We start from the raw sequence: 144,179 nt of genomic DNA, 5'->3' as shown, positions 1-144,179 counted from the left end.
TACATCAATTTCATAACCCAGAATGTTTATTATGTTGTTAGTCATCAACGAGAAAAAAATTCAATTCCATTCGCATAGACCCAATATGCAAAGTGTTCCAGCCGTGTTGCGTGGTTCCTGCAAATATACAAGCGGCAACTGTCTCTGGGGTAATGATGTGGTGGCTGCGTCTGAGGCCAGGCGGCGAAGCAAATTGGTGGTGGACAAGACGGTGGAGACGTTTCGTATCGCTACGTTGGCAACCCTGCAGCCAGCAGGAAAGTCGGCGTGCGCGGAATGGGATGCGCAGCCGTATTTATTTCACTTGCTAGTTTTTCCGACAGGCCTATTGCAGTGTTAGTTACACAGTTTTCAACATTTATTTACTTACTAGGTCCATTTGAAGTAATAAAGATAACCAACAAACTATAAAATGTCACTGTGTATCACTTAATATCTTCAATATCAGCTGTAAACCGTGTTTAAATCGTTTAACACTTACCTTGTATTATAAAAAAAATCTCAATTGAAAATACTGTGTGGCAGAATCAAAACTAATAACTGTGTTGTAATGTAAACAAACGTATATACATATGCATAATGGGATCAAAAAATTTAAATACTCTTATTTGAAATGGCGACCATACAAAGGTAGGTAATTTTAAGCCATGCATGAATGGAGATGAGCGTAGGATGAGTGGCGTGATCTTGTATATTATTAGTAATTCAGGGAAAAGGTTAACAAAATATAAATGAAAACAAATCTAATAGCTGATGCATCTTCGATATTTAAAATCTGATTAAATACAACACTTTAAATTGGTGTTTGTGCCCTTAAGAGAGGGTTTATGGGAAAACTCTTTCAGGGAAGTTTCACATCAAGACCTCTTTCATTCAAGAAAGCGGTTGACAGATGTGCGGCTTAAGGTTTTCTCAAATAGAAGGCAAGGACTCCCACCTGGGAGTGATTGTACATAAACCAGGGGCCCTATTTTTGAAACGGTTGACTGTTGAGTCACTCACTTTCCAATCGTTTTGTATTTTTCAAATGATTGACAGTTGACTTATCCAACTAAAGCTACCATTGAGCTACCGATTGAGTATTGAGACCTATTGAGCTGTTGAGTGGACAATACAATGAACTTTCTTCTTTCTCCCTCGGGAAAAATTGCTCTATTTGAGTCTACGACATATTGTTATTGCTTTGTTTACTAATTGCGATTAGAGGTTAGGTATTTGTTCTCATTGTCATAGCACCCAATACTTTATTCAATTGTTTTCTGTAGAATAAATTGCATTTTTATTTACTGTGTCAATACTAGATTATCAAATCAATAGAGATGTGATGAGTCGAGTACTTCCTTGACTCGAGTCAGACACGACTCACGGCTATGTCAATTCGAGGCAGACTCAACTCGGTATAATCGTGAAACTTTGGCTTTTATCGGACGAGTTTGGGTCGACTCCCAGCGCTGCCAATAGGGTTATAGTTTGGCGAGCTGGCTCAACTCGCATTCAGCCAATAGCTCATAAGGTTCGCGAGTCAACTCGTTACGTTCCGAATTCGTAAAGTTTTGGCTTTCTCCGTATGAGTTCGGTTTCTTGACTTTTGAGGCTTTGAGCCAATAGCGTTTAAGTTTTGTGAGTCGGACTCGTTACGTTCAGAGTTCGTGTAGCTTCGGCACGTTCAGAGTTCGTGTAGCTTCGGCAATCACCGCACGAGTTTGTACCAACTCGAGTTGGCTCTTGACCCGAGTCAACTCAACTCGTCACATCACTACAAATCAAGGGTTTTATCCTTGTTGGGATTTTTGAAATAGACTAGGTCCACTAATTGAACTTATTATGAGATAATTGTTATTATGATTTATTAAAGATTGTGGTAAAGAGAAACAATATCATAGTTAGTTTGTTTCAATACCTAATAAAGGGATCAAATTTATTTAAATTACGGTATGCTTTCAGTACAATGGCAAATATTCATTAAAGCTTTAACTTAAACACAATTAAAATAACATGAAACAAAACGGTGAAGGGATCTAAAATAAGGTTATTTGTCCTAAAATAGACACGAAGAAAGCATATAATTTATTACTGGTATACCTATAATGAGCTATAGCATAAAACAAGCCTCCATAATAATTTATTTTGAATACTTAAGCCGGCTCCAGACATGCGCCATTCACTTCTTAACTATTGGATTTCAAAAACACAAAATCCTGTTGTTGGTTGAGTTGAGTGTTCATGATTGACTCAACTGTCTACCATTTCAAAAATCCGGTCCCAGGTGGCTAACAAGTGATTGTAAAAGAAACGTTAGCTAAAAAATTAAAAATTCTATTAAATGGTTCTGTTCATATCAAACAAAAACTTATTCTTATGATTATTATTTTTCTTGTATCCTTTCCAAGTGACTTTTAATGATGAAATGATCCAGTGCAGTTTAAATGACTTCAGTTTTAACACATTATCAGGTCAGAATGTCAGCTGATTTACAACTTCTTCATTTAATTAGAACTATCCATCGAACATTGGGCAGGTAATCGGTTGGACTTAGACGGTTGAAATAGACACCTATTTTATTCATAAATTTAATGATTATACTTTGAAGAAATCTTAAGGGAACGCAGAAGGAAAACACTTATCAGATTTTTAAAAAATGTGTATATTCTGGCAATACTAGTTTCAGAGAAAATTGTTAACATTTTGAAGTAAATACACATAGAAACACAACATTTACCCTAGAATACTATTTAACAAGGTATGTACAAAATCAGTTGTTTTTACAATTTCCAAAATAGACGAATTCCATTAGCAAGTCCAACATCATTGAAGATAAAGTTGAGAAGACCAGCAAGAGTAGCAATTGACAGAATGTATACTAAGGCTACTCCAATCTTGGGGACCACAGTGCCGAAGATGACTGGCCTCACATAATCAATGACGACAGCTTCAATACCCCTAAAATCAATCATTCTTTTACCTTAAAGTATTGTTTAGAATTATATACTTTTAGAACTTATATACGGTGGAAATTTGAACCCCAGGACTAGAAAAAGGATTTGAATCATCCTAGGATTCTAGTTAAGACGAGTTTGGTAATCAAGGGCTTAAAAATTAAAATGTCACACTTTTGATTGCACAACTGCACAGAAAACGCACAGAGTAAGTAAATCTAAAGATTTTTGATAATCTCTCTTCTATTTATTAAACAACAGTCAAAGGTTTTTAGGTCGGTTTGGCTTTGATGGTGAGATTGATTTAACAACCATAAACAATGTCTAAACTAAAAAAATGCAAAGCTGAAATATTACAACAGCGCTTGCACAAAGGTTCAGGTTGAACAATCAACTGATGGACAGTACAGTAGGCTACAAAAGAGGTTTGCCAAGTAGAGGGCAGGGCTGGTCCCAGGTGACCGGCCAATGGCGAAATAAAGGAGGAAAATAGTGTTAAAGTAGGCTTACCTAATTAAATTGATAAAAATCTACGATCAAGCATTTACTAAAGTTTAACACTGTTAAATATTAATAATGCTGAGAAAGATTTAATAAATAATTCACGGGAAAAAAGAGAAAATACACTTAATTTACCAGTGCATGTGCATGACGATGGTGAGTGCCATGAGGGTGTCCATGGCTTGTGAAGGCATGAGCATGGCTGCAGGCAGAACCCCAATCATGGCTGCAGCAAGTGCCCGTTCTGCTGTCCAGATCTTGGTGTGATCTCCGTGGGCTGACCGAGCTACAGGACTTGTAGACAACTGCTTCACAATCTCCAACTGTTAACAGATCCACATCTCAATTAAACATTTTTATGTTACTTTAAAACTGTTTTGAAAATACTTTTGAAAGTGTCGATTTGCCTATGAACGAGTCTAAAATAGTTAGCACAGTTTTGTTTTAATATATGTTAGATTTCTAACATTAATTTTTCTTAAGGAATTGAGTTAAAATCTAAGACTGATAAAATATGTTTACACATCCAAATTATAATTTGGCTATGTTACCTGTATAATATGTATATAACGGTACATGGTTTTTACTAATTTTATTAATGATATCACTCGAGCAATTCGACCCAATTTGTCAATGATTACTGATGATATCAAGGTATTTGCAGAGGTAAATTATTTATGTGACCAGAATAATCTACAGCTTCATCTAAATAGTATTAGTGAATGGTGGGAGGGAAAATATGGAACTCAAAATAAAATACTATAAATTGGTGTAAAATACCTGCATTTATTTTACAACAAATTATAGTTGGCCTATTTGATAATGCAATCAGGAGGCTAAACTTCAATATAATAAAAAAAATAATGAAACGTGATAAAAAAAATAGTGGAGTTTGAGGTCTACCAGAATTAATTATAGAACTTCTTTGAACATATCACATTAGATTAACCTTGGTTATTGTCTGAGTTCTTGTAGGTAAGATGTTTGTCATCCAAATCTAAGACAAAATAAAATATAAATCTCAAGTTCTTGAAACTAGGATAGCAAAAGCATATTTTTAAGGGAGTTGACAGGATAGTCCAAATTGAAATTGTCATATTAACCATAACAATGCTTGAGACAAATGTACTTCTTGGACTTTATAATAAGATGTAGGTACCAAGGGATTTCACCAGTGGCGGATCTAGAACAGTCACAGGGGGGGGGACCAGGGGGTTCGAGGTGCTCCCCCCCCCCAAACACCCCTGAAAAATGTGTGTAAACTAAGTCTCTAAAATGGCAGTTTTATACAATTTCTTTGTCCAAAGTGTGTGACAAATTATTTTATGCCATGTGTATGCACTACTGTATTACATGCATTAAAAAAATATATTATGTATGCCCGAGGGGGAGGGGGGCAGACGCCCCCTTCACCCCCCCCCCCTTAGATCCGCCACTGGATTTCACCTGACCATTGACCCTAAAATGCTCTCATTACCATGACATTGCAGCTTTCTCTTTGCAGTCTTTCATACATCAATTCAATTTAGTAGATTTTCTGTTACTTAGTCTTTGCCTGTTTCCAGTAAAGTTATTGATAGGCTAATAATATGGTAGGGTAATATGGCGGTTAACATTGGCGGATTAATAAATAATTTTGAATAAAACTTGAAAATATAAGTTATTATGAAATACAAGACAGCAGTATTTTTTAATAATTACTTTTGATTACGTCACCTTCCTTTATTACGTATAGAATTCGTTGAAGAATTGACCGACACAACAGAAGCCCACATGTTGGGTACTGGCTTTAAGATATGGGATGATCACATGTATTGATTGAGGTAAACAAAATCAGCTGTTTTATGTTTATGACATTGAAACAAAGATTACCGGTAGGTTGGATAACGGGTTGTGACTTATCACATACTTACCTGTGAAAGCTTAGTTGGCTTACAAACTTGATGGTCACTGTTGTTGGTTACAGGAGTTAATCGAGATATAGATGAGCTCAATTTAAGATGATTTTGAAGGAAAACATTTTTTAGGGGTGTTGCTGAAAAAAGTAATATAAGTTAGATAAAAAAATGGATCAATAAAGTAGGTAAACAATACATTTATCCTAATGAAAATTAATGCTTAATTTGAACTATAACGTTATCCTATTTTGTTTTAACTTTCAGTAACATACAGTGATGGTCCTTAAGTAAAAGTACGGTACGTAAATTACAGCCAAGAAGAATTGAAGCAACTTATTATTGTTTAAAATTATAAAAATATGTTGAATGAGCGGACAGAGTGAGGAACTTTCATCAGTTGAATTTTCTCTTTTATTTTATAAGACTAGGCCTAGTTTAAAAGTGAAACCGTATGCTTTAGGGGTGATGTCTAAGTTTAGTCCAGTTTGCAATATTTTTAGATTCAATATTTCATCAGACTTTCAATGGAATAACTTTAAGTTAAAAACATTCATTTTATAGTCCAGACCCACATTCAAACCAAAACCCCAAGTTATAGCTTAGGCTACAGTTCATTTAAAAGGAAAACACATTGATATCAGATATTTCAATGTTGGTCAAAAACTTCCATGTCCACAAAAACACCAGTAACATACCATCGATGTAAAAAACATCGAACATCGATAGAAAAACATTGACGATTCAAAAGCATCGGTTAACAATGCTCAACTCCAGTGTGAACCTAGCGTATATTTGAACGAGTGGCTGCACAAGTATCTGCCCTACACTCATTTGAATGAAAAATATCGATATAGATTATTCGATAGGCCTAAATTGATTATTTCATTCAGTTAGGTTAACCTAACGAACCAAACTTGATATATCGAACGAAATAATAGATATATTCATTCAAATGAGTGTAGGACAGATACTAAAGTGCAGCCGAACGAGTTTGCGATCCAGCATGATCAAACAAGAAGAATGGTGATTGGGTACACTTCCATATCTGTTGGCACAAACAACCAAATGAGTACCTAATATTGATTATTCGATTGTTTAATTCGATATACCGAGTACAAATGGACTTCCTCGTTGTTTACCACTGAAACATAGGTTACTTACATACCTTTATGCCATTAGGCTATACTATTATTTAGGTCAAATATCTGGATACAAACTAAGAACTAAGACCGATATTAGGAAATTCAGCTTCGAGAAGATGTCTTAGGCAAACTTACGTGTCTACGAAACTGATCTGTAGACTATTATCCAAAGACCATTGGCCAAGTACTGATTGGCCCTAGCCTACATACCCTTTTTAGGAGGGCGCATCCCGACAACTGCTCTAACCTACCTTTCAATATATTTCCTGAATTACGAAGTAGGCAAGAAAAAGACATTTCAGTCGATTAATTAGGTAGTCTTAAAGCTTGAATAAATGAGGACAGTTAGTTAGTAGGCCTAGCAGCGAAAAACTTGTTCTGCGTCCTACAAAAAAATACCAACAACAGAGAGAGTAGAGACTGACCAGCAGACGAGCAGTGGAGAGTACAGACAGACAGACAGAAAACAGACAGCTGGAGCTCATAGACAGTCGACGGACGACCCTTTGGCCTTAGAGTATGAAAAAGATTCCAATGCGAACTGAGCAGACAGAAGAGGAAAAAATATCAGTGAAGTGAAAGGAAAGCAGCATCATTGAATATTATCATATTAATATATGTTCGTCGGTCATTCAAGATTCAGGAGTCACATCTCAATATTTATATCCTTTTTATATTAGGTATCTACAATTGAGATAGACTACTTTTATGTACTGGTAACTATTCTGTTAAATTCGGATATTTTAGCACCATAAGCATTTGATACTATGGTTAATTGCAATGTCAGGCAAAGACAATGTTCATTGTGGATGTAGCCTCCGGATTGCCAAATAATATTAAAAAGGTTTAAATACCTGCTATCAAGCAATCCATTTAATTGCAGTTGCAACTAGTCTCAACGGTACTTTCCTGTTAAAGGGAACATTCATTATTATCGATGATTTTTTCGATATATCAATTTATCGATCGAGGTTTTGTTTACTGATCCATTACATATTGACAACTGATCTTGTTTAGGCTAAAATAGTCTATTATAGAAAATAAGGTACTATTATATTTTAGAAATTGTTATTCACCTATTTTGTGGTCCATCTGGTTTGTGTTCTTCTGAACAGGAGTACCCTTAGAGAATTTGCTCTGTTTCCTTTAGACTGGGACCATGGCATTAATCCAGCTACTGTGATGCCATAAATTGTGGATATTTATATATCTGTGAATGCGATACTCCCTAGTGTGGATTGACGCCCGCAATAGTGAGTACTGATTCGTAAATTACAAGGCAGAAATATGGTTTCGATTCCACTATAAACTGTCACTCATATCAGTTTCCAATGGCTGTATAGCTATGTCCACACTCCTGCGCTTTCAATTTCAATGTGCCTTTCAGCTTTCAATTCAATATTCAATTCAACATGCATCAACGCAAACAATATCGCATGCGCCTTGAGGCATGCCTTTTAGCTGCCCACACTCATGCGCCACCATCCTCACTTTCTAGATACCTTTTCCTAATTCGGTTAAGACGTCAATATTCTGATAGGAGGGATGGTGCGGCAAATTTAGTGTCAATAAAAGTTCCAAACCGTAAGAAACCATATCGGATAATATAGATAAAGAAGTACTCAATTATAGTACTCAAAATTTTCTAATTTTATTTTAATTTATTAATTCTCTTAATGTAATCTTAATCCATTCAATTTATTTTAATTTTTTTATTACTCCGTATGTCCCGCTAACATAAATAAGAGCAACAATCTTCTATGAATTCTGAGGTTTCTTAGTTATTCAATATGCTTCAAACAACTGCAACACGGACGACTTATCAAAAATGTAAAGCAGTTGCAAGTTGAAACGCACAGAAATCCAAGGCTGGTGGATTGTCTTGCGCTACGCTGTGCGCTGTGGAGGAGTCCCTTCCGACTCATTTCGTGCATGCCTTGACTCTTGAGGCAAGCGTCACTCTTGCGTCCATCTGCTTCAAGGCATGCGTTAAGAGGCATGCGCTTGGCGCGCACAAAAGCGCACGAGTGTGGACATAGCTTATGGGCTATTAGTTAACAGTCCTGTCCGAGGAACATGTCCGCCTTAGTCTACTACAAGATCGCTTCATTCATCTTACACTCATACTTGCGGGTTTAAAATACCTTAAATACCTTTAAAATACCTTTTATTTAAGTTAAAAGTAGTATTGAGTATAAAAAGTATTCTATGTGTAAAAGAAAAAAATATTCACATTTTCAATAGTTTGTATAATGATTGTTTTTACATTGTGTGTGTATTTGTGTGAGTGTATGTGGGGGATAGGTAGTTGGCTGAAGTCTGCTGTCTGTTGTCCCTCCTCCAGCCCTGGTTTAAGTCAGAGACTTGAGAGAATGAGAATCCATTCATTGTCATTTGTCATCATTGCAATGCTATATAGACAACGTCAAAAAACAAAAGAAACACAATAATATATACAGTATAAAAGGAAATAGTACAGTGTACTTGTCAGACTAGCAGATAATGAAGTCTAATAATAGCAGATAATAACAATGATGTTGGACTTATTGCCAAGCTGCCTCCTGGAACAATCTTTTTGGCTCCCCTTTTTCACTTTCCTCTGCTTCCAAACCAGGGCCTTTTGAGGAAAAAAATCCTATACCATCACGTAGCACCAAAGTACAAGGACCATCTACATGCCAATCAGTACTTGGAGACATGCAGGCAAAGATTATAACTAACGTTAGATGGTGTTAAAAACCATTTGATTCATTACACATCCCTCAACATCATCCATTAACAATAGGTGATTTGAATTAGGCCTATTCGTTAAACATATTGTAAGATACCAACTCGTGTTGTGCCGATAGACATTGTCTCATAGTAGGCTAATAAAAAAAGACTTAACATTTTTACCTTAAAACAAAAATTACACCTGCTACGCAAAATGTTGCATATAGCATGTACAAACTTTGCTTAAACTAAAAAATAATGATAAGGGCTATTCTCTATACATTTGAGTTTTAAAGTGTGTTGCTTTATCTGCAGAGCTGCTTAACCTGCTTTTTTGACAATTTACTTTTTATTTTTAATCAAGTGTACTGTGCAATGTGCTTATTTTTCTTTTGATCCAAATGTTTAATTTTTTTTTGCATTTTTTTCTGTGTCATGACGTTTGTAATACTTTTCTATACCGGTACTGTATTTGAAAAATAAATTTAAAATAAAATAGTTATCAAGATTAATAATTAATTCTGTATAAGGATAATAAACATATTCAAAAATAAAGGAGTATATATATAACTTAAAAGCTAAGTACCTGGGGACCAAGCTTTGCTCGGAGAAAATCATTAGTTTACTCTGAGAGCAGTCTTAGTATTGCAGATACATTAATCCACTCCTATACGGTACTCCACACTGCTTGTCTTTACTACTTCCTTCACCACTCCCTCCACTCCCTACATCGTGGACCTGTTTCCCTCCCTTCCTAGAGCATTTTTCGATTGCAGATACATCAATCTAACTGCCACAGATTCCCACACTCTGCAATGCTAGCCTTACTACTTCCATCACCACTTCCTACGTTTTGGACCTGTTCCTCTCCCTTCCCATAGCATTTTAGTATTTTAGATACACTAATCCAACTGTCACAGACACAGTTAGTCAGTTAGTCTATAAAACTCATTTCTAAAATGTTAAAACGATTTTGTAAAATAGTCAAGAAAGTAGATTGGCAAGTCCTAAATCTAATCGACTGTGGGGGAAAGGTAGTTGAAGATAAGAAAAAAAATAAAGAAATGAATCGAAGGACCCGCCTAAATTAGGCAAAGAAAAAATGCTAAAGGAAGCAATTCAAAATTTATATTGTTGGGATTTGTCAGCTAAATATTTTACATAGGTAAATAAATTATATAAAAAGAAGGAGCAAGACAAGTTTCAATTTAATGTACAAGGTTGTTCATTTTCTAAGAGTAAATTGGTCAAAAAACTTAATATTGAAACTCACCGAGAACGTCAATCATTATTTACAAGTTCATTGATGGAACACCGTCTTGATAGCTTGATTCATAGCTTCTTGAGTGATTTAAGTTCAAGTTCATTCACTGTCTTGATGATTAAAAGTATCACTTTCAAAATTGTCTTCTCCTTCATGTAGAATTTAACAATGTTCATAATACGAATTGTATAGTGTAGTTTAAAGTAAAATGAATAATATTTGCTTGAATCCCATGAAAAATTGTATGTGGGTTTTAAAATAAAATTGAGAATAAAATTATATGTAGTGATTGTACTGAAGATAGAAACACAATGTTTTTTTATAATAATAAAAATGATGTAAATAAACATTAAATTAAATAACTTTCAGCTGTCAAGAAATTGGGATGGGAAAGTAAGATAGGAAATTGTAATTAGAACAAAGAAGAAATAAAATTATAAATATATTAAAATCAAACTTGAAAAAAAATGGAAAACTGATGAACTACTGTAGTACGCAACAACGCCGGCCACCGTTGAACGTCTGGTTCAACCAAAGTTGGTGTAACTCATTGGCATTGGATAGACTTGGGGCACTGGGCGAATGTATTCTCCATCAGTGGTCTTGACTTTTACCACACGGACAATGTTGTCTTTCCCAGGAAGTAATTCACTGATACGGCCGGTTGGCCAATGACATGGTAGAGTTGAGGTTTTCAGGAGAACTAGATCACCCATCTTGATGTTTGCAGTCGATTTTGTCCACTTGTGACGTTGCTGGAGATGATGCAAATATTCTAGGCTCCATCGTTTCCATAGATGTTGTGAAAATTGTTGGACTTGTTGCCAGCACAAAAGTCGATTGGGCGACACATCGAGTAGACATGGTTCAGGGATGGAAACTAATGGTGCACCTGTCAAGAAATGTCCTGGAGTAAGTACATCTAGTTCTTGAGGATCAGTTGAGAGAGGTGTAAGAGGTCTCGAATTGAGAATCGCCTCAATCTGCGTTAGCAATGTCATCATTTCAGGAAGTGTGAGGATGGTTTTATCAATAACTCTAACTAGGTGTCGTTTAACGCTTTGAACTGTTCTTTCCCATAGGCCACCGAAATTCGGAGCACAAGGAGGATTGAAATGAAACCTGATGTCTGACGGAGCAAAGTGGCTTTGTAATTTATCACGTGCATCTGAAGAAGCGATGGCGTGCTGTGTGATACGGTTTAATTCATTAGCAGCACCCATGAAATTGGTGCCACAGTCACAGTAGATGTGAGAACAAATTCATCGACGACTAATAAATCTAGTGAGCGCTGCGATGAATGCTTCTGTTGTCAAGTCAGTTACAAGCTCTAGATGCACTGCTTTAGTAGTCATACATATGAACAAACAGAGATAGGTTTTGGTAATTTTAAGAAATCTCATGTTGGCTATTTTGGTATCAAATGGTCCTATGAAATCAGTTTCAGTATGCAGGAATGGTTTAGATGGGGTGACTCTGGGTTTTGGTAAAGACGCCATGGAATGGTGTTTGTTGGTTTGTGTCGGAAACATGTGACACAGTTGTGGATCCGTTTGCGAATTATGTTTCGTGCGTTTAAGATCCATACACAACGAGATAAGATGGATTGGATAAATAAAGGACCGGCATGCAAGTATGTAATGTGCCAGTAGTCTATGTAAATATTTGTGATGTGGTGAGATTTAGGAAATAATATCGGATGTTTTGACTGGTATGGAAGTTCAGAATTCTGAAGACGCCCTCCGATACGAATAATGTCATTGTGATCAATGAACGGATGGAGTGGTTTCAGTTTGTTAGGACAGTGGTTAGCTTGATGTTCCTGTTTTTCAGTGGCGAAGACTTCTGATTGGACTCTGTGAAAGATCTTTAATGTAGATGTGCGCAATTCGTCAGTTATGATGAAACCTATGACACGATTCTGTTTATTCAAACAGTTGTGTTTGAATCGTAAAACAATTGCAATTATGCGTACGAGTTTTGTCCACGAAAAATAAAATTTCAGTGGTTGCCATTCAGTGATACATGTGGTTACAAACATAGGCAACGGTGTTGGTTTTAATTCGGACGAAATTTCAGAATTAAAGTCAGTTTGTGGATGCTCTTGCTTTGGCCAATCTGTAGATGGACGTGAAAGCCATGATGGCCCTGACCACCACATATGATTTTCTACCAGCTGTTTGACTCGTAAACCACGAGAACCACAGTCAGCAGGATTGTCATTAGTGTTAACGTGATGCCACACTTCAGTGGAGTGCGATTCTTGAATTGCGGCAACTCGATTGGCAACAACGGTTTTAAGTTGGTAAGCTGGGGTTTTGATCCAGGTTAAGACAATTGTGGAATCAGACCACAAGAAGATGTTGTTTGTATTAAACATGTTGGGAAACAATTATGTGCAATGTGATGTCAACTTTGACAGAAAATTAGCTGCACATAACTCTAAACGAGGTATTGTCGTGGAACGTAACGGAGCGACACGACCTTTTGCCATAACGAAGTTTGTGGTGACTGAATCATCAATATGGACACATCTGAAATAAATTAAACAAACAAATCCTGTTTCTGAGGCGTCCGCAAAACCATGAAGCTCAATGCTTTTTAAAGAATGCAGATTTAAAGAAAAACGTGGTATGGTGATGTCTGATAAATATTGAGTATCATCGGAGAATCGATTCCACTGATCGATAATAGAATCAGGTAAATAATGCTATCCCAACTGATTCCAAGAGTCCAGATTTGTTGCATAATACACTTGGCTATCATGATGCATGGAGTTAAGAATCTACACGGGTCATAGATTTGAGCGATTGCGCTAAGAACATGTCGTTTTGTAAGCTTTGTGTTAGAATCTAGATTAGTGGTAACATAGGTGAAAACGTCCAACGTTGGTGACCATTGGAGACCTAATACAGTAAATTGAGGACAGGAGGATTCAGACACAAATTTTGGAGTTTCGCGTTGTGACTCAGGAAGATCTTGAAGCAACTGTTCTGAGTTTGACATCCACTTGCGAAGTTCAAATAGTTCGAAGTTAAAATAAAATAAATAAAATAAAATAAAGTAGTACGTAATGAGCCAATGAGCCCCCATCTGATTAAGCTAGCGCAAACAGCTGTTTTCTCGACAAAATTCTTGCGTGGGAAGGTCGTTAAAACTGTAGTGTGGGGTTAAATATTTTTTTACTAATTTCATTGACTTTTGGTTATGAAGCAAAACATCCCATTCAAGGTCCAGCTGTTGCCAATTTTTATTCAAAAAGAGTGCTATTGAATGAACCATTCACAGAGTGCAAGTTAGTTTTAAAATACAAAGTTTAGTTTTAATTTTTTTTTATGAAAGTTATAACCTGCCGGGGAGTTGGAAATAGAAAGGAATGTAGCTTAATGTTAAAAGGGGGGAAATAAAATAGTGAATTGACGCTTTAAATTATGCAAATAACTTAAGCTAATATGAAATATTTAATAAATTTGGGAAACATTTTCGAGTATAACAGAGATCAAGCGTCAGGCTTTGCGAAATCACATCTTTTAAGGCTACGTTACCAAATATAAGGATGGAGCTTATTCTTGTAACCCTAAAAGTGGAGAGGGAGAAGTTATCTAGCTACGAGCTCTTCCAAAATTTAGTTATTTTTTATTTTAAAATGCATTGCACATATTTCACCGTACCATCTAAAGAACTGTAGGCTATTAATACATTATTCCATGTGAATTCGAAATAATAACAACGATCTAATATTATAAATTTTAAATAAACAACCAATTTTGCAATTCGACACTTTTGTCATTTGCAAAGGCAGACGACAACTACGTCTAAAGCTGAAAATATGGGAAACGTGCCATCACTATGACGTCATGGAGCGTCCCGTGAGCCTTGCGGGAACTCAACCTCGACCCCGGATAGGGGACCGTCGTGAAGTTAGCGGCTCTTTTCATCGGCGCTTTTTCGGTTTGTAATAGATGTGGGTTGGTACGTCTGCGGACGCCACAAACGTGTTTTGCAGGGATGTCGGAAACACAATTCAATGACAATACGGTGCGAAATGATGTTTTTATATTTATATAATGTCAATTATACATTGATAAAACGTGTATACAAGTTAAAACTAATTAATTGACGTATTTTAAAAGGCATATTTGAGACCGTAGTGTACATTATACGTAGCTATGGCTTAACATAACGCGATCAATTAAAACTCCGAACATAAAAAGTGCATAATCTTTTTTCCCAAGCCCACCACATCAACTTTGAGCTATTCTAATGGTAATATACAATGTGTAGAATACTCAGTATAAATATGATTGAGGCAGTCCAGTGAATTACGAAGCTATAAGGCAAAATCTATATGGTTGATAGGAATTTGCGTCAGGAAAAGTGCACAATCTTTTTCCTAAGCCCATCACATCAATTTTGATGTATTCTAATGGTAATATACAATGTGTATAATAGTCAGTATAAATATGATTGAGGCAGTCCAGTGAATTACGAAGCTATAAGGCAAAATCTATATGGTTGATAGGAATTTGCGTCAGGAAAAGTGCACAATCTTTTTCCTAAGCCCATCACATCAATTTTGAGGTATTCTAATGGTAATAACAATGTTTAGAATAATCAGTATGAGTATGATTGCGGCAGTCCAGTGAATTACGAAGTTATATGGCAAAATGTATATGGTTGATAGGAACTCGCATCAGGAAAAGTGCACAATCTTTTTCCTAAGCCCATCACATCAACTTTGAGGTATTCTAATGCCAATATACAATGTATAGAATAATCAGTATGAGTATGATTGCGGCAGTCCAGTGAATTACGAAGTTATATGGCAAAATCTATATGGTTGATAGGAACTCGCGTCAGGAAAAGTGCACAATCTTTTTCCTAAGCCCATCACATCAACTTTGAGGTATTCTAATGCTAATATACAATGTATAGAATAATCAGTATGAGTATGATTGCGGCAGTCTAGTAAATTACGAAGTTATATGGCAAAATGTATATGGTTGATAGGAACTCGCATCAGGAAAAGTGCACAATCTTTTTCCTAAGCCCATCACATCATTTTTGAGGTATTCTAATTGTAATATACAATGTGTAGAACACTCAGTATAAATATGATTGAGGCAGTCCAGTAAATTACGAAGTTATATGGCAAAATGTATATGGTTGATAGGAACTCGCATCAGGAAAAGTGCACAATCTTTTTCCTAAGCCCATCACATCAACTTTGAGGTATTCTAATGCTAATATACAATGTATAGAATAATCAGTATGAGTATGATTGCGGCAGTCCAGTGAATTACGAAGCTATAAGGCAAAATCTATATGGTTTATAGGAATTTGCGTCAGGAAAAGTTTCGGTTTGTAATAGATGTGGGTTGGTACGCCTGCGGACGCCACAAACGTGTTTTGCAGGGATGTCGGAAATAGTACATATGGTAGTACATATACATATAGTACATTGAATTATATATAACTATATTTCAGTAAACTTATTCCATATATCAATATTTCCAAACGCAGCCTATTGCTACCGGCAAAAGTTACGTTGGCATTGTTTTCGTCAAAACCTTTTAAGTTAGTTTATATATTAGTTACTATTCTCAATCCTGAGCCCTAAACGTGGTTTATATACGAAGTGATGTTGGTGTTCACTAACCTAAATAAAACGACTTGATTGAATTTAAATAAATGAATTAGTTTTGTTTTTATTTGACCTCCTTCATTATGACATCAATATTTTCGGGCTTAATCCAAACAAAGTTTAAGCATTCAAAAACACCGGTTGTAAACAAAAAGCCACCAAGATGAATTAAAACATGTACAAATTGTGATTTTCATACCGTTTCCCAAAAAAGTTGAGCAGTAAAATAATTTGCATATCCTTTTTCAAAACTCGTGTACAGAGCCTCGACTTGTATACATCGATGGTGTTACTTATCTCGGTGGTCTAAACTAATCTTACTAATTTCCTATAATCAATGACAAAATCAGAGTAAATAAAATAACCTCATCACAGTTCTATATGGTTTTATAGAGCATTTTTATATTTAACCAGCTGTTAGTTAAAAGAAAATTATATTGCACTAAAACAAACCGAAGATTACAAAGATTTATTTAAAAAATCCTTTGAACATCCTAGTATTTTACATTTGTATATTTAAATAATCTGTCATACTCTTATCGAAGGATTGAACTATCAATGATTAGCATTACACATAGTATAAATAAGTCAACCCTTAGTATGTCTTTTAATTTTATCCAAATGCTGAATTTGTGTTACAAACTCTGAATGTTTACAGCTGTTATGTTAAACAGATTATATTACACGAAAAGCTAGTTTAGAATCTTAGCGTCGGCTGCTAGACTTTTCAAAAATTAAAACTTAATTTCTAAATAACTGGGACCCTAAACTAAAATTATGGCTTCGACATTCCCTAGTTCTCAAAATTATCTTTCTTTCAACACAAAAATCATGAAAATCCGTCGAGTGGTTGATTCAGAATCGTGAAATAAAAAAACCCTCTTTCGTTTTAATATTATATAATATATAGATATTAACAAACAAATAAGTACAGCTGAGGTATTTTTAACATTAGGTATATAAGTGTTCCCTTTAGAAAGGAATTGCGACCTTAAAGGGCAATTTATGGCATAATGGATAGTTTTGCGCAAGGTTTCTCGTAATGACAAACATTTTAAGTATATGGTTTATGGGGGTGTGACTTGTATTTTTCTCATGTGGGATTTATGGATAGTAGTAGGACAAAAAACATGAATCCTTTTTAAAACCATATTAACTGGCCATCTTAGTACATATTATTCGTTCATTAATACATTCTTCCTCTTATGTAGGTTTCTAATATTCCGATTCCATAATATGAGTTATTCTGTAATCCAGCTACTAGGAGGTCACGAATTGTGGATAATTATAGGGATGCACTGTGGATGCGATGCTACCTGGTGTGGATTAACGTCCGCACTAGTGAGTACTACGACTATCCGCAGTACTATCCTAAATAATTAGACCAATTCGTTAATTACGAGGGAAAAATGTGGTTCGGATTCCACAATAAACTGTAGGTCCCTTAGTTGCCATTAGCTGTATGGGCTATTAATTAACAGCTGTGTCTAAGGAACATGTCGGCCTTAGTCACTAACAAGACTACAAGATCGCGCCACTCATCCTACACTCATCCTTCACTCATATTTGGGTTAAAATACGCACATAGTGGCGTCCCCATCTTAAATAATTGATAATTGATTGAATTGATTGATAATTAATTTTGTTTGCGTGATTTATGTAGACCTATATAAATCTTTTAAATACTTCACTGCTATTTCAGTAACTTAATCTCTAAAATGACATTCTAACGGTCCTAATTGGTTGGCGTGTACGGTTGCCTTAAAAATGTTATATTGTAATGCAGGTATCTAAAAATCCCCCCCCCCCCCACACACACACAAAACGGATCGGCGCGCGGTCGGGCTGGCTTCAACAAAACTAGAGCTTTTCCTCTATCCTCCTAAAATTTAATCCTCCTACATTCTAGCTGTGTTAAATTTGCTACTATAGTTCGGCCGCTTAGAAAGCGACCTCCTCCAGCATTAGTTTAGCATTAGCGCGCAAGTCGTTTTCTAAGCGGCCGAACTATACAGTCAAAATCATAAGGGCATTTGTTATTATTATTCAGTTTGTTTACGTAAATATTTCCTCAAAATCTATATAAATAAAATTAGAGTTTTGTCTGTACTTTGCTCAGAATTATATACTTTTAGGTTATTTTTACGTTTTATACATTAAAGAAGCAGAAACGAGTCTTATCTCTATTTCTGTCTGTCTGTCTGTCTTTCCCTTTGTCTGTAACAATCAAGATGGCATTTTACGCAATCTTCTCCGTGAAAACCAGAGTACCTATCAAGATCCAAGTCATTTTAATGTATTCACTGGATTGGCGAGAGTGTCTTTAGTGATTTAAATATAGCCTCACTACTTTGTAAATAAAATTACGGACGTTCAAAAATGCAGTTTTGTGCGATTTTTGTCAAATTTTCGTTCAATTTTTATCACATAATCGTCTATGAAATAACGAACAGCTGTTCGGATCAAGATTATTTTTTCTAGCTGTCAATGATATGTTTACAAATGTTGTTTACAAATACCGCAACCATTTCGAATCACGTTTTGAAAGCAAATCCCAACCAAGTGAGATTAAAAACGTTTTTCTTACATAACGGATTTAATTAATCGCAAGTGCAATAATATAGTCTAATAGTGTAACCGTCTATGAAATTAAATAACTAGACATCGTCCAAATCGGAACCAGAAATTCTTTGAGTATAAAATGTTTCTTGAGTTTTGACAACCAGAAAGAAGACCTTGAATCAGTGTTGTATAGGGCTGTGACACTGAAATGATCGTCGCCAATAGCTTACAAAAAAGGTTTCCACTCATTGACGGCGCTTCAATGGCGGTTGTGTAAAGTGTAAAGTAAAAAATCACAACTGCAGTGGGTGATTGTAGAGGTTTAACAGAGGAAGTGCTAAACTCGCTTTTCCAATGTGTCACTTTCTGTTTCTACTCACCGTGTGATGCAATCGCTGGACCATGCAGCCAATAGGCCCATAGCTCATATCTTGGGTACGTAAGCCTACATATTTATTCATAACAACCTTTTTGACGACGATCCTTGATACCGGTACTTTTCCATAGAATACATGGCCTACCTACTTAAGAAATATAATTACAAATGACCAAAACCCCAACATTGTTTACGCCTTTATATTGTTTATGTATCAATAGTTCGTGGCCTTTTTTGGATTGTTGTGTGTATGTCTGTTGGTAACGCATTAATGTCCTTATTTCTCAGTGTTTCACGGAATGGACAAGAGCACCTTTGATACTGAAAATGTCAACCGGAATAAAGTGTTAAATGGTGAGGTTGAGGTAGTACTTTAAATACGTTTAAGTTAACCGATGTGGAAAGTAACTTTCAATTATAGGCCTACTTTAGGGCTACGCTTCATGGATCTATAAAACATTTTTTAGTTAAATCATTGGACATATGGACCATAACGATCCGGGTGACATTAAATTGCGAAGCATTTATTTTGGCTTGAACTGTCAGATACTGTATTTGCGAAGGTTTATATATAATAGTTTTGCCAGCATATCTGCAAATGTGCAAACTAACTGCTGTTCTTAATCTTAATATAAGAATTTTTCAACTGACTACTATAATATCCCCGTGCGTAGAACGGGCACACAGCTAGTCTTCATTATAACGAATCTTGAACTTTTTACTTTACTGTAATTTGGTAACTTTCTATGTAGTTCTGTTTGTACATCAGATGCATTTACCTATTATTGTTTTGTGTGTGCATTAGATCAATTATCATGGCTATGGAATAATCAATAATTAGTATCCTTAAGCATAAATGTCCTTTTTCCGAAAACTGTATTCATTAAACCCCATTACTCGTTATTATTTACTCGTTATAGTGCAATTTTCAACGTAATGCTGTTATTAACTCTTTTCCAGTAATTTATTGAGATCTTCCACTAGTATAAGGTTTGTTAGCTTGTTCAGTTAGTAGATTTTATGACCTGTTTATGTCAGTCGTAAAACTCCAAAGAACATTTCCTGTCCAATACAGTGTTCATAGTATTAGGTATTGGTTTTTCTTGAATATTTTAGTCTCCTTTTGTGTTAGTCGTGTGTTCATCAGAGCCGGCCTTAGGTACAATGCCCACACATTGGGTATAAAATACAGAATAATTTAAAAGTATTAAAATTTTACAATATTTATGTTAATTATAAAAAATTAAAAGGGGGAATTATTTTATCATCAATTTTTTGTTTGCACCATCCAAGGCCGGCTATGTGGTTTACAGTTGAAATCTATTTAAACTTCGATATCTATCTCCACTGATTTGACAGAATTTTTAAAAAAAAGAATCGTCTTTATTACCTTATATAACGTATCTATTAAATTTTGAAGTAATACAAATTTTATATAAAATTCTTATCAACCCATTTTTAATGTCTTAAAAACAAATCATTTATTATGTTGAATAGTTGCTAAGGCTTAAAGTTAAAGAAAAACATTTATAAAAAACGTGCAAAATTTAAATTTCCATGTTATTTATACATTACTTACATAGAATAATTAAACCGTTGCAGTTTGCTTGTTTATGAACACATTTGTATAAAATTTAGCAAATAAATTTATTTAGTAATAATCTATTAACATTTTACAAAAAAAATTACCCTTCGTTGTAGCAACTCGCGTGATAACTCATTAAACTTAGGTTATTATTTAACTTCGGAATAAACATGACTATTTAAGGAGATATTTTGATGAAAATCCAATCGAGCAAATAGAAATTCACTTATTCCGCTGGTTTTCTGTGGCTGGGGTATCTTGTTACTTCAGTTATACTACTTAAAACATTGATTAAGCAAATAAAATTATCCAACTATTGTAATACAATGGAACAGTAAAGCGCTACTCATAAAACTCACACAGAAAAATAAAATAATACATTGTCGACTAAGCGTACAGTGACACTACTAACGTCTTGAAACAAACATAAAAAATCGTTTTACAATAGGATGAAAAGTCTATAAGCTAATCGGCACAATAAATTCGGACACCTAGACTAAAATCTAAAACTACAATTGAAATTATTTGATCCAGAGGAATCATGGATCAGAGTTTCGGTAAAACATTACAGTATAATGGAACAAATTAGATACTATTCTAGTTAGTTGTTTTTTATCTTTATGTTTTCCAACATGTTTTGCTTACGTTTATAGTTTAAGGTTGTGTAAATAGATTATTTTCATACACGATATGTTTATAAAGTAAATAAAATAGCTTATTTAAATTTTTATCTTTTTGAAAAAGCAGTTGCATTTTGTTTCCCTTTCGTTAAGGTTACCTCTCCTCAGATTATACCTCAGATAATTGACTTGATTGCCTCAATTAATTATATTCATAAATATTATATACTACGATGTATTTTACAATTGAAATAGCTCAAAGTTGTAGTGATGTGCATAGAAAAAATATAATGCATTCTTATTTGTTGCAAGTTCCTATCAACCATATACATTTTGCCATATAACTTGGTAATTTAGGGGACTGCCTCAATCATATTTATACTGATTATTCTAAACATTGTATATTACCATTAGAATACCTCAAAGTTGATGTGATGGACTTAGGAAAAAGATTGTGCACTTTTTCCTGATGCGAGTTCCTATCAACCATATACATTTTGCCATATAACTTGGTAATTTAGGGGACTGCCTCAATCATATTTATACTGACTATTCTACACATTGTATATTACTATTAGAATACATCAAATTTGATGTGATGGACTAAGGAAAAAGATTGTGCACTTTTTCCTGAAGCAAGTTACTATCAACCATATACATTTTGCCTTATAGCTTCGTAATTCACTGGACTGCCTCAATAATATTTATACTGAGTATTCTACACATTGTGTATTACCATTAGAATAGCTCAAAGTTGATGTGATGGGCTTGGGAAAAAAGATTATGCACTTTTTATGTTCGGAGTTTTAATTGATCGCGTTATGTTAAGCCATAGCTACGTATAATGTACACTACGGACTCAAATATGCCTTTTAAAATACGTCAATTAATTAGTTTTAACTTGTATACACGTTTTATCAATGTATAATTGACATTATATAAATATAAAAACATCATTTCGCACCGTATTGTCATTGATTTGTGTTTCCGACATCCCTGCAAAACACGTTTGTGGCGTCCGCAGACGTACCAACCCACATCTATTACAAACCGAAACTTTTCCTGACGCAAATTCTTATAAACCATATAGATTTTGCCTTATAGCTACGTAATTCACTGGACTGCCGCAATCATACTCATACTGATTATTCTATACATTGTATATTAGCATTAGAATACCTCAAAGTTGATGTGATGGGCTTAGGAAAAAATATTGTGCACTTTTCCTGATGCGAGTTCCTATCAACCATATACACTTTGCCTTATAGCTTCGTAAATCACTGGACTGCCTCAATCATATTTATACTGAGTATTCTACACATTGTATATTACCATTAAAATACCTCAAAGTTGATGTGATGGGCTGAGGAAAAAGATTGTGCACTTTTCCTGATGCGATTTCCTATCAACCATATACATTTTGCCATATAACTTCGTAATATACTGGACTGCCACAATCATACTCATACTGATTATTCTACACATTGTATATTACCATTAGAATACCTCAAAGTTGATGTGATGGGCTTAGGAAAAAGATTGTGCACTTTTCCTGACGCAAATTCCTATCAACCATATAGATTTTGCCTTATAGTTTCGTAATTCACTGGACTGCCGCAATCATACTCATACTGATTATTCTACACATTGTATATTACCTTTAGAATACCTCAAAGTTGATGTGATGGGCTTAGGAAAAAATATTGTGCACTTTTCCTGAGGCGAGTTCCTATCAACCATATACACTTTGCCTTATAGCTTCGTAAATCACTGGACTGCCTCAATCATATTTATACTGAGTATTCTACACATTGTATATTACCATTAGAATACCTCAAAGTTGATGTGATGGGCTGAGGAAAACGATTGTGCACTTTTCCTGATGCGAGTACCTATCAACCATATACATTTTGCCATATAACTTCGTAATATACTGGACTGCCGCAATCATACTCATACTGATTATTCTACACATTGTATATTACCATAAGAATACCTCAAAGTTGATGTGATGGACTTAGGAAAAAGATTGTGCACTTTTCCTGATGCGAGTTCCTATCAACTATATACATTTTGCCATTTAACTTCGTAATTTACTGGACTGCCGCAATCATACTCATACTGATTATTCTACACATTGTATATTACCATTAGAATACCTCAAAGTTGATGTGATGGGCTCAGGAAAAAGATTGTACACTTTTCCTGATGCGAGTTCCTATCAACCATATACATTTTGCCATATAACTTCGTAATTTACTGGACTACCGCAATCTTACTCATACTGATCATTCTACACATTGTATATTACCATTAGGATACCTCAATGTTGATGTGATGGGCTTAGGAAAAAGATTGTACACTTTTCCTGATACGAGTTCCTATCAACTATATACATTTTGCCATATAACTTCGTAATTTACTGGACTGCCGCAATCATACTCATACTGATTATTCTACACATTGTATATTACCATTAGAATACCTCAAAGTTGATGTGATGGGCTTAGGAAAAAGATTGTGCACTTTTCCTGACGCAAATTCCTATCAACCATATAGATTTTGCCTTATAGCTTCGTAATTCACTGGACTGCCTCAATCAGATTTATACTGAGTATTCTACACATTGTATATTACCATTATAATACCTCAAAGTTGATGTGATGGGCTTAGGAAAAAGATTGTGCACTTTTCCTGACGCAAATTCCTATCAACCATATAGATTTTGCCTTATAGCTTCGTAATTCACTGGACTGCCTCAATCAGATTTATACTGAGTATTCTACACATTGTATATTACCAATAGAATACATCAAAGTTGATGCGATGGACTAAGGAAAAAGATTGTGCACTTTTTCCTGATGCGAGTTCCTATCAACCATATAGATTTTGCCTTATAGCTTCGTAATTCACTGGGCTGCCTCAATCATATTTATACTGAGTATTCTACACATTGTACATTACCATTAGAATACCTCAAAGTTGATGTGATGGGCTTAGGAAAAAGATTGTGCACTTTTTCCTGATATGAGTTACTATCAACCATATACATTTTGCCTTATAGCTTCGTAATTCACTGGACTGCCTCAATCATATTTATACTGAGTATTCTACACATTGTGTATTACCATTAGAATAGCTCAAAGTTGATGTGATGGGCTTGGGAAAAAAGATTATGCACTTTTTATGTTCGGAGTTTTAATTGTTCGCGTTATGTTAAGCCTTAGCTACGTATAATGTACAGTACGGTCTCAAATATGCCTTTTAAAATACGTCAATTAATTAGTTTTAACTTGTATACACGTTTTATCAATGTATTATTGACATTATATAAATATAAAAACATCATTTCGCATCATATTGTCATTGATATGTGTTTCCGACATCCCTGCAAAACACGTTTGTGGCGTCCGCAGGCGTACCAACCCACATCTATTACAAACCGGAAAAGCGCCGATGAAAAGAGCCGCTAACTTCACGACGGTGATAGGGGTGTTATGTTTATGTATGTGTCGACTGTCGGTTCGGTGATTGATTGATTGATTAATTAATTTTATTACCTACACTTTGTTCTTAGATAATAATTTACATCGTTGTAAAATCTTTACTAAGTTTACACATACTCAAATAATTCTAACAGTCAAATGAACTAGGGATAAAACTGTCACACATATATTTTACAAAACTAACATACCATTTTATTATTTATAGGTTAGGTATTATTAAAAAAAATATATTTTAGATTAGGTTTAGGTTATGTGAGGAAATACCTACAGCAGGTGTTTTGATATTCACTTCCATTGAAATTTTTATTAATTTATTTTAGATAATATGGCTGATGTATTTTTCAAACCTGATGCTCAACAACTTTTGAACAAGAAACACATAGTCTTCTTTGGTGACTCAAGTAAGTTAAGTTTAGGTCAATAGACTATTGTGTTTTTTTTTAACTTGAGATGTCATAAGCCTAGCGAGGGACCCTAATTTGATAGGGCTTATAGTCAACTTATACTTCTTTTCAATTCAGGGATCCTAAAGTGAGTCAAATCAATTGCAACATCACCAATGTTGGCCTACGTCCAGCATTTAAGATAACCTACTCATTTAACAAGAGTAGACCTATGTCATGTCACAGAAAACATAGCCTACTACTAACTTATAACCCAGAATGCCAACCACATGGTAAAAAGCGTTAAGTACTTTGAGAGAGCTTTGCCTGTCATTCCGTAGGCAGCGCCACCAGCGTTGCTATGCTGGTGGCGCTGCCTACAAAATGACAGGCAAAGCTCTCTCATAGTACTTAATAGACAAATAGACAATAGACAAATAATCTTTATTTACACATTCATTAAGAATATTTAGTATAGTAGCGTTAACGCTTTTTACCATGCGGTTGGCATTCTGGGTTATAGTAGTATGTTTTCTGTGGTTATGTTAACAAAAGTTGTTATAGAATGAACAGCTTTCTCTTAAGTAGGACCTACCTACACCAGCTGCTGTTACGCTCCTTTCACGCTAAGTATATATTTACGGTTTTTGCCATTTTGAAAACAGTGAGATTTTACGTTACCGGTATACCAATAAGTTATTATATATATGCCTTATAAGTTATATCACATTAGGCTATTCACAGTTTCTGACACAATAAACATAGGCCTAAGCAGTGTCCGGAATTGAGAGGTCAGATTGTTAGCGATAACCATTGCAACTGCTGATCTATTTGCACTGGCTGGTGGGTTCCTGTTTGATTAACCCTAGAAAGGTATCGTCATACAGCATGACGTTAAGGGTATCAATACGTAAATTTGACCTACATAGGAATTGCATAGGCCTAGTAAGGTTTCGTCATACAGTGTGACACTAAGGGTATCAATACGTAAATTTGACGTACTGCCAGCTGTTTTACTATACACAAGCCGGCCATTTTTATATATAGGGTATTGACACGTAAGTTTGACGTGTGCGTTCCAAGAAACCGACTAGCAAGGAACATAAAGAAACACACTATGACGCTAAAAATAACTCGTCCTACGTTAAATTTACGTGCTATACCCATCTAGGGTTAAAAACCATTCAGTTACCGGTAGTCAACTTCTTTGGCCGCAGTGTCTCCTCCAGCTGCAGTGTCAGAAACGAGTGCTGTACTCAGATGAATCTACATGTAGTGTAAATCTTAATAGTAGTGTCATACATCTGTTTTTCATTCTACTATGCTGTTAAATGGTCTATTTATTTTATTTTTATTGTTAAACTAGCTGAACCCGGCAGACGTTTTCTTGCCTTTGACTATTTATAATCCCGCGGGCTTTGCCTCATTTAACTTCTTAATTTTAAAGATGATCTCGTTCGCATGGCTCAATCACGTCCTGGTTGAAGTTCGTTCGCTACACTCACTCACCAGGGACGGGTGGCGTCGTCCTGTAATCCAGCTACTAGGAGGTCACGAATTGTGGATATTTATAGGGATGCACTGTGGATGCGATGCTCCCTGGTGTGGATTAACGTCCGCACTAGTGAGTACTACGACTATCCGCAGTACTATCCTGATAATTAGACCAATTCGTAAATTACAAGGAAATATGTGGTTCGGATTCCACTATAAACTGTAGGTCCCTTAGTTGCCATTAGCTGTATGGGCTATTAATTAACAGCTGTGTCTAAGGAACATGTCGGCCTTAGTCACTAACAAGACTACAAGATCGCGCTACTCATCCTACACTCATCCTTCACTCATATTTGGGTTAAAATACGCACATAGTGGCGTCCCCATCTTAACTAATTGATAATTGATTTAGGTTGAGCTCGTTCGCTACGCTCACTCACCTTTAAGTTGGAGCTCGTTCGCTGCGCTCACTTGCCTTCAGGTTAGCTTGTTCGGTACGCTCACTTGCCTTCAGGTTAGCTCGTTCGCTACGCTAACTCGCCTCCAGGTTGAAGTTCGTTCGCTATGCTCACTCACCTTTTGGTTGCAAATTAGCTGTCGTCATAAATGTAAAAGAAATAATAGTGCTGCACCCTGTTGGTAATCCTTGTAACTTTAATGCTATTAAACATCATAGAACAGAACCAACTTGTTTAATTGAAACAGCTGTTAAGATTCATTAATTCCATTTCTCATAAGGTTAACATGGGAAACTCCAGAGCCACTGGGGCGGAGCCGATTGGACGGATCACGAAATTGGTGGTGTATAAACCTATTCCATGACATTCTACACGTATGTACCAAGTTTCGTGGCAATCGGTTCAGCGGTGTCTGAGTTTATCACTGCCAGACAAACAAACAAATATATATACAAACATCCTCTTTTATACTTATAGATAGTCTATTTATATTGTTTTTGTTGTAAATGGTCTATATTGTCTTGTTGTAAATGGTTTAAATCACTTATCTGTGAAGTAGCAGCTGTAAAGCTGCGCCTTTGTAGTTCAAAATATCTGTACATACCATGAGTTTACCGACCACCCGCAGACACTCTGGATCAAACGAAACAAGCCCTAAACCTTCTTGCTGAAATTATTGACACCTTTCCTGTATTCAACTCATCCACCATGGTTATTGGAGACCTCAATATCGACGGACTCAAGCCTTTGACCGAGAAGAGGCTGCTGACAGAAATCTTGTCATCATACGACTGCAAGAGAATTAATTTACCTGCAACTCGCATCTCGACTTTTTCTTCTACGTACATTGACGCGGTCTGTACAAACCTAGATCTGGACCTGATCAATGTCGAAGTGATCAACTCCGGCATCTCCAATCACACCGGACAATGCTCCATACGCCTACCTACGGCTATCACCAAGCAATCAACTCACACCAGACGGATGGTGACCGCGCGTATCCTTGACCAGCTGAAGGTTCAGCTTTCTTAAGAAACTTGGGAAAGTGTACTCAACAAACACGACGTTGATGAGGCCTACAACGAATTCATGTACATTGTTACCACAATCCTAAATGTTTTCATGACGAAGGTGATTAAGAGCTTAGACAAAGATTCTTGGCGGCAAATAACCGTTATATTTTAACTGGGCGTGCAGAAGACAAGCTAATAGCTAATAACTTCAAAAAATCGTAAGACGAGGTTAAATTCACTTCGACGAGATTTTAATGCCAAGCACATTCAGAACTCAGACAACAAGAGCAAAGCTGTATGGGATGTTATAAATGGTGAGCGGAAATTCATAAAACCTACAAAGGCCGAAATTACATCTCTTCTAATAGCTGATACCCGCCAGGAGGACCCTCAAAAAATTGCTCTTTAAACACTTTAACGATTTTTTTGCAACAATCGCAGACAAAACCCTTGGCTTGGACAACTCTGCAACCTCAATCACTTCAACTGCCCAAGGAATAAGCTGTTAATTCAAAACTAGAGTTCTTCACACCAACTCACGAACTGGAATTAAAAACTATCATAGACTCCTTGAAGTCTTAAGTCTTCAACTGGCTTGGATGACATATCATCGAGAATGGTCAAGCACTGTAAAATAGAATTACTTCAGCCCATTCTTCATATAACAAATCTATCCCTGGCCCAAGGCGTTTTCCCCTTAAAAATGAAACAATCAAAGATATACCCTTTACATAAACGAGGGAAAAGGGATGATGTTGGCAATTTTAGGCCAACATCATTAGTGCCGACAGTATCTAAGATAGTGGAGAAGGTTATATTAACCAGGCTACTTCAATATATGATTGCAAATGATATCTTGACTAAAAGACAATATTATTCAGGGCTTCATCAAAAGCCGCTCAACTATGTCAGCTCTGGTGGACCTTTGTGAACATGTGATAGACTGCCTAGAAGAGGAGGAAACCGTCGCCAAAATTTTCATTGAACTAAGCAAGGCATTTGACTGCTTAGGCCATGATCTGATCCTGTTAAAACTAGAAGCCTTAGGAATTCAAAATATTGCGATGAAGTGGTTTTCTAGCTACCTTTCAGACAGACAGCAAGTAGTTGAAATCCACCGGATAGACGAAAAAGTATCGAAGATGATTAGATACAGCCCATTTCCTGTCACAAGAGGCGTCCCTCAAGGTTCTGTCTTGGGGCCAGTGATGTTCATTCTCTTCACCAACGACCTACCAGAATGTGTCAACTCTTAAGGACAGTGCTTTATGTAGGCTACGCAGAGGATTCTGTAATCGTATCCTCCAGCAAGTCCTTCCAGGAAGCTTTCGAAGTCAAATCTTACATTGCCCTGAATGTTGCATTAGACTACTGTCAAAATAACAACCTTGTGTTCAATGAAGACAAGACCAAGCAAATGACTTTTGGTAAAAACCCATTCCTGGCTTGCCGAACCTTGACACCGTGAGCTCTACAACACATCTAGATTGCTGTTAATTCCACCATCGATTCCACATTGACATGGATACCCCATGTAGATATCCTCTGCATGAAATTAAGTAGCGCATTATTCGCAATCAGAAGAGTCATGGCCTCCAGTACATTGGAAACAGCAAGAGTCGCTTACCACGCCCTCTTCTAGAGTAACATGAACTATGGAGTACCCCTCCGGGGAGGGTCATCCTGCGCCAATCTGGAAAGAGTCCTACTACTCCAGAAGAGAGCCATACGAACAATGGCAAGGTTGGGTTGGCGAGATAGCTGCAGAGTGACTTTCAGAGATGGGGAATACTCACTATTGTAGCCGTATACATCTTGGAAGCTGCGGACTCTGCATGCTCCAGAAGCCTCAAAAGAAATTGCCATCCTCACTCTTACAACACCAGACATGCTGGAGACTTCAACCTGCCCCTTTATCACAGGAAGTCTTTCGAGATGAAACCTTCCTACGCCGGAGCCAGATTCTACAATATTCTACCAGAAGAATTGAAGTCTGTGTGTCCCAACCAAGTAAAATCTCACCTGAAGCAGTGGCTGTCCCGACGTCCCTTCTATACTGTTAAATCCCCTGACGCCTGTCAAATCTTAACGATTTTGATTAAAAGTTATTCTCTCTCTCTCTCTTTATTGTGTAGTTTTTGTTGTTAATAAGTTAGTCTATTTACATTTGTTTTTGTTGTTTAAATTGTTCATTTATATTGTTTTCATGCAACATGCCTGTATAGCTGTTACTTCCAGTTTAAATCTCTGTAGGCCTATATTTAATCATAAAAACAGTGTTGTAATCGTATTTCACACTAATATTAATTATTGCTCACGCTATATCTATTTCACATTAAGTTCAAGAGATTTATTATACCATTCAGTAATAAATACGATAGGTATAACGTCAAAACTATGCTAAAAATAAATCAAACCAATTTATATATAGATATATATATTTAGGCTACCTATATTTTTATATATTTATGTAATGATTTACGGTATATTTGCTTTTTAGAAACACAGCATCTTTGTTATTAGCATTATTTGTTGCCAATGAAGACGCACGACCATATGAATGAGGCCCTTAACAGTTAAAGAATAAAAGCCACTTCACTACAAGTATATTCCACTATACCTAACATTCCGGAGAGAAATTATATTAACAACTTTATGTAATTGATAAGGCTGAGGCAACTGACAAGGATCCCAAGACCAATTTCTCAAAACTATGCTAGAGGGTTATTCATTGGCACAAAAGTATGATATGATGACCAACGTGACGGAGGAAAAAATCAAACTTACACAGCTTAAGGTTGAACCTCCCTTTGAAATAAGAACGAGCCTTCTCAACAAACAGATATTTTTCTCAAATAAAAATGTAACTTAGCTTTAATCTGCATTACACTGATGAAATCGCGGAATGATCCACCAATACGATTTTTATACTATTTAAACGATAACTCCGATGACGTACCGTATGGGAAATATTTTATTCATTGAATGATCAACCATATTTTTTACTGTAATCCAGCTACTAGGAGGTAACGAATTGTGGATATTTATAGGCATGCACTGTGGATGCGATACTCCCTGGTGTGGACTAACGTCCGCACGGGTGAGTACTACGAATATCCGCAGTACTATCATGATAATTAGACCAATTCGTATATATCAAAGGCAAAAATGTGGTTCGGATTTCACTATAAACTGTAGGTCCCTTAGTTGCCATTAGCTGTATGGGCTATTAATTAACAGCTGTGTCTAAGGAATATGTTGGCCTTAGTCACTAACAAGACTACAAGATCGCGCCACTCATCTCCATTCATACTTGGCTGAAAATACCTACTTTGTATGGTCGCCATTTCATTGAAAAGTATCTGAAAAAAAATACTATCTGTAACTAACACAATAGTAATTATTGCTTTTACACTTATTGCTCATCAAACAATGCTAAATGCTCAAAATTTGTAAAATTTCACTCTATTTATCTCAGTTAGATGAATTAGTGTAAGCTTGAAAGTAACCGTCGATTTCGACTGATTTCACCTAGTATTAGTATAATGTATTAACTTACGGCCTGCTTGGAAACATATTTTTATTGTTTTATTACAGTTGGTTGATCTTAAGTATGTTTTCTTAATATGCTTACTATAAGGTACTACTTTTACCTACTGTTTACAATTAATCTTTGTTCATTTTTCAGATGCTCGAGCTATTTATAAGGACCTTGTTTGGCTGCTGAATTATAACCAATTGATTGACCAGAGCGCTCTAAAAAGGAAGGTAGGTCTGTCATTGTTTATTTACCCATTTAAATTAGTTAACTAAATCATCTTGGATTTCCAGAATACAGTTTAAAAAAAATTGTTTTGTTACAAATTTTATATTACGGTACCTAAACCAGTAGGCCTATAGTAGCCTATAGCTTAAAGTCTACTGAATATATAAAGTGAGTATAGCAGGCCTACGTTACATTTCAAAATTATCTAGTGGCTATTGGCAAATCCTGTTTATTCTATTGAGGATTTTTATGGCGCAATGAAGCATGGCCTATTTTTTTACCTTAGAATAGGAATCTGTAGAAGGTAGGTAGGCCTATATATTTATTTTTTGCTTGCTTGTGCACCTGCATGGTTTTGCTGTTATTTTGTAGTTTGCAGTTTTTGCAGCTTTATTCGTTATTAAGACTTATCGTTATTAAGAAAATAACTGCAAAAAAGAGCCATCAGATTAATCTTCAATCTAAAATATAGAGAGTCTTGTAGATCCGTTTTTCATAGAAATAATATGCTGACCTTCCCATCACTTTTTATTCTTTAATCTTTGACCTTCTTAAAAACAATTTGACAATGTTTCATATTAGAGAGTCATCTCACTACAGCTTCAATCTTAAAAGGAACTTTGACCTACCTATTCCACTATCCCGTACCACTTTTCATAAAAACCAGTCTTTCTCCATGTTTATCCGTCTTTTTAATTCTCTTCCTTATACAATCAAGGGCAAAAATAATAAAAAAAAAAAACTTAAAGCTTGGTCTGAGGGAATATTAGTTGATAAGGAGTTTTACAGTGTTACTTTATTTTTAAAATGCAAATAGTTTGTACCATTTGAAGTTTATATCTTTATTTTAATGAGTTATATTATATACATTGCAAGTACGATTTTTCATGAATTTTTTCAGCAAGAACCTACTTTCTGCGGTGACCGATTGGATAAACACAGTAAATTGAGTAGGGGGAGAGAATATGAAGAGGAAAGATCGTACACGGTGAGGACTAAACTCTTATTACTTTATCCCTGCATCCTGTGGTGTCTTCAATCTGACATCTAACAATTTATTTGATCAATCATCAGTACCTGCTTTGGTCTTTAGTATGATACACAGAAATAGTAACAATATTTGTAGGCAGGTCTACTGATAAAATAAAGTTTAGAAAATGAAACAACTCAATAGTTTTTTCAATCAATATAAATTTCAAAAGGGACTCAAAAGCCTTACACGTAAGGGACTTTTGTGATAATCATAACATAATCTAGTCATCATAATTTTAGATGAATCAACAAATTGGATCCCCCCTTCCCATTGCCTGTGCAGTATTGTTTTGTCAAAAATTACTTCTAATTCTAACATAACATTGACAGACTTAAATATGATAATAATTAAACATTCATAAATTCAGGATCCCTACAATAGTATTACTTTTCAACAAAAACATTTGCTTTAGAATACATAAAGAAGAAGGATTCCATACACAGTTAACTTACCCAAGGAAAGAGTTCCAGGCAGTTAAAAACACTCAAGTTCACTTCACAAATAATCATATATTTCAACTCACAAGGGAGTGAGTTCAACTTCACATAGCCAGGTTTAGATGGCCTAAAGCAAAAATGTATGGCAGTTGGCAGTACATTGAAAAGTAAAAATAAAGTTACATTGAATAAAGTGAATCCACTGTTTTTAAGCGAATTTCCCATATATGGAATAAGCTATTACTTTCATGGTATGTTTCATGGTAAGACCTGGACCTGGGACTTATGTACTTTTTTTGTTTTGAGTTTCCCAGAGGCCAAAAACACCCTCTGTTTAAATTCATATGTTAATTAATACAGGGTGCGACAAAAAACCCGATCTATTTTCTGTAGCACAATTTTCAGCGACAGGTCTTCTGAGGGTGGTGGGGGTAGGCTCGTTGGAAAGCTTGAACACTGCCATCATCTGTAGTCAGGTAGCAGTGGTATCCTGAGCAATGCACATTTGTTACCGAGTTGTATTTAAAAGTAATGATTCTGTTATTGCAACTGGGGGCGGTTCCGTGCATTCTTTCAATTAGGGCGACATGGAGAAGTTCCGTTGCATAGCACAATCATGCGGTGGGTTACAATAGTGTTAACTTACATTTTTTCGAAGAAGTTAGCGAACCAGCATGATCTGATTATGGGAGTGGGAGTAATTGGTGGTTATATGGGGTGAAAATGGGGTTTTCAATTTGGCCCTAAAAACATAACTAAACATTTCTCAATTTATTTCTAAACCATTTTGTAAATCTTAAAAAAAGAAATAATTTAGTATATTGAAGCGTTGTTGTATGCCTAACGGTTATTCTTATGGACAATAAATAAACCGGTTGTACTTTACTTGTTTATGGATGTAGGCCTATTTAATTTTAATCAAATTTGGCAATTTTGTTTATTTCATACTGAGCTATCAACTTTTCAATAAAACACACCTCATTACCACCCCCTTAGCAGCAAAACTTTGTACAATACTAATTTAAATTAATGTTATTTAAATATGAAATAAATCTGACAATTATAATGGAATATTTTAGTGGAAATCTAGCTAGGTAAATGGATATTCGCTGAGTTTGCAGGTTTGCTGCGGCGAGAGTATTTTTTATAGTACTGGATTTAACATTCCAATGAAGTGCTAGTGGTTTATGGTTTGGTTTCAGTACTCATGAGTCCACCAATTTTAAGATGGTGTTTTGGCTATAAAAATCATTTTTGAATCTTGTAATGTATAAGGTACTTTGATGTAGGGTTAAATTTTATATTGTATAGTTTTTATGACAGTAACATTTTCTCAGTAACATATGATTTAATTTCTTTTAGAGAGATGGAGTTAAAGTTGATTACTACTTTATCACCAAGTGTTACACCCCCATGTTAGTGGACATGATGGAAGACATCCACCTGGGATCAAGAGAGGCTCCCGATGTTATCTACATCAACTCTACCCTCTGGGATGTTAGTAGGTAAGTCAATCTATAGTCTTGTCACTTCCTAGTTCGAGCAATGCTAGAATAGCAAGACAAACTATCAAATACAAGTTTTATCCAACTTTGGCTTATTGGGGTAGTCGTGGTGAAAGGGACTTCATAGAATTAAAAACCATGGGAAATGAAAATGTAACAGTAAAAGAACAGGTACTCACAAGAACGCACTATGAGACTACACAACCAAAGTAAGGGATTTAATGTCAAAGGTTTTCCTTCACGTATGTGAAATGCCAAATGGCTAAAAAAAATTATCAGAGAATAATAATTGTAGAAGAATCTGTGCCAAGATTGTGAAAGAGAGAGAAAAAGATGAAATATAAACGTTTAGATAAAATTACAATGAAGAAATAATGTGATGGTTTTGCCTGTTTTGAGCTGTAGTTTTTTAGTTTTTAGCGAATTTCCCATATAATGAATAACGTCAACACCCTCCATACTTGGTTATAGTGGTGGATAAGTAGGGGTTTTCTACCTTCTAATCCCTTCTTGCTCCGCACAACCTAATCCTCAGCATGATATGCTCTCCCTTTCACCAAGCTTAGCTTTTTTACTGTTTTAGAGAGGAATCTGGATTTCTTGTTTATTGTTCCTGTGATGAAGGTGTGTCTATTCAGTAAACGTTCGGCAAGAGGAATTTTGATATAAAAATTGTCCTTAAATAAATGGTAACCTTTATCGAGCAAACCGCTTTTTGACATAACTTCCATGACGACACGCTCCGTAAACAATTCTTCAGAATTTGCACCTGCAGCCAAATAGTCCCTCCCACTATATAATTCTACATGAATAACATAATTGATTTTGCTGTCACACGACTGGAATTTCTTGATGCCGTACTGTTTATGTTTTTTATTTGGCAACTACTGGATGAAAGTGCACCTGTTCGCCAATCAAACTTTCGTCAATACAGACATGTTGGTTTGCTACAAACTGCTTCTCGAAAGCTGAATTCGCATGATCAAAAAACCACCTTATCTTCAACCAAGGGTCATAATTGGGGTGGTCTCTAGGAACATCACGTGCAGATGTCATATGTAAAAATGTGTTAATCAAATTGAATCTGTTGACAATCATGTGTTTGCCATAAAAAGGATTTAGCTGAGATTCTCTAGTGACTCAATAGTATCTCACGTTCTTTTTTACAGTTAGGCCCATATTTATGAGTAATGCAAAAAATTTTTTCATCTCATTGAAATGGACAAAGATACCTTTGTCCATTTCTGAAACCTAGATTTAGGACTCAACGTGTCCCGCTTTTCTGCAATTACACGGTCAGCATATGCATTCGTTTCTCGTGTAAGTAATTGCCAAAATGGCACAGTCAAAAACAATGACAAATAGTCTAGAGGTGGACTATTTCTGGGGGGAAGATCTTTAGACCCCGTTTCCCTAACTCTAAACTCAGGACTAATGTCTTTTGGTTCCTCTGGAGGATAAACCCTAACCCAAGGTTCTGCTAAAAGAGGACGGACAAGAGGTGGTGGATGAGTAGGCCTACCTGGTTCATCTATTTCCTCATTTATAGCTAATTCATCATGTTCAGAGGTATATAATTCACTTAGATGGGGGCTGTAAATGTCTTCATTCCACTGGAAAAGTCCGTAAGTGAATGTTGAGAATCTGACTCATAGTCAGGAATGACAATTTCAAAACCACTTACGGGTTCATCAGGATCATCTATCACGTTCGAGTCATCTAAATCAGTAATATCATCTTCTAGGGCATTTCTAACATCACTACTATCCATTTTAGAACGAAAACTTCAAGTAAAACACTAAGCAAACGCGAATAAACAACGCAGTAAACACAGCAACTTACTAGTAGAAGATAGCAGACAGCTGTCGCAACTTTTGTTGATCATAGTACAACAGAACATACAGTTAGCGTCTGCAGGCAGGCATCGGGGCAAAGCTTGTAGTTTGCCGATTACAATGATACTATATACCATACAGTTTGTGTTATATTAAGGGGCTTTAGAGCGCATGAAAAAAATTATTGTTAACTGTCGCAATTGTGACAGAAGACCGTCAGCGGCTGGCGGGTACTGTCGCAATTGTGACAGTTAACCGCTGGAGGGTTAATGTTGGTTTCAATATTAATTTGTGTGTTTGTGAAGGTGGGGACCTAATGGTGTCGTTGAATTCAAAGACAATATGTTGAAGTTGGCTCGTCTGTTTAAGTCTAGTCTTCCTACCTCAACACTAGTAATCTGGGCCACGGCTCTGCCCATCTCCAGTAAAGTTCAGAGCAGTCTCCTCATCAAACAGGTGATACACATAGATGAGAAATAATTATCAATTATTTCAATGTAGCATAGTCATCCATTGAGCGTAACAAACAACAAATCATATATTACATGTTGAATTTCCGCACAAGTGGAATTAAATTCCCTTATGTGATGGTTCTTACACTTACTTAGTTACTGCTGTGGCCACTGGTACTGTAAATGGTAGGCCTACTTGGCCCAAGGCTATTAAAAAGAAAAAGAGGTTGCCTCAGTCGCGCGTATGACGTCACCCGCCGACCCGGATCTGTTTACAAATAAATAAATGAAAAACAAACAACAATAACAAAGTACTTGACAGGTGACAGCTGTGTGAATTAAAAGCAGCACCGTCCGGGTCGGCGGGTGACGTCATACGCGCGACTGAGCGGACTGAGGCAACCTCTTTTTCTTTTTAATAGCCTTGTACTTGGCCTCCCCCCAACACACTGCTAGATGGTTGTAATAGGCAAACCAAATTAGAAACAATCACACAAGTCACATAAAATATTGTAAATCAATGGGACAGGTATAAATTTATTTACTCATACAATTCTTTGGTTGAGTAAATAGTTTGTCAAGGCTCTGAAAAATGTATATATGGTTCTAAGACCATTTTGTCAATCTATTGTGTAGAATATTTGAAATACTCTTATAATTTTTGCAGACCCAGATCCAGACCCTGTAATTTTTAAAAGAAGAACAAATACCTGTAAATTATTCAGCGAATGACGGTGACTATATTCTACCTTCCCAATTATTCTTTCCAAAGCCTTGCAGGCACTTGATTAAACAATTTATTGTACTTCAAGCAACCTACAGTAAAAGCTCTCTAATCCAGCATCCGATTATCCTACACTTTATTTATAATCCAGCATCGGTTAAATGGTCTAAAACAAGTTTATGAATGATATATGCTTTTATGCTTAAAACTTCTTTAAGCCATATACCTCGTTCGGCAGGGTCAGGAGCGATAGGGAGATGTCGGGAGCGAATGGAAGAGCTATTATAGCTGTTTTTAGAAGGTACATTCAATAATCCGGCATAGCCAAAGTCCCGAATGTGACAGATTAGCGACGTAGGCCTATCTACTGTTCATTAAGCCTCTGAGTGGTTTAAACATAATTCCAAATAATAACCTAACAAGTAACTTTTAACTGTATGTTCTTGATAAAATAATAATATAATAATTGCTATTTTCAGATAGATTTCCTGCAACATACTCTACGTTTTGATGTAATGGAAGCCAATCAGTTTGCCAGACAAGTGATGGTGAATCACGGGTTCGACGTGCTAGACAATCACTTTCATATGCGCATGCAAGCCCACAGGTCAGCAGCTAATTAACGTTACAATATTTATAGTAATTGAACTAAATGTTCTTAGAATACTCTGTAGCTCTTCCATGGTTTAAAACATGGGCCTAGCTATTATTGATCATTGGGATTTTTACGTAAATGGTAGTGGCTAAAGAAACAGATGGTCTTAGTCAATATCAAAGCTACAGAAGGTTTCTCATTCAATTCTAGTTGTATCCATTACTCAGATTCAGTTTCAATTTAGCAGCATGACACCCGGTCTCAATCTTAAGACAACTATGAACATAGTACACAAACTGAAATAAAAATAATAGCTTAGTAATAATTTGACTAAAATTCATTATTATAAATGCATAAATATTAAATAATTTCTTTGGTGTTACCTGTAGTTTAATCATATATGTATTACATAAAAATTCAAGTACAATGCTTCAAAAAGTGCAATAACTTAAATACTCTCCAATATACTTATTGTCCACTGTTTTTCAGACGAGTACATGATGGTGTTCATTATTTCCCTACTGCGATTCGACTGCTGACAAACTTACTTCTTACTCATATAGGTAACTATTTTAATAATCTTTATTTAAAATTGTTTATGTTGTTATCGTGTGTGCATTTTTAGATATTAACTTTAAAAGTTACTTAGCCATAACAGTAATTGGTGTTAGTATAAGGATCCCACTTCAAACCTGTGATTGGCAGAGAGAAGCATATAGAAGAAGAACACACCATCAACTACCGAATCAGGAGCCGGCTTTGAAAGCTACTAGGAAGGACCTTGCCCAGACAGTGAGACCTATCTCCAGTCTAGAATATATGACGATATCTAGCATAGTAATTGCATGGATTAGATAAGAACAAATATTACAAATATTTTCTAGTAAAAGTAAAACAATCACACCACTACAAAAATAAAACAGCTGATATAGAGGAGAATAGGCTAAGCAGAAATAGTATCTGCAAATTAGGACTCACAAGAAATTTTTTTAAACAAGGAAATTTGTTGCCTGCCATTCAAGACAACTAAAGAAAAACAATACTACATAAAAATAAAATTATAAAATAGTAAAATTTATTAAATTACCTTCAAAAAAATCTTAAAAACTTTGAAAAAAGGCTTATTCAAACCGATAGCCTAGGGAATGTAAAAAAGGGGAAAGAGTGACACAGCTTAAGGGGATTTGCCACTGAAAATAGGTAAAAATCATGAAAATTTAAAAAAATATTTTTTTCATTTCTTTGTACATTGGACCCTATTGCATCCAAACAGTATGATATAATCCATGTCTGAATGTTATTATATGTTATAAACAACGGGTTTCGCTCTTTACGATAGCTACAAGATCATAGGACACCTACTTATTCAAATGCGGTTTTCCGCAACATTGAAATTTCACGTTTTTCAAGACAAAATGTGATATATCTTGAGAGCCACTAAAGGTACATTGTTGAATTTTTTACTACTTATTCTAGACAATATTAGGAAAATATTTAGGTAGAATTAGGTATCTAAGTTGATTAGGGAGTGAAAAATATTTGTTTTTTAAATCAATTATTTTTATATTCTTGAGTGTGGCAGATTGCGTGAAAATATAATAAAATCTAAGTTCTTACCGTCAACGCAATCAGGAGTAATATTCCACTACGGCCGTTTCGGAGATGACTCCATCGTCAGGTGCGTAGTGGTACACTAAACTATAGTCTTGTCACATTTAACACGAGTTTTCTTCATTTGCATTGCGTCAGGGGGTGAATAAATAATACACATATATTTACAGGACGGACACACGAAAACACGAATACACGAAAACATTTAGAGCACGTGCACGGCTTGAAAACTGACGACCGAAGTCTGAGTCGGTCGTCAGTTTTCAAGCCGTGCACGTGCTCTAAATGTTTTCGTGTATTCGTGTTTTCGTGTGTCCGTCCTGTAAATATATGTGTATTATTTATTCACCCCCTGACGCAATGCAAATGAAGAAAACTCGTGTTAAATGTGACAAGACTATAGTTTAGTGTACCACTACGCACCTGACGATGGAGTCATCTCCGAAACGGCCGTAGTGGAATATTACTCCTGATTGCGTTGACGGTAAGAACTTAGATTTTATTACAATTATTTTTTTTAAAGAAAAGTTATAATTAATGTGTCACAGCAAAAAAAGTATCTGAGATATTATTAAGAATCTACCTAACAAACTAGGCCAATCTCTATAGTTCCCACTTTCTCAAAATACATAGCGAAAATCATTTTTAACCAGATAATGAACCATTTAAATGAAAATAACCTCCTAACTGAAAAACAACACGGATTTAAACTAAAAAAATCTATTACCACAGCAATTTTTCAATTCTGTGATTTTATAACAAAAAACTGGGTAGAAAAGAACAATGTCAAAGGAATATACCTGGACATAGAAAAGGCATTCTACAGTCTAAACTGGAAAACCCTTATAAATAAGCAAATTAAATACTCTTAACATAAAACATGATGCACAAAAATTGATCAAAAGTTATCTCACAAACAGAAAACAACAAGTTGAAAAAGCTACATAAAAAAGAAATATTGAACTAAAAACCAAATCTAAATTTTAAGACATGACTCAAGGAATTCCCCAATGAAACATCCTAGGACCCCTCCTTTTTATCATATGAGAAAAATTTTCCGGAAAACCTTCTAAAAGGAATGGACTGTATTATTTTTGCCGATGACACCGCAGTACTAATACCAAGATCACCACCTTATAACCAGTGGAGGAATAGAAAATATTCTAAAACATATTGAACGATTCTGCAAATCAATATACCTTAAAATCAATAACACAAAAACTGTTACAATAGAATTTTTCTGCAAGTCAAACTCAAACAAAGATCCTTTAGATAAATCAAATTCAAACAGATCAAATCATACTAAAGTTGGGAATACAAATAGACAAGAATTTAAAATGGGAACACCATATTGACTTCCTGCAACAAAAACTATCTACATCAATCTATGAGAAGGATAACAAATCTGACCAATTTTACTAGAACCAAAATTGCCTACCATGCACTTATAGAATCACACCTCCGTTTTGGAATTGTTGCCTGGGGCGCAGCAAGTACAGGCCTTTTCCAATCAATTTTTATACTACAAAAAGAAGCAATAAGAACCCTAAATAATCTCCACTATCAAAAACACTGCAAACCATTCTTTAAAAAAATCTCACATTAACATCCCTGTACCTAGTTGAAGTAATAACTCAAGTAGTGATGGGCGGATCCAAGAAAATGTCGGTACCGGATCCGGATCTTGAAAAATTCTTCGGATCCAGATACACACTGTCATAAGGGCGGGTTAAAAAAAACGTAATTAACAGAATGCCAATTTAAATCATACTGTTTAAAATTAAATTGGTAATGTTTACACAGACATAGGGTATTTTAAAGTGATGGACAAGACCCAAAACTTCGAGATTTGCATCGGGTGAGATTGAAATACTAACGGGATATTTTTGAGACGAGATTATAGGCCGTTAGCTTATCATCCAGGTACAAAACTAAAAACTAGAGGTGTGCAGATATCCAAAAAATCGGGTCGGATTCGGTTTGGAAAGATACATGCCATTGCCATATATGTTATTTGCATCAAGAGACAAACACTGAGACATGCCTTGCCATATAAGTTATTTGCATCAAGAGACAAACACTGAGTCATGGCCTTGCCATATAAGTTATTTGCACCAAAAGACAAACACTGAGTCATTGCCTTACCATATAAGTTATTTGCAACAAGAGACAAACACTGAAACATGGCCTTGCCATATAAGTTATTTGCATCAAGAGACAAACACTGAGTCATGGCCTTGCCATATAAGTTATTTGCATCAAAAGACAAACACTGAGCCATGGCCTTGCCATATAAGTTATTTGCATCAAAAGACAAACACTGAGTCATGGCCTTGCCATATAAGTTATATGCATCAAAAGACAAACACTGAGCTATGGCCTTGCCATATAAGTTATTTGCTTCAAGAGACAAACACTGAGACATGGCCTTGCCATACAAGTTATTTGCTAAATTTTATAATTAAAATAATCCATGAAAAATTTATTTATTTTATTTATTATTTATTTTTATTATATATTTTATTTTATATTTTTATTTATTTTATTTTATTTTATTATTTATTTATTTTTGTTGTATAGATACAAACATCGAGACATGGCCTAGCCATATAAGTTTTTTGCATCAAGAGACAAACACTCGGGGAAAAAACGGTCTTGTACATGGATACAGACAGCTTTGTGTTAGTAAAAAATCGGGAAAAAATCGGGGTTGTACAGTGATACAGATAGCTTTGTGTTAGTAAACAAATCGGGGTTGTACAGTGATACAGACAGCTTTGTGTTAGTAAACAAATCGGGGTTGTACAGTGATACAGACAGCTTTGTGTTAGTAAACAAATCGGGGGGAAATCGGTCTCGTACATGGATACAGACAGCTTTATGTTAGTAAACAAATCGGGGGGAAATCGGTCTCGTACATGGATACAGACAGCTTTATGTTAGTAAACAAATCGGGGTTGTACAGTGATACAGACAGCTGTGTGCTAGTAAAAAAAATCGGTGTTGTACAGTGATACAAACAGCTTTGTGTTAGCAAACAAATCGGGGTTGTACAGTGATACAGACAGCTTTGTGTTGGTAAAAAATCGGGGTTGTACAGTGATACAGACAGCTTTGTGTTAGGAATAAAATCGGGAAAAATTTTGAAAAAATTGGATCCATCAAAACCGGATCCAGCCCAAGATCCGGAATTTTTTGGATCCGATCCGGTGCCGGTCCTAGCTCGGATCCGATGGATCCGGTAGTCCGATATCTGGATCCGACCATCACTAAACTCAAGCAATAAAACTGAATCCCATCAAACGTTCAGAAACACATAACTACATCACCAGGAGAAAAAATGACCTAAATTTACCACAACATAGATTGAAAAAAACGGCAAAAACCCCAACATATAGAGGGACGAAACTTTACAGCTTACTACCAAAACAGCTTAAAACCATTACAGACAAACAAAATAATCCACTACCCAATTGAAAAATTATCCCCTCAAATGCCCCTACTACAGCTTAAAAGAATTCATGGATGACCATATATTTAATGGAAGACAATAGAAAACAGTAGGCCTACATATAAAACACCAACACCAGAAAATAAGAAAATGAGAAAGAAAAAATAAATAGATGACCCCTTACCCAATCTTGATGACTGAGGAGGAGAAGAACAGCAGTAAGTAGTGTTTTTGTCGTAGTTTCATTTTTGGATGTGTATTGGTCTATTGTGATTCATTATCAACCCCTTCCTAAATCTCCAGTGTCAACATGAATAGCGTACTTAAAACTGACCCGAAGGATTAAGGCAAACAACATTTTGACAGAGCCAAATATTTATTTTTGACAAAGTTTTACAATAAAAGTACATTAAAATGGCAATACTAGTAAAACATATTGTAAAAAAACATTACTGAGTTTGAAAAAAAAACAAATAAAAAACAACTAGAATCATCAATGGTGTAGAATACCTTTTTAAAGTGAATAGGATACAAAGTCCCAACATTGTATCCTGGGTACTCCGATATGGTATTCCCTTTGCATGGGCCAGCCTTTGAGTTGTAGCATACAAAGCATTTCTGCTTCAGCCGTTTCGTCAGTCCTTAGGGCGTTCGTGTTGGCCTGACAAAGTGGCGGGTAGTCAGGCGCAGAATATGTGTGTCACCATTTAGAGCAAATCTCTGACATTGTGTATTGCATACTTTGTCAGTGTAGATCAGGAAGTGAAGAAAAATCTCGGTCCGAATCGAATCAAAAAGCTATTGAATCAAAAGACAATGTTTAAATGTCTGTACAACTGTTGATGTATCGTTGCTTGACACCCCAGAGCGTGTCGTTAGCTGCTAATGAATCGACGTTTGACAAGAACATGGTTTGAAAAATAAAGACAACTGAAGCATAATTTAACATTTTTCAGTTTAATAAAAGTTTTAACAAGTTCCTTCATATATTGGTAACAGTTTAGTCATTAGTGAGATATTCTACAAAATTCATACTAAAACTTAAATGATAAACTTAATGTTTATTGTATTTAAATCATTAATATGTTTACTGTTTGTAATACAGCTCTCAGCTGGGACCATCCGTTGCCTGACCGTGTCAAGACCATCTTGCTGGACAAGACCAAGGCCTTGTGTGGTGGCAAGTGTAAGTCTCCGTCACCGCCAACGACCAGAACCAAGACTACTGACAGTGACAACAAACCTCCCCCTCTATCTCCTAACAGTCTGGCAAAGGGGGATAACAGGTTTATAAACAGGCCTAAAAAATACAAGAATAAGAGGCGGCAAAGTACAACCATCAAATCTAAGAATCCAGCAAGGCAAACAATATATGAGAGATACTTTTACAATCCCTCACAAGAAGAGAAACCGCTCCATTTAAAAGACCGTTTCTCCCAACTCAGGAGGCTCAAAGGACATGACCGCAGAAATACCAACTGGAGACAAGGTAATTTTTATAATAATATGCTTGACAAGCATATCATTACATTTAAAATGATATGTACAAAATGTGGATCAAAATAGTAAAATAAATCTATCAAGCTCAGTCACCCATCCATAAGAATACTATTAGGATGTATTTTTTTTGTCAAATTTCATTGATCAGTGTACCAGCAAATTAAGTAAATAAAAAAATGGTTTAAATGGTTCAAATATTTAACATTCTTGAGTTTCTTGACTTAGTTCCTTTCTTCCCAAGGGAAAACAAAAATCTAGGGCTGCTAAAAAAAAGCTAGCTAGCTTTTAAGGCTGTAACAAAAAGCCTTCCACGGCACATGATCCTGGGCCATCCTATTTACTCCGCCCCAGTTTTTGCCATCTTCCATGTGTTTTTCTGAATGTATCTTCTCCAAGTAATCCTTGGTCTTCCTAACTTTCTATTTCCCTTAGGATTCCATTCAAGGGCTTGCCTGGAATGTTGTCATCAACAGGACTTTTCTTTTATTATTCTCAACAGCTCTTTATTTGTTATTCTTTCTGGCCTTGCTTGTTTCTTAGTTTTTCTGAGTAAAATAGCTTTTGCCTCTTCTCTAGCTGAGCTTTTTGTGAAACTACCTTAAGTTGTAACAAGATTATGATCACTACCACAGTCCGCTCCTCTTCTTGCTCGAACATCCAAAAGAGACTTCCTCAATTTTCTGCTAATATAAGAATCAATGTGATTCATTGTTAGCAACCAAGGGGGTCATGTCACATTCACATTGTGGTGTTTCTTATGTGGAAACAATGTTCCCCCAACAACTACTCTGTTGCCACAGAACTCTGCTCACTCTCCTCCGGCTCCTCCTTCCTATCTCTTGCAAAGTAGGCTTGCCACCGTTATAGCAGAGTTGGATTACCCTGCTACCATATTGTTAATTCATTGTAATCGAACATTTCTTTTAACTCTAACTAGTGTACCTGTTGCTCGAATTCGAGCAATTGCGAAGAATTACAGGCGACTCAAAGATTATGGAAATACTCACGATCTACACAACAGTTAGATATAATCAAAATCTTTTGTAAATATCTTATTTTTTAAAAAAAAAAAGCTGATCTTGTTTTTTAGTGTTTCTACAATTTTATCCCTCTCATAGCCGCATTAGGTTGTCTATAATAACGATTATAAATAAAAAAAAACATTATTTCTTTTCTTCTACTTGGTTGTGTTCTATGACTTTTTCTATGTTTCCATTGTTTGCAAATCGGTTATTTCAATGATTGTTAATTCAGTTTTATTTTTAGCCTACATCCAATTGTCCAGGATTTCTCGCTTTTTTCCAAATTTCACCTACCCGAGTTTCGTCTACAGATGCAATACCCCAAAGAATATCACCTACGTACAATCTCCAAGAAGTGGTAAAAAGGCAGAAACCAACCCATACAATAGAAAACTCCATAAGTTCAAAAAAACTCCAATAAGTTAACTCCATAAGAAATAATTTTAAGAGTTACTATGATATTAGGATTTTCCACTGATTTGGTAATAGAACATTAGGCCTACATTGCAAAACATGACATGATGCGGAATAAAATCGATTTTAAAATCAGAAAAACCTATTGCAAATACTGTACTTCATTTTGAAAAATTCAATAAATCACAATTTAAATATTAACAGCTGTTTCATTAAAAAGTAGTGTAGAATTATGAATATGGTCGTAATGTAAACAAATCGGAAGAGGCAACTTTAAAGGCTTCTGGGGCAGAGCCCCAAGGGAATTTACCTCGTTCCTCTTTTGATGGCTCATCTAGGCTATAGACCATGGCCTTTTTTTAGAGACCCGTACCAAGTTTCTACGCCCAGCCGTTCTCTCAAATTAGCTATGACAAAACCCATGTTTTCCTCGATAAGAATAACATGGGATGGGAATTTAAAGGCCACTGGGGCAGAGCCCCAAGGTTATTCACCATGTTTCACTTTTGATGGCTCATCTACAGACCAAGACCTTTCTTTAGACACCTCTACCGAGTTTCTACGCCCAGCCGTTCTCTCAAATTAGCTGTGACAAAGAAAAACAGTTTCAAATTAATATATAGATAGTTCCAAACCATATAAAGTAGTATTGGTTTAATAGTTTAACTTGAAGCTTCAGAAAGACATTTTGTATTGAAGAGAATGGCACATTCTGCACTCATTATGGCCAATCGCTACCTGTCCATAAGCAGAAATGTTCATATGAATTTTATAGCGAAAGTAAATTAGTTGAATGCAGAAAACACAATGTTCATATCAGGATGGTAACAGAATCTTTATCCCGGTTAAGGGAGTGATACATAAATTTGGAAGCAAGTCAATTGCGTAGTAAATTTGTTGATTTATTTGTAACAATAGTTACAATAATAGCTAATTTGTTGCTGGTCTTAGGAAGGAGGTATTTTAACAGACAGATTAGTTTGATTGATGCTGTTTATTCTACTTTAACAATTTTATTAATTTGTTTACAAGGAAGGATATTCCATTTTACAATGTTATTTGTGACTTGGCGTTTTAAATTACCTATGTATAATTATTTCTTGAGTTTTAAATTCTTATAATATTGCTATTGTGCGTTAATAATTAGTATTAACAACATGTTTGAAATATTACTAGAGGTCCTCCAGTGGTCGAAAACTCAACCAAAAATAAGTAATGTATAGACTTCTCTACGCTGTAAATAAAACCCTTGATTGGAATTTCTTCCATTTGTTTTGATTTTCTGTTTAGGCTGTATTGCCTTGTTATTTCGTCACCAGCATGGGTTATGGTTGTCGGTTTTTGTCTATTTTCTGTTTTGAATAGATTGAATTTCCAGTTTCCACTCACATATATTTTAGTCTAAACCACACTAGTGATACTTTTCTTTGTTTAAAAGGTTTATTGTTTGCTATGGCAGGTGTATCGTAGCCAATATTGTCACTGTGATTATTGCAGACGAAAGTTCAAGATGGTTCAAGTATCAACAATAACTGATGAAAAATGTATGCAATAATCCTTTAAACAACAATAACAATACTATTTATCCATATTTGCTGTAGCATTTATCAAAATTTCATGATAACCTCATTCCGTGATTGTGGTATTATTGTGATCATCTTCCGCTATTGCAGCAAGGTTTTAAACTTCTCTGTAATTCCAATGATATCATCATTCCATCCTGGTATCATGGCCAAATTTTGAACATCTCCCATGGTCTTGGCAAGATCTTGACAATCTCTGCGAATCTCGTGAAGACAACACTATCATCTCCAAGGGTGTGCGGTTACTCGAACCTTTGAGTTTTTTCGTCTAGCTTTTCATTATTCGGCACGGCTAGAGGCATTTTGAGAAAGCTTGAAGTTTGATCCAAGCTCAATAGCTCAATATTAATGTAAGTAAAAATACACTTAACTTGTGTTGTAATTGAAAACAAAGCTATCACGATTCCAAGCTGTTCATGCATTCGTTTTTCCTCAAAGCAAATATTGTTAAGGCACGTAATTCACGTCTCAGATTCAGAGTCGACAGTTCGATACTCCACGTAGTCTCCACGATTTGAGCATTCTCACGGTTTATCTGTTTACTGTTCATATACATTTTTTTGGAGGTTTACTACTCAGTTGAGCTAGTAGATTCCAAAAAGATACTTAAACACTACTTTGAACCAATCACAAGTTGTTATTAGGTACAATTATCGTTTTAGTAATAGGTAGGTTTCTCCGGCCAAATTGTTATCCGGCCAGGGGTTTGGTCCCACATAGGTGGTATATAAGGGGTTTTACTGTAGTCGTAGATGGAAAACATCCTAGCACTGTTAACATAGTGAGCATCCACTGAGTTAAAATTATACAACTAGAAGTAGCACTGGCAACTCTGCTGGAAAATTAAGACGCTGTAAAATGTTGTTATGTTGGTACTGTGACATGCAGGAAACCCCCCCCACATTCACAGGTTATCCTGCACATGGGAGTGTAGCTTTAGTGAAATCCGGATATTTAACCTTATATAATTCTAGTTATGAGCTGGGTGACTGTTAAATGTGAGGACCAGATTAAATTCAATGTACTGAACCTTTTTATTGTCTCAAAGCAATAAACTATTCTATACATCAATAAAACAGTTATTTACAACAAACCCACTAATGAATAACTAGTCGAAAACATCCTGGAGGCAGCTAGAACTTTGAGTATAAAATCCCCAAAAACAAATCTACTTCCACGTAATTTATATTAAACAAAATATCCGAGCCAAAAAGAATTTCTCTTATCAAAATCACGAATCCTATTTAACTTATAATCCCCTTGTATAAATTTAAAATAAACCTCCTTACAAAAAACTCGTGACTTAAGGGCCTGACCCTTAGATAGAGCAACCAGTACTCACCCAAACCTTCTGGTCACCCTACCCTAGCCGACACACCCCTTTCTCTACCTCAGTTGGCCAAGGCCGTAGCCAGGACAAACTTTCAGGGGGAGGGGGGGGGGTAAGGTCAGTGGCGGTTCTAGGACCTTGTCAAGGGGGGCTCCCGGGGAGCTTGGGGGGTCTGGGTGTCCTCCCCCGGAAAATTGTATATATTTTTAAAGTAGTTTGGTGACTTTCTAAAGCAATTTTTAACGCCTAAAACTGTCTCCAATCGTAAAAACACTCCCATTTAACCTGTTGTTTGTCATAAGCAAGTAGACATTTACAAATTCAAACTATGACGATTGGATTGCATTCATAAATTTGTAACTATACTGTAGGCTACGGCCATATCCTCCTAAAAACGGTTTGTACTTTCTTTAGCCCCTGTAGCCCCTCTTGGAACCACCAATGGGTCAGGTCATGACTGTGGATAACAGATTTAAGCTTAAGCACTTTCATTCAAACACCAATTCCCATGCTTATTTCTAAAATGTTGATTATGTAGTTACATATGTAAAATATTACCGGATGATAAATCGGTTTTGTTTGACTAAAGTATTTTTGTTGAACCTTCATAGTTTTATTACCTCTTTAATTGATCAGATTTATTAAATTATTAGATGAAATATGAATAGTTACTGCAAAACATATTTAAACCTAGTGTTAATTTTTACTACTAAATTTCAGGATTTTGGGGGGGGGGGGGTTTGACCCCTTACTTAACCCCTCCCCCTTACGGCCTTGCAGGTGGCCTATTTATTGACCCGATAGCTACTGAGTGCAAAGCCCTCAGTGTTAACAAAAACACCTCCAGCACGCTTTATAGCAAGCAAGGCCTGACCACAGGTTATCAACCTAGCTTGCCTAGGCTACCTTCCAGAACAGTACCAACTAGAAGAATCAACCAGATCATTTGCTCTTGGCTTTATTACAGTCCCACAATCCCCTATTCAGTCCCTGGTTACAATATACTATTGCCCTAGTACATAAAATGGCGGGCAACGTCTCTCAATTCTCTCTTTCAGCGCTACCTTCGGTTGTAGCTCTAGTTCATTGCGAGCAACTATCGCCGCCATTGCCGGCATCAATTAACCTTGACCACTACTACTGGGGACGAACATTACAGTGTTTGGTTATTTATATTTTATTTTAGAATTTAGTCACGCCTGACGCTTACTGTCGACTGGGTCAGTTTTACAATTTAGTGAGACTTTATAGTATTAGACCCTATCTAAAGTGTTATAAATTGAAATTAAAACACATGTAAAATGGTCTATAAAGAACATTACACCATCAGTCACACACGACCTTGTTAGTTTTAAAATTTAGTGAGAGTAGCCTTCAAGAGAAATAGTATTGAATGTTGAAGATTTATATAAATACGGATGAAATTAGATAGAAATTAAAAATTGTTTGTACAGAGTCTATTAAAATAATAACCAATTACAATGATATACAGATGATCAACAGCATCAGCAACAGCAACAGCAGAGGTGGAGGGCGGAGACACAACCTCCCCCTCCTACTATAAACCCTTGGTCTCCATGGATGGCCAACCCCTGTCCAAGTACCAGTGGAGCGGATACCACCAACTGGAGTGAGGACCACTGGCAAGGCAGTGGGCAGATGTTTGACACTGACTATGACCAACACCGGGACACCAGCATCCTGGCCCGCGCGAGCTCCATGCTGGCCAGAAACATGTGGCAACAACAGAGATACCAGCACTACTGAGCAGTGAGCAGTCAGCACCATGTGCAGTTTTAGTTTTGTTTACATTATAAACGGAGTGTTTAGTTTATAAGTCAGTAATTGTCTCTATCCCTTTTCATTTAAATATTCTGCTCACATCAACTACATACACCTGCAGAGCTTCCAAGAGCCTTGGCAACAAAACTGCTCCAGCAATGGTTGTTACATGTAATAGGACTCTTATAATAAATGAGAGACAAAAAGAGGAAAAGGAACCAATTAATCCTATTAGGTTGTGATGAAACTGCCAATATAGCGTTTAACCAGTTTCTATTTTATTATGTTTAAAATTCAGAGTTGTGCATGATCATTTATTAAAATTATTATTTATTGTAAGAAGGAGAAAATACATCTTGTTTGTCAATTGTTTGATAAATTTAATACAACTTTAAGTAAACAGACGCGGTCACTGTAAGGAAGGGACACAACACCAAACCCACGGAACCCACATCTGGTTGACCAAGTGTAACGTGAACAGTGTCTCTGCACAACTGAGCATTGTGGGATTGAGTTACAATATTTACGTCTGTTCAATTATTACGTATGTATCAAATTCAACAAACCATAGACAAGGATATATAATTTTATGTGGTAATCTTGCATTCCTTTTGGTTAAATAGTTTCATTATCAATAACTAGATTTTTAATATCTAAAAAATACGTAAAAGATAGTCTAATTTTCAAAACCCATTTTTCTTATCACATTTGCATTTTCCTGCTTTTATTCAAACTTTTGTTGTTTCATTTAGGAGGTGCCAGAGTCAAAGTTAAAGTCAGATGCACATCTTTTTGATTGGGTTCCCATTAAAATATGAGTAATTTTTTAGGGGGAAAATATTTTGCCAAAGTATAAATGGCCCTTACTGTATTTTTTTCCACTAATTGTTTTGTCAACGTACCTATGGAAAATCAGTATTTACTGTTAAAGGCTACAAAGCTTTGACCTAAAAAGTCTTGCTCTAGTTTTAGATGATTGGTCGTTGATCCCAGAGCGTAATTGGGCAGCATTTACATTGCTATAATGCACAAAAAACATTGTCATTTTAACTCCCCCGAAGAAAACCTAAGTATGTAAGAGTACTATTTAATTTTCAGGAAAATATTTCCTTAAAGATTATTAACAACTATAAAACTGTACAGGTTTGAAATTGAGACTTTAATCGTAATTATGGTATTACAAAAATTAAGGCCACTGAACTACAGTAGTCTGAATGAATACTCATAACATTCCTTGCACAAGTAGTGTAAGCCTAGTTTTAAATACAGTAATGCTATATTTTTTATAAAGAATGTGTACATTGCCTTAAAAATCTACAAATATGTTAATTGTTAATAACGGCTATCTCTAGTAAGTAAAATTCAAATTAGTTATTGAATCCTAATCGTGGGTTCTTTAAAAGACTAGCAATCAGGTGATTTAACGTAAAGTATTTGGTAAACACATGTGTTTTAATGCTTTTCTATTGAATTCACGTTGATAGCACGAGTCTGCAGATGAGAGTCTATTTACAGACAAAAGTATGAATACCCTCTTTTAACTGTTTAATGGGTAACAACAGGGAAAATAAACTCTACACACCTTTATATGGCATCAAAATGCACATTTTTAAAGAAAAATATCAGTAAAAACTTGAAGTCTCTATCTTAACCCATTGAAAATATTTTGCACAATTTAATACCCCCCCTAAGAATTGGGTTCTCCAGGCTAATTAAAAATTAAAATCACCACCATTTTTTACTGGGTTAAGATAGAGACTTCTGGTTTTTGCCGATATTCTTCTTTAATAAGTGCTTTAAAATGAGGTATGTGATAGGGCTTTATATTAAACATTTTTTAGATGCCCCCAAATAATCGATTTTTAGATCCAGGGTTAATTTGTAGTACCGAGAAAAAGTGCATTGGTTGGTCTTATGAGGGTGATACTGAGTTTGGTTTTCTGGTAAAACCCCTTAAAAAGTTAAAAGGGAATGATAATGCCTACATTGTGGGTTCTTTCAGGATGATGATACTGTAATTTTAATTTGCCGCCATTTTGTAATGGTTTGAGATCACAGAGAAGTAAGATACAGAGGATACAATGGTACACTTAAGTGGTGTCTAGAACCAGTCGCTGGTGTCTAGAGCAAGTTCTATTCCCTGTTCCCTTCCGCTCCCCTTTCCCCCATTGCCATGAAGTACTACAACACTCACGCTGTAGGAAGACCCTGTGCATTATAACTGCTGTACAAAAATGTATGTGTCTATCGCTGATCAGGCTCTTCCTTGCTCGGAACAGGTACATTTCGGCCCCACCATACTAGAGCTATAAGTGCCCGGTTGTCCCATAAGCTTGTATCCTCTGTATCTTACTTCTCAGTGGTTGAGATGGAGACCTCTGGTTTTCACTAATATTATTCTTAAATCAAGACCTCTATGGGAGGTTGTAAAGTAATAAGATAAAACTTATTGTTATTTATCAAGATATTTATTTTCCATTCCATCAAAGATATTTATGGACACAATTTTTAATTTTGTTGGAAATACTGTTACGAGCAAGTGTTTAGGGAAGTAATGTTGTTAGTTACAGTTGTTTTGTTTTTGTTATTTTTAGATATGTACAGTTGATGGTACTAGGAAATTTTATTGAGTAAAATATCAAAACCTTATTACCTTAACTGATGCAATTTGGTTTTATCAATTAGTTATGTTGTTTAAGATATTGTAGGAATATCAATAACATTTTGGTATTTGGAATAGAACCCTGGTACGCAACTAAACTACTTAAGTTGCAAATTTAAATTTTTTGTTTTCATTTAGAGTAATAAAAACCTGTTTCAGAAAACTTAACTACAATAATTGATTTGTTATGGCTTACTAAAAATAGTTTAGTGATATGTGTTCCAGCAATTTACAATAAAACTACTAAATTAAATCCTTGGGCTATACATAATTTTCTAAATAGTTATAGCTAGGAAAATTCAAAAAATATGAGTAATTTCATACTTATATAATTATAAAAAACTATCTCTAATTAGTAATTATATCTAAATTTTAAATGTTTTAAATATTTAAAACAGCAAAACTTTTGCAGTGATACTGACTTTACAAGCGATGTCATAGGCATCTGATTAAGTAAGGAATACTGCACAGTATGAGTATATTGTCACTTAAGGTATTGCCGGATAAACATTGATAAAGGAGTACCCTCTTTCCCTCTTATGATAGCATTATAATTATTAAAACTTGTAACTACTTACAAATAATACAAAATTGCACTCACAATAATTGCTGATTAACGGATTCAGACTGTACCTGTTATTTTAGTATCTCTGCAGATTTGTTAACCAATTTGTCAAAAGACATATTACGATTTTTAAAATCTTGTACTGTTTTTTTGTTTGAATATTAATGTTAAGCAGTTATATATTTGCTTGTGCCTTCAAAGTTTTAAAGACTGAACGTTTTACCATTACATGATTTTACTCTTTAGAAATATTTTTGTTTAGTAGTTATAGTAATAAACGTTTGCTTGTAAAGTGTTATTTTGCCAATAAAGTTTTGATTTGTAATACAGAGCCTTTTGATTACAATTCCTTATACTGAATGTTTTAATGGATTTTCATATAAGGATTAAGCTATCACCATAGGTGTCATAGTAATTAGACCTGGGACCGATTTTGTTTGTTTTGATGTCCCAAGAGGCCAAAACACCATTTGTTCAAATTCATTTATATATATATATATATATATATATATATGTGTGTGTGTGTGTGTGTGTGTGTGTGTGTGTGTGTGTGTCCGTTAGCACAATAACGTCGGTAACTCAAGCAAAAATTATCCGATTTTGATGAAATTTGGTAAATGTGTAGACCTGTTTAAACGAGTTCGTGAAACAGCTGGATCGAACCACTGGAACAGGGTGTTATAGGGGGTAAATTGGTTTTTCTAATTTTTCACTTAAAGGGAAACATAAAATTTCCCATTTTTTTTTAAACCACTCTGATGAGCTTAAAAAAATAATTTATTGTATTTAAGTTTTTCTGTACGCTTATTGGTTACATACAAAATTCAAAAAATGTAAATTTGAAATTCCCAAGCTATTTTTATGGAGAATAATAATCTGTTGTAGTTTGCTTTATTTATGTATATGTTTTGACCGAACAGAGTGATTTACCTACCTGACATTTCTATTGTAAAAAATTGGTTAGGTAGGACGGATGAATAAGCAATGGTTAGAGAGAAAACCCTTATCGTATAAGTATATAGATATTTAAGCTTGTGACCTTGGTTACTGCTATAGAAGCTATTAATTATAGCAGTATTAAACTAGAAAACATAACATTTTTGAAATGGTCACCAAGGCCCCAGAGTTTGAAACTACGCTGGTTTGAAATATAATTCCTTTAAAGGCTCTATATTTATACCTACAAATGAATCCTGCTGATTTGAATGAATTGGTTCTACATGAAGTTAGTTTTGTAGTTATGAAGTTTCAGAAGTTTTGTTAGACTTGAATAACACAAAAGAAGACGCCACTTATTTTAAAATGGTTTAACAATTTTCAATACATTGCAATGCAACCTTTTCATCAGTCAGACTGAAATAACATACAAATTAATGTATTATGGGCCACTCTCCTTGCAAAATGTTATACTGGTAACTCATTATGGCCAAAGTTGTCAGAGAACAATGACATATTGTCAGCACAGAGTAATGCAATTTGTAGGTAATCAATTATTCAGGAGTTTATGTTGTGGCAACGTCAGTCAGCCATTCGACAGCTTCATCCCTCTTGGTGAGTTATCAAGCGTGACACTTTAGGTACCTAAGAGAATTTTTTTTGTTTTACATTAAAATTTTGTAAAAAAGATTGATTGAGGTTATTTGTAGTTGTTTTGAAAACAGATAAGTTTATACATTTTAACTGGAAACCTCAATATCAACGTAAAAAACTAGTAAATTTGCATCATGCTAATTCCTTTATTACTGTGACAGCGCATGTTTGTAAGAAGTAAATAAACAATTAAAAAAAGTAAACAGATATTAAGACAATAACAAATTTTCTTACCTTTGAAAATATGAATAGGGTCTCACATTTCATTGTTTAATTACATTAGTTATTAGTAATGGTTTTTCTTCTTTTCTAGATAGACTAGTGGATGGAAGGTTCCTAAAATAAGTAAAATGGTGTCATCAGTGATATTTATTTTACTATATTTTTATATCAAAGACTGCCTGTGTGAACAGTTCAATCTCTGTGAGTACAAACATGAGGAATACCGTAGTGTTTTTTTTCATTACATATCAATCTATATCTTAAAGTTTACCTCTACACTTTGTTTTCATTATTGGTATCAGTAAAAAATCTGTATCAGATAGACTAAAAAAAGATGATCTATTCTGTTACTTTACATCAAATAGGTAATAGCAAAACTGAAAAAGGAGATTTATATATATAAAAAAAAAACATATTTGCAAGTCCTAATTATGAATCAACATGTATTCTACGAGTACTTCTACTACACATATACCGTGATAGCTCCAGCAGATACACACTATATACATTATTGTCAGATACATGTAAAAGCAATGGTGTAGTCGTAAATTTCCAAATGTGGAAATACTCACCAAAGTTGCAGAGCAATACCAATATAGGTTCCATTGAAAAATAAACTTAAAATTTTGTCCTAAAAATTTAAAAACGTAATGGAGGTTTTGTACACAGTTCTAAATGTTGAAAATGGCTTTAGCAAGTCATAGTCCAGGACCTGACTAGGGTTCTGTGTGCATGTCGTGTATAGTGAATTTTACTTTTGCATTTCAATATAGGTGTCTTAGGAAGTGTTTTCCACTCGGGTGTCAAGTTCGCACCTGGTACGTTTTCGAGCTATGACGTCATCAAAATGGCGGCCATTGATTTTTTTAAATCGTATATTTCGCAAACTATTTGTCGGATCGGAATGAATGTTTTTTTGTTTGAAAGATAATTTTAAATGCTACCTGTTTTACATTTACACATTTGTTGTATGTTTAGTACATTCTTCGTAATTTTGCAAAAACCTGTATTTTTAAATATTTTTGAGTTATTTTTGTTTGTAACGTTTTATTGATACAATTTATAAAAAACCACCAATGAAAAAAGTTGTAGAACATTTAAAAATCTTTACAAAAATACCAAATTCGATATGTTTTACTCAAAAGATTACGTCAAGAAACTAGATAAATCTCATAAAAACACCAATTTTGGCGCAAAAACGCCTATTAGTCCGGCATCTAGGGCAGTTCGCAAGTCTTATAAAGACAGTTTCGCCATTCAATGTTGATGTACGTGTCTAAATAAGTGTTTTCAACTCGGGTGTCACGTCTGCACCCACTGCAGTTTCCGGTTATGACGTCATTAAAATGGCGGAAAGGGCTATATTAAAAATAACGATATTTTACATACCATGTATTGGATCGGAATGAACTTTTTTTTGTTTGAAAGATAAGTTTACATGCTATCTTTCTTACATTTGCACTTTTGTTTTATGTTTAGTACATTTTTCGTAATTTTGCAAAAACCTATATTTTTAAACATTTTTGTGTTATTTTTGTCGATAACGTTTTATTGATACAATATATCAGAAATAACTTATAGACAAAGTTGTAGCACGTTAAAATAGCTTTACAAAAATACCAAATTCGATATGCTTTACTCAAAAGATCACGTCAAGAAACTAGAAAATCGTACAAAACAACCTAATTTTGCGCAAAAACGCATATTACAGTAAAAACAATATAAATATTTCCTATTCCATTCTGTGAGCAACATTTTTGTTATTCTTTCATCATTAATACCTACTAAATTAATACAAATTAATAAAAAAGCACTTTGCTGATGCAATATTTATATAAATAAAATTTGTTTCTTTAAGTGCTGCCGTCAGAAACATTATTCATTATGTCATGTCAATTGTAAAAATCTGAATGACCCAATATAAACAAAATGCCCTGCAAACAAATGTCACTCAGCCAACTACATTTCATGTCCAATGATGTTGGAATAAAATATCAACTTACTCAACCTGTGGGGCAAAGCCCTAATGTGAAACTGAGTGTGAATCCTTTCCAAACTGGTTAGAAAAATATTATACAGTAGCTCAATACTGTCTCGCCATTGAAAATCGGTAAGAAACTCAACAGTGATTTTTTCTCTCTGTGAAATCAGTGTATCGACACGACTAAAACAAAAATCCTGGTTTTAGGGGCCGTTAAAATCCCGATTTGTACCACTTTAGCGTAATGAAAAATCCTGTTTTACCTCTCATGGATTTCGTAAAAAACCTTGATCCATTCTGAGTGATATTTTTGAAACATCATGCTACAAAACTATTACTTGGATTTTAAAACACATTCCAAACATATTTTTTGCAGTGGTGATAAATCAGAAAAACAATGAGATAGCAAGTGAAGTTTTGAATGTAGCTACATCGTATCTGAAAAGAAATAGTATTCACGGAGTTGAAGTTGGTGAGATATTCTACATTGAAAACCAGGAGGAAGATGGGCAGCAGTTTCTTGATGCCAGTAAGAACTGCATTAGCATTAGAACTAGCATGTAAATATATATTTATACATTTAAATGTGTTGATAGCAATTTACTACAGTTTTTTCCCCTTCTTTATAAAATCCTATAAGAATAACACAAAGATTTCGTATCAGTGCCTTGTGAAGTGAGTATTATTTATATTCACTCTATTACTCAGGAAAGTGTTACATACAGTATTGAAATAAATGTCATAATGTTATCTCTTTTTATACTAATAAAAATTAACCCTTCGAGGTTGAATCTTTTTTTAATATTTTGGCGAGTATAGGTCGCCATTTTCGAGCAGTCGGGAAAATTGTGGGTGTTGAGCTATACACGCCTATTTTGACAGCAAAGGGCTAATAATACTCATAGAAAATAAACAATATAAAATTTGCTGTGCTACTTTGCAAAAGATAATATTTATTAGGAAAGATAAGAGAAGAGGTATAGATGACGTGTTAAGTATGTTGGAAAATATTTAGTTCAGTTTATATTTAAAATAAAATGAACCATATTAAATGCAAAACAATAATGGCAATAAGTTAACTCTGTACGAGGATTCTATCAAAAAACTTGTTACTTAATAATTTTATTGCAAAGTGTTTGATAGGGCACAGTATTAGTAGGTTATTACTTTACTTTGTTTGAAAAACATTGATATTTTCTCAGAACTTGAAAATTGAAGCAACAATAAAGAAACTATATTGATTGATTGAGTGCTTTCAATGGGACCAACAGTGTTTGCAGAGCTATTACTGTCATGCGATCACTACAAAGCTTATTTACAAGCCACATTGTTTGATTGAGACTGACAGAGTTTGCTGGGTCATTTCTGTCATGTGATCACTACAAAGCTTATTTACAAGCTACATTGTTTGATTGAGACTGACAGTGTTTGCTGGGCCATTACAGTCATGCAATCACTACAAAGCTTATTTACAAGCTACATTGTTTGATTGAGACTGACAGTGTTTGCTGGGCCATTACTTTCATGCGATCACTACATAGCGTATTCACAAGCAATTTTTTTTTATTAAGACTGACAGTGTTTACTGAGCCATTACTGTCATGCGATCACTACAAAGCGTATTTACAAGCTATATTTTTGATTGAGACTGACATTGTTTGCTGGGCCATTACTGTCATGTGATCACTACAAAGCGTATTTACAAGCTACATTGTTTGATTGATACTGACAGTGTTTGCAGAGCTATTACTGTCATGCGATCACTACAAAGCGTATTTGCAAGCTACATTGTTTGATTAATACTGACAGTGTTTGCAGAGCTATTACTGTCATGCGATCACTACAAAGCGTATTTGCAAGCTACATTGTTTGATTGAGACTGACAGTGTTTGCTGGGCCATTACTGTGATGTTATCACTACAAAGCTTATTAACAAGCCACATTGTTTGATTGATACTGACAGTGTTTGCAGAGATATTACTGTCATGCGATCACTACAAAGCGTATTTGCAAGCTACATTCTTTGATTGAGACTGACAGTGTTTGCTGGGCCATTACTTTCATGCGATCACTACAAAGCTTATTTACAAGCTACATTGTTTGATTGAGACTGACAGTGTTTGCTGGGCCATTACTTTCATGCGATCACTACAAAGCTTATTTACAAGCTACATTGTTTGATTGAGACTGACAGTGTTTGCTGGGCCATTACTTTCATGCGATCACTACATAGTGTATTCACAAGCAATATTGTTTTATTGAGACTGACAGTGTGTGCTGTGTCATTTCTGTCATGTTATCACGACAAAGCTTATTTTTGCAAGCTACATTATTTGATCGAGACTGACAGTAGTTGCTGAGCCATTACTTTCATGTTCACTACATAGCGTATTCACACATGGTGGAAGGAAAATTGTGCTATTCCCGTCATATGCTGACGTCACCTAGATTGCAAACAAAAAAATCACCTGATTGTATTGCCATATAAGTATATATTTGTTTTGATTTGATTGTTATTGTTTTTATAACTTTCTAACTGGTAAAATTGTGTTTGCAATCTGAGTGACGTCAGCATATGATTGGAATAGCACACCTATGTGTTTTCCTTCCACCATGGTATTCACAAGCTATATTGTTTGGTTGAGACTGACAGTGGTTGCTGAGCCATTACTGTCATGTGATCACTGCACAAAGCTTGGTTTACAAGGTACATTATTTGATAGAGTCCCCAAATTACACACATTTTGTTACTATGTGACTGTGCTATCTTTTTCTATTAAATTCATATCTACAAGTGCCGTTTGGAAAGTAATCTCTGTTGGATCACTATACGGGAAGTATTGCGTTACACTTGTAACGTTATGCACACTTGTATGTGGCAAGTCAGTTGCTCTGCAGCTGTAGTAGTTGTCTATTTAAATTTTACAGTGTTTCAAAATGTACATTATAGAAAATCCGGCCAGGTTTTTGAGGTGTCAAGGTTGTTAAAGTATTCAGCCACCGCTATTTGTAGAGAATTTTGTGTGGTGTATGGAACAAATGTGATAGGCAAAGTAGTAGTTTGTGAATGGGTTTATCAGTAAAAGGTCCCAGCAAAACCAACACCAAGGTATGCTGACCTCCATTGTTATGATTTTGCTTGACAACGCCCAACAGCTCACACTGCTCAGATAGTAAAAGACTTTCTGGGAAAGTTCAATAGACGACAGACGCATTCAATGGACGTATTCCACAATCTGTCCTAAAGTTCAGATATAGCTCCCAGCAAACCACCTCTTCTTGCATATAAAGAAGTGGCTGGGATTCTAGTGTTAACTGATGATGAGCTAAAGATGCGGTCGTAGACTGGCGCAAGGCATAGGAGGGAGATTTCTATGAACATAACATTTTAAGGCTTGTAAAATTAAACAACAAGTGCATTACTGTCCGAATGGCCCTTGCTTAATCTGACATAAGACAACTTTTTTTTTGAACAGATTGTATAGCAGTCAATACACTGTTTTGCTGTTTTGATCATTAATTATATTCCTGCAGAACTACAGCTATTTAGTTAAACAGGTGTGTATTACCGTATTACACAAAAGCTTTCCAAAATCTTACTCTGAAACCGATTTATACCATTAGTCAATTAATCAAGATTAATTTAAGTGGTTTCACTTATATTTATGTTTTAAAATAAGTAGTGTGAAGAGTCTTTTCTTATCATTGGACTTCAATTAAGTGTATCATTCTTATGCCTTGTTCAGTCTGTGCAGTCTACCAGAATGCCTCAGACAGGGGCAAAGTACCAGACCTTGTACTGGACCTGACATTGGCTGGGACAATCTCTGAGGCAGCCAAGACCTTCACATCAGCACTGGCTCTGCCCACAGTCGCCTTGACTTATGGCCAAGAACACGACATCAGGTAAGTCACACTTAAGACTTGTTCTCTCAACGTGTGGTAGGTCGGAACCGCTGAAGCTGATCACATTGATCAATCAACAGATTTTGAGTCGTCAGAGAATTTGCAAACCCGACTGTTCTCACGTTGCATGGTAGCTTGCAGTATTAAAAAGCCACTGATGGTCTCGGAGGATAAGGCTGAGCCATCAAGGCATTGGTAGTTCATGAGGCCTAAATGTATGTAAACTTGCATGTTGTTCATGTATGTTTTGGTTGAAATATATAAATATAGATAAACACAACTTAACTCGACTTCAGTCCGTTTAATACACCTCTGTGTGTATACTGTATGCAAGAAGGACACCATTTTTTGTAACCAAACCATTTGGACTTGTACACATGAATTTTGCACTTGGGTCTTACTAGTCTTCTTCACCTCTAAATAAATTTCCGATAGGTTTCCATTAGGTTTTCTCTTTCCTTTTTAAAAAACTTTTCGGGAATAATGCTGAAACACGATTGAATTTGTTTCCACACATTGTACACTTCATTTCTATCCTTATGGTCATGTAGTGGATTCCAAATTACAGGTTCCTGTTCACATAAGCACAGAAAACATACTACTATAACCCAGAATGCCAACCGCATGGTAAAAAGCGTTAAGTACTTTGAGAGAGCTTTGCCTGTCAATTCGCTGAGTGCATAGAAACGCTTCGGGCGCTGCCTACGAATTGATAGGCAAAGCTCTCTGAAAGTACTTATCGCTTTTTACCATGCGGTTGGCATTCTGGGTTATAGTAGTATGTTTTCTGTGACATAAGTCCAAAAACTCTACCAGAGCTTCATTATTCCTCTCAATTTTTTTCCTGTACACTTTAACCATTATCAAAGCAGCACTAATAAGGTTTATGTTACCTGGCTTCTGTCTACAATCCACGGTAGTTTTAGGAAACTATAGCTGTTTCATGCCTCTATTATTGGCACAGGTTTGTTGAACGCCAGCTTTCTTATACATACCTCAGTGTCGAGTTCATCAATGTTTGATGATGGACATACATGAAGGCACTTACACACACGAAACATTTAAACATTAATTAAGGACGGTCGATCAACTGCGAAACACGATACGGTGCCGGTGAAGGGTAAGTTGCAACTCACCCGCAGTGCATTGTCAAATGCACTCCCAGTACTCGGCACGAAGACTGAACAGAAAAGAGCTGTGACAACAGTGCACTTAGCCAGCCTGATTCTCAAACCTACACTATCCACAGGCCTTTGATGTTTTGTGAGTTTATTAACTTAAGGCGGAAACGGCTCGTGCATAAACGAACAGCTGCACAAGCCACTGATGAGTTGTTCTCAAGAAGTGTTTTAATACAAGCCACTGATCAAGGTCACAAGGAGATTTGACGAATCTTGAGGCTAGTTACCAGACATTCTGCTTGTTTTAGATATTTTTTATAGTTGGTCTCTGTAGTAATGGAACAGGTCCCGGGTAGTTACAATTGCTTGCTGCAGAACTTGGCGAGGCTTGGACAGTGAGCAGCAGAAGTTTCTGATACAAGTGTCTCCACCAGGCGACATGATACCGGAGATTGTGCGTAGCCTCGTAGTCTACCAGAACATCAGCAATGCTGGGGTCCTCTTTGACAGCTCTTATGGTAAAATGCACACTGTGTATAATATCATTATACTGTATACATTATGGCTATATAGAAGACCAAAACAAACTTCAAAAAATTTTAAAATTTAATATATTCCAGATATTAAAAGAATAAGAATAAAAATACTATTTATTTCAAAAAATACTATTCAAAGATTATAGTCATTTGCTTAAGAACGAAAAAAAAACCCACAAGAACTTTTCATCTGCGTGTGGGGAGAGTCTTCTTTGTCGCTCACCACTTCACAAATAAAAGAACACAAAAAAAATTATTTAAAGAAATAATTTTTTTTGCCTTAACGATGGTAAAAAAACTAAAATAAACATGAACAATTACTATACAGTATAATAAGTTGAACAGATCCAAATAACTTAGGGAAAACTAATATTACATAGAAAATAATGAAAAATAGATACACAAAACTGAAGTAATTTGCAATTGTTTAGTCTAATTTAGTATTGAAATACGTTATCAACTTTCTCGTGTCCTGTACTGGGATCTGATGAGATCTTCGGCAGCATCATCGCTCAGTCCGAGGAGCCTACGCCTGATCTTTCTGCTGAAAACTGTGACACTGTCTCCCTCCCAATGTCTTCTCCTATATAGGAAGATTAGTGCATATGATGTGGGCTAGATAGTGAGGGGTATGAATCTGAGCTTTATTGTTCAATTTAGGATAGTTGTTTAAAGTTTTTTTTTTTTTCCTAGGACGCTAGGCACGAGCCCGGAATTTTTTTCACATTACTTCAGGCTAGACCTAAAGGTTGCAGGATTATCACTTCGATAAAATCCATTGGTGATTTGGCGGGATTTGATTGAACACGGGACCTCTGGAACCGATGTCCTGCGCTCTAACCACTAGACCAGCTCGCTCCCCAAGTTGTTTAAAGTAGAGAAAGAATAGTTAAAAGAATAGCTCAATACATTATACAATTTATACTTGTACCTGTATGGTATTTACAATTTCTCCATTATGTTTCAGAGATGGACCACAAATATAAAGCTCTTTTGAGAAACTTGGCAACTCGTCACATTATAATAAGAGTTGAAGAACCAAAGGCTATAAAAGAACAACTGATTCGATTGCGTAATTTGGACATTGTTAATTTCTTTATCCTTGGAAATCTGACTACTATTAAAAATGTGCTAGACATGGCTAATGTGAACAAGTATTTTAACAAGAAGTTTGCCTGGCATGCCATAACTGAGGTAAATATTTCCTGATGAGGGTTTGAGCTCCATAGTATCTTTTCTTTTCATTGATTTATTATATGATGATTAATGGCTCAAACATGGATCCAGAGCTTTCCTTGATCATTGGGATCGGTAACTAATTTTGGACTTGCATCCTTGTAGAGAGAAAAGATTAAAAAGTCAAACAGTCAAAAGGATTGAATCTTAAAAATATACCTACGGTATAGGAAGTAGGAACCATGTCAAACTCTGATTAACTACTCTTTGCCAGTAATATGAGTGCTACTACTCAAACACAATTGAAAAACAAAAGAGTCAGTAATATAATATCACAAACGTAGAAATGAAAAATCATGACATTCATAAACACATTTACAAAAAGAAGTTTGCTAGTCAATTCTCAGATATGTTCTTAAACGATTCACTTAATGTCTTTAAGCCAATTATACTACTGATTGACGATCATTAGCACAGAGCTTCACTTTTCAAAGGAAGTTTACGTGGATTTGTAACATTTATAACTTGGGCAAAAAATTTAGGCAGTAAGTCTATAAACATGTTTGTTTTCTGATACTGATTACTTTTGTCTGGAGCGCAGGACCTGGGGGCCCTCAGATGCAGCTGCACCAACGCGACAGTGCTGTTTGTCCGGCCTGATCTGTCTGGCAGTGCCCTTGAACAAATAAACATGTTACGCACATCATACTCACTGACTGTCAAACCTGAGATCGTGGCTGGATTCTACTTTGATGTTATTGTTCGCTCAATACTCGCACTCAAGTAAGTTTTTTTTTAATTCCTCAACAGTCTAAAAACCTTAAGATTATTTTTGATCCTGGAAATAAAGTATTTAAGTTATATTAAAATTATTACCCTTTCATGACTAACAAAACTTAAAATTGTATTTTATGTTGTACAGGTAAAACACAAATCCTGAATTCCTATCCCACACTCTCTTGGGTTTACCATTTACCTATACAATACAACCCACTTATATTACAAAAATATCGATTAGGCATCTAGTAGGGGATTACCTGAATAATGCAGGCTCTAAAAACTTGTACAACATTCATAATTCCCTAGCCATATTCGGCAGGTAGGAAAACCCACCCTTAGTGGAACTTCATGGGAGGCCATAGACCATTTTTGAGTACATTTGCTTTGTCTCAGGTTTACTCTGCTATTTAAGTTATGCTCCTTTATTTGATTGATCCTCCTAGCACCCTTCATGGAATGTACTTTCCATACAATTGTGAACCCTGCTTTCCCACTGATATGAGTAGATGGAACTATTGGATGTTGTGGTTGATGTTGACGATTGTCCTTGGTAGGCAAACACAAACACAGAAGCAACATCACACCATAATGAACCTTGGACCATGGATGTTCCCATTTTCTCCCAGGTAGATTACCCAGGATAAACTGTATGAATGAAGCTGGACTTCCAATGCATTGGCCCCTTGGATTTAGCTCTGTGAAGGGGGGTGTTTTTGTTTTATGTACAGGAAGATTAACACTAGTGTACTGGAGGTTTACTTTACGGCTTGAATTATCTCTTGAAACTGATGAAGAAAACACACTTACTACACATTTAGCTGATCACCAGTATAACGATTTATTTTGGTTTAGGTCAATGTCCACAAACAATGAACTTTCAAAAACGACGAATTTCACTTCTTGCGATGATTACAATGAAGAAGATCCCCCAAAGAGATTTAACTTTGATTTGAGAAAACACTTCATGCAGGTTGGTTTATTTCAAATTACCCTAAACTTGTTATGCATCTCTATTGCACATCATTTGTTGCCGATTAATTTACACATAGTTTAATTAAGGTGTGTTATATTGAATTCTATAGCTTCCTGATCGCATTTAAATACTAAAGAATTGGTGTAAATATCTGCATTTATGCGATCATTGTGTTAATAAATTTCAACCGGTTTTTGACTCACATAGGAGTGACTCACATAAATATGATGATGTACTGTATTTGCAGGTTAAAGGCCCAGTATCAATTGGACCACTACATTTGGAAAGCAATGGCAATAACTATATGAACTTTTCCATGAAAATTGAGAAGGTGAATATCTTGAACAGCCAGGTGAGCTCATCACGACTTGTTGCCACCTGGACAACCGGGTTCAACCAGCCACTTCAGGTCAATGACTCTTCGGCCATAGCTAACTTCTCGGCAGTCCAAGTTTACAGAGTAGTTACTGTACTGGTAAGTTTCTAACAATAACTACTATTGTACAATAGTATTGCCCATCGGAAAAACCAACAATTCATGAGTCGTTTTGGGAATTGAATCAATTTTGAAGTTCTCTTATATTAAGCAGAATTTTTACTTTTTTAGTTTTTAAATTTTTTTAGTGCCTTAATCTTAAGTGTTATTTCAGTTTAATTCTGTATAATAACAAAAAATGCTGCAGCAGACTTACACACATTTGGAAAATCCAACGTATATTAACAAGGAACTAAATTATGTAAATTTGTAGTATTTGAAAACTTTCGGTTGCTTCAATATTTTCAATTATGACATTAACGTGTTTTCAGTTGGTTTGACAAGCATTGACCTAGGCACTCGTCTTGTACAGACCAGATGTAACCAGTGTTGTAAGAAGCCGGTACTGTAGTGTCTTAAGCACGGGTCACACTAGGCTGGCATCAGCGGCGAATTGAAAGAAGCCGCGACTGTCAGCTTAATGTGACCACAAAATTCACAGCTGACACTGAGCTGACTCAGCCTGGATTGGTGAGCCAGTGATGCTGGTGCCAGCTACTGATCACCAGTGGCTGGCAAACAACCTAGTGTGACCTGTGCTTTAGTTGGACTGAAATGTGGTCAGATAACACTGGATGTTATCATTTTCTCTGTTAACTTCATATGTTTTTAAAGTTTTAAAGTCTAAAATAAAGTGTTAGTTTACAATGAGTAGTATGTTTTCAATTGAATTCATATAGGTCAAAGGTAATGGTGTGAGATTCAATAAGTGTTTTTATTTGTTTTCAAGCAAAAGCCTTTTGTCATGCGAGAAGTAGATTCAGAAGGCAATGAAAAGTTTGTTGGCTACTGCATTGATTTGCTAGAGGAAATATGCAAGCTTATGGACTTTGAGTATGAGATATATTTGGCTCCAGACAACAGTTTTGGGTACATGGATGAGAAAGGTGAATGGAACGGTATGATACGAGAGCTTCTGGATAAAGTAAGTAAAGCTAGGCATAATTATAGACAAAAATAATTAAATATAAACTGTCAGCCATGCTGCGGTTACTATGGTTACCATAGGTCCTAGCGCACACCGCTGGGAGCGCCACGTAGTTACGGCGTACGCGTAACATAACTACAAGGCGTTCCCAGCGGTGTGCGCTAGAACCTATGGTAACCGCAGCACGGCTGACAGTCTATATTTAATTCTTTTTGTCTTTGGCATAATGCTTGAAAATCTCTTTATAGTGACGTTTAGATGTCTTATTACTCAATTTTGCAAAAAGTACCAAGCCAGTGAGCATAAGACAGTTCACATAGACTTTTTGGTATTTGGGCTCAAATGACATCTTTGACCATTTAAAAGTCAATGTTACCATACAATTTATTCTTAAATTTTCATTTTCATCTACTATTCACAGTATGGAAAACTTACTTATATACTATCATTGACTATATATACCTATAGGTATATATGTATAGTCAATGATACTATACTAAGTGTAAAAAATAAAAATTCTTTCAGTTATGCAATCAAGTAGATTCCTGACAGTCCCAAACGGTTATACAAATATATACTCATAATCATAATTATTTTTGTTAATTTTTCTGTCTTCGACCATATTTATTTGTTTACTGATGGCGGTTATCGGTCCAATTAAACATTGGCCTGTATGATCAAAGGAAACCAGCACTGGTACACTGCTATTATTGGTTATGAATTATCCTCTCAGTCAGGTCCTCAGTGTGAGGAGTTAACCTGTCTGTGGCGGAGTTCCATGGAGAGACCCACTTAGTTTGAAGGACTCCATTGACCGTTTGAAGAGAGACCGTTGATGGCTCGGTTTATAGTAATTACAATTGGACAATTTTTTTGTGAGCTGCACATCAAAACTTAGGCTATTTTTAAAGCATTTGGTTTATTTTTGTTTATAAGATGTGGGAAAAGTCTGACAAAAATAGATAAATAATTAAATCACTACGCGACTCAAAGGGTTAAACTAATTGTCAATCCTGCATTACAGAAGGCTGAAATTGCATTGTCTTCTTTGTATGTGACTGCGGAGAGAGAGAATGTCATTGATTACACAGTTCCTTATTATGATCTGGTCGGCATCACAATACTCATGAAGAAACCACAAACCCCTACATCTTTGTTCAAATTTCTAACTGTTCTAGAAAGTGAGGTTTGGCTGTGTATTTTAGGAGCCTATTTCTTTACCAGGTAATTTATACTTTTTGTGTGATCAATTTTACAGAAGATAATTTTTAAATTATGCTGACAAGTGTGTTACACAAAAGATAAAATAAATCCATTGTGTTCAGTTCATCAATTATTACCTTACTTTGAATAAATGTAGGTAGGCCAAATAGAAAATCCAAATAGGACCAAATAGGACATCTAGAAAATACTCTGTGAAGAGCAACTGATCAAAGTAAAACTAACTCTTAAACAATATGGTAATTAAATTAGTTGAGAACCAATCTTTAAAGAAGAGTGTACAACCAATTTTGACCTCACATACATATGCATGTACAGCAGCACTTTTCAGCAGAACTAAAACATTCCTATACAAACTAGTATGGTATGTGTAGATATAAAGTCAATATTAGTATACACAATAATTATTAGAACATTTAACTGTCATTAACACACTCTAATGTAATTCTTAATTATTTTAGCTTCCTGATGTGGGCCTTTGATAGATATAGTCCATACAGCTATCAGAACAACAAAGAAAAGTATAAGGAAGACGACGAACAAAGAGAGTTTAACCTTAGAGAGTGTCTCTGGTTTTGCATGACTTCCTTAACTCCTCAGGTAAAATATACATTACATTCTACTAGGAACTATGCAATTTATGAATAGCACAATACCTATAATTTTTACACTGCATATATAAATACCCCTGCCGTAGCAAACCTGCAGACTAAGGGAATTCCCATTTACCTGGCTGAATTTCTACTAAAATATTCCCTGAAAATTGTCAGATTTATTTCCTACTAGCTGTAACCCGCGGGCTTTGCCCCGTTTAACTTCTTAATTTTCAAGATGATCTCGTTCGCATGGCTCAATCACGTCCTGGTTGAAGTTCGTTCGCTACGCTCACTCACCTTTAGGTTGGAGCTCGTTTGCTACGCTCACTCACCTTTAGGTTGGAGCTCGTTCGCTGCTCTCACTTGCTTTCAGGTTAGCTCGTTCGCTACGCTAATTCGCCTCCAGTTTGAAGTTCTGGTTGCAAATTAGTAAAAGAAATAATAGTGCTGCACCCTGTTGGTAATCCTTGTAACTTTAATGCTATTGAACATCATAGAACTTGTTTAATTGAACAACTTGTTTAATTGAAACAGGTGTTAAGATTCATTAATTCCATTTCTCATAAGGTTAACATAAGAAACTCCAGAGCCACTGGGGCGGAGCCCAGAGGTCGGAGGGTAAAATCCTTTCTTAGTGATCGTCTACTACCCAAAAGGAAGATGCCTGCCAAGTTTCAGGTTCCTAGGTCTTATGGTTTCTGAGATTTCGTGATGAGTGAGTGAATGAATGAATGAATGAGTCAGTGGTATTTGAGCTTTATATATATAGATTTAAATAACATTTATTTTAATGAGTACCTAGGTTTGCTGCTACAGGGAAGGTATTGATGTGTATTTTATTATGCGTATCAGTTTATTTATTCTCTATAAAAATAACATGGGAATTTTAAATTTAAAGTTTTTTTTATTATCTCCGTAACTATTATGCACTACAACGCTTCAATATACATTATTTTTTTTAAGCTCTACAAAATGGTTTGGTAAAAAATTGTGAAATTTTATGTTTTTAGAGTAAAAAATGGGGAAAAACCTATTTTTACCCCATAAAACCCCCCATAAATCGCCGTTCCCATAGTTTGATCATGCTGGCTCGCAAACTCGTTTGAAAACACGTTTGTACCAAATTTAATTAAAATTGAATCATTTTTGCTCGAGTTATCGTGCTAACGGACACACACACACACACACAAATATAAATGTATATGAATTTGAACGGAAGGTGTTTTCGGCCTCTGGGGACCTTAAAATGAAAAAGTAAATCGGTCCTGGGTCTAGGACTTACCCTGAGACCTTCGGTAATAGTTTTTCCCTATATGGCAAATTCGCTAAAAATACATCAAAACAAAGGTAATCTTATACCATTTTGTCCTGGATAAGCTATTATTTCATATCTTGAAAACAACATCGTTCAAGTGACGTCCTCGCAAATTTTTACGAGTTGCTTGAAAAAACCGTTGAATACGCCTTCAAGCTTTTCTTAAGGAATTGCTTGAACCTCTTTGGAGTTTCTCCGTCTGAGTTCGAGCAGGCATCTCGTATCTTTTAAGGGTGGGAATGGAGATCTTGATAAAAGATCCTTGAAATTGAAGTGCTGGGGCGTGCTTCCTGGCATACCTCTTTGGACTAAGAGTGACTGTGGCTCTTTCTCGCTCCACATCGGCTGCTGTGGGAACAGTTTTATAGCTTCCACCAATCTTTTTTTGGGCTGACGCCGTTCTTCTAAATAACGATACCCAGTTCTCTATATAGTTAACTGAGGTCAATATTTAAATGCTTCCTAAACAATCTCTGTGCTTTTTTTTAAATAATCATTCTGCTTAAAAAACGTTTCCACAGCAGGGTTCATTGTTTCAAAGCGCCATGTTTACTAAAATGGTATCATTTAATTTTGTTTATGAGTACAGCTGTTCACTCATTTTTACAATATTTATTATCTGGCAGCTAAAATAAATTGTATAGTTATCACTTTTTAGTGAAACCGAAACCTTATAATTTAAAACAGTACTAATTGACTTTTTGAAATCTTGCAATAATTACTTATTCATCTTGTTTAAAAAGCAATATTGTTCTTTAAACAAACATTATCAAATACATATTTTTAAACCCAATTCTATACATATGTATAGAATTGATCCCTGCCATAGCAAGCCTGCAGACTTAGAAGAGTCCTGTATGATAACTATCGGCAAATTGGGATTAAGGTGTTTTTTTTTTACCCAATCAAAATTACAAGTACCATAACACAATTTTAAACGACAAAACTAGTTAAGAACTTGTTACAAAGTGGCTCAAGGTAGCTATAATTATTTAGGCTGCCTAAAAAAACCTGTACCAAAAAATTGAGATTTATACATTGAAACTGACAGTAAAATATTTGAAGTAGGAGTTTCTGTACTTAAAAATATACTTTATTTACAATTAATTGCTTAACTGAACGTTGTTATAGATTGTAATTATTAAGTACCTACAGTAGTGTTTTTGAAGAAGAAATACCACCTCCTTTTATAAAAAAATATTGCTATTTGTAAAAACTAAAAATTTACATTTGATAACTTTTGAATGCATAAGAATAATTTATAAGAATGGACCATCGTTTTAGGGCGGAGGAGAAGCACCCAAAAACATGTCGGGGAGGCTAGTGGCAGCTACTTGGTGGTTGTTTGGATTTATCATCATTGCCTCGTATACAGCCAACCTCGCTGCGTTCCTGACTGTGTCACGTCTGGACACGCCTGTAGAGTCCTTGGAGGACTTGTCAAAACAGTACAAGATCCAGTACGCGCCCCTGGAGGGCTCCTGGGTACAGACCTACTTCCAACGAATGGCCGATATTGAGCAAAGATTTTACAAGTTAGTAATAAACTAAAAGGCAAACAAAAAGTCTTACAAAATACAAATGATTGGCCTAGCACTCAAAGGGTTAACGTGAAAGTAGAATTTCAGACAGTAGTACACTTTTGCTCATACAACTATAGTATGTAAAGAGTTGTTTAACAGATTACTTACATAATGTAGATGTAAGGGATGTAAAATTAATGTTCTTTCTAAATAAAAAAAAAATGGCTACAGTGGTCCATATAGACGGTATGTCTACTTAAATATTTTTAAGTCAATTAATAGTGTGGTTGTTACAGCTGTAAAGGATTTTTGTCTTTCAGCATCTGGAAGAAGATGAGCCTAAACACCAGTATGAGTCCTGTGGAGAGAGCTCAGCTAGCCGTGTGGGACTACCCCATCAGTGACAAGTACACCAAGATGTGGCGCTCCATGACAGAGGCAAAGTTCCCCAAAACTCTGGAGGAAGCTGTCAATCGGGTACTCCAGTCCAAAGATTCCAGCGAGGGCTTTGCTTTCCTAGGTAAGGATATTTTCATGAGTTTTTGTGGGTTTTTCTTTGTGTACTTTAGAAGTTATTAAAAGTTGTATTTATAATGTAAACAAAGTACAATGCAACCTCTCTCTGAGGAGAACATTTTAAACTTGTGTACCTTAGAATAATATAAAATAATGTACTCAATGTTTTACTGCTTTTTAGGCTTTGCTTAATGTTCTGTAAAATGTTCCCCAACTTCTTCCACCCTATAATTTATATTTTAGCTACTAACCATAACCAACAGTTTTCTCAGTATTGTCTCACAGAAGCGTTTTTTAATACTTAACACTGGGTCAACGATGGTTTTATTTTGTCAACAAATTTTCCCCTGATATCTACCGGCTTTTGATATATTCTTATTCTTTAACTCCTCCCCTCATCAAGGTTTATCCAATGCTGTGCACCTCCTCAATACAATAGATTCTCTAACTTTGACATTCTCTATCCCAGGTTGGGTATTGGAACTGGTTTACTCATCCCACTCTGAAATTGCTTAACTCTGGAACCGGATAAGCAATTCCGGACTTAGCCAATGCCGAGACTGAACATGTTAGCGGGTTCCTCACAACAACTAATTTTGGAAATAGGGCATTTTAACATGGGGTTAGTGAGCTCCTGAGTTAACCTATATTGCGTACCCCCCTCAGTTATACACGTTGAGAAATAGCCACCACATGACTGGCATTATTTAAAAGTAATGTACATTTCATCTGTGTTATGTGTTTCATGTGAATGTGAAATGTCTAGTCTATTTTGTTTCTTGTAGTGATTTCTATTACATACCATGTACAATATATTTTACAGGTGATGCAATTGATATCAAGTACCAGGCCTTAATTAACTGTGAACTGCAAATGGTAAGTTAATACCACTCTTATCCAAAACATCTCATAACAATGCCTTTTTATGTTTTTAAAGTCAACTTAAACTCTTCTTATCACTGACTGTTATTATACTGTACTTGTGTTTATAATATCTAACTGCAAACTGCTACCATCAGCTGCTTGTTACGTAAATACAATAATTTAAGTGCAATTATTGTTTTGTGAGTTCATTGGTTTGTTTAAAAAAAATGCATGGATTTGTTCTTCAAGTAAGTGCCAAATTCACACAAAGGAAGTGCCAATCTTGGGCAATGCACTGTTGATGCGTACCGCTATAATCGAAAAGAGACTAATGCACATACAATTAATGAACGCTGTGTATACACCCCCGATGATACAATTGTTGCCAAACATAAGTCTTACATTTTCGTTGCTTACTCCAGTGTAAGCGTGGTTTAAAACATGTGCTGTTTAAACATATGTTTCTGACTTCTGTTGTCAGATTCTTTAAATGGATATTATCATAGACAAATAGAATAAATATAGACTGTCAAAGGAAGCTTCTGGCGCCCACCGCTAGGAGTGCCATGTAGTTAGCACACCACTGCGGCAAGGAGCGCAGGAGCCTAAAATACCGTATGCGTGGTACCGTATGCTACCAGCAGACGCTGCAGTAGTGTGCGCCGTACATTCTTCGTGTACATTCTTCAGGAGTCTTCTCTCTATAAAAAAGTTTTTGGATGAAAGAAATCTGCTTATCAGCACAACAAAATCAAGTCTAATATCCTTTTCAACTAAACAGTCAAAAACAGCATTTGAACCTAATATTTTTATAAAAACAGACAAAATTGATCAGGTAAGCCAAACAAAGTTTCTGGGACTGGTCATTGATGAAAATCTATCTTGGGATAATCACATAAACTATGTTGTAAATAAATTATCATCTGGCATTCATGCCTTGCGGCTGATGTCCAAGGTTTGCAGCTTGGAAACTCTTATGATAATCTATTATTCTTTATTTCATTCCCACATATCTTATGGAATCACCATTTACGGAGCAACAACTAAGGAAAATTTGGATAGAATACTTATAAAACAGGAAAAAGCTATTAGAGTGATCATGAAATTAAAAAGAACAGATTCAGTTAAAAATATCTTTCCTGAATTGGGTGTGTTAACAGTTTACAGTTTGTATATTTATGAGACAATTGTTTTTGCAAAACAATTTCATTTATTATCCTCTGCAAGTAAATATAACACACGCTTTCAAATTAACCTTCCTAGACATAATTTAGAATTCTACACCAAAAAACCTTCATATACAGGATTAAAATTTCTTCAAAAATTACCCATTTCACTTAAAAAAGAAAATAATGCAAACAGATTCAAAAGCCAACTAAAAGACTTATTGATAAGAAACCCATTTTATTCTATCAACAAATTTTTAAATAGTAATTTCGAAACGTTCATTTGAATTCCTGATACTAACTAGTTTTACTCTGACGTAATCGATTTTATAATTTGTTTAAGTAATAACACTCATTTTTTAGTTTTACTATATAGATCCTTTGTAATGAATTACTTTAATTATTTAGTTTATAATTTTTTCTTTATGTTAGTTTAATGACGCTATTTAGGACATATTGTCTAAACATGAATAAAGAATATTTGATTGATTGATTGAACTACACGACATTCCTAGCGGTGGGCACCAGAAAATATGCTAACCGCAGCACTGCTACCGGTCTATATTTATTCTATTTGTTTATGATATTATTTAAGAAAAAACATTGGTTACATTCTTCAAAAGCTTATGCTTATTGATTAAAATGCTTGCTCCGCTCAACATAGCGAGCACACAACTGCATTGTTTACATCTAGTTAATGTATACAGTTAGCGACATAATCAATGGCATAAGGGGAAGCGTCCAGACACCTACAAAGGACCCATGCATTTCTACCTTAGGCTAAATCCATGTTTTATTATAAAAAAATAGACTTAATAAGGTACAGTAATTGTTATTTTGCTGGGTTGTTTTCAGGTGGGAGATGAGTTTTCAAGAAAACCATTTGCCATTGCAGTTCAACAGGGATCCCCTTTAAAAGATTCTTTCAATAATGCGTAAGATATTCTTTACTACTTTCTGTGCTGAAATTGCAATTCATTGCTTCCAGTACGGATGGTATGCTTTGAGTGCTATGATGAGTAGTTCGTCCGGGTCAGTAGAGAAACCTAACCAAGTACACTCAAACAATCATTGGAGAGAGCAAAATTTAACAAAAATTGAATGAAGTAACTGGTGTGTTGTTTTGTGTAGAGAAATCCCCTTCTAACCATCCACTGGACAAAAATCACATGAAAATGATCATAGATTCTATTCTACATGTTTATTGGGTACTTTGAAATAACATTTCACACTCACATAATTTTTTACTAGAACATTTATGCAACTGCACTACATAGTAAGCAGCTGGTTTTTGTAGTTTTTTAGACCAGAAAGTTGTTTACAAAAAGGAACAGGTAAAGTCAGCTGGACTGGTATTTATATGGCCCTGGTAAATTTACCACACTTCAACAATAATAGCCTACCTTCCTCAATCGTAGTAGACTCGCTCACCTCAACAATACCAATTATCAGCAACTCCCTGCAAGCACTAGCCTCATGTCTTGTTCAACATTTTATGCTATAAAATCAACCCTCCACCCCTCATAGAGCAAGTTTGATTATTTCCTATTATGTACCAACTGCCTTTCTGTAGTGTGCAATCATTCACAAACTAGTTTATTAGAAAAGATGCATTAATTGTAAAGTTCCACATGAAAAGAAGGTTGTGTGGGTTATTTTTGCGGGACAATATTGTAAACTAAACTGCAATAGAAAAAATTGACCGTTGAGTTTAAGTTCAATTTGCAAAATAAACTATTTGACGGAATGCGATTTTTGTTATACCGTAATCAGAATCTCTCCTTGTTAAGCAAGAAACTTTGTTCAGACCATTAAGAGTAGAACCTTCAATACCCAGCTTAGGGATACTGACTCTAGTTATTTGAGTGCTTGGGACCTGTCTAGCTGTCATGCAACAAACACATAAATAACTTGGTTATTTGTATACACTTACAAGATTATATTTTTTAAGAATGTGTTTTGTATGGATTAATATATTTACGTCACTTACTTTACTACTTATTTGGACCTTCTTTTGCCTCCTGCAGTTTTTTTTACTCCTTTGACAATCCTACCTTTTTTGTGTTCCATCCTTGGCTGGTTACACCCCTGATGGTTATTAGACATTCTAACTTACTACTGTACATTGAGTTGTAATTTCTTTATCAGCTTTGGTCAAATTTAACTCTAATTTCAGCATACTTCAACTTCTAAACCAAAGGAAGTTAGAAAAGCTAAAAGAAATTTGGTGGAATGGAAATCCTGAGCGGAAAGTCTGTGAAAAACCTGATGACCAAGCTGATGGTATCAGCATACACAACATAGGTAACATATCTGTACCTGTCAATTTTGTAACTTAAAAACATATCACTAAGTTTAATAACACATGACAATTTTATAAGAGCAGGGCCGGTTTAACCCATACGCAAACTACGCGGCCGCATATGGCGCCACGAAAAAGTGGCGCCGTGGCGACAACGGAACAATTTTTTTTACGTGAACAACATAATTTTGTTTATTTTCGCTCAGAGTTCAAGTATACCACAATAAAGGCATTTATTCTGTTTGTACCAACAGCACTTGCAAAATGTGTATATTTTTGTACAGCACTACAACTCAAGGACTCAATGCCATTTGCAGTTTCGATTTTGTAGTGAGCTGATGCTCGGCAACGTACGGCGCGGCGCCTGTGGGTTTCATTTCACGACTCACTCATGCTCGAGATGAGATAAGCAAGCGCGCAGCACCAATTGTCACAACAAAAAACTTCCCCCTCCCTTCCCTCCCTTCTGACTCTTATCCTAGAGCATAGCACTACGTTGTATTGCACTCTTTTATGTATTAGCGTGTATCGGTATCGTAATGGCGTTGTTTTGATGATTCATGATTGTTGATAAGTGAATGATTACGAGTGTTTTAAGTTTAATTTATAATTAGCGCATTAAATAAGAAGAAAGTATAAACTGAATAAATGAGTAAAACATCTAGCGAGCCAATACTAAGAAAACAATGGTAGAAAAAAAAGTCGGGCACTTAAAAAGGGTAAGGCGAATTTGGAAGAGGAAGATAAAAATCAAGCCAAATCAATGAGTAGATTTTTGTTTAAATCATCTGGTGGCGAGTCCAGTCAGCCCAAAGAAGTCACGATAGAAGACGGCAATGACGTAGGTATTTATTTATTTATTTTCCAAGGAAAGATTAAAACAAGCAGCTGATCACAAACGGTAAACATTACGTCATTGCCGTCTTCTATCGTGACGTCATGCTTGACGAGCATTAGTGTGGCCTTGATTACGGCCTGTTTTTTTTTAGTGTGGCCTTGGTTTTGCTAAAGTTTATATGATGAGTAAAAGTGTAAAAATGTTAAATTTATGCGAATAATAAACAGTCTTTTATTACAAGTATTCTTCTAACCTAAAAAAAATTATTGGGAAAAAATTCACAAATACGGTTATGTTATGATATTGATTTGGGGGGGGGGGAATCCTAAGTGGCGCTGATTCGGGTGTTCGCTTAACTCTGAAAAATTCCTAGAACCGGCCCTGTATAAGAGATTTCTTCATTGAGCGAAGCTCACTTTCCCTCACTTTGTAACTTCTTTGTAAGAGCATCAGAATGTAATGGCTTGACCAATTGATATGAAATTTGGCCAACAGCTAAAGAATACTGCACAATGTTTTGGTAAAAAATATTTGCAAATTTCCTTCTGGATTTTATTTTATGGGTCACACAATTTTCGCTAGTTATTTTAATGTAAGTTGAAAGAAAAATTATATTGGGTTTATGACATATGGGTTTATCTCGTTTCATTTAAATAAGATAAATATATGTTAATTGTTTGTAACTGGTTTGTTTACATTTCAATGTTTACTTTCATCCTAGGTTAAAGTTGGAATGTAACAGTTTATCAATGGAAGTAACAGTTTTGCTATATTTGTTTTGAGCATGCCTCAAAGGCCACGTCGTAATATTGGTCGTCGCACCAATAATGCAAATATTGTGAGAGAGTGGCGTCGTGAACAAGAAGAACCAGATGAAGCAGTGGCGGAAGAAGCTGATAATGATAGGCAGTTAGTTAATCAATTCCAACATGAATTAGATGCACTAATCTGTTGAAAGGGAACATATTATAGGTTGTTAGCTGCTTTAGCCATTGACAATCTTTAAATAATGCTTCGCTCATTTATGCGTCTAAAGTGTAACGGCAGACCACCCTAGTTTATTAGGACACTGTGGTTCCGAAATCACAGTAAAACATGATTAAACCCATGTAAAAATCTGAACCACTAAGGAGTAAAAACCCCCTTTGAATATTTATTTACCTAATTAAAATTTCATTTCAAATATTCCAAGTTATTGGACTACAATTAGTCATACAGGCATACAGGGTATACTGTATAGTGTTGCCTAATGAAAGATACAATATTAGTATAATAAGTTTGTTAAGCAGTGCCTGGGGATTTTATATATCCAGGTTAGAAAAAAATATAATCCAATATTTTAAATTATCTGTGGTGAAAACTGTTTTAAAATGGCAGCTTATTAAAAACGATTATTTTAATTTTGATTATAACACTTGTTTACAACTGTAGCTATAATCAAAAAATTCATGTGTTAGCAAAATTCATGAAAAAGGCTGAATTAGTATATTTATACTGTATTTCATAAAGAGTAGAAAGAAAGTGAGTTATTACATATTTGAGACCACGTTTGAAGTGCAAGATTTATTGAGCACGTTAAATGGTCAAGAATATGACCCACTTTCACTTGTGTTTTGAACGTTACTTTTCGCTACACTACAAAGACTAATGTAATCTTCTTAATTAAAACAGACATTGGATATTCCTCTATTACAGTTAGGAAAAACTCATAGCACTTTTAGGTTATGCCTTAAATTTTAAGTTAATTTTTACTTTGGTTGTACAGTTTTGGTTGTTGAAAATTGAAACAGTTGACATAACAATAACCAATCTTTGTTTACGTTGGCAAAATCTAAATAAGATAGTAAAAATCACTTTACCTTACCTAGCTGGCCACTCAAACCTAAGCAGGTTTTTGGCCTCTCCAACAGCTTTGCGCCATCTTTCTCGGTCCTTCATCATCTCCTCTGTAACGGACATCCTTCTCATATCCCTCCGGACTTGGTCCCACCATCGCAGCCTTGGGCGTCCTAAAGGTCTTCTTCCTACAGGTACAGCATCCGTCACTGTTCTCAAGACTGACTCTTCAGGTCTCCTGTAGACATGTCCTGCCCATCGAAATCTTTGGCTTTTAATTAATGCAGTAATATCCGGATCTTTGTAGACCTCACGTAATTCTTTATTTGTTCTAATCCTCCAAATTCCTTCTTCTTCAATTGGGCCATATATACGTCTGAGAATTTTGTTTTCGAAAATTATTAGCTAAAAAAAAAAAAATCACTTTAGCGTAGTAAAAAAAATCCTTTTTTCTGTAGTAAACAATGTAATGCTGAATTTTCGCAGGTGGTGAACATGTAACGAAAACAGGTCATTTCACAGTAGTGTAGCGAAAAAAAAGCATTGTTATTGAGTGTAACTGACAATAATTTCATGTGTTCACGTTTTGACTGTTGGGTTCATGTTAAAAACTCAAACTTTTATTGATATTTAATAAACACTTTACTAATAATGCTCAGTTATTGTAAGTTTTACTAGAGCACCTGCTGCTCAAATTTGAGCAATTGTAAAGTATTATAGGTGTTATTTCAAAACGAATAACAGTCATAATTTCCGATTATGACTCAAAAGAGTCAACTCAAAAGATAATGAAATCAATCACTCCACTCTAGTTATTGGAACTGCAAACGAACTCACTCTGAAAACGAACACTATTGTGTGTATAATGTGTTTACTAATGAACAGCTGTAATTAATACAAATATTATTTGTCTGTTTAAGTAAACAAAATCTTTTCATCATAAGAAATACATTGGGATTTTGATGGCCTGTGGGGCAAGGCCCGAGAACTTTTATTACAGGAATTGGTGAAAGGGGGCGTCTATACAAAAAATACTTAATTTTGACACATTGTTTGTAAAAATCTGTCCATTATTAACGAAGGAGTAGTGTTTAGTAAAAAACGCCTTCACGTATTATATATAAGGATTCTGCCAATTTTTAATCTGGTTCTGTGTTGCAGGTGGTGTCTTCATTGTTATATTTGTTGGAATCGCACTTGCCTGTGTTACGTTAGCTTTTGAATATTGGTGGATGAAATATAAAAAACCAAACGGAGATAGCGCTGAGCCTGAGAACAATAAATTATTTGAACAAAGGAAAATGTTGTCAAACCAATTGAGGGAGGAGTATTTTACTTCAACAAAGAAAATAACCACTCCTAAAGATAATATTCCTTACAGGTAAAATTGCTTACCTCTGTTAGAGTACAATATTCCACCATTTAAGAAAACCCACAGTTTAAACATGTAAATCTTCAGCTGCGTTAATTTAATCAAACATTAATTACTCGATGGATATATATATAAGGAGTGTGTGTGTCATGAATTTGAGTCGAGCCAAGTTAGCAAAAACTCAAAAGCTTCGAGCTTGTTGAGTCAAGGTGGCATGCGTGATTGCTTTAAAATCCTACACCTTTCTAAAACAATAAAATAAATTAACTTTATAGTAGGCTATGTTCGTAAAAATAATCTTAAAACTTACAATTTACATTTAGTTGTAAATACAAAAACAGTACTTACACTTTCAGACGTAGCAAAAAATTTGGCCAAAAATATTCAATGCAATTTTTGTTTACGTTCTAAAACCTCTAGCCTATAGCAAAAATTAAATCCTATCGAATTTGTTGTTGTAATTTCTAGTCTCTGACCATAATTTACCAGTAAACTACACTTTCAAAAATCTAATACTATATTTTATATTACTTATTTAATAAATCCACTGCATTGTGTTTGTAATAAGTGATACCTAATTGTACTCTCGTATCCTACCCTGTCTAACGTCTTCACTCAGATATCAAATTTCGCAACATTGTACAAATGGTCAAAGAAACACGATTTTTGTTCGCCATAACCAACTTAATTACCATTTCTGTAAAAGAAACTGGGTTAGCTAAGCTTACTCTTTTATTAAACAAAATGGCTGCGTGTTGTTAGTTGTTGGTCTTAGATGGCAACACCAAATATACCGCACAAACAAAAAAGTAACCACTAATTTCATTTTTATTTAAGTCTTGCCCTTGTGGTCTCCCAACCAAGCAATTTATACTTCTGTTTTCAGTGTTGACAACTTATTTCAGTGTTTCAAGGTGAGATGACAGCAAGTTAACCACTTCCAATAAAACTTATTATAAAACTCGACTCTTTGAGTCCTCTCAAAATACTCGAGATGAGCTGGACCAAAAATACTCTACCACTCAAGTATTAGCACACCCCTAATATTTAAGAAATAAATACTTTTTTATCTAAAGGTCTACACCTGATCATTTACTTTGGTGCAGTGTTTGTTTTAGCTGACTCATTAATATCTTGGCCATTACGACCTGCTTCTGTTGCTTGATTCAGGCCCTAGTGACCAGTACTGGTGTACAGTAGTCGCAGTTAGTCTGGGCGCGCGGACCCTTGTGTACTAACCGTTCCTCACGCCAAAGCCATGAAGACAGCGCTGAGGTGCTGAACAACCCCAGAGAGCCAAGTGGGCAATGTTTTTGGAAATGAAACAATAAACACTCCCCTCTACACCCCCCCCGCCCAAGCGCCCAGACTTCAGACTAGCTGCTGGTTAACTGTACTGGTTAGGTCAGCAGCAACTAGCTCCATATATTTTTTTTAACCTCTTAAGTTTTTCAAATATGTTGGTCATTGCTTGTCTTTTGTAAGTTCCTCCTCTGTGATAAAACTTGCTACAATTTGATGTGAAAACCTAAGATACAAAACATTGTATAAACATTTACATTATACTGTGTGTTGTTAGAGAAATAATTCTTTCAACTGTTTGCAGGAGAAGAGAATATAACAGATGGTAGAGAAATGTCTACTACAGTTGTGAGGCAACAGGATGACTCTAAATAGTGAATTATGAATACACATACTCAACTACTGTAAAATTGTCTACTTTCAATACCACCAATCCCTGGAATCCCTTCATGTCCTAATGAGTTTTAGCATACAGTACACAATTATCAGCGGTTGAGTTGACGAACGAGGAAAAACATTCAAATCATTGTGCAAGAAGTAAAAAGTTTCTTTTCAAAGGTTTGTAAAAAAGTTGCATTTTCTAATCCAGTGAAATTAAAGCCTGGCAAGTTTTGTGAAATGGACTTTTGATTTATAACACTTTGAAGTTGCAATGTTTATTGATATTCAACTAAAAATGTGTAGAAAAACGTAGATCACTCATCTTATGTTAATAATCATATTTATCTTTATATAGGTAACTGACTTAAAACAGTCTAAAGTTTTCTGTGTCTGATAACCCGTGATTTTGTCTTCACCAATCTTGATCCTATAACAATATAACACTCAAAGATCGCAGCTATAGCTAGTGGAGAGCTATTAAGACAGTTATCATTGGAGTGTACAAAAAATGAGTGATTAAAACCACAACACTCACATCTTCAAGTTTAACAGGCTAGTATGCCTCTCAACATTAGTATAATATCTACTTTATGTAATAACTGATAGTTGGGTCTTTGATCAGTGTTATTTTTTTTTAGATTTCTTAAAGTCATTTTAAGATGAAATCAGCACAACATTTTCTCTGGATAGAATGAGGTACATCATTGAAGTTTGTGTGAAACATTGGCATTAACTAACTTATGTTTTGATTTCCAGTTTACATCTAGGATCTAGACAACTTTAAAGTACTCATTATGAGTACTTATGAGAATGTTTTAGTTGGCTGTATTCACTGTATCAATCTCTCAATGACCACCATTTTATAACAATCCTTTAAATAAGAGAGGGGAAGGTTAAATTGACTCAAGAATTATAATATAATGTAAAATTATCATTTTTAGAGCACCCTGTAAGCAAAACACTACTTTATTTGCAGACAACATTTACATAAAATACATGTTCAACACAATACTGGAATGTGAAAAAATAACAAACTTAATAAATTGCGCTAAAGTAGCTTCTATAACTTTTTAGGCGTTTTAAAAACTTAAAAAAACATTTTAAACAATCACCAGGAGAATATCATTATTAAAAATGTTTCATCCACTTCTTCAATATTGGCAAGTGCAGAGTAAGTAAATGTATATAACTAACAAATAACTCAATATTTGGGATAGAGTAAATACAATGAATAATTAGTAAATATTTTTATAATTTAAGAAACGTTTATGTAAATTATATATATAGGTATGTATATATTAGGACTTTTATTATTACACAACTAATTTAAATCAAGCATTCCTTCAAAATAACGATCTATGAAACATCTAGGAGACAGCAAAATAAGGCTAATTCGTTTAAGTAAAAGGTGCTTGAACAGTTCATCTCGCTCACAACTAAATTTTGCACAAGTAAATTACAAGTCTTTAAACATTTGACAAAACCATAAACTTCATTAGGCGATTATAATATATGTATGTACAACTCCATAATCGGGCCAATGCCATGATGATGACAGCTTATGGAGAATCAGTGAGATGGACCATCCATACATATTGCGCATCTGGAAAACACCACATCCAATCAGATTTTATTAGTCTAAGAAGGATTACAGGGGATATTGCCTGTGCTCTGAAATCTCACATGACCTAAAACACATTGAGATGGGTATCGGCTATGATACACTTAATTGCATAACTATGCTCCTCTTGATATTAAATTCAGTTTAATAATTATGTTACACTGTACATAATCTAAAAATTAATAGTTACACTTATTGTTACTCTTTTTCAACACCACTGTAACTGTCCAGTTTTTAACCAAGAATACAAAAACACACTTTTGAATAAAATTCAATTTTAATTGTTTTAGATTGAGTGCAACTCTCTGAGTTTTAGATTATATGCGACTTGGTGTATTTTGGACCATGAACAACTCAGTGTTTAGGATCATGGGTTTACAGCTAAATGCAATTGGTTTACAGCTAAGTAAAAGAGTGAATACCCCTAATAGAACAAATGATGGAAGTAAACAACTATTTTGTAAATTTTATGTACCTAGTAATAAGCATATATAGGTACTAGATATAGGCTAATAACTAGTGATGTGTCAATATCAAAATTTATTGATTCTCAATTCTCAATACCGATACCATTTTATTGTAGTTTAGCAAAATTTTCTGAATGGATTGGTCATACTACACCAACCCCTATCTTAATGTTCTTCCATAAAGTAGGCCTACCATTGAGGTAATGGTGTGTTTTTTCAAGTAAAGAAAAAATGAATGAAACAATGAAAAATTTGAACTCGCCAAATTAAGTTGAAATCCTTCTTAACTCGGGAGGACTCACATGCTGGTCTAAGATACCGGGTTGGTAATCATTTTTGTAAAACTTGTACAGGCCTGGGCAGTTTTCACCGCCACCGTACCTCACACATATCTTTCTAGGAACAACATGAATAATTTCCCACACTTGCCCTTTTCCTAGATTTAGTGTCTTGTAAGTTCACATAAAGGACTGGTCAGTTCGACCATGTGTGAGTGACGAAGTTAGTGTGATGCCGGGTTTTTCAGACCGTGAGTGAGGGACCCCAGAAGTCTAATCGTAGTTTTTAATGAATTTGATTTAGTTTTTCAAATGTTTTTGGACTGTGTTTTACGTGAAAATATCACAAATACTATGTAATAAAATTGGGTTGTTGTTGAGCGTTTTGCGCATCATAATGTTTTAGGACGCCAAGTGACGGTACAAAGACTAATGTAATCTTCTTAATTAAAACAGACATTGGATATTCCTCTATTCCTCTATCAGTTAGGAAAAACTCATAGCACTTTTAGGTTATGCCTTTAAGTTAATTTTTACTTTGGTTGTACAGTTTTGGTTGTTGAAAATTGAAACAGTGGACAAAACAATAACCAATCTTTGTTTACGTTGGCAAAATCCAAATAAGATAGTAAAAATCACTGTAGCATAGTAAAAAAATCCTTTTTTCCGTAGTAAACAATGTAATGCTGAATTTTCGCAGGTGGTGAACATGTAACGAAAACAGGTCATTTCACAGTAGTGTAGCGAAAAAAAGCATTGTTATTGAGTGTAACTGACAATAATTTCATGTGTTCTCGTTTTGACTGTTGGGTTCCATGTTAAAAACTCAAACTTTTATTGATATTTAATAAACACTTCACTAAGAATGCTCAGTTATTGTAAGTTTTACTAGAGCACCTGTTGCTCGAATTTGAGCAATTGTTAAGTATTACAGGCGTTATTTCAAAACGAATAACAGTCATAATTTCTGATTATGACTCAAAAGAGTCAACTCAAAAGATAATGAAATCAATCACTCCACTCTATCAATCACTCAACTCTCATTTGAAGTTATGAACACTCCGTAAGTTCGGCACAGCGAACGTGGAATAAAGTATAAGTAAGCAATACAATCACTCCAACTTACTATGGATGTAACTGATTTTCAACAGCACCCAGACTTGGTGGGCTCTACAGGTTTTCCCTGGTCAATCCTGACGTTTTTGCCTGAATCAGCAGCAGACGAAGGCGGTCCCACTCGGTTCTTTATCTCAGTCGCCATTGTCATGAACGCTTGCTCCACGTTCATCGCACTCTTGGCTGATGTTTCTAAAAATGGGATGTTCAACTGGTCTGCATATTCCTGCAAAATCAACAAGTAGCCATTATTAATGAGCTGATATTAAGAGTTACCTAATATTAATACTATTAATAAATAAATAAATCTTCATAGAATTATTTAATAACATTACATTAAGCAAACACATTATAAAACATGGTGTGTATTACGTTTCAGAATAATAGGCCCCTACTTTGAACCGTAGTTATTAAGGGTTAGCCTTTGTTCAAAATTAATAGCTAAGCCATAGAAATAAGTTAATGTAAACTGGAGCTACGTGTCAAAACCAAAATTTATAAATTCTCGATACCAATGCCTAAACAATTAATTGTTGGTACCAATTCAAAGTTTTTTAAATTTTACCAATATAATTATTTGTTTAATTTTAAGTTTTCTGGTATTTTTTCACAAAGTAAAAATAAAAAAATAAAACAGCAATGAAAAATGCTAACTAACCAATTCAAATTTAAACCCAAACATTTACTATCTTCTGAGATTGCAGAAAAATCCTGGACATCTATCTCTCAGCGTGGTACGGGCAAACATCATAATTGTCTATCATGAAAATATCCTGAATATCCCCCATTGTAATGGAAACATCATCATTGTTTAACACAATAGCAGCAAAATACTGAATAACTCTTAGTGACATCAGATATACACTGTAATCTTCTAAAATAGGTCTCAATTAGTGGTGTTGATACCAAAATTTATCGATTCTCAATACTGATACCGGAAAAATCCATTCTCGATACCGATAATTTTTTTAAATTGTTTTACCAATTTTCTGAATGGATTAGTTATACTACACCAACCCCTGTCTCATCGACTCCCGCAGTCACGGAAATGTCATCGTCGTCATCCACAATTGCGCAAAATCATGAATAATTTAGCCGTGTGAGAGGGCTATTCATAGTAAGAAAAATTTTGTTCTTTAATACTTAATACTTTAAAATAGTTTCTTATTAAATGGCGACCATACAAAGTAGGTATTTTAAGCCAAGCATGAATGGAGATGAGTGTCGTATTCCACTGATCTCGCACATTTTGGTGGGTGAGCACTCGGCAACTCAGTCCGCGTCCAGCCGTGACAACGGGAACATCCTTGCGCTGCCCGTTTTTCGCAATTCTAACTTAAGATATGCGCTGTGTTTGAAATTCCCGCCAGTTGTGAGGTGAGGTCAGTGATCGGTTTTTTTAGCAAAAAACCTAAAACTGATAAGACATTTATCGATTATATTATATTTATTATATTATTTATATTTATTATAATATATTATACTTATTTGTCGAATGGTTCATGAGTTATGAAACAATGGGCGGACGCCCGAGCATTGTGACTGGAACTGGTCGTTTAAGATGATGAAGAGGTTCGCGAAAACCGCCGATTCACATTTATGGAGTTTTTGCTTTGTTTACTTTGTTGTTTGAAATTGACAAACATCAATGTGAAAGCTCAGTTATCGGACCGGCGGTTTTCGTGCACTTTTTCATTAAATTTAGCAACCTTTTCCAGTCTTAATGCTCGGGCGTCTGCCCTATGTTTCATCATAACTCATGGACGTCAATTCGGCCATTTTAAAAATGAATGCACCATTTTAGCACAGAACTTTACTTCATTATGATGTTTCCGTCAACGCGTATCACACACTTGGCGATAAATGTCTATAGGTAGGTTTTAAGTTTTTTGCCAAAAGAACGTACCTCTGGCCGTACATCACAACTGGCGGGATTTTCAAATGCAGCGCACATCTTAAGTTTAAATTGCAAAAAAAAAAAAAACAGGCAGTGTGAGGATGTTCCCATTGTTACGGCTGGACGCCAACTGAGTTGCCGAGTGCGCACATACCAAAAAGTACGAGATCAGCAGGGGCGCTAGCGGCGTCAGAACGAAACGTTCCTTACTTTCTGAATAGCCCTCGTAGACGCCATCATTGTCTCCAGTGGCCATGGAAGTGTCGTTGTCTTGCGCGTTCGTGGCAATAGCAGTAATTTTTTGACTGTGGGGGCGTGACAAGTATCGGTATCGGAATCGACTTTCGATGATCGATTCTTGATACCGATACCAACGGCCAAGTATCGTTGGCATCAAGAATCGACATCGAGTATCAACACATCCCTAGTCTCAACGTTTCCACTATGTTGAAAACTATTTTGTCTTTACTACCTTTCTCCTTTGTCAATAATCATTTAAATCCTTCTGTGATTATATATGTTTACGACTCTGTTGCTACTATTATATTTTACAGAAAGGTAAAAGTACAAACCTTAGCTGTTTGTTGATCCACGACCTTTTTAGTAGTCAAATCACATTTGTTTCCTACTAATAGTTTGTTAACATTTTCACAGGCGTAGCGATCAATTTCTTCAAGCCATTGTTTCAAGTTGTTAAAGGACTCTAGGTCTGTGCAATCGTACACTACTATGATGCCATGGGCTCCTCTGTAGTAGCTGGACGTGATGGTTCTGAACCGTTCTTGTCCCGCTGTGTCCCACTACAACAACAAGTGACAAAGTAAAAATAAGGTGCAATACATTTGAAAAAAAAAATACTGTTTCAGTGGCCCTATCCTCCTTTACAATAGGGCGCACTGACAGTTGTTAAAATTTTACCAGTTATATAAATGAAAACCCAGAGCTATCCTTCCCTCCAATTAAGGTGAAAAACACTTTTGATTTGGAAACATCCTACCTAAAATAGGATCGAGAGCCAATCAGTTGTAATAATAATGTCATCTACTCTTGGTATTTAATTTAAAATAATAGTCCTGACTAAAGTAATGATTGAATTAACACTACAATCCAAGGTATCTTATGCATCACAAACAAGGCGAGAAATGTCCTTTAGTTCTTGCACGGCCACCGAACCAACTCTCACGTTTTCAAGGACCATTATGATACATTAACCTAGGTTAGGCTCTTGTTCAGTATCAAATCAACAACAGTACGGTACCAACAATGTGGCAGTAGTCTAAGTTAAATGATTTCACATTGTACTAATTTATAATGATACCGAATAAGGTTAGCTTTCTTCGCTTCAACACTGTTTTAGATGTCCTTATCATAGAGCACAACTATCAGTAATGGGTCCAGAATGGTCACCATCTGATTGTAATATTGATGATATCCGATCAACACACGTACAATGATTGCTGTGCGACTTCCACGTCTGCCAAAGTAGTCAACACCAGAGAGAAGATGGATAAAAAGGATTCACCTCCTGTATAATTTATCTCTATCCATGGACGGACACCTAGACTAGCTCGCTATTCGTCAATATCAGGTTTCCTCGTTTGTAGCAACTCTAAGGCGCTCTCATAAAAATAATGTATTAAATGCAAATACATCAAACCCCATTCTAACCGCACCCAGCTAAACCAAATTTAGTTAAGGTAGCTGTACTGGCTTCGCCAATAGAATGTAATATAGCTGACGACGACACGGATCACAAAGGTACCGTCCCACGGTATAAATAAGGTTGATCAAACAACTGTCCACTATTTTAAGAAATAGATTTTGTTAAGACAGTTGTAGTTTTCAACATGGCAGTAAATTAAATTGACTTTAAAATTAAATGTTATCTCTCTGAACTGAAATAGCCATTCGACAATTGATTTACTGAAATAATAGCTGAAACAGCCTTGCCTCTTTGATTGATAGGGATTTACTATTTTATTACTTTTGTTAGTAAATTTAGTACAAGCCATAAAACATTCTAAATTACTTACAATTTGCAGCTTGATTGTCTTTCCATCTAGATCAATAGTTCTTATTTTCTGTAAAAAAAAAACACAAAGTTATTATAAAATATGAATATTTAGCCAGAGACACTATATAGCAATTTGAAGAATGATGTAAACTCTAGCAGTTTTTTAAGCCTATATTTTAATTTCTTGCACCATAAAGTACGGATATAGGTTTCTGTATTTCTTAAAAATTGTAATATTATGCTTTTTGGTAAACAAAGTTAGTACTTGTGTTAACACCTCAAAATCTGTTTTGAGATATTTGAGTTTTAAAATAAAATTAGTATCCAATGTTTCAAAATTTAATATTGAAATTGCCTTAAGGGGAGGCGGAATCCCTATCTCTGTAATGCTAACATAAGGTACCTTTTTGGAAAAACTATATGGCCTATCTCTCTGAATTTTTTGTCAGTACTTTCTATACCTTTGATACATGTCCTGAGTTTTTTTTCAGACTTTTAAACTAATAAACAGCTTAGATAAAAACTTTTTTTGGAGGTAATACAATTTTTTCAAATTTCTTGTGATATATATATTCTTTTTTACCAATTAGGATGGAATTAGGCCCTAAAAAAAACTCAAGTGTGTTTAACACTATAACAACGTTAACGTTGTGTAACAATTTTAACTCCCTATCCCTAGTAGTTCCTGAGAAAAGGTACATAACATGACAAAAATAACGATTTGCGGAAAACGGCATATAACCTAGGCCTTAGGCCTAGGGGAAAAAAATTTATTAATAACAAGGTCTAATAAGCAAAAAGAAAACAAATGCAATTCATTTGATTTAAAAGCTAAGAAAATGTTGATTTTTTAAAGTTAAAATCATAAACATAGTATCTAGGCTGAGTAAAGTGTCAGAAAAGAAATATTTTAATTTCACTGTCAAAGCAATATAACAATCTGTAGCCTATTCAAAATTGTAATACACATTCACATTTTAATCATATTAATATGTACGGTAGTAAGCTTGGTCAAATGTGATAGTTAATTAAAAATACATTTTGAATCATACAGGAAGTTAATACTGTTGGCTATAATAGTTGTGTTTATATAGGCTACATGTCAAATAGGAATTTTCTAGTTAGAATTTTCACCACACTACTGTCTAAAGGCCGCCGAAATGAATTACCCTAAGTGATTCAATTTATACTCTGGAGATAGTATATAGTTTATAGGTTATCTAAAACTACTGTTATCTTTACTACCTACTTTCGTTTTTAAAATCAATATAATATCATATGTGTTAAATGTGGATGCAATTAGCTATAGAACTGGCAATAATAATAGGTTTATAAATAATGTTGTTTGTTGATGTCTTATTTACATTGAAGCAAGGGTAGCCTAGACAGCTACGAAATAAAGCCTAGGCCCTAAGTTATGTAAATATATAGTTCTTTTTTAAGAAATATTAATATCTTAACATCATTAACAGTTCATTATTTACCATAGAAATAATTAAATAAAATACTCACAAAATCCACACCAATGGTACTGATATAGCTTTCTGTGTACGTATCGTCCTGAAATAAATTAACAAGTTTCAAGTATAAAAATATCATTACTTTATAAGTATAACTAACTTAATTAACTTAATTTTATAACCATGTAGAGCAAGCAAGAATTAGAAAAATGAAAGAAAAAAAAATAATATGCATATTTATTAAGGTGCTAGTTAAACCTATTATAAATGTGCTAGTTAGCTAAAGATGAAAAATAGATATGCCTTAATCTAGACTACTACTTAGATTTTATATAATTAAGAGACCAAAGGTGAAAGATAATAAACAAACCCTAAAACTTATCCAGCGCTTAAACTATATAGGCAAAAGAAATCCTCAGGCGCTCAAGGAGACTTCCTTTGTAAAAGGCCCACTTTAATTGTTAATATTAGACACAAATCAGGACCTCTGTTGAAATTAAAAAGTGTCAATGCCATTATTTCTATATTCTAGTTTGAATAATTAAATTTTAGACAAAAAAAGTTTGTTTTTTCATCACCTATCTCCTCGTCAGCTTCCTTTTCCCTCCCACACTGTTTGTAGGTACTTCTTAGTTGTATTGTTTTTCACTAGTGTTAATTTCTCTGGTAACAATTTGTACGAACTAAAGCCAAACTTCAGTCACGAGTTTCATAATTTATGCTTCTCTATAAATGCTCGATTACAGTCTTGCACTTCTTTTTTTTCGGATTCCATTTGATTTAGAGAAAATAGATTAAGCTTTCCAAATCATTGATACTCATCTAGGTAACATTACTGAACAGCAACACATCGGGACTTGTACACACAGAATTTGACAATTTTTGTATTCCATAGGCCTACTATTACTAACTTTAACTGTTTATGTTTTACTAAAGACACACTGTTTTCCCCTCCCAGTAAACTTAACAGCAAACCTAAGCACTCATTATTAAACCTAATTTTATTTAAAAAAGGGAACAAATTTGACAATTTTAATGTAATAGAAATTGACTAAGTCTGTAGGTTTGCTGCGGCGCCAGTACTTTTTTAAATTATGAAAGAAATGAAATAATTGTAGCACCAACAAATCAGACAACAAAGAATATAATTAGGCACTCGCTACCATATAGAGTAAAAATAAAACTAATCCACACAACGTACTAAATTGAGTCATAAAACAGATAGGCTCACACATTCAAGGAATAAGCAACAAGAATTAACTTTTGACTATTGATCAAATTAAAATAATGAACTCATTTACATTATGGAACAACTTACAGCAAATCGTAGAAGCAAACATGATTTTCCCACGCCAGAATCTCCAATCAGGAGCAGCTTAAAAAGGTAGTCACTAGAGAAAAGAACAAGTAAAATTAGGCACTTTAGTTAAACAATATTTTAAGTTAACATATAAAAAATACAGATAATATTAAGATACGTATATAAAAAGTGGATACTTCAGGACTTTATTCTGGATTTGGCAGTTTTCAATCTGACAATTTAACGGTAGGCCTATGCAATGCCTCAATCAAACCTTTATTTTTAATCATGCTGCGATTAAATGTTTCACACATAACTTTGTAGTCCTGTGGAGCGAATATTTAGCCAATAGAAAATACATGAAGTTATTGAGCAACAAATCATTTGAAGGTCTAAAAAGTAGTGGATTAAACCTTAAGATGTAAAATGTTTCATATTGACTCATTGATTTGTGTTCTTCAATATGTTTAATTTATGCCTGCCTTCTTTATTTTAATTGAACTAACACATGTTTTATTATTATTATTACTTTGTAAATAATGTCCAAATAAAATACACATCTTTTTTGTCAAAGTCTTGTCTGTCTTTAATATTTTTTACTCTTTTAAAACCTGTGTTTAGCGGCAACCACTGCAGATTTAAAATTATGAGTTCAGTCAAGAAGTAAAATACCCTAGCATAAGTCACAATAACAAAAAATGCTATAGTTTAACAACTGATTTTTTACACTTTTGGTCACACATTGCCTTGATACCATTAGTTTAAAACACTACAAGAAACTACAGCTTTATATGGTTTTGTTTTTCTAGCAGAGCTGAGTTAGCCTATACTGTGTGCCATTAACTTAATATAATGAAAACCAAGGGGCCAAGTGAAGAATTCATTTTATTTAATCACATTTTGTTACAATGAGGATTGTTACATAGAGGTTAGATGACCTAACATTTTTCTACATCCAAGGTTTATACCAATTTGGTTACGTTTGACCCTGTTAAAACAATCTGAAACCATGTAAGTTACTGTAACTTATTTTAAATAATGTAAAATATTAACAAAATACACAATAATTATCATAATTGTGTATTTTGTTATTATTTTACATTGTAGTAGATTGTAGATTTTAGATTGTAATTTCTTATTCTGTTTTTTGCTTTTTCTAGAAATCGGATATTTAGCAAAGCTTTAATGTAGTGACTTTGATCAAGTCTACAGAATAATCAATTGAGATAAGTGATCGTTTCAGTCATATTGTCACTCAAACCAAAAACTTTTTAGCAACCAACTCTTCACAACCCTCTTTTAAAGTTTGGTCAGACATATTTTCACAAGTTGTTTAACTCCCACTGTCACTGTAGCAAACAGTTTACATTATGAAACAATTTGTAACAAAATATTATTATGGAAATTTAAAATGACCGTCTGGAGATGAGTGTAACAAGAAACACACTGCACTTCTTATACGTAATGTTTGCACATCATTAATTAGTCAAATTATAATACAGTACAATTAATTGTCATACCGTACACAAATTTAACTTAAGGTTGTAAAAACAGCTTTCTCTCTCTCTCTCTTGATAGTTTTAGGTGATAAAATCTGTAGTTATCAAAGAAATTTATGTTTTGATTTGTAAGTGTAAGTTAATTTCTTTTTTCATTTCTGTATCTTTGTTATAGATATATTTGTGTTTTTACTTATTTGAAGTAAATTTTAGATTTCCATAGCCCACAACTTTGTAAACATATTGTTTGTATACATTTGATGTTCCTGTCCTGTGGGAAGAGTGGACCTTTGGTCTAACTCAGGGCAGGAAAGAATTCGTCAATATGATGTAGGCTAGAGTTGCCTATTTTAGTAGACTACAACTATTTACTAAATTTATTGCATCTATTTTTAAGTGCTATCTGACAGCGGTCATTTTCAAAACACTCATCAAATTTCCTCGTGGATTCAGTTCAAGATGGCAAACTGTGCAGATCCGCAAGATTATTGCATCTATTTTTATTGCTATTGTCTGTTAAAGAAAAACTTAGGTCTAACTTAGTTCATGAATAGGAGACAATATTCCGCTCACTAAGAAAGGATTTTACCCTCCGACCTCTGGGCTCCGCCCCAGTGGCTCTGGAGTTTCCCATGTTAACCTTATGAGTACTCATATTTAAATGGAATTAATGAATCTTAACAGCTGTTTTCACACAAGTTGGTTCTGTTCTATGATGTTCAATAACGTTAAAGTTACAAGGATTACCAACAGGGTGCAGCACTATTAATTCTTTTACATTTATGACAACAGCTAATTTGCAACCAAAAGGTGAGTGAGCGTAGCAAACGAACTTCAACCTGGAGGCGAGTTAGCGTAGCGAACGAGCTAACCTGAAGGCAAGTGAGCGCAGCGAATGAGCTCTTACCCAAAAGTGAGTGAGCGTAGCGAACTAACTTCAACCAGGACGTCAGGACGTCATTGAGCCATGCGAACAAGATCATCTTGAAAATTAAGAAGGTAAACGGGGCAAAGCCCGCGGGTTACAGCTAGTTAATTGATATATTTACATTATTTCAAAATGTAAACATGGAAAATTTGGAAGCCCATGGGGCGTAGCCCAAGGGAAATGTGAAACTTAAATGATATAATATTGCATTGTCATCCATTTGTGAGCTATGCTTCAAATTTCAAGTCTCTAGCTCATCGGGAACTTTGTTTGAAATTGATATCAAAATTTGTAGGAAAGCGAGCTAATAAAAACAAGCCCATGGGGCGTAGCCCAAGGGAAATATGAAAATTAAATGATATAATATTACATTGTCATCCATTTGTGAGCTATGTTTCAAGTTCCAAGTCTCTAGCTCATTGGGAAGTTAGTATAAAATTGATTACAAAATTTGTACCGGACAAGAAAGCGAGCTAATAAAAATGTTTTAAAATAGCCAATGTATCACCACAGTGTACGTAGGAAAAATGAGTTTAAGAGAATTTCTATAGGCTAGGCTATAACTCAGTGTTTAATTTCAGCTAAGAAAATGTTAAAATGGGATAGAAAATACTTTAAACCAGACAACTGAAGTTCTTAACACATTTTACAGCCCTTCTTCTTCTTTTGTGCCGATAGAGCTGAAGCCCCTCGACTTCAACCCGGTACCTATAATTAAACATACCCCGGCCCCATGGTGTAGGCCGGAGCATACGCACCAACCTTAGGCACACCATGGGCGGATGACTTAAGGCTCATCAGGCTCACCGGCTGCCGAAGCAACCCTTTGGAAAGAGGGTTGCCTCTCAATCCTAACCAGGGATACCGGTTACTTGGTCTTACGTCCCACCATCTGGGTTCCCCCAGGGCCGAAACCCCGACAGACCATGATGGAGTCCCTGGATGCAACATAGTGCAAGCAACACTCGGGACCTATCTAATCCCTGACAGGCCATAACCCGCCTTCAAAGCCAGGAGGAAAAGGACCGTCAGCACCACCCCCTATTAACACCACTACCCGAACGAGGCCATCCCATTCGCTGGGAAAGGGCGATAGATCCCTAGATACCCCCATCGGGCTTGATCCCAGCACCCGATCTACTTCATTTGCCCATCCAACCCAACATCACTGCTGGGCCATCAGGGTTTCCCAAAAGGAGGCAGGTATAGAAGTGGGACCCACCCGGATGAACCTATCCACCAAAGGTGGCGACATCCTTAACTCAATTGGGGTTCCAGGGAGAACCCCAGGACTCAGGACTTCCGGACTCAGAGACAGGGATTGGCTGATGGAGTGCGCCCAGCCGTTACCCTCACACTGTGGAAAGTTACGTTCCCCTAGAGTGTCCCCGTGAGCTTACAAGTACTTGCCCGATTTCACTTCCAGGAAAGGTTACTTCCAAAGTCGAGGATTTGCCCCACATAATGTTGATCGCACACAGCAAGCGGGCCGAAACCCATAGAACCATAGCCACAGGCAGGTGAGAGATTGATGGCGCACTTCCACCTCTCGCAGAGCTGAACATCCCACCAACCTGGATGGAGGAATGTCACTGGGTACTCTCCCCTAAGGGGCTGGCTTGTCCAGTCGTCCATAGCTATGGCCTACTTGCAGCGCCGATTCCAAACACCGAGCAGTTACCTCCCCTTCGGGGGCTTTACTTGCCCGTTTTCCACCTCCCAGGAAGAGGCTACTTCCAGAGCCGAAGATATGCCTCACATAATGTCAGTCGTACACTACAGGCCAGGGCAAGTCCCGAAGAACCACAGCCACAGGCAGGTGGGAGACCGAAGTCTCGCGGAGCTGAACACCCACCATCCTGGATGGAGGAATGTCACTGGGTACTCTCACTTTGGGTACAACCCAAAGAGGCTGGCTTGCCCAGTCGTCCATAACTGTGGCCTACCTGAAGTGCCGGTTCCAACACCGGGCAATTACCTCCCCTCTGGGGGGCAAGAGCTAGGGTCCGCGTAGTCGCTAGGCCACGTACCCCCGCAAGCATGGGCCCCCTGCGGGAATTTTACAGCCCTAGCCTATATTATTTTATAGAACCATTTCGGTTAACCCGGGTTTCGGTTAACAGGGGTTCTACTGTACTGCCATCTAACTTCATTCTGTAGGCCAACCGGTAGCTAAAGGAAGACAGCAATAAGTTAGGTTCTTTGAATACGTGAGGTTGTCCATCCTTACTTTTGACTGCATTTTGAGCAGGATCGAGAAGAGAAGGGCGTATTTAAGACAGCAATGCACGTTTTACAACAAAACTGAGGCTTGATTAGCCTACCAAAAACAACATAGGCTAGCTAAGTTAAAACCAAGTAGGTATCTACTTAAACAATGATAAACAAACTAAAGCCAAAGATTTTGCTTTGCTTACTGTTACAGTGTTTTTGTTATTGCTATTATTTTATTATAAGTTAATAAGGTTTAAATTAACATAATTGTTGCTATAGGCCTACCATATTAATATCAAATCGATTTAATATTGATACCTAACTTAAGATTGTTAAGTTATTCATCCAATAACTTAATATAGGCTAAGTTATTGCAGGTTCTCTGCAGAACTGTACCCACTGCCTTTTTTCACGATCAAACCAACTTAACTTAAGTTAAGTTAAAACCTTTTGATAACATGGCAATCACATGTAACTTAGGAATCAGTAGAACGTATGCCTAACTTACAGTTGCTATGACTTGAGGACAAAACACTCTTTTGTCAATATGACCTTGGTAAATTAGGCCTTATAGGTATAAGTTGGATAATATCGGTAGCCTACTGTACCGTATGTTTACTTAGATGAAGTCTTGGAACATTTTAAGATTCAGTTATTAAGTTAAGTTGGTTGTCTTATAGATACCCTAACTAACTTATGCCTACCGTGAACAGCTCACTACCATGAAGGGAAGGGGGGTACAGTTTCTTAACTGGGCTACGCTAATATTGATTGAAACTATCGAATTGAAAATATTGATTAGTAATCAATATTTTTAACCCTCCGAGTGTCCATAGTTTAGGCCTTAAAGTCCGCCTATTTTTGGCGCATTTGCAAGGTTTTATTCAAACAGATCTGAGAAGCTTTTAAAACAATGTTAATTCTACTGTTCTATATACCATTTTGTTTGGAAAATCATGGGCTTCAATATTATACATAAAACATAAGGAACATTTGTTTCAAAAAAATTTTTAGGTAAAAAAAAAAATATTTTGGAAAATTAAAAAAAAAAATAAGTTCGCGCTCAAAGAAGTTGTATAAATTATAGGCCTATAAATATTTGAAAATAGCCACTTTGTTCTAAATTTTATGAGGATTACAAATATATAATAATATAAGGAAGTAGATTTGCAAATAAATAAGTTATGGGCAAAAAACAGATTTCAGTACATAGCGTTTAGCTAAGAATGCATAGCCTAACCATATAGCTAGGAATCTGGCTGATAATTTACATCAATATCACTACCTACTTCTTCAGGATCATCAACCAGCCCTTCAAAATCACTTAAAACTTCTTATAATGCACCGCGTATATCACTACTTTTGATTTTTAACACTAAAACAATGATAAACGTAATAAAACACATCAGTCATCGGTCTGAGGGTAACCTAGCTGTTTATAAAACGCACGTCAGCTGCCTGCTACAATTACGATCGGCTCGGAAAACATAAAGCGCTTAGAGACAGACCTCTGGAGAAAGCGTAGAATATAACGAAAAGAACGATACCTAACTCGATCCAGTTCAATCCGATTCAGTTAGTCATAGAGCCTTCGCCGTAAACAATGTTCGTGCGTCGAAAAATCGACGCGTGACACTACACAAAGTGTCGCGCGTCGATTTTTCTTGAAAGTAGCTCGAAGTAACTTATGTCTATTATAAAATTAAACTAGGCTATCATAACCTAACCTAACCAACCAAACTTGCTGATGGTGAAAAAATTGCATGAAGGTTTACTAATCGAATCGATAGTTTCAATCAATATTAGCGTAGGTAGCCCAGTTAAGAAACTGTTAGTTACCCGGGAAGGGTGTCAATTCAATTTCATTTATCCTAAGGCTACCAGACCAGGACTGACTTTTAAGTTAAGTTAGGCCTTATGTCCCTAGTCCCAATCAGAATCATTTTGTCTACAAAATTTCTGGGCATTGGGCTAACAAATATTCATAAACGAAAGGTTATAACTTAGGTTATACATATATTTGGATGTCTGGATTCTTTGAGGCAAGTAACTTATCATTTTAAGAAAATGGGGCATCTGACAAGAGCAAGAGTAACTTGCTGTGGAGTAAAAGAAAGGGTCTGGCCAATACCTATAGAACGTAGGTGCAACCCAGTAAAATTGGGCTAAAATAGTACTTTGAAGGATAAATGTATGGAAAAAAGAGCTATGGATACACTGCAAACACTTAATAGAAGGTTGTAAATGAGGTAGTTCTATGAAAAATAAAGTAAGATATTCTTATGACGTAATTTAAAGTCGTAGTAGACTATGATTCATTCTAATACAAATCTCCAGCTTCCATACATTTAACAAATTTTCAATGGTTCTATTTTAAAGAAATTACTACACAAAGTAAGATTGAGAAGTACTTACTATTCAGGATTCATTTTAGACGATCTTTTCTAAATTTTCTTGGTGAATAGAGGGCTGAGAAGTACTGTTTGATTCCGTCTTATATTTAGAAACAACAGAAAATTTTACAATATGGCTTCTGCCTTACTTGACTGACTTGCAATTATTCCCTATAGGGGGGTAGATGAAATTGACGAATACTCCACGTAGGAGAAATTGATCTAGCATTGAACATATGTTCAGCAAGACATATTTTTGAGTATACATATAATTTGTACTTTTAATGTTTCATTTGAAATTATTTTTAGAAGGACAAGAGTTTCGCATTTAATGTAGAAATAAATAATTATATTACAATTTTGTCTAATCACTGTTAATAATAAATGCACATAAATCTTTACACAAATAGTTCATAAATCCCCATGGATTAAAAATACACCCCTTATGTTAATGTGTATAAGCTCGGCCGTGGTATAAGTGGTCTATATCACCATTGAGTTTGATAATTTTATACCAAAACACATAATACCCCCGCCACAGCAAACCTGCCGAATAAGCGAATTTCTATTAGTCTGAAATGATTTTAATTAAATCTATTTAAATAACGTTAGGGTTAAACATTTATTATGTTATTTACTCAAGGTTAGTGTCATAACCTTGAGTAATCCCAGTGGTGGCGATAGCGGGCCCGCGGTAAGGCGGGGGGGTGCATGCTAGGGGGCACGTGAGTCTTGACCGGGATTTTTTGGGAAATTTAACCGGGACACAGGCCCGTGATTGTGCGACAGGCTCAGTCACACGGGCCTTCTATCATAACAATATTTATATAAGAATTACCATACGTTTTTTTATGACGAACATTTGTTAAACCCAGTAAGAGCACTAGGACAAGTAGTTTACAACAGCTACACACTGACACTATTACCTGACCAATAGATATAAATTCTCTACCAACAAATAAATCAATTGTCATCAGTCATGCAGGTTGCATCAACTGTCCTCGTGACTGTGTAAAAGCGCTATAATAAGGCCGTATTTAGAACCAATGTGGCCCCCGGCCTAGGAGGATAAAACATTAATGTTAATCCTCCTAGACCCCAGCAGGTCACACCAGAGAGGGCTCTAAAATGTTATGGGAAGGGAGGGAAACAGGCCAAAGACGTAGGATGTTGTGAATGGAGTGTAGTAAAAGCCAGCAGTGCGGTGTGTGGGAACAGTCTGTGGCAGTTAGATTAATGTATCTGCAATAATCTGAAAATGCTCTAGGAAGGGAGGGAAACATGTCCACGACGTAGTAAGGGGTGAAGGAAGTAGTAAAGGTGGGTAGTAGCAGTGCAGAGTGTGGGAACATTTGTATTTTGTATTATATATATCTATAAAAAAAATTTTCTTTTATCGCTTTATAAAAAACCATGAAACATGATTACTCCGCTCAACTGGCTTTCATTGCTGTGAAAAAACTGAAAGCAATCCTGGTTTAATTTCATTTCTTTACTATTAGGAGGCTGCGCACTTTAGATTGGTTTTACTTTGCACCTTAGATTTCTTTACTTCGTGGGAGTGAGTATAAAATGAATTACTTATCTATGGGCCTTGGACCAAATCAGATCGGTTCAAAATTGGTTGGCTTTGGAAACTGTTGATTTTTATGTAATATCGATATATAGTATAATGTCGATTTTCGGGCCGAGCAGAGCCTGGCCTATAAGCTTGAGAGACCAAGCAAAAAGTCAGAAAACCAAGCTCGAGCCAATTTTCTCAGTACTCAAGCCCAACTAAAAGTAAAAGTTTTTATGTCCGTGAGGATCACGCTCACGAAATTGAAAGATTAGGCCTACGCTTTGCCACGATCGCATGATACTTTGTTCCTTCCACCATGCATGATGACAGATACGAGAACGGAAGCTGACTGCCGTAATATACGGAAATTTCAGAGCTGTGACCGCTGTGACGATTAGGTAATTGTATTATTATGAGGTGTATTGTCAATGATTATAGTCATCAATTCAGCTCATGGACTAACTCATGTCTATTGATAAAGAATATCCATCCAATGTAGCAATAAAGAGGCCCACTCTTTATTGCATGAATAAATTGGTCCATTCGTCATGGCAATTTTGTTAACTTTGTTTTTCATTGACTCTGTAGTATTGTAAATCTATGTTCATTTATTTGACGGACCTTTAGGCGGCCGTGTAGCAACCATTTACAATAATATGCTAATTAATTGGTAATTGTATACCTATTTATTTTCTTTCGTACAAACATCAAAGTTACAGGCAACATTCAAAGGCTATTAAAATGTTGATAAAATAAAAAAAAGGCTTCTGCTGCAATGTTGTTTATTGTTGTACGTCCATGTTGTCGTCGTCGCGAAGCATCATACAAAACGTCAAAAGTTCGAGATGACGTGTCTGTGTAATCAATATATTAATTAACCTATAAAATGGAGAATTTTGAATAAATTGCAACCTAAGCTAAGATTTGTTAGGATGATTGCACTTTACACTTTAAAAGCCAATCAATGTGGCAACTTTTGTCATTAAAACCCAGCTTTCTTTTATCAAAACACTTGAGGTTAAGTGCATCAGAAGATAGATAAGCGGCTGACACGTATCTAACTTGGTGAGTATTTTTCATTGTCAACGCTCTTTATTTTCTCATCGAACTTAAATTTTAAAAAGCTAAGGATTTCCAGGATTAACTTTAAGTTAAGTGTGTTTTAATCCATGGTTTATGATTATAAAAAGTAAACACCACAAGGCCCACACAACAAAATAATTACAACTAACTTAGTGGCTTATAGGGACATAAAGTCGCTAAAAAACTCAAATGTAAAACAACTTATTATTGTAATACCGGTACCTAAACAAACTCAAAATCAAATTTTCTATGTGTCAGGATAGGTAAGTTTTATCCCTGCACACCATATCTTGTGTGTAAAACACAGTCTCTTTGTTTACTTTTGTTGATGTTATTTTCAATACATAATTAGAATTCTTATTAGAGGTATAAAATGAAAAGGTAGTAATTATATCTTTTATAAACACTGGTTTACTAAGGTAGCTTTGGTCTTGTGTTTAATGAGGATAAAAATTCTTCCCTGATTGGAATTTTTGAAATTGTCTTCGTCAAATGTGAAAAGGCAAATAAGTTAAAGGTGTAAGTTATTGAGATAAGCTTAGTTTTGGTAAAAAAAAGAAATTGACACCCCGACACAGTTATTATTTCTTAGTTTATACTCACTCCTTTTGTTTAAGGTTAAAAAGAAGTGTAAAGTAAAGGCACGCTATTGACCAAACTTAACTTAACCCTAGATTTGTTTCTGATCAACATTAAAAAACTAAGTTACTATTAGTGTAAATTTACGTGGTGGTATTCCTTCAAAAGGTGCGATTGACTTTACATATTCCAACAAAATGGGCATAATCATCGGCTGATTCCTAATTCTTTTGCGAATGGTTAAGGTTTCATTACTCAGTTATCGAAACCAATCACAAAATTACTTTTCATCAGCATTGACAGGCATATTTTTGGTTAGTTTAAGAAACGTAAATAAACAGAAACTACCTTTAAGTTTTACAGTTATATATTTGGATGCTCCACCTTTACTACCATGCATGCTAGGCTATATTATTTGAACATTTTTTGGGCTGCATACTTTACGTCCTACACTCATTCGAATGAAAATATCGATCGATATATCGATTATTCAATAAGTTAAATTGTTTGGTTAGTTAGGTAAGGTTAACCTAACTAACCAAACAATATATCGAATGAAACAATCTGTAACGAGCCTTTTTCCTAGGGGGGTAAATATTTGCTATTTGGCCGCGCACTTATTGCTGGCATTAGCAAGCGGCGGCGGCGAACCTGGCTAGCGCCCTTTGACCCGGCTTATCAGTTCGGATAAGCTTGGGTATCCTGGGACTACTGGATAGCCGAGAAGGACATTCTAGTCGTAGATCCCGTGCAGTGAAGAGCGAGCGTGTGTCTAGTGAGACGTCCAGTGGTGTACGTGACAGTGGTGTCGGAATATGCTGGTGGTGTGATCGCGCCGAGTGTTGGTGTAAGTTGGGTACTGACCCACTTGTGGTGAGTGGACGACTTGATATTATTAGTTTGATAATATTAATATCTGGTTTTATTGCGAGAGTTAGAGTTGTAACCGTGCTGGTCAAAGCCTGACGGTAGTTAGGATTTATATTAGTCAGGAATAATATTAAAGTGTATTCCTGACGGTTCTGGGCAGGTGCTAGAGCGCAAATAATATAATTTATTTGACTGTAGTAGATATTATTTTGCGTTGTACCTAGAGTTAGTTATATTACTAATAACTCTGAGGCCCGACAAACCTAGGCTGCACGATTTAGCGTGCGTAGTTGGAAACACGTGGCCAGTAGGCTAGTAGCTAATATTATTAGCCTATTAACAGAAGCCCAGCTAAGTATCAAGATGGCGGCAGATGAGGATAACTGTCAATGTGGCGTCTGCAAAAATATCGTTAATAATAATGACCATGCCCTGCAATGTGAAGGAAAATGTAAAAATTGGTTTCACATTCACTGTATTAAGTTAGGGAAAGTTAAATATGACCGTATTGTGAGCCTTGGTGATATAGTTACTTGGTTTTGTTCAGCATGCAAGAAAGACATTGAAGAAGGACATGAACCACCTGTTCCTGTTTGTGAACTGAAGGATGGTCCCCCTGCTACGATAGAATTATTGTGTGATCGTCTAGCAAAATTAGAAGAAAGTAATGATAAACTTTTTGATGTAATTATGGGTCTCGTCAGTGAAATCATGCCCAAGAAACAAAGCAGTGTTGATATTGAATCGGTTTGGTCTAGGCCTAATCGTGAGGAAAATTATCCCGCCAAAACCTTTTCTGATGCACTTAAATCGGCTGCAAACAAGGAAAAACTTAACTTTGTGCCTAAAAAATGCACTTCTAATTTACCTAGTGTTTCAACTGGCAAGATACAGGGTAGTAAACTTAGTAAGCCTGTTACAGGCCTATCTTCAGTTAAAGCACCGGCAAACCCTAGTCCTAGGCCTCAGTCTTTGGAGTCTTCATGTGATCATGCAGAGTGTAGGAGTAAGGATGAGGATGGTTTTTCGCGAGTGTGCTATCGCAAAAAGACCAGACAACCTAGGCCTAGATCAGTCAAAAGTAATAATCCTAGGGTGACTAAACTGATATCTGGTAAGAACAGTAGTAACAAACTCCTTGCAGTTCCTCGCCAATCTTGGATCTATGTCACAAGATTTCAAGCTACTACAACTGAAAGTGACATCGGTGACCATTTGAAAGCATCATGTGGTGATCTCAGTTTTGTCTGTGAAAAACTTCCTACGAGACACACATCTTACAATTCTTTTAAAATCGGTGTACAGCCCGAGTGTGTAGAGGACATCATGAACCCTGATATCTGGCCTACTGGTATATTAATCGGCAATTTTTTTCCGCCTCGTTCCTCTAGGCCTAGGTCGATAAGTAGCTCCACTGACGATAGGCCTACTCAGACTGTGAATTTTTTAGTGGAATCAGTGCCAACCGACTCGAAGAAATAAACATGGATGGTACAAAAAATAAAGTAAGTAAAATGCCTTCAAATTTGAGTTTTTGTGTGCTTACTCTTATTTTCCTCAACATCCAAGGACTGATGGGTAAGTTAACTCTACTTGAGGACTTTACGATGCACCAGCGGTGTGATCTAATATGTCTTTCTGAGCACTGGATTCCTCTGGCAGGTATAGACTTTTTTAACCTCAGCGGATATAACCTAGTCAGCAATTTCTCTAGATTAGAACATGGCAGAGGTGGTACTCTTATTTACGCTCGTTTGGAACTTGACTGTAGACCACTTGACCTGTCGTCTTTTTGTATTGAGAAAATAATTGAAGCATGTGGTGTCCTTGTTACCTCACATAGACTTATTGTTATTTCTATATATCGAACCCCAGACAGTGATGAGTGGCTTTTCTTAAACGCTTTGGAAAAAATCCTGACGTCTGTGACGGAATGGTCCAACCATAGGATCGTCATTGGTGGAGATGTCAACGCACAGTTTGACGTGACAACTACCAAGAGGTCGGTGGCAACTCTTCTCAACCTTCTAAGGGAGTTTAACATCTACTTCCACAATGACCAGCCTAGCAGAGGAAATGCCTGCCTAGACAATGTTTTTTCTAACATCCCCAAAGATGATGTATTTTGTTGTATTGAACCGTTCCATTTTTCAGATCATAATGCCATTCTTTTCAGAATAGTTAATGATATCATACATGAGCCTGATAAGATCAGCACCTTTGCCTTTAAAAGACACTTTTCTCTTCAAAACATCACAAATTTCAAATTCAAAATTAACTTGATCAATTGGCAGGATAAATTTGACCAATTTTGGACTTCGACTGACTACACAGGTAACGACATATTTTCTGTATTTTTTGAAATTTTTATGCATGTGTTTGACGAGTGTTTTCCTGTGTGCAAGTCTCGCTCAAAACCAAACCCAAAAGGGAAACGGTCACGTGCCTGGTACACTCCTGATCTTGACAGGCTCAGGCAGCAGGTAAGACATGCCTATGATCTGACCTGTGTAAGTAGTGACAATCTTTGTAAGTTAGAGTATAAGACCCTAGTTAAGAACTACAAACGGGCAGTAAAGGAGGCCAAGCTCAATTATAATGCCCTATTCATTGAAAACTCCAGCAACAAATGTAAATCAGCCTGGGCAATTGTAAAAGAAAATTCCCAATCTCTCGGAAGCGGTAATAAGCTTCCATTTCATCCAAATAAACTAAATAGTTTTTTTATTAACTCTGTTAACAGTATTAGAAACAGTATTAAGAAACCTGCAAATACTTATGATCATTTCTTACAAAAAGTTCCTTTCAACAATTCAGAGTTTCACTTTTCTTTGGTCACTTGTAGTGAGGTTATGTCAGTCATAACTAAAATGAAAAATACCAAATCCAAAGATATCTATGATATCTCCAACTGGTTCATTAAAGAAATTGTTGATGTAATAATTTCACCATTGACTTACTGTGTAAACGCCTGTCTACAGGGGGGATTCTTTCCTGATTGTCTCAAAATTTCCAAAATTTGTCCTATTTTCAAAAAAGGGGATAAAAACTGCCCAGGAAACTATCGGCCTATTAGTCTAGTACCTGTTCTGTCCAAGGTTCTAGAACATATTATTCACAATCAGATTAACAGCTTTTTTGAAAACAATTCTCTCTTTAACAAACAACAATTTGGCTTTAGAGTTGGACAGTCCACTGTGGATGCAATTGATGCCATGGTTCGGGACATTCACAGGGCTTTTGAAAATAAAGATTTTGCCTGGGCCACCGTCATTGATCTTAGCAAGGCCTTTGATTGTGTTGACCATGAGATCTTGCTGCATAAGTTGGAGTTTTATGGAATCAGAAACAGTGCTCTAAATCTTTTGTGGTCTTATTTAGCAAATCGTAGACAGGCGGTATACGCTGATGGTGAATGGTCCTCCATCGCCCTCAGCAACTGTGGGGTACCTCAAGGCTCCGTCTTGGGCCCCCTTCTGTTTTTAATTGCTATAAATGATCTGCCTATGAATCTTAGTTGCAATTCCTATCTCTATGCGGATGATACTACCTTGCTATCTTGTCACAGTGACCTTTTGCATCTTAAGTCAACTGTCAGAAACACAGTCAATACTGCTGCTGAGTGGTTTTCAGCTAATAGTTTTCTTTTGAATAAAGACAAAACACAATCAGTCATATTTTGCCTTAGACCTCTACATGATATAGGCCCACTTGAAGCTGAACTGTCCAATGTGGTAAAGTTTCTAGGTGTCCATATTGACAAACAACTGACTTGGTCTGATCATATAACGCAACTCTGTACTAGGTTAAGTAGAATGATTTGCCTTTTTCGTAAGCTTAATGATTTAGTTCCTATTAGTTATTTAAGATCAGTTTACTTTGCTTTATTTCAGTCTGCCTTGAACTATGGTATCATTTTTTGGGGTAATAGTTCTCATGTCTCCGATGTCTTAATATTACAAAAAAAGGTCCTGCGCATAATGGCTAGGGTTGATCCTGAGGAACATTGTCGCCCCATTTTTATTGAATTTAATATTTTAACTGTTATTAATTTATATATATTTAATATCATGTTAACTAGTTTTAAGGAAATGGACTCACATGCCATAAGGAGTGATTTTCATGATTTTCAAACTAGAAACAGACATCAATTTGATATACCCCATGTTAGACTGAGCAAAACAAAGAAAAGTCATAAAATTCTGGGCCTAAAATGTCTAAATAAATTGCCCAACAAATTGCTATCACTTCCTTACAAAGTTTTTAAAGCTAAAATTCATATGTGGCTAGTTAAGAATCCGTTCTACAAACTTAAAGATTTTTTAGAATTTCCTAAACCATTAAATATTGAGTAATGATTGTACTTTTTTTTCTCTTATAGTTATCCTCATCTGCATGTATTTTATATTATCTTTGTATATTTTGATTTGACCTTGTACTCTACATCTATTGTACTCTTCCTTGACAAATGTTTCCCAACATAATACCTTCATTGACCATTCCACATGCATTTGTAATGTCTATTGGAAAATAAAGCTTTGATTTGATTTGATTTGATTTGTAACATAAAGTTGGTAGTAGCAGTAGCAGTAGTAGGGTTGTTATTGTTTATTCATTTGATTATTTTAATTTAACCTGAACAGCTTGTTTGGTAATCCAACACGTTATCTTGGTAGCTTGGATAGCGGAGTACCGGCTATCAGATAATATAATTATCTAGTGTTTGGATCGTATTTAGTATTTATTTATCTGCTACTAAGTAGCTCAATATTTTAATAGTGCAATTGTCATTTAATTTTGCTTGTTTGGCTTGGTATTTATTGAGACCAGCTACTAGTGGTGTAGTCACTCTACCTATAGTGTACTTGTATATTATTATGTGGTACGATTATTGAGTGAACTGTTTGATTCTTAGCTTGGGCATTAGAGTTGTGTATTGGATTATAGTGGCCTAGTAGACCCCGCCTGGTGATAACACGCGTTGTGGTTTTTATTGGCAAGTCGTCGTGTAACTCACCGTGTTTTAGGCACTCTGGGCTTAACTATTGGATAGTTAGGACGAAGCCCGAGTTGCGTAGTCAGCAACGACCCCCTAGGAGTGTGGAGAATCGGCGTAGGCCTGGTAGTGATTATTGCACGTTTGTTTTGGTGACTTGTTTTTGACTTGTTCACAGTGCCCGTGTATGAGCCAGTCCTATACCGGTTAGACCCGGCTTTTGGCCTAGTGGTTTCCCTGACCTTATCGCAGACCCTGGAATTTTACCCAGCCATCGTAGGCTGAGCTATCCCCGGCAAACGGTTGCGACTGCACTTACTTGTAATATTTTTCCAGTGCAGAAAATCTCGTCGCAAATCTAATAATCAATATTTTCATTTGAATGAGCGTAGGGCGTAAAGTAAAGTGCAGCCTTTTTTTGCTTGGAGCAACAGACAGTAGGTAGGTACCTGTTTAAAATCTCCTCCAACAAAATTTTTTCCGCCCATTGGAACTTGTCATAGTATAGGCTACTTGCTTAATAAATAAATATATGGTCCGTCGGAATCTACAGTATTTTATCTTTATTCCCAGGCTATTTTCTAAGAGTAGGTACCGGTAGCCTTTAAGGTTACTATTCCACTTCATACAAAATATTGATTAAACAGTAAAATACATCTCAAACTAAAAATGATAGTAAGTTTAAAAAAAAGTGCAGAATAAATCTTTAACATAGGCTACGGTATGTTTTGAAATAATAACTTAGGCCTACTCAAATTATTTTTTCAGCGACAAAGTTATCAAAATATTAATATTGCGTACCGGTACTGGAGTGATAAATCATGATCAGCTGTATTGAAGTAAACAAAAATCAGCAGTAAATGGCTTATAATGTTTTTCTTATGGAGAACATTTTACGTTATACCGTAACTAATATTGTGTAACAATAATTTTGGGAATTAAACTATTCGAGACTTTTAATTTGAGCCCTCTCCTGTCATTCTACGACTTCCCAATCGCCCACAATTTTGTTGTAAATGTTTATAATTTGTGAAAAGGTTAACACATGCCATCTGGTATCTTACTGACCTCTGACGCATCTGCTCCTGAAATGGACTGAACTAAGTTAACTTAAGTTAGGCCTACGGGAACTTAGATTTATGACTCCATTGGATAAAATTGATTCTTATTTACCATTTACCATCCGGTGTCTTCTCCACAATCCCAGGATCGGGGAATCATCACATTTCTTCTTGGGACCAGGGTTAAAATGGGTTTTGTAGGCCTACAGTATTCATGTCTCTGGTGTTGGAAGGTGTGCTCTTCAATGAAGTCGGGGACTGTGCAGTGGCCTATCTGTTAAGTATTGCTTCAGTTTGCTATTGAAGGTGACTGGTTTTTCAATGGTTTTGAGTTGTGGTGGTAATAAATTGAAGAAGTAAAAGCCAAAAACTGGTATCTGGTAAGAACAGTAGTAACAAACTCACTGCGGTTCCTCGACAATCTTGGATCTATGTTACAAGATTTCAAGCTACTACACAACTGAAAGTGACCATTTGAAAGCATCATGTGGTGATCTCAGTTTTGTCTGTGAAAATCTTCCTACGAGACACACATCTTATAATTCTTATAAAATCGGTGTACAGCCTGAGCATGTAGATGAAATCATAAACCCTGATATCTGGCCCACTGGTATACTAATCGGCATTTTTTCCCCGCCTCATACTTCTAGGCCTAGACCTATAAGTAGCTCTACTGACGATAGGCCTACTCAGATTGTGAATTTTTTTGAGGAATCAGTGCCAACCGACTCAAAGAAATAAACATGGATGGTGCAAAAGACAAAGTAAGTAAAATGCCTTCAAATTTGAGTTTTTGTGTGCTTACTCTTTTCTTCCTCAACATCCAAGGGCTGATAGGTATGTTAACTCTACTTGAGAACTTTACAATGCATCAGTGGTGTGATGTAATATGTCTTTCTGAGCATTGGATTCCTGTGGCAGGTATAGACTTTTTTAACCTCAGCGGATATAACCTAGTCAACAATTTCTCTAGATTAGAACATGGTAGAGATGGTACTCTTATTTACGCTCGCTTGGAACTTAACTGCAGACCTCTTGATCCGTCGGCCCTTTTGTATTGAAAAAAATAGTTGAAGCATGTGGTGTCCTTGTTACCTCACATAGACTTATGTGTTATCTCCATATATCGAACCCCAGACAGTGATGAGCGGCTTTTCTTGGACGCTTTAGAAGAAATCCTGACGTCTGTGATGGAATGGTCAGCTACCAAGAGGTCGGTGGCAACTATTCTCAACCTTCTGAGGGAGTTTAACCTCTACTTCCACAATGACCAGCCTAGCAGAGGGAATGCTTGCCTAGACAATGTCTTTTCTAGCATCCCCAAATATTATGTATTTTGTTGTATTGAACCGTTCCATTATTCAGATCATGATGGCATTCTGTTCAGGATAGTCAATGATAATATTCAGGAGCCTGATAAGATCAGCACCTTTGCCTTAAAAAGACACTTTTCTCTTCAAAATATCTCAAATTTCAAATTCAAAATTAACTTGATTAATTGGCATGATTAGTTGATCAATTTTGGACTTCGACTGACTACACAGATAATGGGACATGTTTTCTGTATTTCGTGAAATTTTAATGCATGTGTTTGACGAGTGTTTTCCTGTGTACAAGTCTCGCTCAAAACCAAACTCAAAAAGGACACTTCACGTGCCTGGTACACTCCTGATCTTGACAGTCTCAGGCAGCAGGTAAGACATGCCTATGATCTGACCTTTGTAAGTAGTGACAGTCTTTGTAAGTTAGAGTATAAGACCCTAGTGAAGAACTACAAAAGGGCAGTAAAGGTGGCCAAGCTCAATTATAATGCCTTATTCATTGAAAACTCCAGCAACAAATGTAAATCTGCCTGGGCAATTGATAAAGAAAATTCCCCACATTCTCTTCGACCTGTCACACTCCTCTTATATTCTAGCACCACCTGGTACTGAGTATATTACTGTAAAGAGTATGACATTATTTCAATGATACAATTATTTTCAGATTCACAATGCGAGGAGCAGACTCAAAACTAGGGGACATGCAGGCTCTTATTCTTGTTGGAGGATATGGTACAAGACTTCGTCCCCTCACTCTCAGTAGGCCTAAACCTTTAGTGGAGTTTGCCAACAAGCCAATGTTACTACATCAGATAGGAGCCCTTGTGGAGGCAGGAGTCAAAAGAGTCACTTTGGCTCTTTCTTACAGGGAAGATAAAATGGAGCAGGAGTTAAGAGAAGAAGCCGAGAAATTAGGAGTGACTCTAGTGTTTTCATATGAGACTGAACCCTTAGGCACTGCTGGACCTCTTGCTCTTGCGAAAGATGTTTTATTGTCTTTTAGCAACGAACCTTTTATTGTACTAAACTCTGATGTCATTTGTGATTTCCCTTTTAAAGAATTGGTATCATTCCACAAAAGTCATGGAAAGGAAGGCACAATTGTAGTCACTAAGGTTGAAGAACCCTCCAAGTATGGAGTGGTTTTGTACGGTGAAGATGGATGCATTGAGAGTTTCATTGAGAAACCTCAAGAGTTTGTGTCCAACAAAATAAATGCTGGAATGTACATCTTGAATACAAGTGTTTTCAAGAGAATTCAGCTATGCCCCATGAGTATAGAAAAAGAAGTTTTTCCATTTATGGCTCAAGAAAAAGAATTGTATGCAATGGAGTTACAAGGTTTTTGGATGGATGTTGGTCAACCTAAAGATTTTCTGAAAGGTAAGAATAGCAAACTTCTTTTGTACCACTTGTTTTTCTAGGTAATTTACAAGTCAAGTAACATTTAACTCTTGCATTATAAAGGCCTTTGCACACTAGGCCATCATGGTAGCACAACCAGCCAAATTCATTGAGTTAGTCTATATGTACAAAAGCACATTGGACCACTTTGGTGGCTTTATCACGCCCGTGGCCAGAGCCCCCGACTCTGCTCGCCACCACAGACGTGTCACCAGCCAAAAAGTATTGAATCATTTGGAGCACTGCACACTGGTGCGACTTTGTGTTTCTTAGTAGTTTTGTTTTTCCCTAGTGTAATTTGTAATCATGAAGAGGCTTGAATTGAAACGTACGTTTAGGGCAACGATCACATAAGACCAATAGATGGAGCATGTTGGCCGCGACGTGAAGCCAGTATTTTTCACTAATCTTAACTAAGATGGCGGCTGCCGGCTGTGATGAGCCCTAGTACCGCGCGCAACTAATTAAATGTTAGTCGATAGCAATGGTATCCATGACAATACGCCTTTGTATTAGAAATATTTCTGTTACTAACACAATGACCTTCAAAATACGCTTTTGATTTTTCTTCTAGCGTTTACCGTTTCTTAGAAAAAGTTAGTTTACATAATTAACAACAAAAACCTTTTGGGCGAAAGGAAAATTCTGAAAAGCTACAAATCTGTTTATAATATATGTATCTACATCGTATTAAAGTTTCATAAAGTTCTGATGTTTGGTTTACAATCTACGAATTTTCAAAGTGACAAGATAGTTTCTGAAACTCTTTTATACAACTCTCCTTTATATTCTGACTGTCATATTAATTTTTATGAAAGAGCTAAAAAATGTTAATTTTTAGATGAATACAAAGAATAAAACGAAGAACATTTATATGTAATCCGTGTTTTTCTAATTAGTTTAGTAACTTTTCTGTATAGCTCCAAATTTGAGTATCTAAACTGTATTACAAGTGACGTTGTAGGCAGAATCTGCCCGCATGACGCCACGCGGCGCGGCGGGTAGCCCCTATATTACAATTTAAATTACAACCAAACTACACCAGCTAAAAATTTAAAAAAATATGATCCAAAAGGTTCAACTCTTTAGCTACAAAATCCACCGTTTTTTAACTTACCTGACCAAAAAATAAAAAAAGTAGCAGCCGACGAACTTTTTCATGTCATATTTTAAAACTCATTTAAAAGTACCGACTTTATTTGAAGATTTAAAATAGAAAATACTAACTTTTAAACTTTTAATTAAAACCAATAGTGTCATAGACTTATTGACTTCACTCATACGAAGTTTCAACCATATAACTTAAGTCTAAGTAGGCTAAATGTCGAGTTATTTTGAAGCGGAACATTGAGTTTTGGTGCCATTTTCATCGACATCTAGCGCTTCTATCCTACAGTAAGATGGCGGACCTGGCTTCACCTGCTTTAATGTTAGTTAGATAGGCGTGCTCCATCTATTGGTCTTATGTGATCGTTGGTTTAGGGACATGAGTAAGTGAAATATATTTGGTCAGAGGTGTAGCGTAGTCACCTTACCAGAAGTCATTTTAGGATACCTATATGTAAAACTTGTCTTGGTTTTTTTTTCTGAGGTCGACATTATAATAAAAAAAACACTCCTCTTGAACTTCGATCATGTTAAAACGGGTTATGCTTGAACAAGACAAAGTGATACCTAATTGTCAACAGAAGTTTATCCTAGACATGTTGATTATTGGTAATTCAACATCGATTTACATAGCTATCTGGACTATTTTATAAGTTATATAGCTATCATTTCACAATATTATTAGGAAATTAAAAGTTTAGCTCTAGCCCGGTTTCAATGCTCAAACCTTAGAAAAATTGAGTTGTTCTTACCTTTAGATTAGAAATCGGCAAACCCCAAGGCATAATAGATCATGGTGTATAGAGCCAGATATTTGCTGTTAAGGGTTTGTGCATAATTTTGCAGAGTCAATTTTATGGCATTTAGTTGCATTGTGTAAAAGGATCCATATAAGATTAAATGTGTGAGAGCTGTGTAAACTTAAAATTGGATCAGTTTGTTCCGTGAAACTGAAAAGAAGAAGTTTTAATGCCATTGAAACTTAAATCACGATTTGAAATAGACTCTATTTGACCACATGAGTAAAACCATTATTAAAGTAAATCATCCACTTTTATTTTAAGGTACTGAAAGTAAATTTCCATTTTGTGTTTTGATTTATTGTAGGCCAACTAACCGGGAATAAAATTCAAGTTATAAAAATTATAAGATTATGACTAACTTGGGAGCCAAACAATTCAAATGTGTTTGGCACGTTTTAATTGTATGCAACATAAAATACTCTGACTAGTGTATTTTATGTTGCTCGAGATCAAGCAATTGCAAAGTATTACAGGAGTTATTTAATAATGAATAACAACAGTCATAATTTCTGATGAGTTTAAAAGAGTCAGCTCAAGGTTTATATGCAACTAATGGAAATAATCACATTGTACATAAGGCTAGGATTATACTAGGACGCTAGCGTCCGAGAGGCTGGCGTCCGGGACGCTAGCGTCCCACTTCGAGCCGATAAATTACGTGATTTGTGTTGGGACGCTAGCCTCTCGGACTGCCATTTTATTTCAATGTTTTGTAACTTTTTTTATATCTATTTAAATAACATTAGGTTTAACGAGTACCCAGATTTGCTGCTTTAAAGAGGCTAATATTGTGTGTTTTTAGTAAAATATTAATAGCTTAGTATGAAACAAATTGGCCAAGTTTGACCAAAATATATCCATACACAAGCAAATTATTTTCCATAAGAATAACATGGGAATTTTTAATTTACCCTTCTTTGAATTTTATCCGTAACTAATAACCGTACAAAAACACTTTAATATAACTTACTTAATTATATGTTTTTAAGCTAATTAAAATTACCTAGGGAGAAATATGACAAAACCCCTTTTTTACCCCATAAAACCCCGTTCCCAAGGAGGCACAAAATCGAGCGTCCGGTGGCTTTTTTAGCATCCGACGCTGGCATCCCTAGTATAATCGCCCCCATTTGATTTAATGCCCCGTTAGCATCCCGGACGCTGGCCTCTCGGACGCCAGCGTCCTAGTATAATCCTAGCCTAACAGTTCGATATAATCAACATTTCTTGTAGGCTATATATTGTATTATTTTTGGAAAGCTGATCTTATTTTTAAGCGTTTTCTACAAATGTTTCCTACTCATAGCCGCATTAATTAGGTTGTCCATGTTTACCTTTGTCATTGATAATGTAGCCTTAATGGTACTACCTAAACTTTGATGTATGATGGTCTATGATCTATATAATCATAGCTTTCTTAACATTCTTTTCACTAAAATAATTAATAATGTCTGAATACTAGTCAAGTGAATTTCACCATTTCACCAATTCATAACACTAAACCTAAAATCTAGAATAATATAATTTTTCATTTTTTCACTTTGGTTTTGTAATAACTACATGTAAGCTATTTGAATTTTAAATCTATGATCCGCTGTAAAATATCGTTCAATAAACAAACAAAAATAAAAAATTACTGTGACCAGAGTTGCACCAGCCCCATCCTTGTGGGGGCCATGGAAAGCACATATGTACACCGTTTGCCGGATGTTAAAACATGCTGAACTGGATCTAATCCAATTGATAAGTAAACTGATGGAATACTGATAAGAATTATTTACTGTAACAGTATGTATCTATTTAAAACAGACAATCGTATTCTGTAATCAAGAAACCAAAATTAGATCTTAAGAATAGTTAATGTTGCAGGTATGTGCCTCTACTTGACCTCTCTTCGGCAGAAATCACCAGAGCAGCTGCATGCTGGTGAGGGTATTGTCGGCAATGTCCTGGTCGATCCCACAGCCAAGATAGGCCAAGGCTGTCGTATCGGACCTAACGTCACGATTGGCCCCAACGTCGTCATAGAGAATGGAGTGTGCATTAAGCGCAGCACGGTGTTGCGCGGTGCGACAGTGCGCTCACACTCGTGGCTAGACGGCTGTATCGTCGGCTGGCGCTGTGTGGTGGGCCAGTGGGTACGTATGGAGAACACCACCGTGCTAGGAGAAGACGTCATTGTCAAAGATGAGTTGTATGTCAACGGAGGTCAAGTGTTACCTCACAAATCTATCGCCTCTTCAGTGCCTGACCCTCAAATCATAATGTAACATATTTACAGCCGTTAAGTCTTCCTCGTGTTTGTATACTTTGTAAATATATACATAATATATTTTTATTTTTTAATAGTTTTAGTCTTTGATCCATCAGGTTGTGATATCTTTGATTCTCCGTTTATACAAATGTAATTAGTTTTAAATCAACAAGTGCAACAATATAAATGATCACATAAATAGTGTATATTAATTAAAACTACTCTTGAAACAAATATGTCATTTACTATGTATTAATTAGATCTCTGTCAGTAACAAAGCTACAAAGATCACTCACACCATTCTACACTCATCCTTCACCACTCATATTTGGATTAAAATACACACCTAGTTGACGTCCCCATTTCACTTGATAATGGTAATAATAACACATTCAAAAATTATTATTTAGTTTTATGTTTTACACTAAAGAATAAAATAATGACTTCAATGCAAGGAAGAACAAATTATTGTTAAAATATCTTTACCTACGACCGTTTTTTAAAATAGCCGTTTCAGTTCAGTTCTTAGAATTGAAAAGTTTCACATAACAATAGTTAGGCCTATTTGTGCAACTAGTGAGAAAAGTGAGCAATTGACTCACTCGAGAGAAATCCTTACACACGAGCCGAAGGCGAGTGAGGAATGGTTTCTCGAGTGAGGCAATTGTACTTTGAACTCGAGTTGCACATTATACTTTTCCTACAGTTACCATAAAACAAATAAATTTGTGAAGAAACATAACCTATTTTTAGACAGAAGTGAACTTTTAATATAACATTTAATGTGAAGTGAGTGACAAATACAACAGTATAACAGCTGACCAGCTGATTTACAGCCAGTGCTGCCAACGTATTTCGCGTGCATACGACGTTGCCTGCATGTTACGCGCTCACTATTTCGTGCCTTCACGTTGCAAATCTGGAGTGATGAGCGAATTGGCCACTTTGCTTTCTCAAATCAGTGAGAGAACATGTACATTGTTAGGTAACTGTAGGAAAAAGCATTGTTTGCTTTCATAACAGCAACAACACGGGTAACGGACCAATGAGGTTCAAGGATTGAGAGAGAAGAAGTAAAATTTTATTGATTCGAACTTCAACTAATCAGCTGTTCAGGCCAATTTAATTGTTGAGTGGTGAAATTAGTGTTTGGTAACGATGTTTCGTTGCATCACTGTCAGTGGCAATGAGAGGTTATAAAGGAAAACATAACCTCTCTTAGAAGTTATGAGTAGTGATTTTTAGTAATTAAAACACTGTCGTAGGTAAAGTAGTAAACACAACTCGTGTAAATAGTGTTAACAACACTCATAGAAGTTTTTAAGGCACTCGCCAAGGCTCATACCTTAAATTTCCACTCCTGTCGTTAATACTATCTATACGCAATTGTTGCGTAAATTACTATAACATAATACAGTAGATTCTTATGAACTTGGATCTCAGAAATAGAGTGTCAGGAGACCTATGAACATATAAAACAATATAAACGCTTGACACTTTTGCACCTTTTAATTTCCGCACAGATGAGGTGAAAAAAACACTCTTTTAGTTCTACGGTTCTACTTTGGTACACACTATTTTTAGGAGAATGGGCTATATAATTTGTGATGTAGCGGAAATATACATGTGAGTAAATATGGCGGGGCTGTATAGCGTCACTGTAAAATGTGAATTGCCACAGGACTGCCAAGTACAGGGGTTTTGATATGTGTGCGATAAGTACAGGTGGTATCTATTATATGTGTGTTGGAAATTTGTAAAAAGTTAGGTTGGTGCTCTTAAAAACTAACATAGCTTATGTCTACCTGTTTTATTTGCAATAACTACAGTGAAGTAGTGGCAGTAAAATGGATAGTGTTACCCGTTCTGTATCAGTCTTTACTTTAAAGCTAAATCCTAAAACAGCCACCGGTTTTTATACTATCAGTTTATGCAATCAAAACACAAAAGAAAAAAAGACCCAAATAAGTAACTTTTCGCAATGGTTGCAAGAAACTTTAACATTTGGTATACAAAAATCCTAGGGCATAAAAATGTGAATTTTTTATTGAAATATGTTAAAAACATACTTTCTTTGTTTTTACCTGTAAACAGAATTTTATTTTTACCCTCAGTAGCATTAAAAATAAATCAACGCGAACAATCAAAAGAGAAAATGTGTACTGTAAGTAATTAGTGTAAAAATTTGTGTTTACAACATTTTTAGATTTCATGAAAATATTGGTCTGCACACGCTATGGAAAGCATTTAGAGACCAGACATTCCAAAGTCAGTGGAGGGAATGAAAAAGAGACCAAAGGTCGAGACATAAGTTTATTTAACAGTCTTAGTGGAGTAAGCCATAGCTTAAAAAACTGTATCTAATGTACTATAATTTTAACCATTTATTTCTGGAATCTATGGATTGACATTATTTGTATTTTCTTACTTCTTATTGTATATTAAAATCTGTCCTAAACTACCAATTGAAGTTGTTCTTTTGGCCCTCTGTATAGTTACTGTATTAACTATGCTAAAGCCCTATGTTCATGCTGTGAGAGATTTATTCCACTGTAAATTACTGCTATTTTCAACCTGCTAGAGTACTGAAGTACCCCCACCTCTACCACAATGTTAGCCCCTTCAAATTACATTTACACATCTTATTATTAATGTGACTAAAAAGGAGTAAAATTCTGAAACATTGAGTAAACTGATCATTAGGTACAGGAAACAGGGCAATTAAGTCTAATGCAAAGTCTCTTAACTATTTTTGAATTTTTTTTGTATTTGTTGTTCTTGACATTCTTAATATCTTATGATCTGGTGAAGTAGTGATCTTTGACTCGTAGTTGATGCTTCATTGCCAGGACCCGCAAAGGTGGACGAGATACTACAGTCAGGTTGTTGTTTCTCACTTTGTTGAACATCAAACAGCAGAATGGGCGCAACATAAGATGGTACACTAGCTCTAGTCCACTGATGAAGCTGAAGCCAGTCATCAGAGATAGCAATCCTCCGCAATTACCTGTAATAACACATGAGAAATACACTGCCCTAGGAGTAACCAGGGAGGCTTGGGTTCCATTATCAAATGCTAACTCATCTTTTCCCTGGCTTTTAACATTTTTTCCCATTTCTTATGGTTGTTCTGTTTACATTTATGCTGATAGCCTAATGTGACAAATTGGCGAATCTCAACATAGCGCCTTGTATTGCAATACCAATGGCTATAATCATATGGCTATAATGTGAAAGACAATACAATTTTAGTTTCCCATTTTGGCAGCACTGACAAGAACAGCATAATCACTGTTGTTTGTTTTGAATACGTCAAAAGTTGAACAACTCATTCACAAAATTGATCAATTAAGGTCTGGTTATTTAAACATGTTTAAATTGTTCAGTTGTTCCTTGGAATAATAATTCCTAATAAGAAGTCATAGGTACTGTTATTTGAGAGAAAAGTATGGTCAATTTAACCGTCCTACTGAGCGAACAATTCAAGACTTAATGAGATATAGTGAATTGAGGAAAGTGGAATCATTAGAGAAAGAGTAAGGCCTGTTTATCATTGGAGTACGACCAGCCAAGGCCATTTCTGTTGTGTTGTGACTGATAGAGGGAATGAAGAGTCACAATTATCAATTTTGTCACTTTGTAATCGTTCGCACACCTCACCCCCCTTTCCCACAGCCCCCACAGGCCTTTGGCTCAGCTCCCTTTAGCATATTTTGTACTTTCATTTTTGAGACATCCAGTTGACCCTAAAACTGAAATCCAGAGATCATGTACAGAGAAGAAGAATTAATTTATCCAAAATGGATATATTACAGCAGGAAGATGATACTGATTTTTTGGAAACCTTCTTCTCTGATGAGACAAATGCAATCATCTCTGGGTATGTTACTAAACAGTCTTTGCAAATATGGGAAAATGAAAATGTTCACCTCATACATGCAAAACTATAGTTGGAACAACTTCTGAGACTATAATTGCTGAGTTTTAGCGCAAGTAAATCCTAAAAATTGTTAAAAATAAAAAAAAACCATAAACAACTAATTTTAGAGAATCAACAGCTGCTGTAGGGTGGCCTTTTTGCCTGATATAGTTCTCCTGTGAATGTAAATGTCTATGATTTCGATGATCAAATAATATTCAAGCAAATATAAAATAAGAGGAATATCACTCTTAAGCACAACTTACAAAATACTCTCTAAAATAATTCTTAATAGAATAGAGAAATACGCTGCAAACATAGTGGGAGAACACCAGGCAGGATTTATGGCAGGCAGATCAACAACCGACCAGATTTTCATATTGAAAGAAATAGCATCTAAATACTGGGAATACAACAAAGACTTGTATATTCTTTTTGTTGACTTTGCAAAAGCTTATGATAGCATATCAAGACCAAAAATGTGGAAGTTGATGGAAAAACACAGGATTCCAAAGAAACTTGTCAATCTTACGAAAATGTGCACATTTAAGACCATATCAAAAGTCAAAGTAGAAAATGAATACTCAGACACCTTTAGAATTAACACAGGACTAAGACAAGGCGATGCACTATCCCCATTATTATTTAATATAGTCATTGAAGAAGCGCTGAGAGAGGTGAGCAGTCTTCAGGGAGGTGCAAAGATTAGCGGGAAGACAAACGTTCTAGCATTTGCAGACGATGTGGCACTAATAGCAGAAAATAAAAAAGATATTAAGGAGCTAGCAGAAAAGCTAATCACTGAAACACAAAAAGTGGGATTAAAAATAAATGAAGAGAAAACTAAGATAATGAAGATAAGTAGACTACCTGATAACCAACCATACTTGGAAGTCTTAAATTTTAAATTCACAAAAACTGACAATTTTAAATATCTGGGAGTGACAATAACAAGTGAAAGCAGACAAGACGACGAAATCCAATGTAGATTAGCAGCAGCTCAACGGTGCTATTGGAGTCTAACAAAACTATTTAGAAGTAGACTCCTGACCAGAAGAACTAAAATAAAGATGTATAAAGTAATAATACAACCAGTTCTACTATATGGAGCAGAAGTCTGGACACTTACAAAGCAAAATGAAAAGAAATTGATAGTTTTTGAAAATAAAATTTTACGTAGAGTGTTTGGTCCTATTAATGACAATGGTGAATGGCGGATAAGGAAGAACCAAGAATTAAGAGAACTTTATAATGACCCAGATATCATAGCAATGGTAAAGAGCAGAAGATTACGATGGCTGGGACATGTATATAGAAGAGATGATAACAGTATGATTAAGAAGGTGTGGATGGGGCAACCAGAAGGACGACGGCCGCTGGGACGGCCCAGATTAAGATGGAATGACCAAGTGAGGCAGGACCTCAGGAGGTTAGGAGCGAGTTTGGAGGCAGCAGAAGATAGGCAGCAGTGGAGGAGCATTGTTGGCGAGGCCAAAAATCACTTGGGATTTGTGTGGCCACAGGAGTAAGTAAGTAAGTAAATATAAAATGGTTTGAGTTCTATCCAAAATAAAATATAGGAAACTGAAAACGGATCACCCTTTATATTGTACTGAATTTGATGTGATGGACATCAAATATGAGTAAACGGGAAGACCTATTCAGCTGATTTAGACAATGGACGACGATACCCACAATGCACCATGCACTACGAGTGGTAGGGGAGAGCCTCCAGCCGGGGAGCGGTCACTAGTCAGTTGTGTTCCTGTTCGCTCCAAAGTAGTAGATGAGCTTTCGATCGGGTCGTGCAAATCAATTCCATTCGCAGTGTTAGCTGGACAAATTTCTATTTTCATCAAATTGTAAAGCTTATATCCCGCAGGGATATAATTGCTGTGCGAGTGAAAATAAAATCAATTCGAGAAGGGAAAAAAGTCGCAAAACTTCTTTACCAGCTAACACAAACCGCCATTGAAAATTTCACGCATTCATTGATCAAACTAATTCATTTGCGTTTTTTCGCAAAAAAGCTCACCATTTCCTCCCTCCCCTGTATCTTTGTGTTGGACGTCCAAACTGTAAGTAATATATGTTAATTATTGTCTTATTTATAATAGTTTCAGTGGGTCGCACATGCCATCATTTTTCATGTAATACTTTGTCATTTCCTGTTACATAAGCACATGTCGCCAAGTTTGAGTTTTTGTAAGTGAGTTTTATATCCATTTTTAGCTATTCAATCAATATTAAATCGTAGACTGTGATACTATTATGCTTTTAGGCTTAAATAACTGAACAGGTTTTTGTAGAGAAATTTAACGTAACTTGTAAAAAATTTTGTTATAATATTATTATTTGTAAACTCATTATTTTCACATTTTTGCACTGTTCAATCAAATATTTACTGAGAGTGTAACAGCCATGGATGTTTAAATTGGGAAATAAAATAGTTGGAAGTTGAGGTGGACTGCTGGTTCGAGGAAATAGCGACTGTAGATGTGAGCGTGTGTGTGTTGCATGATAGAAGAACCCGCCATAACACTCTGTAGCAATAAATAATAATTAATCTTTCACACCATACAATTGAGTTACAAACAGTAGTAATGTGTAACAAGTTGGACTTCGAGACACAATCTATAATTTTTTAATCGTTGGCCAACGAGGAGGATTAGTGAATGTCTGGGTCGTCTCAATATTAAATTAAATTTCACGCCTCACCGTCATTGTCGTAGTTGAATTGTAACCGCCTCAATCACTTCTCCTACCGAGGGGTTGGTTTCACGTTTTTTTTCAAGAAAGGTATCAATGGCCATTGTACTCAAGTTCTGAGTAATTAGTATCGATATTTTAAAATATTTGTTCGAGTCATTTCAGTATCAATATTAAATTGTAAAAAAATCGCATTGTTGCTCTGTTGATAAAAGTATTGTTGAATAAATCAAATTGTTATATATTTATCGAATTCTTAATGTCTTGGTCTTCTTAATCTTGGCATTTCATTTTTGGTACTATACAAATTCATTCAATAGAGGTTTGGTAATTATAGCAAGTAAGAAGCCACTACACAAGATTCACATTGAAGTGCAACACTAAAATTAGTGTGGTAGTGTGCAAAGTAGAATCAGTGTTATTTAAGATTGTTTTCAGCACTGGAAGAACTTTAAACAGTACCAGGGACATCCCCTAAGGATCTCTGGGAATAATTTAATCCTACAGGGCCCACTAAATTTTTATTTAACATCAAGCTTCCACTGCCAACGCTCTGTTGTTTATTTTTATTTACTTTGTTCTTCCAACCCAGGGGCAACCAAGATTTGTAAAGAATCAAGCATTTAAAAGTCATTTGTTGAGAACATTGTAAAGAGAGTAGTATATATTTAAATATCTATTTAAATATATAAGAGGGAGTTATTTTTCTTTTTTTCTTTACAACATCTGGACATTTGGGATGATATTTATTGGTATTGCGTATAAATAAGGGCCAAGTGATGAATAAGGATAATAAGGATCCATAGTTAAATGGTGGCTTTCAATACGCTGGAAATACATAGAGGAACTGAGATTGATACAAGCTTGTAAATCCCTGAGTGAGGTGCTGCTGTGAAATTCTTCTCTTTCTCACATATTGGGCTTTCATGCTTCGTTGAACGACTTGAATTAATAGTCTTTTAATACAGTTATTATTTCATTTGGATGACTCGGTTTGGAACCAATACAATTAACTAATACTAATAATTATTGTATATTTGCGTCAACTTATATAGTATCAATAATTACTTTAAACTTGCCTAAAAAGTCATAAAAGGAAGTTTCTGCTTGTCGTCGAACACCGAGAAATTTCAGTTTACTGTAAAATATTGATACTCTTGAGTAAGCCTGTTTAGTGTCACTGAAACAAAAAAACATGTTACTAAACCAGCATTGTTATTTTTCTGAATTATTACATTTTGTATATTTTCAATGATAAAGAGTGTAGTGTGTTCAATGAGTCTCTAACTAGTTTAATACTACTGAGGTATGTAATGTTGTATGTGCGTTGCGATGAAAAGTATTGTTCATAACTTGTACCGAAAGCTATTCTCCGACACTCGCTCCGTTATTCCCGTCATTGGCTTCGCCTCATACATGAAAATAACTCTCAAAAACTCGGCTTTGCCTTGAACGTGAAATTTGGTTTTCCTCTGTTTGGCTTTGCTTCACACATGAAACATGTGCGCGTGCCGGAAAATGCCACTTTCGGTTCTAGTAATGAAATATACTCATTCCATTGTAAACAATACAGACAAATAATGAAAACAGCTGATCTAAAAGTAGTCAAGAGAATAAAAAATATCATGTTTTTTTTATGTAATTGTTTTTCCAAAATAATTTAACTTTATTAGACTGTTATACACTTAACATACACTTTTATACACTGTGTCGATAAAAGAATGGATCAAATCTACAGCTTAACATACTTGTTGTCTACCAAGGGTTGTACAAAAGTCAGTACCTACCCTTTAACAGTACCTAATCAGCTGTTCCATTGTTGTCATATACAGTTGTCATATATGGAGGCGTAGTTGAAAGCAAAGTGTATTCAATGGTTTAGAGATGGAATCTGTGTTATTATTTTGGATAACCCAAAAATATTGGATTAATGTTTTTTTTTTATGTATGGATAGTTACTATGACATGTAAAGCTTCAAGAAAATGCATGATGACATATTCCGTCACCTTTGGGGAATTCAAAATGTCACCACTATCTTGGATTTTTACAAATATTTGTTTGACTATTTTTATATTTGTTAAGGTTGTTGTAACTTATATTGTTTAATTATGCATTTAACCACGCTGAGATCAGTGAAAGCACTCAAAATAAGTGTGTAGAAACAGGGCCGGTTTAACCCATCGATATATAAACACACATATACCATTGTTATATATCGATGGTTTAACCCATACGCAAACTACGCGGCCGCATATGGCGCCACAAAAAAGTGGCGCCGTGGCGCCAACGGAACAATTTTTTTTAAAGTGATCAACGTAATTTTGTTTATTTTTGCTCAGAGTTCAAGTATTTATTCAAAGCACCACAATAAAGGCATTTATTCTATTTGTACCAACAGCACTTGAAAAATGTGTATATTTGTACAGCACTACAACTGAAGGACTCAATGCCATTTGCAGTTTCGATTTGTAGTGAGCTGACGCTCGGCAGTCGGCAGCGTACAGCGCGGCGCCTGTCTGAGGGTTTCATTTCACGACTCGCTCATGCTCGAGATAAGCAAGCGCGCAGCGCCACTTGTCACGGATGGGCATACGGAAGGGACGATGGCTAAAGGTGTGGTGACGTCATATCTCTAGTGGCTATAATGTCTTCTCTTGAGGCGACATGATTAGCGTAACGGGACAATGTGATTCCAGTGGCGTTCGTGGCATAATTGATAGCGCATCTTACTAGTGATCAGGAGGTCTCGAGTTTCAAGACCCGTCGAGAGGCTGACTTTTTGTCAAAGAGTGACGCTGATTCGGGTGTTCGCTTAACTCTGAAAAATTCCTAGAACCGGCCCTGTGTAGAAATAATAATTTTATAGAAATCACCGCCATCTTCAATCTTACCAAATGCGTTGTTTGAATAGTATTATATTTGTTATATAGGGTTGGTTGTTATGTATCATTTCATATATTTTTAAGTTTGCTGAGATCAATGAACACTAACAATTATGTAGAAATAATAATTTCTTAGAAAACATCTTGAATTTTACAAAATATTTTTTGTTTATTTTTATATTTGTTATATGGGATTGTTGTATGTTGTGTTGCAAAAGTGTATGCTGTTTTATATGTTTTTAAGTATGGTGACTCAATGGAAACCCATAAAAGTATCTAGAAATAGTCATTTTTCGGAAATCGCCGTAATTAAAAAACAAATATAAAAAAAATTATAAAAAATATAAAAATTAAAACTATTAATAATTGGTAGTTTGTAATATATAGGTGTTGGGAATATTTTTTAAGTAGGCCTATGCAATTTTTTTGTACTAAAGTGCAAAAAACACTTGTGTGTGGGGATGCTTGTGTTTCAGTTTGTACGAAAGTGGGTTTCTCAAGTAAACAATGCAAAGAGTGAAATTCTGATATTAATGTCAAGTCCATATTATATTAGTATAAAATAAACCATTTATAAATCAGAACAAACAAACATGTTCAAACAGAGACCAGTCTGCCACTGATTCTTCAACAGAGTCTTCATCCCAGTCCACTTTTAATCAAATCATTAGAACAGGAACTGTTTAAGCTTGGCAACCTGACCAACCCCAAAACAGCCTTTGGAAAAATATCTAATGAAATGCCCTACGATGTGTGGTCAGAGATGGAAGACCGACTTGACTTTCTTAAAGCAAATAATGGAGACCATGTAGAGGTTAGGCGGTGAAACCATTGTAGGAAAAATATAGCAATTTAAGAAAAAAATGTTAATTAAAATGTTAATAAAGTTAATTTTGTATCTTTGATTAGAGGACCCATGCTGCTCTGCAGCGTTAAAATAAATATAATATCTGAGAAATAATCAAATTTATGATTTTTGATTGAGTAATACAGTATCTTGGTCTTAACTGATTCAAACTATCAATAGCTCAAATTAAAGCCTATAATTTACTGATTATTTTGAATCTAAAACATATAGAAAAACATGAACAATACTGGAGCTAATATATATAATAATTTTTATGTTGGTTGTTCACCTTGCGTTTGCTTAAAACTCGTTCGATTTGAATAACTAATAGCTTAAATGAAAGCCAGTATTTCATTGAAGGTTCTTAGACTAAAATATATAGGATTATACAATTAAAACTGGAGAAGGTACATCTTAAATTAAAGTAAGAATTAGAATATAAATCAAATTACCTATGCGTTTTGGTCGAATAATACAGAAGTTAAATATTTGCCGATGCTTTATGTGAAAACTTGGCGTGCATGCCTTCAATTTGAGACCTCAATCATGAAAATCGGTCTAGTAGAAGAGCCAAATGAACTCGGAAAAGAAAAACCAAATTTAACTCCCATAAGAAATGCATGGGGAGCAAATTTCGTTTACGTATATGCTGAGTGGGATTATAGATAAATATATGCCGATTCTTGATGGCAAATCTGTGCGTGCATACCTTCAATTTGAGACATCAATCATGAAAATCGGTCGAGTAGAAGAGCCAAATGAACTCGGAAAAGAAAAACCAAATTTAACTCCCATAAGAAATGCATGGGGAGCAAATTTCGCTTACGTATATGCCGAGTGGGATTATAGATAAATATATGCCGATGCTTGATGTCAAATCTGTGTGTGCATACCTTTAATCTGAGACCTAAATCATGAAAATTGGTCGGGTAGAAGAGCCAAATGAACTCGGAAAAGAAAAACCAAATTTAACTTCCATAAGAAATACATTGGGAGCAAATTTTGTTTACGTATATGCCGAGTGGGATTATAGATAAATATATGCCGATTCTTGATGGCGAATCTGTGCGTGCATACCTTCAATTTGAGACCTCAATCATGAAAATCGGTCGGGTAGAAGAGCCAAACGAACTCGGAAAAGAAAAACCAAATATTTTTAATATCCTTATATAAAATACGCGAAGGCGATTTATACGAAACACTACTCCTTCGTTAATAATGGATGTATTTTTACAAATGATGTGTCAAAATTAAGTATTTTTGTGTAGACACCCCCTTTCACCAATTCATGTAATAAAAGTCCTCGGGCTTTGCCCTACAGGCCATCAAAATCCCAATGTATTTCTTATGAAAAGAGAAAATTATTTTGTTTACTTAAATAGACAAATAATTTGTCTTAATTACAGCTGTTCATAGTAAACACATCATAGGTACACACAAGAGCGTTCGTTTTCAGTTTTGATAACTGGAATAGAGTGGTTGATTACATTATCTTTGAGTTTACTCTTTTAAGTCATCAGAAATAATTAAGACTGTTATTCGTTTTGAAATAATACCTGTAATACTTTGCAATTGCTTGAATTCGAGCAACAGGTGCACTAGTAGGCCTATAAGATAATAAAATTATTTATGCCAGTTTACTTTTGATCCATTCTTTTTGGGACGACTGGACCTGGTATATTTTGATACAATGAAATTGACCTGGACTATTTCTTTTGGACTTCCGAGAACACCTTGTTTTAGAAATATTGTAAACATAAATCAAAGTACAAAGGGAAACTGTACATTAAACTATACATGTTCAGTAGTTTATCTGATGAATCCATTAGATTTTATAATTAATATAAAAAAATATATGTAAAAACCCTTAAAAAAATTGTGTCTAGATTATTCATACGTAGCTTCGTAGATCCCACTTTCATTCTCGTGAAAGAACAGGTTACGGTTACTGGTAAAATCGTAAGTAAGCTCATTGCAGACGGGGTAGCAGACACATCCTTGACGCTGCTTGGCATCCTTGTCAATGGCCATCCTGCTGGACACCAGCTCCTCTGTCACAACAGTTCACTTTAGCACATCAACTCATCTAATTCATCTATGAAATACATCAAGCTTAAGAACATGATCAAGACATTTAAAAATAATCCCTCGTCCTCACTGAAACAAACGTTTTGTAGGGAAAATGTACAAGATGTTAATATTGGAGTATTTTATTTTATGAAGTATTTTAGGATGAGTTCAAAATGAGTTACAATTTAGAGGGACTTTGCATATTAACATTTTGGGTTACCTCAAAAATCTCCAAGTATCCTTTACAAAATTAAACTGTTAGTCACATGTGTTGCATACTCCTTGAGCATCTCGCAAGTGTGACCCACAAGTCTTTGCACCTGATTAGGTAGAGAAATATTGCAAAAGACCAGGAGCCAAGAGAGAGGTGGTGAAATTTGTTCTGACTCAATCAGTAGGAAGAAATAATTACATAATGTAAGCAATACATTAACATTATTTTTGGATTTTGTGCTAGTTCTAAGTGCTTGAATATACAAGTTTTCTAAGTGCTTGCTGATTAGACCAAAGAATAGTATGAACTTTATATACCAACCACTGCAGATGTTCACTTGAGCATCGTTATAATTTTGTGCCTCATACAATAATTGTGATTCTTATATAACTTATTACAGCATACAGTAAAGTTCTACATATTTCTATCAGTTGTTTATTCTTACCTACAACTTTTCTCACACAGAGATTTTCCTTATTATTCGAGCACACAGGAACAGATGAATTCCCTGCAAATTGATTGCAAATGAAACTCCCCAAAAATACATAGGAAAGGTGATTATCTTGATAAAAGTATGAATTTCACATTCACAAGTTTTGAAAATCAGTTTATACATTTTGGTTTTTAAATTTGTAGAACATTTTCTTGTAGCTTTATCCATTTTTGAATTCATAGTTAGTTGTGTAGCTAATAAGATATTTTTTCAAACGAGGTAGCTTATTTTCAAACAGTAATAAAGTGTCTTATAAGTACATAATAATGTGGCTTCAGCCAGCTCATACAGATAGCGTGATAATCAAACGTTTGGCGATCTGGATGCTCGTTAAAAATATTGCCAGTCAAATTCTCCAAAATTAATCAGTTATTTGTGTAACTAGTGGGCGACGTGGCACTTTGCTGCACTCGAGAGAAATATTTACCCACGAGCCGTAGGCGAGTGTGGAAAGTTTCTTGAGTTCAGCAAAGGCAATTTGCACTCACGTTACACATTATATTTTTCCTACAGTTATATAAAGATTGAGAATGTTAACAGGTTTTCTATCTGGATAATACCATAGATAAAACATTTAGTCTATGATAATACATTGTAGGCTCAGAGGCCATATAAGAAAATAAATGAACATCGTCCAGGAATGTGACTGCCGATTCTGCTAATCAGGGGAAGAAACACCCAGATATCTATTGGCTGAATGTGATGCAGTTGGGTAAAAGAGAGCCAAGAGGGTGGGAATGAACCAAGTAGCAGTTGGAGATTTTTCACAGTAACACTACCTGACGCTGAACTTCATTAAGGAGTTAGAATTGGAGGGCGTTCTGTAGGCAAAGACTGGAGACTATTTTGGAGGACACTGGGACACAATATATCTTACACTTGGCTGTGTAATATATATTCCCCACAGGTATCATCAGTATCAGTATCAGTATGCCTATTACCATAGATAAAACATATTGGTTAGTCTATGCTATTACCATGGTAATAACAGAAATAACAAAAGGAAAAATACAAACATTGCCTATATGCTCCATTATAAATTACTGATCAGCTGTTTCAGTTTGCTGGGACAGCGGTGTTGCCACTTTTGTCTCGCTGCGGTCTTGTATTAGAGGAGGCTATGATTATATCCATAGACAAAAATAATTAAATATAGACTGTCAGCCATGCTGCGGTTACCATAGTTACCATAGTTTATGGCCGCGTAACTACAAGGCGCTCCTAGCGGTGTGCGTCAGAACCCATGGTAATCGCAGCACAGCTGACGGTCTATATTTAATTCTTTATTTCTATGTTATATCAGTAAGGCCCATTGAAAAATATATTCTGTAATTTAGATGTATAAAACATATTGCCAAGAGTGCTGGTAGGAATATTATAATTTGAGAAATGAGAAATGCCTAATAAATAAAACAAAATATTACAGATTTGTAATAATTAACTCATAATACTAGTACAATCATAATTATAGCACTCTTGGTGATGATTTGTTTTAATTACTTAGACTTATTGTTTTGTATAATTTATGCATCATTGAACTAACTTGGAGCGTAGAAGCCAACACAGCCACATGACGTGATTGCTTCATCTATGATGCACTGTACGACACAGTTAGTGATTGAGTATATTTTAAAGTTGTCCAGTTTCATCTCCCCCTGGTACAGACAGCCTCTAGATCTGTGGTCTGTGTGAAGGTAGTCGAGAGGAGTGCGTATTGTGATTGGAGAAAGATAAATTTTAAAGTCACGTTTCATTGGAACTTTCAATGCTTGATGTGTATATATTGGCAACTCTGCTGGTGACTGAACCACAACCTAAACAAAGATAATAATACTCTTTAAACATCTGTCAAAGGTAGGCTAATGAGTGAGTGTGACTCAAAGGTAAAAGAAGAGTGAGTGTAGAATAATTACTTAGTGACTATAAGACTAGCATACTTGAAAATTAGAGTAGGTTGTGAAATTTCACTTATGTTCAGTTCAAACTCCCACCTCCTTCTTTAGAAGTTGAGATGCACCATTTGGTAGTCTGCCAGTGCAAATGTTTGAATTATGGTTTACTATTGATCTATTGTACAAATGTATCTGATAATGAGGACTGTTGTATTTGACCTTAAACCCCTGGTGACCTCCAACGCACAGGTCTTGCCAGTCGTCCATGTTCTGCCGCAGCTCTACGCTGAGACCGAGGTCTTCCCCAGTCTGGGAACTCCACCTCGGCAGTGTGCTGTAACGAGGGTCTTTTCTTAGGTCTGGCTGTGGGTAACCATTCATGGGTGACCAGTACCGAGAACTCTTTGGATAACTGTCATTGAACATGAACTGCTTCATTCTGCACAAAGAAAAAGGTTTTTTTCTAAAACACAAAATACTCGGATATTTTGTTTTTGAGATTCAGGTGGTTAAGAAATTTATAGATATGAGTTTTGGAGCGGGCATTGTAGCAATAAGGTTGAGTTACTAAAAAAGAAAATTGGGAGGCATGGCTGAAGGAAAGTTTTTCAGGGGATTGGATGCTTGATCTGGGGATGCCAAGAGTAGACAAATATGAGTGACTAGAGGAGTTTCAACCGAGCCAGAGAGGAAAGTATGGATGGTGGATTGTTGTGGACACAGATTAATAAATGAAGGATAGTACGGAATCAAATTTGAGCCTGAGGTAAGTGCAGGTCTTTTTCATGGTCGGACAGATGTTACCGTAATATATAGTATCAGACTTGGTTTTGGCAAATTTGCTAGTTGTAAAAAAAAGAGTTGGATTTTGGAACTATGAAGTGGATTCCCCATCAGAGACAGTGAGAGAGGTTGTTGTGTAGGATTTTTTGGTGGTTTTTGGGGATACATTTTATTTATTTATATGAGACCTGGAAAGCGGGTCAGTAAACTGAACACAACCGTTGGAGGTTTTTAGTTGGGCCTTTGGGAAAAGGAGGGGAAGGTCTCAGACATAAATAAGGTTTAGAAGTGTACTTAAGTATATAAGTCGATCCACTAATCCTAAAACATAAATAATAGATGGTATAAGCAAACTTACACATATACTTCCTCCCATTAGCTTGTCAAAAATCCTTATAATAGGTAAGTGGGGGAAAGTAACTATGATAGTCTATGGGTAAAATCACGCAAATTGCAATAACTTTTGAACAATGATGTTTAGAGCATCGGGAGTATAGTTTTCTTTATACGGTAGTTAAAAAAGGACCACAACATTCTAAATTTTAATCAAAATCAAAGCTTAAAAAACTGTCTTGTCATTAATTAGATTTATGGAAAAAAAAAAAAAAAATGAAAAAGACTCCTGGAGATACCATAGATTATTACGCACATACTTACATATCATAACACAGAAATCAATTTGAAAGAATCTTTTTGGGTTCAGGATGATCCTAAATGGATAATTTCACCCAAAACTTAAACTAAAAAATTTAGCAAAAAAATAGATAAAGGAACCAGTAATGGTGGAGGAACATTACATTAAAACTACACTATATTCTTGAAATTAAAAAATTAAAAAAGGTATAGCATATTGTAATGATAAACACCTCAGATTAATAAGGTTTTAATAAAACAACAAGTATCCTAACAATTTGTGTTTTGACTAAATGTAAACAAAGATTAAATCATATGTTTTACAATACAATAGTTTTGAACAAATTAAACAAGGAACAGAAGGAAGGCAAAATATTATGACATTCTTCCCGGCTTCATTTTGACAAATCAGACGGTCAGGTGGCCTGCATTCTCGACCAGGGGCCCATTTCATAATAAACTACAAGCTACAAGTTACAACTTGTAACTTGTAATTTCCATTAGATTTGCATTGGGTGATCAGCTGATTTACTAATAATATTAGTTTGTACTTTATTATGAAATGGGCCCCAGGTTGCCGCTTTAGAGCCGTTTGTATACTTCCATTTGGTTGAGAGGTTGATTGATTTGATGGATCAGGTTCTTGAACTTGATCAATGTCTGTTTCATGATCTATGGGAGATCCGTTATCCTTCCCGTAAGGAGCCAGGTGCCTCAAGGAAACGGTTGATTCTCTGCCATCTCTTGAACGGATTCTGGCGTATTGAGGACCGGCATTGACTAGATCCACAACTTGCAGGTGAATACTTGCTGGAATGGTTGAACTTCTTCAGCAATACAGGTCCTGGTGCTGAGATTCACATGGGTAAGGATTGGCCATAAAAGGATTTCCTCATGTGGTTGAACATCCTTTCATGTGGAGTAGCATTTGTCACAATACAAAGCAAACTGCATATGGAGTGCAGCGCCTCTTCTAACACTTTTTCCCATTGACTAACATGCAAACTGTGAGTTTTCAAAGCAAGGTTCACTGTCTTCCATATGATGCCATTATACCTCTCAGCCTGTCCATTTCCTCTGGGGTTGTAGGGCGTTGTACGACTGGATGCGATTCCACAGGAGTTAAGAAATTGTTGAACCTCTTGGGACAGGAAAGAGGTTCATCTATCGGAGTGAACATAAGAAGGCATTCCAAAAAGATAAAAGAGACTTTGTAAGTGTTTGATTACTGTTGATGAAGCCGTCAGCACAAGGAAAAGCGAACGGGAATCGAGAAAATTCATCTACAACAGTTAGTATGTACTTGTTTCTTGTTGAAGATGGCAAAGGGCCCTTGAAGTCAATATTCAGTCTTTCAAAAGGTGCTGTTGCTTTCATTAATTGCCCTTGAAACTTACAGAATCTCGGTTTCAACTAGGCACACACCGTACAAGATGAAGTCACCTTCCTAATATCGTCAAGTGAAAATGGGAGATTTTTTGTTCTAACCCAGTGATGGAGTCTCGTGACACCTGGATGACACAGTGAATTGTGAATGTCTTTGAGACTAAGGCTTCCTGTAACAGAACAAACACAAGAGAGAGTATCGGCAGTTGAGTTTTCTACACCCGGTCTGTAAACTATATTGTATTTGTAACACGAAAGTTCCATGCGCCATCTTTGGATTTTTTCATTTTTATTTTTCCAGAGGCCTTGTTGTCAAACATGTAAGCGACCGACTTTTGGTCTGTGATTAACTGAAAAACCCTTCCTACAAGATAATACCTCCAGTGCTTTAATGACTCCACAATTGCTTGAGCTTCTTTTTTTACAATGGGATGTTTCCGTTCGGTTGGTGTCAAACTTTTGGAGAAAAAGGCAACGGGTCTTCCCCCCTGGGATAGAGTCGCGCTCAGGGCGTGGTCAGAGGCATCTGTTTCCACCAGCAAACACATAAGAAAATAGAAGAGCTACTCGGGGCGCTGGAGCGTGGCAGTCTTACTAGTCGGCGAAACGGACAAAGATGGCGGCGCTAACTTACCTGTCGAGTATGTTTTCTGTGCTGTCGGGGAAATAAATATGTGCACTCGAGTTTGAGCCTATCAGGAATGAATTATCCAATTTTGTTGTAACAAAAATTAAATATAAGCTGGTTTAAATACATTTTACGTGGTAATAATAAAATAAATTGCGTTTACCAGAAAAATTTATATTGTTGAAAGATCCTAAAAAGTACCGGTTTTTAAGAAACTCTGCACTAACACTGAAGTTTAAAATTTAATTGTAAACAAACCACTGAGCCAATCTTTCTGCAATTTTTATGGCTGTGTGTAAAAGCAATGTCAGTGTGATGCCAGGGACACATCAGCAACGTCGCAGATTCGCATGCGCCACCGCCCGGCTGGGAAATATCGTACAAACACCAGGCGGCCCGCTGCCAGTCGCGGGAGAAATTTTTGTTTACAAATATATGTCTGTTTAAAAAACACCTTTGTTCGCATTTTAAATCTGTCATATTGGTGTTATTTCTTGAGTCATGACAAACGCGATGGTATTTTGAACAAATTTTTTTGCGTCTTATTAACGATGTTAGCATACGTTTTAAAAACAAACATCAGCATAAAAACTATTGTGAGTAAAAATGCATGGAACTGTTAACAATAAACCTACCAGTTAGCCATAAAAATTTCAGAAAGATTGGCTCAGTGGTTTGTTTAAAATAAAATTTTAAACTTCAGTGTTAGTGCAGAGTTTCTTAAAAACCGGTACTTTTCAACAATATAAATTTTTCTGGTAAACGGAAATAGTTTTAATTGTTACTACGTAAAATGTATTTAAACCAGCTTATATTTAATTTTTGTTTCAACAAAATCGGATAATTCATCTCAAGAGAAATTTAGGCTCAAACTCGAGTGCACATATTTTCCCGACAGTAGTCCCGGCGTGTGCAGTGCGCTAGTTGTCTGCTATGCTTGATGAGAATAGTGTAGATATAAAGTTAATGATATTAGTGTAAAGGAAAACAATGTAATTGAGGACTTGACGAACAAAGTACCCTACTTGGACAATGTGTAGGAGTAAATTTGTTTCCAAATAGTACACATTTCTCAGGATATGAAACAATATGGACAAAAATCATTTTCGTTTAGTACCTAATTAAAATGATTGCTCAAAAATATTTCAATTTTAGAGTTCGCTACTACTGTAAAATAAGTAACAAAAGTCTTCACAAAAATCAAATCAGACAACATCTCAATAAAACTGTAATTTTTCTGGGACAATATATTTGAAAATGTCTTTAATAACTACAATATTACAGTACAACAGTATAAGTAAAACATTAAAACACTGCACAAGACGACGGCCCGGTGGCGCAGCGGGCGTGGCGCCGAGCAGCGGCAATGGATCCCTTTTGTACCTGATTTTTTTCAGAATACCGAACATGATAAATATTTTGGTGAATCGGATAGTAAAATTTGTTTATTTATCCACAACTTTCCCACTGACAAAATTTCTCTGACCAAAAAATAAAAAATGTCCTCGCAATACAACTTTTTCATGTCTGAATCTGAAAAATTAAACTACATAAGTGTTAAACATATTTATAACTCAATTACTATAAAAACTAATAATCATATATTAACACCACCGGTTTCTTCAGTATCATATCTACAAGTGTGCAAATTTTCAGAATTTTTTGTCAACTATTAATGTTTAGGTTCGTGTATTTGTCGCGGGGTTTTTAATGCGAACTGAGCTCGCGGATCTTGGATTCAGGCTGTTAAACGGACCAAGATGGCGGATTTGGCCACACTATCATCAGTGCATTTGGTTAAACGCCGTGTCCTCTCTATTTTATTATGTGCTTGCTGGTTTCCACAGTGAACTGTTCTTCATCATCAATTGGTGACTTGAATGCTTCTGATATATCTGATTTCAGTTTGTGAAAGGCTTGGATGGATTCTGGTGGTAGAGGAAGGCTTTGATTATTACTGAATGCTTTGTATTTTCTTCGAAAACTTAGGAATGAGATTTGCGCAGTGAGCAAACATCCCCATGGCTCGTCGAAGAGCTGCTATGTCCTTTGGTACTGGGAGTTCCATGAGTGGTCGGAGACGTTCAGGATCAGGTTTGATGGAACGATAAGATATCAGGTACCCAAGTAAGTTTATTGACTTCTGGCGAAACTTACTTTTTTCATTGTTGATCGTCAAATTATACTTGTGGGAAACCGCTAGGAAGGCTTCAAGGTTCCGATCATGTTCTTCTTCACTGTCTCCTCCAATAGTAATGTCATCTAAATAAACCTTGGTTTTTACTAGTTTTTCCTGTGGTATGATTTCGTTAATGACTCTTTGGAAAGCAGGCACTCCGTTAGTTACTCCGAACGGGATTCGTTTGAATTGGAATAATCGACCATCTGCCTCAAAGCCGGTGTATGGTTTCTCACCTTCCACAATTGGTATTTGATGATACGCTGAGCTCAGATCTATGGTGCTATAAAATTTGTACTTAGCCACCTCGTTGACAATTGTTTCAATTTTCGGCAAAGGATACACGTCTAGCTCAGTGAATCTATTGACAGTTTGAGAGTAATCAATAACCATCCTCTTCTTCTTGGATTCTCCCTAAAATCAACCAGAACTTGTGCTCTCCAAGGTGATTGACTCTCTTCTATGATACCCTCTTGTTGCATTCTATTAACTTCCGATTTTATGAACTCACTATCTTCAGGTGAAAACTGTCTCGACTTAATTGCGATATAGGTTTACAGTTGGGAGTTAAATTTGTGAACAACTGAATCGGTTCAATTCCAGCTTGAGCAAGGCCACATATCTTGAGAGGAGCACTGTTTCCACCAAATTTCAAGACTTGAGTGATTTCGTAAGATATCGTGGCCAATTATAACGTCAGCCCACAGATTTTTCATGACATACAATTTTACATCCTCATAAACGTTAGGTACCTGAAAGTTCTAACTTTGCCAGACAGACCTCATTTATTTCAGAATTAAGTGATGTGGATGCCATAGCTAGGCTACACTAAGTTTTCCAGGACGACATGACAAGTTGTAATGTTGAACAACCTGTTTGCTGACAAAACTCTCAGAACTTCATGTACCAATCAAAGCATCAGCCAGAGTAGAGTTTACCTTTACTGATACTGTAGCTTTAGATAAGACCGGAGGGGATGAAGCACAAACACTTTTTGAATTATTATTTGACGGTGCACAAATACTAGCAGAATTTCGCCCCAAGGGTTTAGACATTATCTAGGCCTACATTATCTTTCTTTGATCTACAGACACGTCTGAAATGGCCAATTTTATTGCAATTATAGCATTTGAAGTTTTTTGCAGGACTAACATCATGCTTATGTCTGTTTTCTCCACAGAAATAACACTTCTGAAACGGTAATGCAGCTGAAAACAAAGTATTGTCCCCCAAATTTGCTTCGTTAGGTGATTGGCTTGAGTTCGCACTATTGCTATCTGCGCGATTTGACTGCGTGATTTGAGTGGTGGCATCTACAGTTTAAGTACGACTCTGCTTGAACTACTTTAAACTACTCTGCTAGGCCTACTTCGATACTCCTTTCTTGGTCAAAAGCTTCTTCAAGCAACAGTGTTGATTTCTCTAACAATCTTTGTCGTATATAATTTGATCGAAGCCCAGTGATAAAAGCATCTCTGATATTTTCACTGTGATTCTGTTCCGCCGTAACTGATTGAAAGTTACATTCTTTACTAGTGATTTTCAGTGATTGGAAAAATTCATCTAATGATTCCTCAGCCCCCTGCATTCGCGTGGCAAGTCGATGCCGGGCATAAATTTCATTCTTAGGCTTTACATATAATTTTTTTAAAATTTCAATTGCTTCTTGACATTTTTTGCATTCTGATATGAAGCCGTAAACGTTTGGTCCAACAAAGTTTACGAGAAAATTAAGTTTCATCTTGTCATTTGGTGCAGGCGTCAAGGAATCAATGAAATTGCCAAATGTTCTGTACCAGTGTATCCATTCTTCTTGTGCATTTGTTTGTATTAGGGTCAATATTAAGTTTCCCGGGCTTCAGAAGTTTATTCATTGTCTTCAGTTCGTTGTTGAGTTAGTTGATTAAATTGTAATGATAAACACCTCAGATTGGTAAAGTTTTAATCAACTAAAACTGTACTACAACAAGTATCCTAATATTTTGTGTTTTGACTAAATGTAAACAAAGATTAAATCATATGTTTTACAATACAATAGTTTTGAACAAATGAAACAAGGAACAGAAGGAAGGCAAATAATATTTTGACACATATTATATAGTAAATACCATTGACTATTGTAGTCAAAGATAATACATATTAAAATGTGAAATCCTAAAATTATTCTCTTTAGTTGTTAATACTAACGTATTATCTGCTAAGTGAAGGTTAGACGGTAGGGAGTTGAACACATAGCAGATTCCAGAGTTTGTGACAACAGGTTTGAAGCCTTCACAGCAAGGGAACTTCACTCCTCGCCAGCTGCAAGAGGTCATCAGCTCCTTACAGGTGGGACTCACCTAGAACATGTAGCAGATAACAGTGATTGTGACAACAGGTGTAAGGCCTTCACAACATGGGAACTTCTCTCCTCGCCAGCTAGAAGAGCTCATCAGCTCCTCACAGGTGGGTCTCACCTAGAACATGTAGCAGATACCAGTGATTGTGACAACAGGTGTAAGGCCTTCACAACATGGGAACTTCTCTCCTCGCCAGCTAGAAGAGCTCATCAGCTCCTCACAGGTGGGTCTCACCTAGAACATGTAGCAGATACCAGTGATTGTGACAACAGGTGTAAGGCCTTCACAACATGGGAACTTCTCTCCTCGCCAGCTAGAAGAGCTCATCAGCTCCTCACAGGCAGGGTCTCACCTAGAACATGTAGCAGATACCAGAGATTGCGACAAGAGGTGTAAGGCCTTCACAACAGGGGAACTTCTCTCCTTTCCAGCTACAAGAGCTCATCAGCTCCTCACAGGTGGGTCTCACCTAGAACATGTAGCAGATACCAGAGATTGTGACAAGAGGTGTAAGGCCTTCACAACAGGGGAACTTCTCTCCTTTCCAGCTACAAGAGCTCATCAGCTCCTCACAGGTGGGACTCGCCTAGAAAATGTAGCAGATACCAGTGATTGTGACAAGAGGTGTAAGGCCTTCACAACATGGGAAATTCTCTCCTTTCCAGCTACAAGAGCTCATCAGCTCCTCACAGGTGGGTCTCACCTAGAACATGTAGCAGATACCAGAGATTGTGACAAGAGGTGTAAGGCCTTCACAACAGGGGAACTTCTCTCCTTTCCAGCTACAAGAGCTCATCAGCTCCTCACAGGTGGGTCTCACCTAGAACATGTAGCAGATACCAGAGATTGTGACAAGAGGTGTAAGGCCTTCACAACAGGGGAACTTCTCTCCTTTCCAGCTACAAGAGCTCATCAGCTCCTCACAGGTGGGACTCGCCTAAAAAATGTAGCAGATACCAGTGATTGTGACAACAGGTGTAAGGCCTTACAAAACCTGTTCGCAAAACCTTGGCTATCTGGTGTAGGCTGGGTTGTCTGGAAATATTAAGGAGTGACTATTTACACAAGACAAAACTTCTCTGCAGAAATGAAAAAGGGCAGTATATTTAAAATGTTATTTCGTCTCAACCCTTAAATTACGCCACTTTTCATCAATAATTTGTTGTGTAGGATTAATGTGGTACTTGTCGGGTTTGCATTTAATTTATTTATAGGATGTCCAGAAAGCAGTATCATTAGCAATCTGAACACAACACAGCTTGAATGTGGGGAACATTTATTTTTTTATATTAAACTTACATATTCTATTCAAACATGTAAATGTACAATAAATTATGATAATATAAAACTTAAAAATATATCAAATGAGCACTCCAATAGATATAAATCACTGCACTTTGATTATTGACAAATAAGATTATTACCCACTTAAGAACAAGACACATAAAAAACAAATGTTTTTGGCGTTTGCTCCTCACCTTCACAAGGAAATCATAAAACTTGTCCATCTGTTTACGAGTAATGGTGAGATTCTTGCCCTTAAAGAGTTCTCTGTTTTTACAAACCAGGCTGGAATAATAAAGTTTAACCCTAAAACAAGACACACGATCAACTACAGCACATGTATGAATTTTATATTGGTGAAATAAAATACCCTCATCTTACATGACAAAACAAATTAGGCCTGATGAAATTATATTTTTTGGAAGCTTGTTATTGTTGAACATTTTTTACATAAAAATATCTCATTGGAATTTTACTGTAAGGTTTAGGTATAGGTTAAGGTATAGGTATAGGTTTATGTCATCTTTTTCATTGTCAGTGACTGAGGAGATGTGTCTTATCGTACAACACTATGTTCACCCATCGTCTGAGGAGAGGTGTTTTATCATTCAACACTACATTCACCCATCGTCAGTGACTGAGGAGATGTGTCTTATTGTACAACACTATATTCACACATCGTCAGTGACTGAGGAGATGTGTCTTATCGTACAACACTATACCTACACATCATCATTAACTGAGGAGATGATTCTTATCTTACAACATTATACCAAAACATGGTCAGTGACTGAGGAGATTTGTCTCATCGTACAACACTATATTCACACATCGTCATTTATTGAGGAGATGATTCTTATCGTACAACAAGATACTTACACATCGCCAGTGACTGAGGAGATGTGTCTTATCATACAACACTATATTCACACATCGTTATTGACTGAGGAGATGATTCTTATAGTACAAAAAGATACTTACACATCGCCAGTGAATGAGGAGATGTGTCTTATCATACAACACTACATTCACCCATTGTCAGTGACTGAGGAGATGTATCTTATCGTACAACACTACATTCACCCATCGTCAGTAACTGAGGAGATATGTCTTATCATACAACACTACATTCACCCATTGTCAGTGACTGAGGAGATGTGTCTTATTGTACAACACTATATTCACACATCGTCAGTGACTGAGGAGATGTGTCTTATCGTACAACACTATACCTACACATCATCATTAACTGAGGAGATGATTCTTATCTTACAACATTATACCAAAACATGGTCAGTGACTGGGGAGATTTGTCTCATCGTACAACACTATATTCACACATCTTCATTTATTGAGGAGATGATTCTTATCGTACAACAAGATACTTACACATCGCCAGTGACTGAGGAGATGTGTCTTATCATACAACACTATATTCACACATCGTTATTGACTGAGGAGATGATTCTTATAGTACAAATAGATACTTACACATCGCCAGTGAATGAGGAGATGTGTCTTATCATACAACACTACATTCACCCATTGTCAGTGACTGAGGAGATGTGTCTTATCGTACAACACTACATTCACCCATCGTCAGTGACTGAGGAGATGTGTCTTATCGTACAACACTATACACATCGTCAGTGACTGAGGAGATGTGTCTTATCGTACAACACTATACCTACACATCATCATTGACTGAGGAGATGATTCTTATCTTACAACATTATACCCAAACATGGTGAGTGACTGAGGAGATTTGTCTTATCGTACAACACTACATTCACCCATCGTCAGTAACTGAGGAGATATGTCTTATCATACAACACTACATTCACCCATTGTCAGTGACTGAGGAGATGTGTCTTATCGTACAACACTACATTCACCCATCGTCAGTGACTGAGGAGATGTGTCTTATCGTACAACACTATACACATCGTCAGTGACTGAGGAGATGTGTCTTATCGTACAACACTATACCTACACATCATCATTGACTGAGGAGATGATTCTTATCTTACAACATTATACCCAAACATGGTAAGTGACTGAGGAGATTTGTCTTATCAAACAACACTACATTCACCCATTGTCAGTGACTGAGGAGATGTGTCTTATCGTACAACACTACATTCACCCATCGTCAGTGACTGAGGAGATGTGTCTTATCGTACAACACTATACACATCATCATTGACTGAGGAGATAATTCTTATCTTACAACATTATACCCAAACATGGTAAGTGACTGAGGAGATTTTTCTCATCGTACAACACTATATTCACACATCGCCAGTGACTGAGGAGATGTGTCTTATCGTACAACACTACACACATCATTCA

The 144,179-nt window shown here is 35.7% G+C and overlaps 6 protein-coding genes across 7 annotated transcripts; 3 read left to right on the top strand and 3 right to left on the bottom strand.

Annotated features, from left to right (window-relative positions):
• Nucleotides 1-2,626: 2,626 nt before the first annotated feature.
• On the bottom strand, nt 2,627-6,901 carry LOC128983022 (succinate dehydrogenase [ubiquinone] cytochrome b small subunit, mitochondrial). The gene is made up of 4 exons (XM_054402144.1): nt 6,729-6,901; nt 5,351-5,472; nt 3,573-3,760; nt 2,627-2,940 (listed from the first exon to the last, which is right to left on the bottom strand). Exons 1-4 carry the CDS (start codon nt 6,772-6,774, stop codon nt 2,763-2,765), a joined length of 534 nt encoding a protein of 177 aa, XP_054258119.1. The 5' UTR covers nt 6,775-6,901; the 3' UTR covers nt 2,627-2,762.
• Nucleotides 6,902-24,764: 17,863 nt separating this feature from the next.
• On the top strand, nt 24,765-54,661 carry LOC128987571 (PC-esterase domain-containing protein 1B-like). Its single transcript, XM_054408487.1, has 9 exons — nt 24,765-25,147; nt 31,783-31,862; nt 32,762-32,848; nt 34,693-34,835; nt 36,976-37,126; nt 38,326-38,453; nt 38,931-39,004; nt 44,609-44,992; nt 50,845-54,661. The coding sequence occupies exons 1-9, from the start codon at nt 25,072-25,074 to the stop codon at nt 51,117-51,119; spliced, it is 1,398 nt and encodes a 465-aa protein (XP_054264462.1). The 5' UTR covers nt 24,765-25,071; the 3' UTR covers nt 51,120-54,661.
• A 1,232-nt stretch (nt 54,662-55,893) lies between these two features.
• On the top strand, nt 55,894-83,404 carry LOC128983021 (ionotropic receptor 25a-like). Its single transcript, XM_054402143.1, has 19 exons — nt 55,894-55,912; nt 56,265-56,374; nt 58,531-58,683; nt 61,901-62,060; nt 63,557-63,699; nt 64,685-64,911; nt 65,495-65,676; nt 66,526-66,643; nt 66,894-67,121; nt 67,912-68,106; nt 69,134-69,333; nt 69,792-69,930; nt 72,526-72,776; nt 73,085-73,284; nt 74,104-74,156; nt 76,166-76,245; nt 77,487-77,614; nt 81,448-81,667; nt 83,265-83,404. The coding sequence occupies exons 2-19, from the start codon at nt 56,302-56,304 to the stop codon at nt 83,287-83,289; spliced, it is 2,775 nt and encodes a 924-aa protein (XP_054258118.1). The 5' UTR covers nt 55,894-55,912; nt 56,265-56,301; the 3' UTR covers nt 83,290-83,404.
• An 887-nt stretch (nt 83,405-84,291) lies between these two features.
• LOC128987562 (ras-related protein Rab-1A) lies at nt 84,292-100,705 on the bottom strand. Its single transcript, XM_054408473.1, has 7 exons — nt 100,551-100,705; nt 93,513-93,585; nt 92,247-92,294; nt 90,754-90,801; nt 89,293-89,520; nt 86,834-87,049; nt 84,292-84,944 (listed from the first exon to the last, which is right to left on the bottom strand). The coding sequence occupies exons 1-6, from the start codon at nt 100,562-100,564 to the stop codon at nt 86,852-86,854; spliced, it is 609 nt and encodes a 202-aa protein (XP_054264448.1). The 5' UTR covers nt 100,565-100,705; the 3' UTR covers nt 84,292-84,944; nt 86,834-86,851.
• Nucleotides 100,706-102,909: 2,204 nt separating this feature from the next.
• Nucleotides 102,910-118,066, top strand: LOC128987548 (mannose-1-phosphate guanyltransferase beta). 2 transcript variants are annotated; one of them, XM_054408462.1, is made up of 3 exons: nt 102,910-103,154; nt 112,665-113,383; nt 117,184-118,066. In XM_054408462.1, exons 2-3 carry the CDS (start codon nt 112,672-112,674, stop codon nt 117,582-117,584), a joined length of 1,113 nt encoding a protein of 370 aa, XP_054264437.1. In that variant the 5' UTR covers nt 102,910-103,154; nt 112,665-112,671; the 3' UTR covers nt 117,585-118,066. The 2 variants fall into 2 exon arrangements, with proteins under 2 accessions (XP_054264437.1, XP_054264428.1); XM_054408453.1 differs by lacking the exon at nt 102,910-103,154 and adding an exon at nt 103,339-103,435.
• A 1,836-nt stretch (nt 118,067-119,902) lies between these two features.
• LOC129001642 (pickpocket protein 28-like) lies at nt 119,903-140,519 on the bottom strand. The gene is made up of 7 exons (XM_054429014.1): nt 140,392-140,519; nt 132,815-133,034; nt 132,247-132,517; nt 130,656-130,718; nt 129,824-129,977; nt 125,276-125,376; nt 119,903-120,575 (listed from the first exon to the last, which is right to left on the bottom strand). The coding sequence occupies exons 1-7, from the start codon at nt 140,517-140,519 to the stop codon at nt 120,364-120,366; spliced, it is 1,149 nt and encodes a 382-aa protein (XP_054284989.1). The 3' UTR covers nt 119,903-120,363.
• Nucleotides 140,520-144,179: the final 3,660 nt, after the last annotated feature.

The sequence above is a fragment of the Macrosteles quadrilineatus genome, unplaced genomic scaffold, assembly GCF_028750875.1.
Source record: "Macrosteles quadrilineatus isolate MER2022 unplaced genomic scaffold, UCM_ALF_1.0 Scaffold_1__1_contigs__length_201487025, whole genome shotgun sequence".
NCBI lineage: Eukaryota > Metazoa > Arthropoda > Insecta > Hemiptera > Cicadellidae > Macrosteles > Macrosteles quadrilineatus.
Note: the sequence above shows the minus strand (reverse complement) of the source record. Positions and strands in the feature narration are given on the sequence as shown.

Bases quoted from the DNA above. Each gene is read 5' to 3' on its own strand.
- LOC128987571 (XM_054408487.1), top strand. From the start codon at position 25,072: ATGGCTGATGTATTTTTCAAACCTGATGCTCAACAACTTTTGAACAAG. The intron at 38,454-38,930 runs GTCAGCAGCTAA...ACTGTTTTTCAG, and splicing joins ATGCGCATGCAAGCCCACAG to ACGAGTACATGATGGTGTTC. The intron at 44,993-50,844 runs GTAATTTTTATA...AATGATATACAG, and splicing joins AAATACCAACTGGAGACAAG to ATGATCAACAGCATCAGCAA.
- LOC128983021 (XM_054402143.1), top strand. From the start codon at position 56,302: ATGGTGTCATCAGTGATATTTATTTTACTATATTTTTATATCAAAGAC. The intron at 56,375-58,530 runs GTGAGTACAAAC...TATTTTTTGCAG, and splicing joins GTGTGAACAGTTCAATCTCT to TGGTGATAAATCAGAAAAAC. The intron at 81,668-83,264 runs GTAAAATTGCTT...AACTGTTTGCAG, and splicing joins AAAGATAATATTCCTTACAG to GAGAAGAGAATATAACAGAT.
- LOC128983022 (XM_054402144.1), bottom strand. From the start codon at position 6,774: ATGTCTTTTTCTTGCCTACTTCGTAATTCAGGAAATATATTGAAAG. The intron at 3,761-5,350 runs GTAAGTATGTGA...ATCTGTTAACAG, and splicing joins AGCCAACTAAGCTTTCACAG to TTGGAGATTGTGAAGCAGTT. The intron at 2,941-3,572 runs GTAAATTAAGTG...GATTGATTTTAG, and splicing joins ATCGTCATGCACATGCACTG to GGGTATTGAAGCTGTCGTCA.
- LOC128987548 (XM_054408453.1), top strand. The intron at 113,384-117,183 runs GTAAGAATAGCA...TTAATGTTGCAG, and splicing joins ACCTAAAGATTTTCTGAAAG to GTATGTGCCTCTACTTGACC.
- LOC129001642 (XM_054429014.1), bottom strand. From the start codon at position 140,519: ATGACCTCTTGCAGCTGGCGAGGAGTGAAGTTCCCTTGCTGTGAAGGC. The intron at 129,978-130,655 runs GTAAGAATAAAC...CTGTTGTGACAG, and splicing joins CTGTGTGAGAAAAGTTGTAG to AGGAGCTGGTGTCCAGCAGG. The intron at 120,576-125,275 runs GCAAGTTTAAAG...GTGTTATTACAG, and splicing joins TTCCTTTTATGACTTTTTAG to GTAATTGCGGAGGATTGCTA.
- LOC128987562 (XM_054408473.1), bottom strand. The intron at 90,802-92,246 runs GTGAGTATTTTA...TTTTTTTTACAG, and splicing joins GTACCATTGGTGTGGATTTT to AAAATAAGAACTATTGATCT. The intron at 89,521-90,753 runs GTAAGTAATTTA...TTGTTGTTGTAG, and splicing joins AGACAATCAAGCTGCAAATT to TGGGACACAGCGGGACAAGA.